The sequence below is a fragment of the Homarus americanus genome, unplaced genomic scaffold (assembly GCF_018991925.1).
Source record: "Homarus americanus isolate GMGI-L3 unplaced genomic scaffold, GMGI_Hamer_2.0 scaffold40248, whole genome shotgun sequence".
NCBI classification, from domain to species: domain Eukaryota; kingdom Metazoa; phylum Arthropoda; class Malacostraca; order Decapoda; family Nephropidae; genus Homarus; species Homarus americanus.
Window position 1 is genome coordinate 3,448,548 of NW_024712526.1, and position 124,355 is coordinate 3,572,902.

The window sequence follows — 124,355 nt, forward strand, 5'->3', positions numbered from 1 at the left end:
CATAGAAGTTTTCTTTAGTACTATAGATGTAAAGTGTGAATACAACCTTAGTATATCAGTCATCTTGTCATCAGAGATAAAATGCTGTGCCGTTGCATACACAGTGTGCTTGGATATTTCCGTAAAATGTTTTATTTTTTCGCAGTCTAAGACGTAGTGTTGGAGTGTGCGGCCTTACACTTTAAATTTAGTTTTGTTCACATCTGCCTGAGGGATATACTGCCAGAGGTACTTATATCCTAACCTTAGTCTAGCAGTTACAACATCTTGTAATCTAGTGATCTTGTTACTGCTCCATATACATGTTTCACTTGATACATCTCATCATGGTAAACATTGGTTTCACTAGTGCCTGTTTGCATCAACAAGTTCTTTCCTGATTACAGTTTTTAAGGTTTTGTTCGACAGTCCTAGATTGTATTCAATATTGTCATTGTTGGACGCGAGTTTAGCGAAGGCATCAACTACATCGTGTTGACTGATGGCTATGTGAGAGGGGAACCACAGCCGCTTGATCCTGATAGGGGGTATCAAAAACAGGTAGTGAGGATAAGGAGTCAGTGATGATGAGACTGTCAGTGGTAGTGTCTTCAATACGTTTTAGGGCTTGTTAATTGGATACCCAGTTATTAATTCCATCTCCTTTCTCTTTTACAATGCAGTTAAGGTGGCGGCACACTGGACACTTTCCTCCAAACATGTTGCCCGTTTTGCAACAGCAAGATTTCGGTTGTTGCTAGAAAAGGACAACGGTTTGTCAGGGATCTTTGCTGGCTGGATTAGTGCTCAAATGAGCTTCATATAATTTCAAGTAAAAATTTAAATAAATCATGAAACTATGATTATTTAAAATATAACACATAGATCCACACATAAACGGTGACACATTTCTATTTATTTGTCACTTTTAAAGAAACTTCACGTGCACCCATTTGCCTTTTCTTTAGCTCTTGCAGAACTATAGTGAGACCAGTGTAAGGCCAGACATATGGCCACTGTGAAGAAAAAAAACTATAGGGATAAATCCAAGCACACTGTGTATGCAACGGCACAGCACTTATCTCTGATGACAAGATGACTGATATACTAAGGCTGTATCCACACTTCACATCTACAGTACTAAAGAAAACTTCTATGTACCGACCTAAACAAATATGTCCTGGAAATACTCTGTAACATTCATTGCCATAATATCTTGACCACTGGGGTCTGATAAACACCCTTTGTGATCTCTATTCTGTAATCCTTTTTGCACTACCTCCCACTGGATGAGTATGGGGTGCACATTAAACCATTTACTGTCTTTGGCAAAATTCAAATTCTGTACTCTGTCTCTTCCTGTATTATTGTAAGTGATGGTAGGAGGTTCATACATAATACTAGGGGTGCCAAAAGTTTCCTAGATGAAGCTAAGTGCAAAAAGGTTACTAGATAATATTAGGTAATGTGTGGTCATTCGTTTAGGCGGGTACGTGAGTGTTGTGATGTCAAAGAGAACTGTACGCCGGGGTACAGACAGTGGTAATGTGAGTGTGTGGTGAGCTGGCCTGTGTCACTGGAGGATCAGATACACGTGTGTTATGCTCACGTTCTTTCTCATCCTGATAACGGAGATGGTGTTGCTACTGATGGTGTTATTACTGCTGGTGGTGGTGTTAGTGTTGGTGGAAATGTTGGTGTTGCTGTGGCTATAGAATGTTATCTTTGGTGTTGCTGGTGTTGGTTCACCGTATCCCTCGCTAGACATCTCGTTGTGTTGTAGTTGTTCTGTACCTGGCTGTGTTTTGCAGTTTCCTCAAGTAACATTCACTCCAATCTTGAGACGTGTTACCTGGCTATCCTAATTAACTTTCAGGAAATATGAGTCAACGATATACCGTATTCCTTTCATAGATATTAATAACCACGATTTTCTGTCCATAACTCAGTAAGCAGACTGCCATACTTCTAAAAAAAAAAAAAGAAGGCCTTCGTTGATATTTACGAGTTTCTCTATATAAGTCGAAAAAGATATTCGGAATTCAGTGAAAATGTTTACGACACATAAGCAGTGAATAACCCAAGTGTGTGTTGGTAGCCGGGGCCGATCTGCTCTAATCCTTTGATTCACGTAACCTCGTCAAGGCCAATTGAGTCAACAAGTAGGTAGTCCAAAATGTATTCTTGTCCGACGCTGGTCAACGTGTCCTTAGTGACTGAGGTACAAAACGAGGTTAAGTGCTGTCAATCTAATGGATCGTTTCTCCCTGCCTACATTTGAATATTTTTTCTACCAGTTTTCTTCAATTTTACACTATTCTTCTATATGACGTACTAGACTTTTCTCCCTGCCATTCTCCAGTAGCAAGAGTCGATAAGATCTCTCCGTCCTCTTTGGCCTTACACCGTCTCTCTTGTCTCCCCTTCTCACTGTGACTGGTAGTTGTCCTAGTCTGGTCCTTATATTATCTATCAATTAAGAGTACCCTCCTCATATCTGAGGGTTGGCGACCACAGTCCTCCACTCTAAACGTTCTCGGGCTGTTTTTACCAATCCTCTAAGGTTTTGTATCTCTCTGGGGACCCAGTTTTTAATTTCATTCATCCATCTCAGTCGCTTTCCTTCCCCTGGCCCTCCTACCCTTAACTTTACCCATTAATATTTATGTTATTATTCCTTCATACATAATTATATGACCAACATATCTAATTTTTCTTTTTCTGTACATTTCAAGTATTTAACTATAAGTTCATGCTCATCTTAGTACTTCTTCATTTGTTTTCCTGTCAGTATAGCTTATGTTTGGGCCGGGGTTTGATATCAAACGATCTCACTTGTTAACACTTACCTGAATGAGTGTAGGGTAGCCGCTGGTACCTTTGATGAAGCTGGGAGAGATATTAGGTAATCTCACGGCATGTCACCTTTGATACAGTCGTAGTTTGATAGTTGAATCGTCCCAGCCACCCTGGGTTACACTTGTAATTAACTTAGCTTTTAAGTTACACAAGTGCACACAGGTTCTGTTATCCTCACTTGTGGTTCCTTGGTTTAATGTAAACACAGGTGGTAATTTTCTAGTTACATTGGATAGTCTGGTAGTTACAAGATTGCTTGTTGACAGACTACTGAGCACTAGCTATTAGCTTTATTAGCTTGTAATTAGCTGATATAATTAGAGAGAGACACAGCCTGGGGGAGTTATGCTCACAACACGTCTCTTTGGTACGGTGTCTGGCTGTGTACTGGTGAACTGTGGGAACTGTGAACTAGCTGACCTCTCTCCATCTGGTGTTGGGGGAAGTAATTTAATACGTCAACACAGAGATAAAGGCTACACAGGCCTACTCTCACACAGAGGCCTGGGAACATATATTTATGGGTTGTAACCTGAGTTTGTGTGAAACAAACAAAATGTACACCCTCAGAGGGGGGGACAGAACAAAGCTTTGTGTAGCTGTATGCTCAATAGTCTGGGTGATAGAATGTATATAATGAATATATGTCCTTAGCCCATATTTATATAATATTAATTGATAGGGGCTAGAACATCCCTCGGTTACCACCCACCGAGTTCCACACGGTGTAAATCCACGCAGATAAGCCCTATGTGTACCTAATCTTGTTATAATGGTGTGAGTGCCTTAGCTAAGCTGAGATCTTCAACCTTTATGTAAATGGTGGTTGAGATTCAATGAACTTGCCTACAGTGCCTTTCTAAAATGATTATGCTCGAACCAAAATACTCGTACACTGAATAACACAAATGGTAAAGGTTGGTATCACAAGGCTTGATTTTACAAATCTTAAGATATTAAAAATGAATAATTAATTCATAAGTATACAAAAATATGTTTCAATTTATATAAGAAATTGTTTTTAATATATTTTTTATTTTTATTAGAACTTATAATGAGTTTACTTACCATTGACTATTGGTTTTATATATTTATAAAATCATAACGTACTATTAACGTAGGGAGGCTTAGCAACGTTTTTTGTGAAATGGCTAGTAAATTGTTAATTGTCTGGCCTCATCTAGTAACCCTTAACTTGCTCTTATCCTGACACAGCAAAATTAATCTGTTCTGTGTAGGAAAACTTTAAAATACAAAAAATACTCGAACATTATGAAGCGTATGGACACAGATCTAGGTGTGAAGATAGTGATGAAATGTATGCTGAGCTTAGTAGCATATGATAGTGTCAATATGACGACCTACAGTGTACATCAAAGGCTATCCTGATCATCGTTATTAAGATTAGTCATTCATAAGAAGAAGTTCAGTTTGTTAAAACTAATGTCAAAATCTGTCAGTTTATTTTATTAGATAGTCCCATATATCATGCATTAAACTTAGAAGTAGAAACAATAGGATATATCAAGAATACAGATAGGGGCTAACACAGATCTCTTGGCTATCTGCAAAGCGTCAAGGAGATTACTAAACAGCTTGTTTTATATAACATTCACGTTACTGAGCTTGTAGCATACAGACGCGCATCTATCTACGCTTAATCTGTACCTGCAGGACGTAGTTTCATGCGATACCTGGCTGGATACAGCTTGTGTATTTGTAGTGTCTACGACCTGCGTAGGTACGTCTTGGGGCGTTTTGTTTTCATTTTGTGCAGTCGTAGAGTCTAATGCTTGTGTAGGAACGTCGTGTACAGTGGTGGGAAGCGTCAGGGCTCACATTTTAAATCTATCCACGTATTACGTCGGTAATTTGAGTATCTGGTTTAAGTATTTTGAAATTGTTACAGTGTTTTGGCAATTATCAGGAAGGGTCCTGGAAAAATGTCCGCGAGTTTATATTCAGGTTCTTCTATCATGACAGCGTCGCCTATTTGAAAGTTTTGATAGGCTTAGCATGTTTATGTTGTGTGTAACCATTTCAGCGCGCGATGCTGCTAATTGCTTCTACGCATCTTTCCGTGGATGTTTATGCAACACATTACTCGTTTCGCATAATCATCCATGTTATATACAAGGTAGGTCTCTAGTAAGGTTATGAAAATCTTTGTCTTATATATGATATAGTAGGGTGCTTTGCCTGTGAAGCCATTTTCTATTGACCCATTTATTGACGCTGCTACTTGAGGTAACCAATCCTCCCATGCTACCTGCATTGGATTCATAATTATATGTCTGAGAACTTAGGATTTTGTGATTGGTCCGCTCAACTGGCCATATTTGATTTCTGCGGGTGATAAGCTGCTGTGAAGCTTGCCGAATGCCGTATTGTCATATGGTTACAAGAAGTTGATTCTCAAATTCTGATCCGTTGTCGGAGAATAACCTAGTGGCAACGACATATGAGATGCGTCACTAAAGCGTATGCCACAGTCTCCGCGTGATTTATCCTCCAAGGGAACTAGAATCATGAATCTGGAGAAGGATCAACAACAATACTACGTATGTAGCTAGAGCCTTGATGCTTTCTTTACAGTTGCAATAAGTCGACGGTACTGTGTCGAATGGACGTTCGGGCGTTGGGTATCTTGATAATGGGAGCAGGGTACATCGTAGTTCCTTGTGCTGAGTACAAGATAAACAATTAGCAGTGTGTAGCCCGATATCCCTTTTCATTGTAATTCAACAGTAAGATTATTTCGTGCATTATCATGCCCTGATGGCCCGTTTGAGGTGTATTGTGGTACAGAGGAGTACTGTGTCTCGTAGGTTGTCAGGCGCGACACCCCAGGTGACAGCATCCTGCACTGTTTTTTGTTGTACGGTGCAGTGAAATCTTTGTTGCAGTTCAAACTGTTTGAACGGAAGAGGTAACTTTGGTAGAGTGTCCTCCTCACCTGATTCTCTAGAGCATAAATTACTTTAGACCACATTGATTCGCGGTTGTTGTTCCTCTCTTAATTTTTTTAGGCGTGAACAAGGGTATTGGGTATAACTTGAGCTATGTGTCTAGACAGTGAGTCGGCAACCACATTAGCGTCCTGCAAGCAAGTTTAAAGGCGGGTTCGAATTCTTGAATGGTCAAGTACCAACGTGCAAGTCTGCCAGGAGTAGCGTTCTTCCGGAATAACTCCGTTACTGCTGCATGATCCGTATAGACTGTTACAGGTACTTCACATAAACCAAATTATCCAAATATCGCATCTTTTGAACTTCTTTTTAGTATGTCGACTAGGTTGGACATCTATATTATTTTGTTTTAGTGTTTGAAGACCAAATAATCCATCAGCTGATAGAAAAAAATCTCTTACGATATAAAACTCAGCTAGAAAGATTTCACTGGAGTCACAAAAACCTATAGGTAATATAATGACTCCCATATTATCTAAATGTTGGCCTGATACTCCGGAGAGATCGACATCAGTAGGTCTTATTCGCCATTTATTGTCAGGAAAACGTCGATTCAATTCAGTAAATGACGTTAACGAGATAACATTAGCGCACGCTCCCGTATCTATGTCTAAAGAGAGCTTGGTGTTACCTACACTCACTGGTATTGTCAATACTTTCACTTTACATAGTGCAGCGATCAATGAAGCTGTCATGGAAGCATTGCTAGTAATATGTGATCTTATCCCAGGTCGTGTTTGACATGGCGCAAATCTTCCACCGACGGATTTTGAATTTGACGCCATTGATTGGGCTCTAGATAATCCTGCCTGCATTGATGCAGAGTTACACAATCCTCTGAACTGTGTGATGAAGAATGATGTAGTAAACATCACTGGTTACTTATGGGTTCGGAAGCATTGTAGGTCTTGCTTACTGCACTTGGATTTAACGTTTGATTTTGCTTTTTGGAGTTGCCTTTCTTGGCTTTGTTAAACTAATAGGTATTAACCGTTTTGTTTTGCATAGAAACCATCTTCAGTCGTATGATTCACTGGGTTAGTCATGTTAGTGGTTAAAGGTTTACTAGATAATGGCAATGCTGGTAAGCTACTCGTGCATGGATCAGAAGATGTCAATACACTGTCAGCGATAGGTTCACAATACAGAGGTGTAGTGTTGTAAGAACGTCCTGACCTAAATTGTGTACATAATAATTCGTTATCTGTTTTATCTATGACTGCTTCACTCACTTCTACTGAAGTGTTTGCTGTTAGTTCAGGTTCAATGACTTGAAATTCATGCGCATCTTCGAGTTCACATGTGTCAGTGTTAACGGTGCCATGAGGTACAGTGTCACTTGAATCACCATCTAAGTTTTCATTATGTTGATCGTTAACAATATATGAATGATCCATAAATGTTTCTTAGATTTAAATGTTTAATAACTTTGCCAATCCATTCACAATAAGGTAATGTGAAATGAAATTTTAGTGATAATTAATTGTATAAGTTATTTTTTCATTATTGTTACAAGGCACTTGATAATTAATAATCTATCACGATGTCTACCGTGTGAAGACATGTTTTAAATTATATATATATATATATATATATATATATATATATATATATATATATATATATATATATATATATATATATATATATATATTATGTGTATATATAACTAATGATTGTTTGTGAAATACCAAATACCGTAGAGTTGATTGTACATGGAGATATCCTCCTGTTTACATCTGTCAGTTGGGCTGGGTGGATGACGTAGTAGTCCAGAGGGCACCGGTCTAGATGACGTCACTGTTGGAGGTTCTCTACCCACACACATCTGCTCTGGTCCAGGTCGATGAGGGCTAGATCCATAGGTCCATAGGTCTATGAGGGTGATGAGTTGACAGGTCGATGTAGGTTAGGTCGATACGTGATACCCTGAGCAAATACCACTGTAATATATTTGATTCCTGACTTCAGTTCTGTTTGCTGTTTACATTGTCCTGGGGTGAGACCCGTGTACAGAGATGCCTGGGGTGTTGTTCAACCATGTATTTGCAATTATCATCTTGTTTTTCTAACATAAGTCAATTAATATTTCTCCTCTCATTTCTATTATCCAACCCATGTGGTCTACTTCTGGTCCTTTCCCAACTTTTACGTTAAAATCACCCATTAAATTTGGTAACATAATTAGCAATCTAGAATGACCATATCTTTTCTTTCATTATATTAAGTCAGTGTCTTTTATAACCTTTAATTTAGGAAAGTTAATATTATACAATTAATCATAATATGGTTTAAACCCCTCAATTTAACGTACCTTTATTATCAGTAAAGTTATTGAGGGCATTACTGTATTACATTTATATTTAACATTGTTGTCATATTAATAATTTGTAAAAGAAAATCAGTCTATTTATATACTGTACAATAAACTTAATGTTTTTGTGTTAAATATGATACTATTTATATAATCAATAAAATTACCAGTGAAAAAATTTACTATTTCACCACCAATTTGTGGTTTAAGAGTCACACAATTTATCATTAAATCACCTACATGATTTTGTACTCTACCGAAGAGAAATGTGAAATATATAACGATACACTCCCATTCTCTCATTAACTAAAAGAATTTCTTGAAGCTTGAAGAAATATTCCCATTGCCAGACACATGCTACATGGGAAAGGCTTTCGTATGTTGTAGTCATTATGTAAGTATGCACAAATGCTTTAAATATTAAGAAATCCGCTATTTATTGATGTCCAAAGAAAATACAAAACAAAAACAAGAATGGATACATTTTTGGATATATATATTTTTTAAGTTAATAGATACGGTTTTATATTTTTTAGCATTTTTTTATATACACTGGGATATAGTCAGAGATCACGAGGTGTTAACCCACTCGTGTCTTGAGGGTGCTAAGGTCAGCTGCTGTCGTTTGATCCATTCTGCTGTGTAAAAAACTGTTAATTAGTTTTACTCACTGGGGAGATGCTGATTACTTACCTAAGCAAGTATGACTTGATTGCTTGACGATGAATGTTCACTGGGGGTAACTGGGGGTTACCTGTATCATTGGACTGTTGGTTGTTCTAGAACAATTGCGTCCCTTCTGACCAAGATGATAGAGAGTTTTGAATTATTCTAAATCTAATGAGAACTTTTTCGGAATCACATGAACATTAGGCACCCCCACTTGTTTCACCCAATGATTGGACATCCTAATGCTAACCTAACCTAATCTAACTTATACAAGAAGCATATGAATGTTTAATCATCCGGTGAAAGTGTTACTGTAGTTTCATGCTGCTGGGGGAATCTCGTGGCTGCTCTGGGGATCCCAAATCCCAGCTGTATTAGTTTCAGCATGGCAGCAGCTTCTCGCCATGCTTATCTGACGGCTATTGATAGTGTACATGACTACGTCAGTTGCCATAGAGGTATTATAATTATGTCGTGTGTTTATATTTATTCTCTCCCTCTCTACACACACATACATAACAGAGTTTCTGTATCACCTACTGTAATGTAAAACATATAAAGACCAACTAACAAGACACTTGAGAAGGCCAAAGAATTAACACCCTTTACACACAAGTTTGCTTTCCTTTATTATCTTGCTACACGAACACATTTAGTGGTTCAACAGGTGGCACATACGGTAGGACACATTGTTGGTGCAACATGTGACACATACTGCAGCATACATTTAGAGGTTCATCATATGACACAGGGTACACTCGGTATCGTTACCAGCTGTGGAGAACGTGAAGGCGTGTCGACCTGCATGTGGGTGCGAGAACCATGGCTGATCCGGGCTATAAGAGAGAACCATGGCTGATCCTGGCTATAAGAGAGAACCTTGACTGATCCGGGCTATAAGAGAGAACCATGGCTGATCCTGGCTATAAGAGAGAACCTTGACTGATCCGGGCTATAAGAGAGAACCTTGACTGATCCGGGCTATAAGAGAGAACCATGGTTGATCCTGGCTATAAGAGAGAACCTTGACTGATCCGGGCTATAAGAGAGAACCATGGCTGATCCTGGCTATAAGAGAGAACCATGGCTGATCTGATCCTGGTTATAAGAGAGAACCTTGACTGATCCGGGCTATAAGAGAGAACCATGGCTGATCCTGGCTATAAGAGAGAACCTTGACTGATCCGGGCTATAATAGAGAACCATGGCTGATCCCGGATGACAGCAGACTCCTCAAGTACTGCTGAAAATGTGAGAGTAGTAGTTCCTAGTGTTGTGGGTGGCAGATGGACAGCGCCAACGTGTACCATTCAGTGGGAAGACGAGGGTGGCGAGGCAGTGTCCCAGTATCAGGAGGTAAAAGGCCCCCTGCATGTGCTCCAGGTTTAACACCATCTCTTCCCTCTCGCCCTGACGCGGGAGTAATGGCTCACTTAATCGAGGTAGGTTAGGTTAGGCTAGGTTAGGTTAGTTGGGTTGGGTTAACAATTGAGGTCAAATTGGGAATGTTGTGAATAAAACAGATCTTGACGAAGTCTGGGATAATGTATAAGAGTAGATGTAAAATGGATATATTTGTCTCTTTTTCTCTATATGAATTTATGCAACAGAAGACATGTAACAAGTTCAACTATTAACATATAAGATATAGTCTTACCAGAGGGTGCAGGTCTTCGTCGCCGCCTCCTTTAGTCCGTCGGGCCTTCGTATCCTGGCCAGGAAGCCTCCGAAGAGCTCCTCCAACCAGTGATCGATGAGGCCCGTCTCCACCAGGCGTCCGATGATCCTGTCCAGAGGCTTGAGGAAGGGCGCGTTTTCCTGACGAACAGAGAACGTAAGTTAGAATGGTGACGTTTCTCTGGCCCACCCAACTGACGTTCTACCTGTTAGTTTTGTACTCAGCTGACGCCTTCTCCAGCACCTGACGCTCTTCTCCCTTTCCCTCACCTGACGTCCCCCCCCCCTCACCTGACACCCTTCCCCCTCGCTGTCACCTGACAGACTTCTTCCCTTCCTTCAGTTGACTCCCTTCCTCCCCTCATCATAGCCTTCCACCCTTCCTCTCACTTGACCTCCACTCTTACCCTTCACCTAATCCCCTCGCCCCCCCCCCTCACCTGACGCCCCAGCCACTCTGGCCTGAGATAAACTCCTGCTTGCTGATGTGGAGGGGTGTGTGGCCGTAGATGTCAGTGTGGTGGAGGGCGACCACCATCTTGATGTAGTACTTCCAAGTGAAGAAGGCGTGCTGACCACCCAACACCCGCGCCAGCTGCTCCTCCCGCGGCGTCACCTGCCATGGGAACAACACAGGTAAACGCGGGAAGGACAAGTTGAAGCGATAAATCTGTAATTACAGCTAAATAGATAGATTACACGAAAGAGAGAGAGAGAGAGAGAGAGAGAGAGAGAGCTATCATTTCCATGGCGGATACACACACCTTTCTGTTGCTGTCTTACCGATTTTCTTGACATTGGTAAACAATGTAGCCTGGGTTCTAACACAGTCAAAAATAAAATTTTCTACCATTACTGAATATGCAAGTTTCTGTATAAATTTTAATGTAACAATGATGACAAATCCCAACAAGGTATTTTGGTCCACTATTCCCTGACCAAATAGAATCGGCTAAAATAAATATGACCTACACATAATACTGCAGAGGACAAACATCCCCCAAAGTCACTCAACAGTACACAACCCTCGTTCTTGTTAAAATGAGATGGATGGGGGAGACATCCTGTGTTTGTTTACGACTAAAGTGGTCCTGTTATGGGTTATAAGGCGTGATATAATTGTACCATCTGCACCATTTGGTTAGGTTAGGTTAGGTTAGGTTAAAATTCCATACCATTAGGTTAGGGTAGAGTCGTTAAGTTAGGTTAAGAGGAAGTTACCTGCATGGTGGTGAACATGTGCTGCACCTTCGGGTTGGTGTTGTACTTGAACCAGTCCCAGCCGACCCCGTGCCCACCCTCCAGGCCCCAGGTGGCGCCCTCAACCTCCAGCAGCTGGTCCAGGGTGTCGATGGGCGACGGGTTGACGGGCGCGGTGAGGTGGGCGATGAGGGACCCGCGGTACATGGCCACCACCACCACGCAGAACACCCACCACGACCCCACCAGCATCTGAGAGACCCGCACTACTGTATATAGTTATTACTACCGCCAAGAGTGCTCACTATAGCTAGAATTTCATATATGTGATTGTGGTATATGTTTGCAGTATGCGTTTGCGTTACATTGCCGTGGAAAACGGACACCCCCATTTCTATTTGCCGATGCATACTCTGTCTACACACCGGGAAGAGGACAGGACAGATGGCTCCCAGCTCATTGAAGCTACGACACTAATTATATGAGCAGGCTGATTTACTATTAATTATCCTGGTTTTGTATAAGATCATTTGTATTCCAAAGAACCCTTTTATTGAGACCATAAACCTTCACTTTAGAACAAATGTATAAAAAATATATGGATCTAGTAAAATGATATACAAATAATGAAGCATACTTAATTACCTGATTAAATAACACTTGCTAGGTTTATAAATGTATGATACAAATGCATTCCAAAAATACTTATTTTTGTACTGTATACTGAGTGAACTAATGAAACACCTGCTCAGTATGTAAGATCACGGCAGATGAATGCTGTATAAAATGAAGTTTTTTTTTTTGGTCACATTTCCTCTTAAATATTTGTGAAATACATAACTGTGACAAGAACATCTGATGTCTGGGTGAGGTGTTCAGGTGTTTGAAACAAGAACTAGTGACGTCACAGTGTGAGGTTCGCTCGTCCGTTTCCATGCGGTTGGGTTTTCAATCGCATAACGCTAACGCAACCGTGTGAATGGAATCCTAGTTTAAGGCTTCATCACACCTGTAATCAGTGACATACACCTGTAGCCAAAATTAGCCTGGGTAATTGAGAGAGAGAGAGAGAGAGAGACTAAACGACATACCCAAGACGCTAATAATTTATATAGTTTCCATTGTTAGGAACATTAATTTTATTCTCCGTTTTATGTTATATTTGTATAATAATTGTTTCCTTATGTTATTTTCGGATATCTTGTGAAAGGAGTTGATTAAAGCTCGTTTAATGGGCAAACAAGTTTTACTTCATCCCACATCAATAATTAAAGTACCTGGGCAGTGATGTTAGTGGGCAGGGCGTCGGTGGGCTCCGCCAATAGCATGCCCAAGATGTATAGGAAGGCAGAGACTGCATCCAAGCCGCGTCCCCCAGAGAACCGTGACCACGCCCTCTGCGCCCCCCACAGTATGGCACCAGCTAGCGTCGTGGTCACAACCAGGGCTATCCAGATATCGCCTGCGGAGAATACATGGGGGAGTCATCACATATAGAGATCACACCCTAAAGACACACACACACACACACACACACACACACACACACACACACACACACACGCACCTGTGAAGGGCTTGATGGGGGCCAGGTGCTGGGGGAGGGGCCCAGGCTTGCGGGTGATCATGACAAAGGGCTCGAAGATGTAGGCGCGGGTGAAGTCTATGGCCTCCTTTCTCGCCGCCGACCAGAATAGACGGAGGGAGAAGTCCGCCTCACCCCGCCACAGCTCCCCCACCATCCCCGTCCACGTGTTGTTCCTCGTCCGTGCTCCCCACACCCCGTCCACCGGTGCACGGATCACGAACATTAAAGTGTAGTAAAAGTGTATGAATAAGAACATGTCAACTTGAGATGGATAGATAGATAGATGGATAGCTATATATATATATATATATATATATATATATATATATATATATATATATATATATATATATATATATATATATATATATATATATATATATATATATATATATATATATATATATATATGATGCTGATCTGACTTCTGCCTCATTTCACACAATTGCAGGGTCTCAATTTTTTCTCTTACTTTGACAACACATCACACTTATATTGTTTCTCACTCTTGATTTTTTATGATTTTTGTATTTCTTTATAGTTCTTTATTATTATTATTATTATTATTATAATAATTAATATAAATATAAAATTAAATAATACAAATAATATAATAACCATAAATAAAAACAAAAACGAAAAAATAAATCAAGAGTGAGAAACGATAAACATTATATCATGTGTGTTGTGTTGTCAATAGTAAGAGAAACAATTGAGACCCTGCAATTGTGTGTAAATGAGGCACAAAGTCAGATCAGCAACCTGGGACTTGGTCACAATTTTCGTGATGCCATATGGCAGCAGGGTCTACCATTAGACAACACATTATGCTTCCAATATCTTCCCAGGCGGTAGTACCTCCCTGTTTGATAGCTGCCTACTACCTACTACTTGATAAGATAGATAGATAGATAGATAGATGGACGGAAAGATTAGATAGATAGATAGATAGATAGATGGATGGATGGACGGACATTCGGTAGATAGATAGATAGATAGATATATATATATATAGGTTCTATATAGTGAAGTACCCACTTGAAGTTGAGGATGGAGGCTGCTGTGTCAAGGATGCGGATGTCGAGGGAGTCATTGGGGGTGACGGTGGTGCCAGGGGCGTCGGTGTCCTCCACATAAGACACGAAGGGGAACAAGGCCTTGGCCACAATCCTTACTACGTGTCCTTCCATGTCCTCGAACTGGTCTGGAGCAGTGAGGGTAGTGGGAGGGTGAGGGTAGAGGGAGGGTGAGGTAGGGAGGGTGAGGGTAGAGGGAGGGTGAGGGTAGACGGAGGGTGAGGGAGGGGAGGGAGAGGGTGAGAGAGGAGGGAGGGTGAGGGTGAGGGTAGGGAGGGAGGTCAGAGGGACATGAATGAGGGGGAAAGAAAGGTTCATGGATGAAAGGAGAATGCATGATAAGGGCAAGGGGCAAGGGGCAGGAAATAAGTGAGAGAGGAATAGAAAATGAGGGAGAATAGAAAGGTAAGTGGTATAGGATAAGAGTGAGGGGGGGGGTAGAAAAGGTATGGTTGTTTACATGAGTCTTCGAAATCCTCTATATAATTAATAATGAAATATATGATCATAGCAAACTGAAGTTAAGGACTTGTGTAGAGTCTCGCCAGTATGAACACCCTGTAAGTTCTCTATTAAGTCGAACACAAGTATTTATTCTGAGACATAACAATTGTCCCCAAATGTTTAAACGAGTAACAGACACGAGAAAACCAATGTGCTGAGATAGCTCCTTTATCAAGTATGGATGATGCAATTATGCAGGAGATCCGAACCAAGGTAGGTAGATACCTACCTTGGTCCGAACGGCATCACTATGTAAACAAAGATGTTTATTTATAACATAATTGAATGCAGCAAAAATGTGTTAACACTGGAACTTGAAACTAATAAACCAAACAAACTAAATACACTGTAGTCAACAATTGAGAGATAACCAAATCTTTGAGACCAAACAATAAAGTAAACAGTAGTCGGAGTAAACATAACCATCAGTAAACCCGAATGGTGTTACCCACTCACCAGGGATGAGGGACCTGTTGTTGACGAACCCGGCCAGTGGGTGCCAGCGATCTAAGAGGGTGACCCCTGGCTGGCCGCCCCGACAGTACAAACACCTCCTGTATACCTCCACCTCTCCCTCACACTCTCCTGGCGGGGGGTTAGAGATAAAAAGTATACAGTACACACTAGAGAGAGATCATCCCTGACTCTAGAAATTTGTGATGTTTTGTTTTATATTCACAGCCGCTGATGGTCACCACTAATGGGTATATCACCACTCCTAAGGGGAGCCTCATCACCACTAATTTGTTCCTTACCTGGTGAACAGGAGGTGTCAGGAGGCGTGGAGGGGTCGTGGGTGGTGAGGTAAAAGGCGTGCAGTGTGTCGTGGAGCTTCGGATGTGCCAGGGCGTGAGCCCGCGACCTGGGTCCCACCACCACCACAGCGTCTCGGGCACCACCTCCGTCTCCTCCAGGAACCTGACGATGTCAGTGGTCTGAAATAACTTATTTATGGACAAGAGCCTGTATGATAAAGTGAAGAATAATACTGCATTTAATAATGAATAGATCACATTATTCTGCAGAAATATGATATGGAATTATATTACTAAAGTACTTCGTTTTGAAGGAATCAACACAATAAGAATTGTTAGATGTTATTTATTATCCAGGAAACACCGAAACCAGCCACAAATAAATTACTTAACATTAGATGCTTAAGAAAACTGTTTGTGGGTGGTTATATGAATAAAATATATATATATATTTATAAGATGTTCTGGAAATGACTGAAATCTGAACGGAATTTATGCGCATTTACGACATTGTATATAATTATCATTAAGCAGGGTATCAATTATAAAACACGTGATCACGTTGCGGGTAGCTGCGGTTTGTGAGATATTTTGAATTTTATGACAACTATACAGCTAGAACATTGCCGTCTATTCGTTTCCTGTGATAACTCTGTCTGGCTGACATGCAGGATGTAATCGTAAACAAGAAGTAAATGCAGGTACAGTTTTCTAATGTTTTTTACGCTTTCACTAGTACGTTCATCTGGATGTTATTATTACAAAGTTTCAGTGCAGCCAGTGTATATAGATTAGATAATGATGGTACCCATAAAAAGAAGGAAGATCATTGACCTTTACTTAAATCCAGACAATAAAGGCACCTTTGAGGAAGATGGATGAGACACACCATTACAATAGACCATTTTTTTTAGTAATCTGAATTAAAACACTAATACAAATGTTCACGTAAAAATAATGTATTTGTAAGGAAATATGTAATGTGGATGGATCTGGATTTACACTAAGACGATTCAAGAGATTTTGGGGAACACTGTGGTGTAATATCCATAGACCTTTGGCCAAGAATTTGCCCACCTGGACCACTGTGAGAAGTACTGTAGAGAAAGGCGCGGGTGTATTTATGTTTGTGCGTGGGGCCGTGTATGTGTGTACATGTATATGCTTTCCTCGATAAACACACAAATTGTCGCTGACCACAAAACACCAAAATCTAAAACCAAGAAAAATCATAAAAGACGAAAAACAAAGAAACAACTAAAAAAATCTTAACTGTTAGTGCAAGGAAGTACAGCACATAAAATAAGTACAGTTTAGCATATGGAATTCTACTGTTCTACGCAGGATACTTTTGTGTACTTCCGTTGATGAACTTAGGTGGGACGGAAGGAAGCACGGAGAGGTGCCCCAGTGAGGGTGTAACGGACACACCATCTACATACACCAAGAGTTAACTTACGTCATAACATCAGCGGCGGACACGTTGACGGAGGGACTGCTGGGGGTGTTGGAGGAGGTGAAGGCACCGACAGAGTCGTTAACGTCATTAACAAAGGGATTGAAGGACAGGACGGAGGAGAGATAGAGAATGACGGCCCGACAGGTGAGGGTGTGGTCCCCTTGCGTCAGATAGTGGAAGAGATCAGCGTTCCTGGGTGAATGGTCGTGTCCCCAAGTCACCAACACACTCGTCTGCCCCCCTAGCCACACCTCCCTGGAGACATATATATATATATATATATATATATATATATATATATATATATATATATATATATATATATATATATATATATATATATATATATATATATATATATATATATATATATATATATATATATATATATATATATATATATAGTATATATATATATATATATATATATATATATATATATATATATATATATATTGGGTGGTCCTTATTTTTCAACTTTGGAATTTTTTACCACAGACCCTGCTAAAAGTGTCCATTTAGGACAAAAACATTGTGTGTAGAGTTATTTTTAAATATATTAATATTTAGAGGTTGCTCAAAGCTGTCAAAAATTAAGTAATCGATGTAGTCGATTACTCTGTAGCCGATTACGCCCACCACTAGTGCGTCGCATTTGGCACGATTGTGGTGAGTTTTTGCTGGTCGTGATTGATGATTGGGGAAATTAGAAACAGTTCTACAGAGTATTCTCATTATTAATTTATATTAATAGTTAATTTCTTTATTCCTCAGGTCAAAATGGCTAATGCAGGAGTAAAAACACGAGAAAATATGTATTTGATAAAGACATAATGTGATGCCATTACAGGGGCTAAGTTACCTTCAAACAGGCAAGTGTTACAGTATTTTTTAAGCCTGCATCGTTTACAGAAAAAACATCAGAGTGGCAGCTGGGGAAGTCACAGACAAAGTTCTTCAATTTTGGACAAAAGCAAACATTCCCACACACCACAAACCAAATTGTGTGAATCAAGTGCACAAAATGTTTGACAAGTGGAGTAGTTTGAAAAAGAACTCTTAAAGAAAGACAGAAACTCAAAAGCAGAAAGAGAAAGAGTTCACTGATACATTTGAAGATTTCTTTGACATTGCACATGTGAATGCTTTGTATATGATGACAGTTCAGGAGGATAAGGATTTCTTAATAGCGCAACGAGAAAAAGGGCGTCGTGGGGCAATGTCATCTCTTGACAAAGTATTCCTGAAAAGACAGAAACGACGAGAAAATACCCTCAAGAAAGCAATGAAAAGGAAGTTGGCTGCAGACAATGCAGAGGAAGAAGCCAAAAAATGCCAGGCCATCGTTGTCTTGGACAGCAGTAGTACGTCTTCTTCTGAGGAATCCAACCCTGTTCCTGGCCCATCAGCACTTCAAACTCCACCTACTGTCAAGAAGCGTGGGCGAAAAGAAGTTCTAACTCCAGAACTTTCTGCAGCATTAGATCGGACCAAGTCCTCAGATAGAATGGCCATGCACATTGTCACCCAAACTGCTCGGAGTCTGGGCCATGATGTCAGTGAATTGATTCTGAATCAATCAAGCATCAGGAGAAACCTCAGCATCATCGCAGTTTGAAATCCTTTCAAACTTCAAACCAGAGTCAGTTTTAATTGTTCACTGGGATGGTAAATTGATGCCTGATTTGACGGGGCATGGGGGCCATGTTGACAGACTCCCAGTTCTTGTCTCAGGCAATGGCACCTCCCAACTTCTTGCTGTTCCAAAACTTCCCTCTGGTACCGGTGATGAACAAGCAAAAGCTGTTGTGAAGGCTTTGCAGCAATGGCACATTACAGACATCGTGCATGGCATGTGTTTTGATACAACAAGCTCAAATACTGGTCACCACAAGGGTTCGTGTGTCAAAATTGAGCAGTTGCTGGGTCGTGATTTGCTATATTTTGCCTGCCGCCACCATGTACTAGAACTTGTAGCTGGAGCTGCTTTTGAAGCTGTAATGGGGCACTCAGCTGCTCCTGACATACAGCTGTTCCGAAGATTCCAAGCCAAATGGGAACAAATTGACAAGCAGAAGTTTGAAGACTCCTCCACCGACGATCTGGCAGAAGAATCGGTCAGAGCTGTTAGGGACGATCTAACCAACTTCATTGAGAAGGCTCTATTGGAGACACAGCTTCGAGATGATTATCGAGAGCTGCTAGAGCTGGCCTCCATCTTCCTTGGCACATCACCTTCTCGGGGAGTACGATTTTCTGCTCCTGGTGCAATGCACCAAGCACGATGGATGGCAAAGACCATTTATTCCTTCAAAGTGTGGTTATTCCGTTCTCAGTTTAAGCTTACTCCAAAGGAGAACAGAGGACTAAGAGATTTGTGCATTTTCTTTGCCCGAATATATGTGAAGGCTTGGACAACTGCTCCACTTGCTGCAAAGGCACCAAAAGGAGATCTGATGTTGCTTAAAGCTCTACAAGACTACAGTACCATCAGCGATGCCATATCAAAGGCAACTTTCCAAAAAATGATGAGACACCTCTGATACTTGTCAGAAGAGTTGGTTGCATTGGCCTTCTTTGATGACGATGTTCTCCCAGCAGTGAAGGACCGCATGTTGGAAGCTATGAACATCGTTATTGGGGAAGAAAAGCATGTCAAACGGGTTACAATCAATCCAGACACACTCCAAGTGAAGAACCTATATGATTTCACGACAAGGAACACAAAGTCATTTATCAAAAAGCTCAACTTGAATACAGATTTCCTGGCCCTCCCAGTAGAACAGTGGAAAGATGATCCTGGCTTCCAAAATGCAAAAGCCAGTGTACAAGCTTTGTCTGTGATCAATGATCATGCAGAAAGAGGAGTAGCCTTAGTCCAAGATTTCTCAGGCCGCATCACCAAGGACGAGCAGCAACTGCAGTATCTACTGCAGGCAGTTGCTGACCACAGGAAATCATTCCCTAATGCCCTCAAGCAGACCTTACTGGGCGACAAAGAGTGAGACTGGTCCTCATGCGACCCCTGCCTTGAGCAGCTAATACCCACTTAGACTAAGTGGGGGGGCCCAGGCTTGGGGGCTAGGAAATGATGTGTTATGAACATTAAGCATAGGCATAATATTGTTAAATTTCATCTGACTTGACCAACCTCTAATTATTAAGATAATTAAAAAATATTTTACAGGCAATGTTTCTACCCCAAATGGAAACTTTTGCCAGGGTCTGTGACAAAAAAATGACAAATTTTGTTTTTTGCCCGAAAATAAGGACCACCATAATATATATATATATATATATATATATATATATATATATATATATATATATATATATATATATATATATATATATATATATATATATATATATATATATATATATATATATATATATATACGTGTAATTCATGAGAGAATAACAAACATGTCATCATAAACTGGAATCCAATAGTCAACTCCTTACCATAAAAAGAATGTCAGGAGAAAGATTTAACAGCATCTGGCTCTCTCTCACCCTCATAATGACAACCTCGTGGATGCTGTATCGCCTGCCGACCTTCCATACCGGAATGACCCTATTATAGAAGCTACACCTGACCAGCCCTCGTCCGTCTCCTGCCTACAGTGCATAGATTTATAATTAATTTATTCGAGATGATGTTGAGATGAGACCCACCTGAAGTCGTTATTGAAGGCGGTGTTGTGATGATTTGATGTTACCATCGTCAGGTGACACCCACCCAGGTACTGCCTCGTTATCTGGGCCATGACGCTACCCTCGGTCTCTTCTGCCGTCCAACCACCCAAGCTGTGAGCTGGGAAGGGGTGTACAGCAGCAGCTACAGGAGTGTGGGCGTGGAGGGTGAATGCCACGACCAACAACGCCACCCGGGCCACCTTGATCAACAACCTCCACCATCTACAGGAGAGAGATGGTGAGTCATCCAGCAGACCCCAACATTACCAAACCATTAAGATTATGGCCCAATCCTTATGGTCCCGTCCTATATAAAGCTCAACGATTGGGATTTAGGTCCAGTCTCAATGGGAAACAATCCTAATGGTCTCAATCTTACTGGAGGCGAGTCCTTATGGGGCCAATCCAAATGGTTAGGTTAGATTAAGTTGTGGCCCCTCAGGACTGGGGTCTATTTGACCTGCAACCCGTGACATGGTTCAGGTAACCAGTATTACTGTAACCATATTATTAGTGGTCAATCATAGTAACAAGATTCGTCCATATTAGCTCGTAACAGGAGCTATCTTTAGGATTTATTCACCTTGACACTTTATTTGGAGCTGTTTATTAATAAGACTTGTTCATCGTAATGAAACTATTCGAGTCTTGGGTCAAGATTTTTATAAACAATTTTTTTTTGTCCTTTAATACGAGTTATGGAAACGCAGTTAATCAACTCCTTAAAGCCACGGCGCAAACTTTCCGGCCAAAAATACAACAGTTAAATTGTTCCAATATTCTATCGTAAGTAACTATCATTTCACCCCCCCAATTACTTGGAAGACTTAATACCCTGCAAAAGAGCTTCTGAGAATCAGACGTCATGGGCTAACCTGGTGGTGCAGGAAACAAGAGATTTTCTGGCGGCCATCCTTGTAGTGTGACGCGACTCCTGTCCTGGTCACCACCACACTAACGACTCCATGTGGCTACACAGCCTACACTGTGCACACCTTCCTCCCTCTCTATACTGCCTGTTGCCAACTGCCGCTAAAACTACCACACTATTGTCGTTACTGTGTGTCTGTCTGTCTGTCATCCACACAGGAAAATGAACGTAAACAAGTGACAGGCTTCCTAATAATCATATAGTTACATAGAGTTAACATTTCTGGCGACTGTAATGTTAATATTAAGGAAAATAGTTAAATGTGGCAGCACCGGGAGGCCAAGTTGATATAAAAACAATGAATCTATTTTTGACATTTCTCGTAACATTTCCACATCAAATCAGTACAATCATAAAAACTGCCGAGGTGCGAAGCTCTGGCCACGAGGGGGGAACCCGGCTAGCGCTCAGGACTCACTGACGCCAAGACCCGAGACTCAACTTAACTAACCTAGCTTAATTAATCCTAACCTAACTATACTAATCTTACATAACCTAACTCTACTAACCTAACCTAACTCTACTAATCTAACATATCCTAACTCTGCTAACCTAACATAACCTAACTACTAACGATAAGCTAACATAACCTAACTCTACTAACGGTCAGCTAACATAACCTAACTCTACTAACTGCATTCCACTCGGACACTTTTTCCTCAGAAATATAGCTTGTAACACAACAAAACTCGTCAAATAACTCATTATCAAACTTTGAATCATAGAATTTCCTTTCTGCAGCAAAATCCATCGTTTTCTCAACATCTTGCCATTTTGGTATTTGCTTTAATGAAGCCTACTGCATATGTGCAAAATCTTGCCTAAATACTGAACACGTCATAAAAATCTGTAACTATTTTCTTAAATGCAGACGAGTCAATTAATCCACCTTCTTCAAGTTTATTTGGTAGAACCTTCACTGAATGTGGCAAAAATACATTGACTGAGGAAATACGACTTTAAGCCAGGAAACATTCTTATACTTCTCTCAACAGCAAGCATTAGTGCGGTATTTTTGCGTTTACACACCACACATTCCTACCACTAATCTACAGTATTATCATATTCTAATAAGACGTCTAATTATAAGACAATTTTCATCTATTACATTACCGGCGGAAATGTATAATGACGGAGAAAGCATATCAAAAATTTTCTCTATTTTCTTCCATTAATTTTCCGCCATTATCACCTCCCTCACCTCTCACACTGCGTGTCTCCTTCATAAATTATCACGCACTTGTGTTCCCGTACACCTCACGCGACCAATCAAACTCGTTTTTTTCTTTGCAACCAATTAAAATGATTTGTGGTTTAATTCGCGGTATTTTTGTAGCAATCAAAATCGATTTTTATTTTGGGTCTCTCATATTTCCAAATTCATATACATTTCCAATCGTGGAAGTCTGTGATGGGTGTCACTTAAATTATATGGAGCTGATTGCGAGTTTTGGGGAAAAAAAACGAAGAAACTATAGCATTTTTTCGATCGCATGGTGTTCTTCCAACCTCAGTAAAGTGTCATCAGTGCAAGACTGAATGTAAATATCGCAAAGACCAACATATGTGGCGTTGTGTAAGAATCTCAGAATCCAACAACGAACAAGAACCAGGCCATTAAGGTAAGAAATAGGTGATTCCATCATATGGTGAGAGTCAGTTAGATTTGGTTTGGTTTTTGTTTTTCTAATGTTTTTTTTTAATTCGCTTCGCCATTATTTATATTCGGTAAACGTCCAACGAAAAAAATTCGATAAAAAAACCCGGCTAATTTCCGCCAGAAATGAAGGTCATATTCGGTCTAAACACACACAAATACACTAACATAAGAACATAAGAAAGGAGGAAACTGCAGCGGGCCTATTGGCCCATACTGGGCAGTCCCGTTTACACCCAACCCCTATCGCTCATATAAGCATCCAACCTATGTTTGAAGCTATTCAGCGTATTCGAGTTAATGATGATATTTGGTAACTTGTTCCATTCATCCACTACTCTGTTTCCAAACCAGTGTTTACCTATTTCACGCCTAAATCTAAATTTGTCTAATTTAAAACCATTGTTACGAGTTCGCTCCTGGTTGGATAGTTTGAGTACCTTTGAATGTCCCCTTTGTTTAGCCCTGACTTCCACTTATACACCTCCATCAGGCCGCCCCTCGCTCTACGTCTCTCAAGGGAGTGCAAATTAAGATGCTTTAACCTGTCTCTATACTCAAGGTTCCTAATGCCCGGGATTAGTCTTGTCATTCTCCTCTGAATTCTTTCCAAGGATTCTATATCCATTCTGTAATACGGTGACCAGAACTGAACTGCTTAATCCAGGTGTGGTCTCACAAGAGCAAGATACAGTTTTAGGATGACCTGGCTAGTCTTGTAACTAACACTCCTTTGTATGAACCCAAGTACTTTATTAGCCTTGTTACGAGCAAAAACACATTGTTTACTTGGCTTAAGGTTCCTACTTATCATTACTCCTAAATCTCTCTCCCAGTCGGATTTCTCTATGGCATCGTTGTTCATCTGGTATCTGGTTTCCCTGTTTACATCTCCTATACTGAGTACTTTACATTTGTCCACGTTGAATTTCATCTGCCATTTTTCAGACCATTCGAAAATTTTGTTTAGATCTTCCTGTAGTTTTGCTGAGTCCTCGTCATATTTAATAACACGTCCTATTTTAGAGTCATCAGCAAATTTACTTATGTTGCTGTCTATGCCGATATCTATGCCGTTTATGTATATAATAAATAATAATGGTCCAAGTACTGAGCCTTGGGGAACTCCACTTGTGACGTTGCTCCAATGGGACTTAGTGCCGTTAATGCTCACTCGCTGTTTCCTGCCCTGTAACCACGCCCTAATCCATTTAAGGATGTTACCTTTGATGCCATGAGCTTCTACCTTTCTAATTAGTCTTTCGTGGGGGGACTCTGTCAAAGGCTTTGCTAAAGTCGAGATATACCACATCATAATTGTGCCCCTCGTCCACCTATTCGAAAACTGATGAAAAGAATGTTAATAGATTAGTTAGACAAGAACGTCCGCTTGTGAAGCCATGCTGGGAATCATTGATCAATCGGTGCTTCTCCAGGTGATTTCGAATAGAGTTTGAAATGATTGCTTCCAGTTATTTGCCTACTATTGATGTTAGACTGATTGGGTGGTAGTTAGAGGATAGTGATCTATCCCCCTTCTTGAAACTCGGTATTACATTCGCTAACAGAGTGTGATGTGACAGTGCAAATTTACCATTAGCGCTAACCATCTTGTTTTACTGTGCCCTAGTAACTGTTTATATTGAATTTCCACAAATGTATCACGTAACATATGACACCAATGCACGCACCCGGAGCAGGATAGGAATCAAACGAATTTGGAGGGTTAAGTTGCCAAACATTACTTTTTGTGTCACTGCCACCCCCTCTCTCTCTCTCTCGAATTTATTGTGTCAAAATTTATTCTTTCGTTAATGGAGCGGGACATTTCGGGATAAATTCTGAAAATGCGGGACTTTATCGGGACGCTTGTTGAAAAATCGGGACTGTCCCGCCGAAATCGGGACGTCTGGTCACCTTAAGTTCATTCAGATAATCTAACTTACCAAATCAAACAAACCTTATGTCTTAGAATTAAAATTTGGGTCCAGTTTCTGAAGCCTGACAATGGACTAACATTTACCAAATTACACTGGGAGACGTTCTCTGAGCCCCATTACTCAGACCATGTGACAATCAGATTTAAAACCCCTTACCCTGAGATGTACAGTATACCAGACTGCCAGTGAATGCATGAAAATACCTTCGGAATATTTATAAACGATTCCAATATTTATTTCAAAACTCTTTGTATAACTAGAATAAAAAGAAAAGAGTATCGTCATCTCTCATCTCGATACATAAATATAAATAACATCATTAAAACACCCTGGTAGCCTTTCACATTAACTTAAATTGGTTTTTTATTCTAATATCAGGTTGGAATAATTGGCTCAGAAAGTGGTTTTGTCTAGTAAAAAGCTCCTCATCTTAATATAAAGTGACAATGTTGTGAAACGAAATCATTGAGAAAATATTGGTTAGGGGAAGGACTTGACACTCTGAGACGTCATGTGGGACTAATGTAATGTGTGGGGTGACATACATACATACATTGTTACGACCGTGTCGTATTTTTTCTATTTTTTTTATATATAACATGCTCCCATGTTCCATATTATTCCTATAATGATGTGTTAAATTTACTATTATATATTCTAGTCACCTTACCCTGTGCTGTTAAGGTTTTAACTGTCATTATTTGTTCAAGCCCATCTTATTTCTTTATTTTGTATTGTAACCAGCATTCTTTGTTCTCTAACGACCATCTGCATCGTTAAACGACCCACCGGCGGGTCGCGTGGCGGGAGCCGACATTATATATAGGACCCACCAAGTGATTTGAGTCAGTTCAGTACTCTTGTCATACAGTCCACATCCTTTGAGTAACACTTGTTACTTATATTTAATTTATTTGTGTTGTTCCTGTCGTCACCAATGTGGTATATCTATGTGAGTACCTGTTTATGTCCGTTTGTCCATCAGTATTTGCTTAGTTGTATTCAAGTAATTCAGTGTTTCACGTTAGTTAATTTCGGTGATAGTTTTTATGTTTATGCAGTGTTAACGTAATCCAATGCTTTATTTTTATTTTTTTGATGTTTCGATGTTTTGTATCACTTGTCTTAAAAGTTTCGATGGTGAATCAATTTGTTGACAGCCTACGAGGCTCTTTATTGTGTTAATATTTAATCAATTAAATTCTTAAAGGTTTACTTTATTTAATTTTATTCTCTTAATTTACTTCACTTTTTGTTTGGTTACGCCTAGAACCTGGATATTTAAGTAAATTAAGAGACGGCGTAACAACATACATCAGGGGCGGATCCGGGAATATCAAAAGGGGGGGGTCCAAGAAGTTTTGGGTGGGGGAACATGGCGAGCAGAGCGAGCTAGGGGGGCGGGGGGCGATGTAAGCCCCCGGAAAACTGTTTGAAACCTGACCAATATCATGGGCATTTTGAGGCCATTTTGAAGCCGTGTGCACTTGATACTAGGAAATTTTCTGAGGTCAATAGTAATTACTTTTTATGATCCAAAAAACGCCTGAGTACAATACTGCATTAAAGAAAAATTATTTGACTTTTTTTTATGAAAAGGGGGGTTTATCCCCAGGACCCCCCTGGATCCGCCCCTGAAGACTGTCCACTACAGTCCCCCGATATGAAGGTCTATAGATCCTGTTCTAAGAATTGGAGGAATTGATCATGCAATGCTCCCCTGTGTTAGAAGATAACACATTAATGAACCCCAGAAAATGTTCGACTACTTGAATGTGAGGTGGTTCTACTTTACTAGTGCGAACAATTGGCAGTACCACAGAAAGCTGTTCAATATGAGTGATGTCTGGTGTACAATCAAACAGAGAAATATTGTGCAGGCATTAGTTAATTTTCTACCGCATTTCCTTTTTATTTTATTTTCAATCAACTGAATCAACTCATTCTGTAGGTTTTTGCTCATAAATAATAATGGTTACATTTCTCATTAATAATAATGACCTTTTCAACTGAGTAAGTTCCCATAACATTTCATAAAATTGTTTCCTCTGACTTCTAAAGGGGAGATTCCTGTCAGCTAGTGACAGAGTAATTGCTGCCATTTATAAAATAGATCTCCGTCTCCTCCCATCTGATTCTAATAACTCTGTGTTTAACTGAATTAAATTGAATTGAAACAGTTTATTTAGTCGGAAAAATACAGATACAGAGTGGATAATAATATCTGATATACACTATACATTTATCTCAAGGAAGTATTATGTAACATTTAGTATCATCTGGAACAGTACAATAGCATGGTGGCAATAAGAACATCTCATAATGTTACCATGGTTATCACTTCAATGTTTATTTATTTTATTTATTTATTTATTTTTATTTATATTATAAGTATATACATAAATTACAGTGAAATTGAAAAACATAAGTATAATGGGGGAGCAGTACAACCTGGGTTGTACAGTATTAAGGTTGAACAAGAGGACAGAGCTGTCAGGATTGTCTAGTTGGCAAATATATTTATTGCAATTGTAATTTCTTATCTATTTAAAAGATAATTTCCGATAAAACGGTTCTGATGGTACAGTACATCACTGTAGCTCTTTACTAACTTAGAGTACTGTTTTATGTTGCATAGACGTAGGAGGTTCAGGTGGGACATCACCCAGCCACCTTTAATAATGGGTCGGTCTGTAATGTAAGTGCCCTCTACCCCCTCTTTTTTTTTTGAGGTAGAGTTTGAAAATAGAAAATTAGTATCCCTGTAAATAAAACTTCCTAATGCAATGGAAGGTATGATATTTTATATAGAGCTTAGAAAAGTAGCATAAAGAAAACAGCTTGCGTAATAATATCGAAGTATAAACATTGCTTAGATATGCCAGTAGGAATTGTTATACTATTTACAGAATTATTTAAGCAGCAACAGTGATACTTGAAATAAACAAGTTAACAAAATAAAAGTTCTCTTTAAATCTTATGGTGTATTTTTTTTTAACTGCTGAGAAATTGGAGCTAAACACGTTTGTGTTTGTGACATACTGATATACAGTTTACTGTTTGTTGTTTGCTCTACTAGATAATTAGCTTAAGTGATTTTAATTTGAAGTTTTTAGTTGTTATTGCCTGTACCTACAAATTCTATCTTAATATAATTGTAAAAGTTTTGGTATGTCAATGAACTAATCTGTACATAAATTAAGTTTTAATTTCTTGATCACATGTTTTACTTAATTACATTTCTTTAAACTGTTTTTTTCTTATTACCCGACTACTCGTGTCCACTGGAGGAGTGAATTTATAGTCTTCCATCCCCTTAAATGAATACTTGTTTTATAAAATAAACAATCTTGTTTCGCATAGGTATTTTTTCCCAATATTTTAGTACGTAGGTTTCCATTATATCTACAAAATACACCAAATAACTTGTTTTGTGCAGCAGGGCAGTACCCATGGTTTGCTGAAGGGGGGGGATATGCGAGGCGGCCAATTAGAACCTCCTTAAGATAGTGATACAAACTTCAAAACAAAGAGTGAAGTGTATGGACACATTATTTTCCTCATGTATGCAGCATATTCCTAAAATTTCATATACGGCGCTTTGCTTATCGTGGTCACTACAAGTATATAAGCACTGTATTATGATGTAAACTTAACATTTTCGTAAAACTAATATTTTAAGTAATGTTCATTAATACTGTAAATTTGTGTTTGTGGTTAAGCACACATAACATATACAGGTATTCTATTAGTTAGTTTACCTACTCTGCAGAAGCTGATTCCCTTCATAGCAAACATGGTTTGTCCCCCTTTGAAAATATTTATGGCCAGCCTTGTTAACAATACTACTAGTTGTTGGCGCAATTGTAAATCGCTTCTATAATTAATATACAGTACAGTATTTGTAAAAATCCAATTTGCCATTTTTGTGAAGGAAACACGCCGCACACCGTGTGATCCTATCATCGGAGCATTGTCTGGGTGTATGGCCATAGTACTACAACTACCTGTAAATATCAACAGTTAGTGAATAAGTAACTCTTATGTCACAGTGAGATGTTATTAAAGCCTAACATACCGTTGTGTTGTTAACACAGTTGACTTTACGAAGTAGCTCCACCAGAAAAAAAGTTCCGTCTTGTTTCACAGTTGAGTAAAATTCATGACTGCAATCTTCAGGCCCGGATTATCCATTAGGCACAGTAGGCACAGTGCCTAGGGCCTACGAGATATTGGGGGCCTACAAAAAATAAAACGAGAACTTTTCTTCCCCTTTTTCTACAGGTTATTATTAAATTGATACTGAGGTACTTTTTTCCATTTATTTATTACTTAATCCTATTAGTGTCCACCAGCTAGCTGTGCTTCTTGTAAACAAAACTATTTCTGTGCTGTACAAGAACAGCTGATCTAACCCATTTTCTTTTACTCAATTCATGGCAAACATCACTGAATCTTATTCTTTCGACATCACATATTATAATTAGGTACTAGCTTGTGTTATTAGTGAATATGCTGTCAAATGGGGCCCCATATCTTGGAGGTGCCTAAGACCTACGAAAGTCTTAACCCGGCACTGCCAATCTTGCATTTATTCTCTATCCATCCCGATAAACTCAGGCCACAGATGTCAGACAGGTGATGAGGGGTACAATAAGTTCACGTGACTGTTGGTGTACCGAGTGGATTCTGTCGACGAGCTGGTGGTTTTGTGGTGGGACCACCTGCTTGACGACACCCGGCACTCCGCTTCTACCCTGATAGAGAAGTGAGTGTGCGTGTCATGTTTTAATTCCAGTATCAAAGTACACTAATTTTGTTTCCGTCAGTGGACAATGTCTATCTAGGGAGCAGAACCTGCCCTCCATTGCAGTAGTCGTGAACATCGTCATGTAGGGAACGATGTCAGCCGGTACACCACATCTCACTTATACATTAAGCTGTTGAAGTGCAGTAATACTTTATAGTATAATATCATGGTCAGCATGTGGTAGAAAACGTAATTGCTAACCTAGTCACGTGCTTAGAGACATTAGCTGTCGAAGGGTCGTTATGCATTACCGGGTTTATCATCAAGGGTCCGGACAAAAAGTTCCCTAGGACAAAAGCCCCTGAGTTAAAGTGCAAAATAGGTTAGGTTCATCAACTGTAAACAAAACAGAATAAAAATTAAAAATTTTTATACAATTATTTGTACTAAGAGGCTTTTGCCCTGGGTGGGCTTTTGTCCTACACTAATCATCAACAAGGTCACATGACTTTCGTGATCTTGAAACGCAGAATGAACTGGAGACGTGACTAAACTGCGCTTCAAGTGCTCTATTGATCTATTTTTATTTAGGGTCACCCAATATCCTTTTGTATCCTGCATCTACGATTTCATCGTACGAGTTTTCTGTAACTAATACAGTACTACTTCCCATGAGAAAATCAATAGAATATTGTCGCGGACAGCAGCTAGCTTGCTGTGCACCCCATACTCACCCTGTAAGTGGTAGCTCAAAAAGGATTACAGAGGCATCCAAAGGGTTTATCAGATATAATATATATATATATATATACTTCATTTTTAGTCCATATAACACGCGGACTTTGAACATATAATCAACGAACTCACCAGCAAGGAATCGAACCCTCGTCCTACTCGGTGGGACTAGGGAACGCTTACCGGCTAGGCCACAATGACACTAAAAACAGTTCTAGACTCTGTTATATTTCACACAAAGCCTGTTCATCGAGCTGATGGCGCCGTGAATCTCATTGGGAAACTGCCTGTGCCTCTTATGTGGTGTCAGTAGCATTTTACCGAATCCAGCTGGTATGAAACGCGAGGTACATATATATATACTTCATTTTTAGTCCATGTAACACGAGGACTTTGAACATATAATCAGGCGACCTGATGGAGGTGTATAAGTGGAACTCAGGGCTAAACAAAGGGGACATTACAAAGGTACTCAAACTATCCAACCAGGAGCTAATTCGTAACAATGGTTTTAAATTAGACAAATTTAGATTTAGGCGTGAAAAATTAAACACTGGTTTGGAAACAGAGTAGTGGACGAATGGAACAAGTTACCAAATATCATCATTAACTCGAATACGTTGAATAGCTTCAAACATAGGTTGGATGCTTATATGAGCAATAGGGGTTGGGTGTAAACGGGACTGCCCAGTATGGGCCAATAGGCCCGCTGCAGTGTCCTCCATTCTTATGTTCTTATGTTCTTATGTATCACCATCGGCTCAGGGTGAAACTCTTCAAATTTACAAAAAGTGTTTGACTGAAAAGGACAGTATTGTTTATCCCTATGTACGGCAGACATTGAATTTCACAACTAAACGTAAAATTTACTTGAATATCCCTACTCTTACGTATTTGTCACAATTAGGAATGGTAAAGGCTTAAAATCGACAACAGATCTGACCGTAAGTGAAGTCGGCGACGTTGTTATTAACCCCTTTGAATGACAACTTGTGTGGTCCGTTATTCTCATGTTACTAGTCTCGAATTCTGCCGATTGAGTCCATAACAGTCTCTACCGACCCCCGAGGAGAGTCACCAACTAACTGTAAGATTTTCTTATTTCTGCAAGGCATTTGTCACGCCCTGGATGGCCTGCTTGAGGTGTATTGTGGTACAGAGTGAGTACCGTGTCTCGTAGGTTGTCAGGTACGACAATTTGTGTGACAGTAACCTGCACTGTTTTTGTTGTACGGTGCAGTATGTCTTGTTGCAGTTCAAACTGTTTGAACGGAAGAGGTAACTTTGGTAGATTATCCTCCTCACCTGATTCTAGAGCATAAATTACTTTAGACCACATTGGATCTTGCTGTTGTTCCTCTCTTAATTTTTGTGGAGTGAACAAGGGTATTGGTATAACTGGAGCTATGTGTCTAGACAGTGAGTCGGCAACCACATTCGCGCGTCCCGGTAAGTGTTTAAAGGCGGGTTCGAATTCTTGAATGGTCAAGTACCAACGTGCAAGTCTGCCAGAGAAGTTCTTTCCTTGGAATAACTCCGTTACTGCTGCATGATCCGTATAGACTGTTATTTCATAACCAAATTATCCAAATATCACATCTTTGAACTTCTTTAATGGCCAGACAACAGCTAACGCCTCTAGATGAGTAACTGAATAGCGTGTTTCTGCATCATTAAGTTTACGGCTTGCATAAGCAGTTACTCTATTTTTTCCTCTAGTGTCTAGCTGCATGAGAACAGCTCCAAGCCCTTGTCCGGAGGCGTCGGTGCACAGGGTGAAAGGTTGAATATAATCAGGGAATGCCAATACTGGTGCATTGGTCAATGCTTCCTTTAATTCATTAAAGCTGTTTTCCTGTACATTGTTCAAAACAAATGTTGCATCTTTTTTCAGTAATTTTGTCAGCGGGGCGGCTAACTTAGCATACCTGTGAATGAATGAGCGATAGTAGCCGGAAAGTCCGAGGAAACTACGCATTTTGTCTACATTTGTAGGACAGGGAAATCGTTCAACTGCTTTAACCTTGCAGTCCGTAGTATGGATGCCGTTCCCATCAACTACGTGTCCAAGGAATTGAACTTTAGATTTTAGAAATACTCATTTTGAGAGCTTAATTTTCAAATCTGCTTTATGAAGTTTTTTAAACCCTTCACGTAATTTGACAAGATGACTGTTTACGTCTTTGCTTACAATAATCAAATCATCTAGATAGGCATAAACTGTATTGCCAATCATCCCTGCAAACAATGTATTAATCATTCGTCCAAATGGCATTCTTAAAAACTCAAAATGTCCCAAGGGCGTGTTGAATGCAGTCACCTCGCGGGACCTCTCGTTAAGAGGAATTTGCCAATACCCGCTAATAAGATCGAGGTTACTAAAAACTGCGTTGTCTTTTCCCAAGGATTGCAACAAATCACTCAGAACAAGCATCGGGTACCTGTCCGGTATAGTTGCTTCATTGACTCGTCGAAAGTCAATAACAGGTCGCCATCCTCCATCTTTCTTTGGAACTAGAAAAAGAGGAGAATTCCAAGGGTACGACGAATGTGTGATTACTTTCTGTTCAATCATATCTTTAACCATGTCCTCAACTATGGGCCGTTGGCTATGATGTAATCTATAAGCTGGTATGTAGACAGGGTTAGTGTCTGGTTTTAAATATATGTGGTGTGAGGTTAATTTTGTTTGACCTAGCGGTTCCCCAGGTAATGCTACAGTATAGTACTATGTCACGATAGTCAGCTCGTAACTCTAGGCGTTCACTTTGCCTTGGAGATGGTCAATCACCTTGACCTGTGGAGCTATTTGTTCTAACTTCTTCTGCCTGGTTTGTTCTTGCGTTGGTGCAACGCTAGCAATTGGCAACTGAGTAGGCTGTGCCACAACATTAGTATGGTACGCCAGGAAATTACAAAGACAACATCCATTTTTCAAGATTTTGGGGCAGTCAGTTCTATTAAGAACAAGGATATCTGTTAAACCACCTGGTCTAATGGTGCTCACTGTAGACTCAAATGACAGACCTTTAATCTTGGCGCTTTCGCTAAGACAGACTACGTCAGTACCAGTGTTGACATCTGGCAACCGGACAGTAGCTCTGGTTATTTCCTCATTCTGAAAATGTTGAGTACCTGTTAGGACTGCAGATACTATGCTCCAATCTTTAGCAAGCTTGGGCTCGTGGACAACCTTCCTCGTATCTGTTGAGTTAGTTATCACTTTCACATTTGTGCTGAGCATTGGATGTGAATTCTGCATAGCATGGTATGTAGTGCTATTAAATGTTATAGTATGTCGACTAGGTTGGACATCTATATTTTTTTGTTTTAGTGTTTGAAGACCAAATAATCCATCAGCTGATAGAAAAAAATCTCTTACGATATAAAACTCAGCTAGAAAGATTTCACTGGAGTCACAAAAACCTATAGGTAATATAATGACTCCCATATTATCTAAATGTTGGCCTGATACTCCGGAGAGATCGACATCAGTAGGTCTTATTCGCCATTTATTGTCAGGAAAACGTCGTTTCAATTCAGTAAATGACGTTAACGAGATAACATTAGCGCACGCTCCCGTATCTATGTCTAAAGAGAGCTTGATGTTACCTACACTCACTGGTATTGTCAATACTTTCACTTTACTTAGTGCAGCGATCAATGAAGCTGTCATGGAAGCATTGCTAGTAATATGTGATCTTATCCCAGGTCGTGTTGGACATGGCGCAAATCTTCCCCCGACGGATTTTGAATTTGACGCCATTGATTGCGCTCTAGATAATCCTGCCTGCATTGATGCAGAGTTACACAATCCTCTGAACTGTGTGATGAAGAATGATGTAGTAAACATCACTGGTCACTTTTGGGTTCGGAAGCATTGTAGGTCTTGCTTACTGCACTTCGATTTAACGTTTGATTTTGCTTTTTGAAGTTGCCTTTCTTGGCTTTAAGCTGATAAGTATTACCGTTTTGTTTTGCATAGAAACCATCTTTAGTCGTATGATTCACTGGGTTAGTCATGTTAGTGGTTAAAGGTTTACTAGTTCATGGCAATGCTGGTAAGCTACTCGTGCATGGATCAGAAGATGTCAATACACTGTCAGCGATAGGTTCACAATACAGAGGTGTAGTGTTGTAAGAACGTCCTAACCTAAATTGTGTACATAATAATTCGTTATCTGTTTTATCTATGACTGCTTCACTCACTTCTACTGAAGTGTTTGCTGTTAGTTCAGGTTCAATGACTTGAAATTCATGCGCATCTTGGAGTTCACATGTGTCAGTGTTAACGGTGCCATGAGGTACAGTGTCACTTGAATCACCATCAAAGTTTTCATTATGTTGATCGTTAACAATATATGAATGATCCATAAATGTTTCTTTGATTTAAATGTTTAATAACTTTGCCAATCCATTCACAATAAGGTAATGTGAAATGAAATTTTAGTGATAATTAATTGTATAAGTTATTTTTTCATTATTGTTACAAGGCACTTGATAATTAATAATCTATCACGATGTCTACCGTGTGAAGACATGTTTTAAATTATATATATATATATATATATATATATATATATTATGTGTATATATAACTAATGATTGTTTGTGAAATACCAAATACCGTAGAGTTGATTGTACATGGAGATATCCTCTTGTTTACATCTGTCAGCTGGGCTGGGTGGATGACGTAGTAGTCCAGAGGGCACCGGTCTAGATGACGTCACTGTTGGAGGTTCTCTACCCACACACATCTGCTCTGGTCCAGGTCGATGAGGGCTAGATCCATAGGTCCATAGGTCTATGAGGGTGATGAGTTGACAGGTCGATGTAGGTTAGGTCGATACGTGATACCCTGAGCAAATACCACTGTAATATATTTGATTCCTGACTTCAGTTCTGTTTGCTGTTTACATTGTCCTGGGGTGAGACCCGTGTACAGAGATGCCTGGGGTGTTGTTCAACCATGTATTTGCAATTATCATCTTGTTTTTCTAACATAAGTCAATTAATATTTCTCCTCTCATTTCTATTATCCAACCCATATGGTCTACTTCTGGTCCTTTCCCAACTTTTACGTTAAAATCACCCATTAAATTTGGTAACATAATTAGCAATCTAGAATGACCATATCTTTTCTTTCATTATATTAAGTCAGTGTCTTTTATAACCTTTAATTTAGGAAAGTTAATATTATACAATTAATCATAATATGGTTTAAACCCCTCAATTTAATGTACCTTTATTATCAGTAAAGTTATTGAGGGCATTACTGTATTACATTTATATTTAACATTGTTGTCATATTAATAATTTGTAAAAGAAAATCAGTCTATTTATATACAATAAACTTAATGTTTTTGTGTTAAATATGATACTATTTATATAATCAATAAAATTACCAGTGAAAAAAATTTACTATTTCACCACCAATTTGTGGTTTAAGAGTCACACAATTTATCATTAAATCACCTACATGATTTTGTACTCTACCGAAGAGAAATGTGAAATATATAACGATACACTCCCATTCTCTCATTAACTAAAAGAATTTCTTGAAGCTTGAAGAAATATTCCCATTGCCAGACACATGCTACATGGGAAAGGCTTTCGTATGTTGTAGTCATTATGTAAGTATGCACAAATGCTTTAAATATTAAGAAATCCGCTATTTATTGATGTCCAAAGAAAATACAAAACAAAAACAAGAATGGATACATTTTTGGATATATATATTTTTTAAGTTAATAGATACGGTTTTGTATTTTTTTTATATACACTGGGATATAGTCAGAGATCACGAGGTGTTAACCCACTCGTGTCTTGAGGGTGCTGAGGTCAGCTGCTGTCGTTTGATCCATTCTGCTGTGTGCTGTGTGCTGTGGGGAGATGCTGATTACTTACCTAAGCAAGTATGACTTGATTGCTTGACGATGAATGTTCACTGGGGGTAACCTGTATCATTGGACTGTTGGTTGTTCTAGAACAATTGCGTCCCTTCTGACCAAGATGATAGAGAGTTTTGAATTATTCTAAATCTAGTGAGAACTTTTTCGGAATCACATGAACATTAGGCAAACCCTCTTATTTCACCCGATGATTGAACATCCTAATGCTAACCTAACCTAATCTAACTTATACAAGAAGCATATGAATGTTTAATCATCCGGTGAAAGTGTTACTGTAGTTTCATGCTGCTGGGGGAATCTCGTGGCTGCTCTGGGGATCCCAAATCCCAGCTGTATTAGTTTCAGCATGGCAGTAGTTTCTCGCCATGCTTATCTGACGGCTATCTTGAGGGGGACGCGATAGAGGTTGTTGTCATTGGAGATGGTTTTTTATAACTTCCCGGGTCCTTGAGTGTGTGTGTGTGTGTGTGTAATAATAATAATAATAATAATTGACGGTTTATTGAAAAAGTTCTGCAGCCCGAAGGCTGAAAATATACATTGGACATAAATGACTTATTACATACATTGGTGGTTTAACAAAAGCCTTCAATAGAGAAAGGTAAAGGAACATACAGTGAACATACAGATTATTGTAGGTGTTGAACAGCAAACACGTAGTGTAGTAACTCCCTCCCAGATGGTGTTAGGAGGGACCTCACGTGGTGTAGTAGTTCCCTCACAGATGGTGTTATGAGGGGCCTCACGTGGTGTAGTAATTCCCTCACAGATGGTGTTATGAGGGGCCTCACGTGGTGCAGTAACTCCTTCACATATGGTGTTATGAGGGACCTGACGTGGTGTAGTAATTCCCTCACAGATGGTGTTATATGAGTGAGGTGTGGTCCCAGGCCTTCCTATCGTAGACGGATTAACACATCGCTGGTTGTTGGGTCTCATGGGCCGTTATCACTGGGTACCTGGGACCTCACTGTGTGAAGGTTAACTTGGGTACGACTGTTACTGTGGAGTTGTTCTCACTGACTTAAGCACTGTTCACCTCTGTTCACCTCTGTTTAACACTGGTTCCATTCCTTTCCTAATTGAAATAGTAACTTCTGGCGAGAACTTGTTGATATTCCGGTGGGGAGGAGGGTTCAGGGGAGGGAGTTGGTATGGGCCAACTTAACAGTTGACCTGGCTGCTCCGAGAGGAGCATCCAGTGTGTGTGTGTGTGTGTGTGTGTGTGTGTGTGTGTGTAATAATAATAATAATAATAATTAATGTTTATTGTAAAAGGTACAGCAGCTAAAGGGGTGAAAATGTACAATGGACAGAAATGCCTTACAACACAGTGACGTGGGAGAGGGGGGGGTGGTCGTTCAACAAGTTTTATTTTCAAAAGAATAAGGAATATGAAGTGAATATATAAATTATGGTTAACAGTGAAAGGCGGGGACTGTGTGAGGATGTGTAAAACACGTGTGCTGAGGAGATGAGAAACAAACATATATATATATTTTTTTAAGGGGATTAGCCCACCTGGGCACAGTTCACTGACCCACATCGGGGCCTGGGGGGCGAAAATTTAATAATAATAATAATAGTATTTCATAGTAAATAAAATTTAGTATAATAAAAAGTAAAATAAAATAATAACAATAATAATAATAATAACAACACTGTAATAGTGATAATAAAGAAAAAATAATAATAATCAATAGTTAAAAACGCTATATGTACAGTATGTTGTCTTGTCAATAGTAAGAGAAACAATTGAGATCCTGCAATTGTGTGTAAATGAGGCAGAAAGACAGATCAGCAACCTAGGACTTGGTCACAATTTTCGTGATGCCATATCTTCCCAGACGGTAGTACCTCCCTGTTCGATAGCTGCCTACTACCTACTACCTACTACCTGCCACAATGACTCATTAACATGCGGTGTCACGACGGCCCTCATGTAGTTGCATATTTACAAGTTATGAAATCAAGTTTAAGTTGAAAGTAAAATGTTGATGGGTTAGCAACTGTCTCATCCAGAATCTAGCTGGAAATGCTCGTGGGCCTAGGCTGCCATATTCTGTTTGTCTGGGGCGGTATTAATTCCAATTTTCAGGGCCACACCATCCTCATGAGGCCAGTCATGTGAGGTGTCCATTCTATAGTAAAAGCCACGTAGCCCAGGAAGAGTTGCGCTATCTTATTATATTCACATTGGGGGGCTTGTCTGATAAAGTCAACATTGTTTGCTTGCTGTTCGACTACCAGGCTTATTATACGTCTCAGGTCAGCGTTAAAGATATATATGACTTACTGCGCTCTACCTGTTACTGTTCACTGATGAAAACTTTGGTTAACTAACTTATTTAATTACTAGTCATTAAGATTAGGAAAAACTTCTATAGAAATTCTTCAAATTTACAGAAAAAGAAAAATTAATGGGCAAAGTTAAGGGTAGGAGGGCCAGGGGAAGGCACAGACTGAGATGGATGAATGAAATTAAAAACTGGGTCCCCAGAGAGATACAAAACCTTAGAGGATTGGTAAAACCAGCCTGAGAACGTTTAGAGTGGAGGACTGTGGTCGCCAACCCTCAGATATGAGGACGGTACTCTTAATTGATTGAGAGATGGGGTTATAAACCTTATCACTAACCTGATGTAACAGTGTTACTCTAACCTAATCTAACCCTAACGTAACGTAACGTAATCTAACCCCCAGGTAATGTTAGTGTGTGTGTAATCATCAGGTGAAATAAGCTTGGCTGCCTAAACTCCAGGTGATCTAATACAGTAGAAGAGGGAGCCTCAACCTGGAACACCAGGTTGAGGCTCCCTGCAGTAGAGTCCTCTTGATGTCCAGATGTTGTCTTACTGAGCCACTATTTCTGTAAATGCCGTATATTAAGTGAGCCAGTGAGCCCTTATGTATCTTGTTTGGAGGGAGATCAATTTTCGTAGTTTCGAAAATTGGGCACCAGGCAGTAAATTACACGAGTTCATTAGTTAGGGTTACACTCGTTATTAACTAAAAGCAGAATGGGTCGCACCATTCAGGGACAAACCATTATTGTTATACATGACTGTGATTGGTAAAGGAGTGAGAGTGAGGTGTGTGATTGGTGGACATGGTTGGCTGCCCGCGTTCAGACTTGGCGTGGGTGAGCTCAGTTGAGAGCGTGTCAGTCTGGTGGTAGCGGTGTTGACGGAAGGACTGTTAAGCCCGTAAGTATTCACTGTCCAGTGTTAGTGGTGCTTCAAGGTATATGCGTATTATAATGGTAAACATACTGAGAGTTAAACACCACACAAAGTAGAGTGCTGGTTTAATTAGGCTAATATGATTGTGTCCCTCGCCCCGTGTAAATTAATCGAGATCTCTTACAATGTAAATAGGATAGAAAACTTGTTGGGAAATCATAGAACATAAGTAGTTTTTACTTTATTGATAGTTCGTTGTTTCTTTTGTTTTTAATGTTTCGGATACAATGAACTTCTTGTTAACATCTTTCAACACTGCCGACATAACCTATGCTTCTTCCCTTCTGCGTTTTTCTTCTTTAATTATCATTATTGTACCTCTACTATATCGCATTCCGCTCTCCATCCTATCGTAACTCCAGAACTGCAATAATGTTTGGTGTGTCTTTACTAGGTCAAGGTCAAAGCCAGAGGTCAAAAGACGAAATGGGACATGGACAAGAACAATTTATCGGATTTCTGAAACATTTGACCAGAAACATCGACAATTTGTATACAAGATAACTAGATGAGGAGACGCCTGGTAGTCTCGTAAAGGTCAACAGGGCCTCAGTTGCAGGTCATAAGTCGTGTTGTTTACAAAAGAGACAGATTGTGACTTGCTGCGTAACATTTTAACCAATTAGAACCTCGTCACCAAAGTCAACACTAGTCACCAGCAGACACGAAATGACTCACGGGTGCTCGTAATGATCCTTAGTGACTCACGGGTGCTCGTATTGACCCCTAGTGACTCATGAGAACTCGTATTGACCCCGAGTGACTCACGGGTGCTCGTAATGAATCTTAGTGACTCACGGGTGCTCATTTTGACCCCTAGTGTCTCATGGGTGCTCGTAGTGATCCTTAGTGACTCACGGGTGCTCCTTATGATAACAAGTGACTCACGAGTGTTCCTTACGACGACAATTGACTTACGGGTGTTCCTTTTGATGCCGAGTGACTCACGGGTGTTCATAATGATGACAAGTGACTCACGGGTGTTTCTTATGATGACAAGTGACTCACGGGTGTTCCTTATGATGACAAGTGACTCACGGGTGTTCCTTATGATGACGAATGACTCACGGGTGTTCCTTATAATGACGAGTGACTCACGGGTGTTCCTGATGATAAGTGACTCACGGGTGTTCCTTTTGATGACGAGTGACTCATGGGTGTTCATAATGATGCAAAATGACTAAATAGTGCTCATAATTACTCAATACTACTGGCTAGCTCATAATGACTCCAGGTAAAGGGGGGTTAACAGTTCCTTTAATAGTAGGGGACACAAACACACCTAATTTTTCTTTTCTTTAGATTCTGGATTAACTTTTGTCGTATTGTAAGTGTTCGGGACCTAACCTAACCTACTCTAATCCAACCTAACCTAACCTCATTTCACCCATCTTTTCTCGAGTATCAATTGTTACTATTTTTTTTTTCTGGGAATTAGTTATCGAGTGAAGTAGCCAGATGTTTTAGGTACTGGTCTTGAGTTAACAACATAGTAAGTGTGTAGTTTGGTGTCGTTTGTATTGGGTGGCCGTCAAAGCTCGAGTGCGTCATTTACGGCCGAGCAATGTTCTATTATGACTCTTCACCCCCTTTGTTTATTTTACTTAAATATTAACCGCCCTGTTAATACGTGAGAGGAGAGAGGTTAGGTTAAGGTTAGGTTAACGTTAGGTTAGGTTAACGTTAGGTTAGGTTAGCGTTAGGTTTGGTTAGCGTTAGGTTAGTGTTAGCGTTAGGGTGGATAATCTTCTGGTAAAATAATCTGGGGTGGAGCTTCATCAAGTGATCCGTAATGCTTTCTTTTGCCGTGTTTGAGTCGACCTTTGTGTGGCCTCCTCTCATGCTGGCCACTCAGTTTTAATCAACGAAACAGAAGAGTAAGTTAACACAGCGTATAAAGGAGTTAACCCTCCTCAAGGTAAACTGCTAATAGGTGTGGGAAATTAATTGTTACCGTCAGGGATTTCTCTTTTTTTTTTTAATAATTTGTGGTAGCTATAGTAGAGTGCTTGAGGTGTGTGGTTAATATATATATGTTTTATTGTACTAGTGTTATTTTGATATATGGTGGACCAGGTAATGAGTTTGGAAGGATTAAGTCTTCCGTGATATAGAACACAACCAAGTTTAGCCTCCATCTTGGGTAAACCAACTAACTGAAAAAGGCCAGTTGATAGCTTGTATTTTGTCACCTGACCTGACAATAAGTGCTCTTGCCACCTCATATTAATACTCCCGGGCGGCGGAAAGTCTCCCTGAAGCAGTCTTAGAAGTAATGTGGGTGAAAGATGGTCGTGTTCTACCAACCAGGATTATACTTATGGCACTGCTGCACCATTCTTTGCTCTGTTTGGGCTATCTTAAGTGACAGGCGACGAGGAGTCAGTGTCCCAGAAATCTTCGTACAAACATTCAGTAGACATGAGGTACGATCTACATAAAGCTGTGACTCAGTTATTATACTCCACGATCCTTCACCTGTGTTCACTAACGTTCGCTTCAGTTTGTGTGAGACATTTATGGACCACACGCGAAGTAAAGTTCACGAGCAACAACAAACTAGCTATTACATGCTAAGGTTAGTAACAATAACGAAAGTGTAGAAATAAGCTCCATAGGGAACAATTAATGTGAAGCGAAGTACTTAGCACTTTCGGCAAAATTATGTACACTTTATACACGTAACCAAGTAGGATGAGTGAAATCATAAATCAATCAAAAGCATAATTGCTAAAAATACCCTATAATAATAACGTCGAAGGCAGTGATAGCGCGCCTCGCCACAAGAACGCTCGTGACGTCATTTCATTGTTAGTTTGCGTTTTAGTTTTATGAACTGATGAAGGTTCTTTAAAGTCTCCAGAGCAAATTTTAAGAGTTTTTATTAAAAAATTACTGAGATGTCGCGATTTACAATATATACAATCACGTTGGTCATTGTGATCTTGACCATTGATATATCAAGGTCAATTTTTAGGTGGCGCATAAGGGGTGTCTATGACACATTGGATATTCCCACCCGGGCACAGGTCACTGCAATAATAATAATACTAATTGTGTGTAAATGAGGCAGCAAGTCAGATCAGCAACCTGGGACTTGGTCACAATTTTCGTGATGCCATATGGCAGCAGGGTCTACCATTAGACAACACATTATGCTTCCAATACCTTCCCAGGCGGTAGGACCTCCCTGTTTGGTAGCTGCCTACTACCATGCATAAACATGTTTTTTGACGTCCATATTTTTGTATCGAGAATTTGTCATCTTTGACATCATTATATGACCCATAAGTAGATGCCAGATATAGCCACGTATTCAGCGATTGTTTTACACAACTATACATCTCATGATGTACTGAACAAGTCAATACCAGTACAGTAAAAATAAACCCAATCTTCTATAGACGTGAGGGAGGAAGTGGGAGGAGGAAGGAAGAGGTTTATAAGCTTTTGAAAATAAAAGTAAATTGTTCTCATAAATGGCCCTAATAAATTATAAAGATGAGGACCGCGAAGTAGGTTATAAAACTGATATGACTCATGAATAAGAGATAATTATTTTCATCCCGTTCATCATCATCTGTGTGACTGAACTTTCTGAGTCGACGACACTTTTTGGCCATTTTTTTAATATTTGTATGTGCTCGTATATACACGCCTTCCTGTGGCAAAACTTAATCATCATACTGTACAAATAATCTCCTGTGAATTTTAGCCCTAACCTAAGAAAACCTAACATAACGTAAATCTAACGCTAACCTAAGCTAACATAACATAATAGAAGGTAGTAGGGAGCTATTATTATTATACTTTCGTCCCAGGCCCTGATGTGGGTCATTGACCTGTGCCCTGGTGGGCTAATCCTGTAGAAAATAATAATAAAAATAATAATATAACTTAACGCTAACATGACAACTTAATATAATCTAACTAACCCAGTGGTTCACAACCTTTTTCACTCCATCCCCCCTTGAGGAATTTTCAACATCCTCGTGGCCTCCTTCATGTTTCTCCCCCACAAATAATGTTGAAAAATAAAATGCAGATGAAGAGAATACCCTTATTTTATTTTAAGGTTGACAAACATCATTATCTTATATTTTGATAGACTTACATGATTTACATAACTGACGTCACTAGACTAGAGTGACTACTAGACAAGCCTCACAGCAAACTTGAATTTGGTTGGGAAAAAGTTCATATGACTTCTGCATATTTTGTCACAGCTTAATGGGAAGGCTGACATTAATCCTTTCAGTCAGGTGACTGATCCGAGATTGTGTCACTGACAATGCACATCTCATGTCCGGGTCCACATCCAGTCGGTTCCGGCTTTTACTCTTTATATGTAGAAGGGTGGAGAAATCAGATTCGCATAAATAGGCAGTTGAAAAAGGCAAGAGGACTCAAAGTGCAATCTCGCTAACTTTTGCATATGACTGACACATTGAGCACCAGAATACAGTCAGAGATCTTTCTTCATAGAGATCTTTGGCAGTAGAATCATTCTTGAGATCAAGAAATTTGTCCTGAGGATCATTGGAAATGGTAGCTATATTAAGAGTGCCAGAGAAAGGATTCCTCACCAATTTCCCGTCTTCCTCCTCGAATTCTGGGAAATACTTTTTGAGCTCACTTTCCAAGGATTTCTGGTGCTGAGTGATTTCAGTTTTGAGTGATGGGTCAAGCAGATGATCTTCATTTTCATCAAGAACAGTTGAAAGATTCTCAAACATGGCAACATTTCCTGCATTGACTTTCCTTTGCCAATTCTGGAGCTTGGCAAGAAATGCACGAAGACAATCCATGAGGTGAAACACATTTCTGTCCTTGCCCTGCAGCTTGAGATTCAGCCTGTTTAGCTGCTCAAATATATCTGCTAAATATGCAAGACGTGGCTCCCACAACACCTCATTGAAGTGACTTAATAGATCATCTTTCCCTTGCACTTCCAGGAACAACTTAAGCTCTCCCAGAAGTTCAAACACTCGATTCACAACATTGCCCTTGGAAAGCCAGCGCACTTTGGAGTAAAAGAGGAGGGCTTCATGCTTTGAATCCATGTCTCTACAAAGGTTCTGGAAAAAGTGAGAGTTCAGATCTCCAGCTTTCACAAAGTTGACACATTTGACCACTGCCTCCAGGATCTTGCAAAGTTCTTCAGGGAGGGTTTTCGACGCCATGCAAAACGATGGATCATACAATGGATCCCCTTGGCATTCGGAGCTACTTCCTTGACACGCTTCTGGAACCCCGATTTTGATCCCGGCATCGCCGGAGCCCCATCCGTACAGACTCCACAACAATTTTCCCAGCTGATCCTGTTAGCTGTGACGAAAGAAGACAGCTTTTCCATCACATCTACAGCTGTTGTGGTGGTCTCAAGCTGTGTACAGAACAGATATTCCTCCTTGATGTCACACAAGAAAACATACCTAACAAACACGAGTAGCTGTGCACAAGAACTCACGTCCGTTGATTCATCCAGCTGTATTGCAAACATACCAGTTGGAGATAATTTGATCTCCTGTATCACTTTTTCCTTTATGTCATCTGACATTTCATTAATTCTCCGTTTCACTGTATCGTTTGACAAGGAAATTTGTTGAATTTTACGTTCACTTGCCTCTCCAAGAACCCGTTTTACCATTTTTAAAGCACATGGCTTAATTAAAGTTTCACCAATTGTATGGGGATTTTTTGCTTTGTTATTTCTAGGGAAACCTCGTATGATGCCTCAACTACACTTACGGTCTGTTGCTGGAAAGCACCACTCTCGTCCAGTTTCTGTTTTCCCAAACTCCGTTCATGGCGCCTGAAGAAATCAGTGTGTCTCTCCGCATACTGTGGATGGATCGTCATCAGATGATGCTTCAGCTTACTAGGCATCATAGAATCGTTCCCCAGCACTTTGAAGCACAGCACACACTGAGGTTTCTCAGTGCCATCAGCGAGGATTGATGTAAATCCGTAGTTAATGTATCCATCGATGTACTTCCGCTTCTTAGCAACACCAGTAGCCATCACAAATCTAGAGAAAATAAAGAATACAGAATGTCAGAACAGACAAACAAACAAGTGATAAAGACTAAAGAATGATAAAGAAGGGCAGATAAATAGGACAAAGGTTAGAATGGCAAGCACACACACACACATTCACATACATAACACGCCCATGCTCTCACACACAAAGCACATTCACACTCAAGCTAGCAAGCTGAAGTGTACTTCCTGTAAGCAAGAACACGCCTCCTTTGACAAGCACTGCCCAACTTGGAAGAATGAGAAGAATAGTGAGTCATACCAATACAGCACTAAAAATGGTAGGATTATGTAAGTAAAGAATGAGTATGAACAACAATGGCACCAATAAATAAGGAAATAATTAATAAAGGAAGTGTACAAATATTTCACCCACGTAAAGCAGCGACCACATGAATTATGAAACAAAATAACTAACACCAATTACGGAGTATATTATGCTTGAGTCAAGCTCAAACACAATATATGGTTCAGAGACAATACACTCCACTGTTTTCGTGATGGTATCCCAGGCCAGACGGAGATCATTCGGTCCTATCACCACTTGCAAAGGGATGACACACGGACACATACTCAACAAGTCAGTTCAGCAGCTCGGTCCAGCGCCTGTCACACAGACAGGGACTGGACCTGTGAAATCTTAAATCCATAAAAAAATAGCACCAGAGTTTGTAAATATTAAAATTGTATTGTCGTTATGATTAAACAAAATGACAAAAAAAAAATGAAAATTCTCTTCTGCCAAGTCAAAATAAGTAATACAAGTTTTGTTTAATTCAGATTCCCAACATTATTTGGAGACGTACAATTTATAACAGCTCGCTGTGGCTCCCCTAAATTCTTGCCGTGTTTCCCTTGGGAGCCATGGCCCCCAGGTTGAGAACCACTGAACTAACCTAATCCCAGGTAAAGTGTGAGGCGAGTGTCTTATCTCAAGGTGTAATAATCTGACCAATAAATAAGAACACTACCGGGTGGCGCAGGGACAAAATTCAGTTCATTGACCTGATGTACTGTAAAGTAGCTGCTGAGCGCTAAGCATCAGGGATCAACACCTGGTCGGCCATGCTCTCCCTGTCTTAATTGAGGAGGAAATCTTTAAGGAAGTTTATGTTCATATGTTTACTCTGAAGCATTGGGACGAATGAAACATCCTAACAACTACGTGATTATCTGATATAATTGCCTGGGAATCTCTCTAGGTCGAGGGGATATTTGAATGATCTTTTATAAACTTATGGATTTAGTTATAAACATTAATTAATTCTCAGATTACCTTTAGGAATTCCTTGTGTGTGTGTGTGTGTGTACGATTCAGCGCCTTCATAGCTCAGTGGCTAGAGCGCTGGTCTAGTAAACCAGAGGCCGGGAGTTCGATTCTCCCTGAAGGCATTGTGGGTATGTCATCAAAATTTTCACATCAGAGCTCACTAACGAAGGGGATATCTTTAATAACTTATATCATTGTATCATACTGTAGCTGGATGATCGTCATACTCGATTCCGAGTTATAGTAAAGTAATAGTCGTAGTACATCACAGTAAAGTAGCAGTAGTACATGACAGCAAAGTAGTAGTATATGAAAATCCTTTAAAACTTGTCTCACACTACCTACAGGAGCACCATAGAAGGTAAATGACGACAACTGTGTAATAATATATGGGTAGAGTCCCAACAAGTGCCTGTAACACTAACTCACTGACTTACAGGGATCAAGTGTATAAGTCAGGCTCCATATATGATGTTACTCTCTTACCCTTATATACAGTACTGTATATATGATATTCGTATGTTATTGGATCTATCTATAATTCTAGTGTGTCAAATAAATATAATGATAGAAAAGATGACATAACCGTAGACATTAACCCCATTGTGACATCCATCTTTGTATCGTAACTTACCTGAGCCAGCTAGACACGTTCACACATCAGCTTTTAGTGAAAATGTTAAACATGCGGGCCATTGAGAATCGAGAACTTGAGTATGCTGGGTCAAATGACAGTCTGTAGGCGAGGGAGGAGCCGGCTCGTTAATTCTGTCTGTGTGCCAGTAAGTGAAGCCTTACTACTAGTCAACTCCGGCTACTTTTTCATTACTCTGTTACATATTTCTCTCTCCCTTATTCTTAATATATACTTTTCTATATTTAGTCACTTTTCTTTTCCTTAATTTCTTTTGAGTCTCTCTTCAAGTTAATGTTATATATTTCATGTACAGTTGCTGACAAAATTCCCTGGACACTTGGCAATATCTGGCATGTAAGTTCTTCAGGATCATTAGGTGAGGCGGGCTGGAATTTTAACGTATTTTCTAAAAAAAATTCTTTGTATGAAGGAGTGTTTCTTTTTCCTCTTGTGATTCTGACATGATATATATCATATGTGCACCAGATATTGCCAAGTGTTCAGGGAATTTTGTCCACAACTGTACCTGAACATGTGCCAGTGTTGGTTAGGTCATCCGCCCTATTTCCCTGGCTCCCCTTTATCAGCAACAGTCTAGTTTCATCCATGTTGTGCATTTGGGTTAGGTTGTAAATGTGTGCCGTCAGAAGACTTTTGTTCTGTATACCCCACAGATAACGTCAACCTGGGGCCTGTTAGATCCAAATACCCAAACCAGGCAAGTTGCCCCAGACAGTCCTGGACATCTTAAAAATCCACGAAGCTAATCGGGTCCTGCCATCTTTGCTTCTTGATTGAAACGATATTTAATTCCAAGTTTTGTTACAAAATCAAACTCAAGTCGCCTTGTGGTATAAATTCAAACAACGCCTTTTCCATTTTTTTTATGTGCCACCAACTCTGCTTCGTATATCAAATCGATGACAGGATGGAATCGCCCAAGTATCGCTGATACTGTACTGGGTTTCCCACTCTCCCACCATAATGAGTACATAAAGTTCTTAGGGGCAGCCAGCTCGTGTTGTTGGGATGCTCTCTGAACAGACGCCAAGGGCATCTTGGCCTTTATTTCATTAATCATCTCCTGAGGAATACCTCTCTCATTTCCTCACGTAATTTCTAGGTAAGGTCTCTGCAATCATAGTATAATACGAATGAGGAGTGAAATGGAATATAAACATATATTGCTATTTGATAATTTATACCAAAATATGCAGGAAAAGCATAATAAAGTATTATGATTCAGTACTGCATTCTTTAAAGGTGTAAATAGGATCCATCTGGGGTAAAACGCTTATAATGTACCTTCCTACACCCAGTAACAAACACTGTGTTGAAGTTTGTTATTTCAAATCCTTCCAACTTTTGGAATTGACATAATTTTAATGAACAAGTAGCGTGCGCACACACTACTACTACTACTACTACTTTGCTGTCACTCGGAATCGAGTATGACGATCATCCAGCTATGATACAATGACATGAATTATTAAGGATGTCACTTCTTTGGTGAGCTCTGAGGTGACTCGAGAGGCCGATACGAGATCGGCAAGGCCGTCCACAGATGTTGCATGTGTGGAGGGCTACATCTAGTGCGGGAGGGGCAGCTTCAGCGCCTTTCCGGTGCTGGCGCTTGTGTGTCTCGGTATGCAGTCGGGCGAACTCGAAAGTATTGACACCCTCTCGTGTGGTGCTCCTCCGAGTGTTACCGTGTGGAGTGATCGTCTCCCAGGTGAGGGGCTCGAATTGGCACTTTTTCAAGTTTGACTATCCTTATAACATTTCTGTTGTCTGCTAGCGTTACGTTTGTCATTCGTTTGATGGCTGTAAAGAAGCTGCTTTAGCAGTCTATTGTCTCCCATGCGGGTAACATGGCCAGTCCAACGTAGTTGTTCATGGATAATGGTAGCCTCGATGCTCCTACAGTTGGTGTCAGCAAGAATGCTGGCATTTGTTCTCTTGTTTTCCCAGCGAACTCGGAGGATGGAACGTAGACTATGTTAGTGAAAGTTTTCAAGTGCCTTGAGGTGCCTCCTGTATGTGACCCATGTCTCACTGCCATATAGCAGGGTGGGGAAGACCACTGCTCGATATACGTGCAACTTTGTGGATAATTTCAGCTCCTTACAGCTGAAGACACGATTTCGGAGTCCGCCCAGGCGTGCGATGCACATCTGATCCGATGCTGAATTTCTTCATCGATGTCTGCGGTGGTGGACAGGTGGGAGCCGAGATACCGAAAGTGGGCAACATTAGAGAGGGTAGTACCGTTAAGCTGGATGGATGGTGGAGGTGTGTCTGAACCAGGGGCAGGTTGAAAGAGAATCTGAGTCTTACTTACATTCACCTCAAGGCCGAAGTGTACATACGCGTCTGCATAGGTGTTCAGGATCTCCTGTAGGTCGTGTTCAGTGTGAGCAACAAGGGTGAGGTCGTCTGTATACTGAAGTTCAGTAATGGATGCTGCCAACACCTTTGTTCTTGCCTGGAGTCGTCTTATTATAAGGGCGGGGAACACGCTGCCAGCATTATAAGGGCGGGGATTTTCTTCTTCTCCCTTATATTCTTATTTCATACTTCTCTCTTTGTCTTATTTCCTTCAGTTGTTCTGTCTAAATATTTCATTTCATAGTTACTTCATAATCTCAGTCCTTTGGTAGTATGGCGAGGGTTAGGGCACATGGGTACTGTAATTCTGGTATCAAGTCAATGGGCAAAATAAAGGTGGATACTGGGAGAAAATGATGCCCCTAATATACTCTAAGAAATGGTTTATTAATATGAAATTGAATTATGGTAAAAGATGTCATTAACATACAACTACAAGGATCAACTCCTTGGCTTTACTCAACTAAAATCCCAAGTGGATACTCTTACTTCTTACAACATTACTGGTGGTATATTTCATTACATATGGCTACAAGACAAATGTACATATGGTACCTTTACTAGAACTGTTGTTAGTACATTTGGAAGATGCACTCACAACACAACACATAATTGCTGATGCTAACAATTTATATGGGTTCACAACCCAACATGGGATAATTATTTTCCGGTTAATTATCCCAACCATATATACCAAATACTGTGGACCAAATAACTTCAAGGAGTGTCCCAGGGTAGAGCACTGGCATCTCAACAAACGAAGATCGCTGTTATGGTCCGTTGAAGTCTGACACGTGGCGAGAGTCGGGGGCTAGTTCCCAAGAGGCGGACTGGAGCAATTCAATCCTGCTGAATCAGCGACGTCGTCCAACACAGCTAACTGTGAGGTAGCCACCGACCCCAGGCAGCCGGTGGGGTGTTCAAATAACCCACACACTGGATCTGGGATAAATGTGGAGACGTCAAGGGAGGGGTATGATGATGACTCAATCACAAACAATCTTTCATCTAGCAACGACAGACGACATTTACGTTATTGTAATTCTTACACTGGGTAAATGACAATTTCACTGTGACAACATGAACACTGATTCACAAAATTGACTAAGTTAAACTGAATGACTATTTTGGCGGGGAACACTCTCACATACCTGAGATAATTTGTAGATGTCAAGGAAGGGATTTTCTCTCCTTCACGCACACGTTTATATACGACGTTAGTTGCCAGAAGTGGCTACTCACGCAATGACAGAAATTACATTCAAATCAACTGCTACACATTCAAAGATGACCCTCAGTTGACACCGCTCTGGCGAATTTCTAAAGTTGATTTGCATAAACTAATTAGAGATTGAGCTTGCAGGAAAAAGTGGAAATATATACGTTGACAACTGAAGTACCCTAAATGGGCGGGACTTATGGAGAGGGAAAACGTGTTTCTTCCTAGGGATAACTCGCCAGTTATCCACATGTTTTGCGGCCGTAGAGTATAATAAGAATCAACAGGTTTCAAACAGACAGCCGTCATTGTGACCATGACACAGCTCCCCCTTTCCCCAAGATTCTTATTATGTGGTAACGTTCGCTAAACATGTACAATAGTTACACAGATTCTTTAAATAACTGTTACCTTTTGTCATGGTTTCACACTACATACAATCATAACAACACATCAGGACTATTACAGGCATCTGGCACAAAAAGGCATACAAAGCAAGAACACAATGGTTACATACGAGGTCTGTCCGGAAAGTATCCAGCCATTTACTATTAAAAAAAATTATGCTTACCTAGGAAAATGGCGCCTTAGTCCCCTTCAAGGTACTCCCCTTGGGACCTCACACATTTCTCCCAGCGTCACTCCCACCAAAACAGTCTGCAAAGTCCTCTTTCGGGATCTCCATCAGCTGCCTCGTCGCATTTTCCTTAATCTCGTCCAGGCCAAACAATAACGAAGGAGTACTACATCGAAGTTTTTCGCCGGCTGAGGGATGCTGTAAGAAGAAACGACTGCAGCTGTGGGCAAGTGGTGACTGGCAGGTTCTTCACGTCTCTTGCAGGGTTTATTGGCAAAACATCACATCACCCAGGTCTCTCAGCCCCCCTACAGCCCAGATTTGGCTCCCTGCGATTTCTGGCTTTTCTCAAAGCTAAAATCGCCATTGAGAGGGAGGAGATATCAGACCATGGACGAGATTAAAGAGAATGCGACGAGGCAGCAGATGGAGATCACGAAAGAGGACTTTGCAGACTGTTTTGAAAAGTGGAAGGGACGCTGGGAGAAGTGTGTGTTTGTAAATGTGTATGTGTTTTTAGCTGGGTGCCTCGCTGCCCCAGACAAGACCAGCAGGGGATCTCCGAGTAGCAGTGGGCCCCAGAGGGACAGCGTATAGGCCAACCGGCATGTGGACACGTTCTGGCGTCTCCCAACCACCGCCCCACTGCCTTGCAGATTAACCTTGGTAGGTATAAGTCTACGGGAGTAAACCCCAAACGAAAAATCTGCGATGGAACCTCGCATCAGGCAGACATGCTTACAGAGCTTCAGTAAGACCCCCAATGGCGAAATAGATGGAAGAGGTGACCAACACAGGAACCCAACAGCTACACCATCGGATGAAGGCAATGCAAGATGGACAGGCTACTATCGGCAGCGCATTGCAACTTTTCCTCTCCCCAGGATCAGGTAAAGGGAGAGCCAAGATGTGTGGTTGCAGCCTGCGTTCCTGTCTCACCACATAAATCAACTCGTGCACAGCTCATCACACTTTCCATCATCATCAGAACAGTCACCGAACAAATGATAAACTTAACGCTGGCGGACAACTGAAAAGGCTTAAGGATAGTCTTAAGACAAACCTAAAAAAGTGCCAAATCGACCACCCCTCACTTGGGAGACGATTACTTCACATTGTAACACTTGGAGGAGCACCACACAAGAAGGTGTCAATACTTTCGAGTTAGCCCGACTGCATACCGAAGCACACAAGCGCCAGCACTGGAAAGGTGCTGCCAGCATCCCTACCCGCACCAGAAGTAGCCCTCCACACATGCAATATCTCTGGACGGTCCTTCCGGTCCCATGTCAGCGTCTCTAGTCATCTGAGAGCTCACCAACGAAGGTGACATCCTTAATAACTCACATCATTGTATCTTAGCTGGATGATCGTCATACTCGATTCCGAGTGACAGCAAAGTAGTAGTAATAGTATGATATCCGAGAGCATGTGAACGATTATCCAAGAATTTATAATTTTTGCGACATTTCGAAAGTAGTTGGAAAATCATACTAAAAACGCTCCTCTCTTTCTGTGAGTCTTACCTGGAGTATTCATCAATCAAAACAAAGTTGAGGTACCATTTGGAAGTTGAGGATGATGTGAGCTGGGCACAAGCAGACTTGTTGATGAGAACTTTTCGCTAAATTGTAAAATTTTAAGTGTGATGATTCAGTTAGTTATCTCATGTATTAGTCAGCATGTTTACGTCACCTGGTCACGGTGTTTGTTTACCTTATTTACCTATTTACCATTTTTATGTTCATCTCAGTAACTTTAATATCACTTTCTCTGTAGGTTATATGGTGATTGATGCCATATTGTAGCTTGGTCAACTTTATGCTAATGAATGGTCTAGTGAGCTTATTATTATTATTATTATTATTATTATTATTATTATTATTATTATTTGTAGTTGTAGTAATAGTAGCAGTAGCAGTATTAGTAGTAGTAGGTGGAAAATGATAATGTTAGGGCAGCTGCAGGGAACCTGCAAGTATGTGTTGGCCACCAGGCTGGGGGGGGAAGCTGCCATTCATGCCATGAGAAAGATATTTGAGCAGCATGATTGTGAAGCAGTACTCATGGTTGACGCTTCCAACGCATTCAACATAATCAACCGCAAGCTACACTGCACAACATCAAGGTCAAGTGTCCAAGCATTGTAATGTATGTTGAAAACACCTACAGGAACCCATCAAACCTCTATATAACAAGCTCCAGGGCCCTAAAAGGAGATACCACCAAACAGTCAACTGAGAGAACAATGCAGGGGGACCCTGTCACCATGGCAATGCACACACTGGCCTATCCGTGCTCCAACACACAATAAAATTTGAAACAATGGAGATCAAGCAAGTGGTTTATGCTGACGACCTTACAGGAGCAGGAAAAGTGGAGGACATCAAAAAGTGGTGGGACCTGGTAACATCACGTGGTCCACAAATAGGGTACCACCCAAATGCTAGTAAGTCCTTCCTCATTGTAAAGCCAGAACACAATGAACAGGTAATGGAGGTGTTCGGTGGAAGTGTGGTCAAAATAACAAAGGAGGACCAAAGACACCAAGGTGCGGTAATCGGCACGAATGACTTCAAGACCGAGTACATAACGGGAAAGGTAAATGAGTTGGTGAAGGAAATTCAAGCTCTGTCGGATATTGCTAAAACAGAGCCACATTCACCCATGGAGTCAAGCATCGCTTGAATTACCTGATGCCCACTATTCCTGATATCGGACCCCTCCTCCGCCCTCTGGGAGAAGCTATCAGTGTTATTTTTATTCCAAAATTAGTGAAACACTTTCACTTAACCCCAACAGAAAGGCCAATCCTTGCACTACCATCGAGACTGGGGGGAATGGGAATGACCAATCCAGAGGAGATTGCTGCCACCGAACATCAGAACTCTGTCTAGCTCACGGCAGCCCTCACTGAGCACATAATAACTCGGATTGCAACAAGTGAGGTGGATACCAACGAATTAAACAAGATTCGACGGTCCATTACGACAGATCGACAGCATAACCAAAGTGATAAACTGCAGCAACTGATGTTGCAATTGCCATTGAACATGGGGGGAAAAAATAGCTATAGCGCAGGAGGTGGGCGCCTCGAACTGGCCAACAACGTTACCGATTAGGGCAAATGTTTCAGCCTTAATAAACAAGAATTCACAGATGCCATTTCTCTCAGGTACAGTAGGCCAGTAGAAGGTTTGCCCTCCTCATGCGTGTGTGGCTCTTCTTATGACATTGACCACGCCATGGTGTGCAAGAAAGGGGGCGCTGTATGCATGAGGCATGACGAAGTAAGGGATCTCAGCAAATTTCCTGAAGGAAATCTGCCACGACGTCCCGGTGGAACCGCCCCTCTTTCCATTGGACGATGAGAACCTCCGTCATAGGACTTCCAACACATCTAACGAAGCCCGTGTGGACGTCAGCGCTCGAGGATTCTGGACACGGGGACAGCGGGCTTTCTTTGATATCAGGATATTCGACCCCATGGCCGCATGTTACCGTAAGTTGTCTCTCGATGCTGAACACAAGAGGAACGAGAACGACAAGATTAGGGCGTATTCGCAGAGAATTCAGAATGTAGATCAGGTCAGCTTCACTCCTCTGGTGTTCACAACCTCTGGCGGGATGGGACCAAGTGGAGGACGCTTCTACACAAGACTGACGGAGGTGTTGGCCGAGCAGAAGCAGCAGCCCAGAAGTTACGTTACAGACTGGTTGAGATGTCGACTGTCCTTCTCTCTGCTTAGGTCTGCATGCTTTGCCTCAGGGAAACGAGATCGTCGGCCCCAAAGCCGACAACAGTCACAGATATTGACTATGAGGCAACTGTCACTGATTGCCTCATAGATTTGCAGCTTAACTAACTCAACACAGCTAGGGTAGCTACTTTTGTATTAGGATATTTAATTTAATTTTAAGATAATAAAATGGCGATAGTAATAGTAGTGGTAGTAGTAGTAGAGTTGAAAGTAAAAGTGTATCGGTGGTAAAAGCAATGTTAGTAATTTGATTTTAACTGCTACTACTACTACTCTACTACTACTACTACTACTACTACTACTACTCTACTACTACTACTACTACTTTTTTTTAATGGTCTCCATCCTTCCCTTATAGCTACACCTTCGCCATCATTTTATTACCATAAAATTAAATATCCTAATACATAAGTAGCTATCCTAGCTGTGTTGAGTTAGTTGAGCTGCAGATCTGTGGCATTCAGTGACTGTTGCCTCATAGTCAATATCTGCAACTGTTGTCGACTTTGGGGCCGATGCTCTCGTTCTCCTGAGGCAGAGCAAAGCCGGCGTAAGGAGAGAGAAGGACAGTCGACATTTCATCCAGGCTGTAACATTACTTCTGGGCTGCTGCTTCTGTTCGGATAACACCTCAAGCACCTCCGCGAGTCTGGCGTAGAAGCATCTTGCACTTGGTTCCATCCCACCAGAGGTTGTGAGCACTAGAAGAGTGAAGCTGCCTTGATCAACGTTCTGAATTCTCTCCCCGTATTCCCTTATCTTGTCGTTCTCGTTCCTCCTGTGTGCAGCATCGAAAGCTAAGTTACTACTACTACAGTACTACTACTACTACTACTGCTGCTGCTACTACATGTCTATTATAATTGCTGCTATTGTAATTTTGGTGTATACGTCAGTGTTGATGCCTTGGCTAAGCCGAGGTCTGACGAGAATTAAAATCCCGAGGAGAAAGTTTATTCAGAAATATCAATACAAGAACAGATTTGCATGTAAATTGCAACTAGAGTAATTCCTCCATGTGGCAATAAGGTGTAGAGAGAGACATTTACTCTAGATCTTCCCCAGCAGGAAAGATGAAGGCTTCCACCAGTAAGCAGAGCGAAGCTAACTCACTCGACCCCCAGGATGAGCGGTAGGTTCACGTCACGTTATTGTCTCCACCTCCCACATACACACTGTTGACGACGAGAGCTTCCAGACCTCCGTAAATGGATAAAACATAGTTTTCCTCTAATAAAAATAGTGCGCGAATGTTAATAGATCAGCAGACACCACTCACTCTAAGGGGGGGGGGGTCTTTGTTTCCTTTTGATGCTTCAACTCTTCAACCAATTGGATTTAGATTTTGCATCACTTTCTTCAGTTGTGTTCGGTGAGGCGTGTGGTACTTTAAGGAGGCAAGAATTCAAAGTTGAAAGTTTGCCGCCATATTAGGGGAAATCTACCATTCTCTCCGACTTTAATGGATAACAGATGAAACTTGAGTGATCCTTTCTACTGACTCAAGACATCCAGTACAGCGGAGATGTTTTGAGTCTTCGGAGGTGTGACATAACCTGCATGTGACCTTCAAGATCTATCTCACGTAGTCTGAGTTTTCTTCTGTATTTTGATTCATACTTTAACATACGTATAGTGGCTTCTACTCTGCCCTTCAGCTTGTGTTATAATTCTTTCTATAGGTGGTCGCTCAGGACAGATGGAGACTCACCTGACGACGATCTCATCTACACCGTGGAGGACGTCCCCCCCTGGTACCTGTCTATCTTCTTCGGCTTCCAGGTGAGGAGAGAGAGGCACACACACACACACACACACACACACACAAACATAGTGTAAACTGGTGGATGACGAGAGGCTGGCAAAAGTTCTCATTGAATGAGAGTCAGTCATGATTATTACCAATCAATGGTCCAGCTTATGCAGGCAAAATGATGATGTCCCGAATTAGTTGAAGCATTATCTAAATACACTAAGTCAACAAGAGAGGAATCCCAAACACACTTGTTCTCCGCATGACGTCACGAGTCTCTGGACTCCTCAGTGAGAGCAAGATCCAAAGAATATGAGGTCACGTAGCTGTACACCGCTCGCTTCACCCGGGAACATTTAGCGTAGTTGTCATACTTGCTTTTCCTTCCTAAGTTTCATGACAGTTGCGGACGTCACCAAACCTGTGTGGGAGTTCAGTGAGTGAAAATAGATCCATCCACACTTACCGTGTCTCTGTTTATAAACTTTTTCCTTATTTCCTTTTCTTTTCACTTAATTTGTTTTCAAGATTGTAAATGATGAAAACTGTCCTCGTTTTAAAATAATGGAATATTAGTAGTTTCTAATGTGAAAGGTTTTACAGTAATTGTATATAAATGTTCATCGTGGACTTGGTGGCAGTGATTAATAAGAGTGAATAATATCCTCCAGAGTAGGTTTGTTAACACAGAGCAAGACCCGACACGGCCAAGATCTGGCGCGTGACGTCATAGGGGACCTACGTCCTACTTACTTTACCTTTATCCTCTTCACCACTGATCGGCTCGTCAGCCGCTTGGGCGATCGGTCATGTCTCTGTTACGCACTGTTGGCAAGTACTGGGCATGCACCGGCTCCTGAATGTACCTGAACCTGCTCCAGTGTTGGTCAAGTCTTATCTTGAAAGAGCTCACACTCGGTGCCGTCACAACACTTTCTGGTAGATTGTTCCAAGAGTTCACAACTCTCACTCCGAAAAAGTTTGCCCTCACAGTTTTCTGGACTTGCGGCTTTTTCAATCTTGAGCTGTGACCCCTTGTGGGTCGAGCGTCCGCCAGCTCCAAGTAAGGACACTCGTCTGAGTAGTGCCCCTTGAGATGCTTATACACCTCAATTAGGTCACCCCTTGTTCGTCTGTAGTATAAGCTAGGCAAGTTCAGGCGCTCCAATCTCTCAAGGTAGCTGAGGTGACGAAGGGCAGGCACCAGTCTGGTGGCCCTCCTTTGAGCATTTTCAACCAAATGACAGCCCCGAGCGTATCTCGGGGACCAGACGGGGTGACAGTACTCCAGATGGGGAAGCACTTCACTCTTGAAGATCGTTACCTCTTATAAGACCCAATAATTTATTTGCCTGATTTACCTTCTTCTCGCAATGGCCCGAGAACTTCAGCTCATTGTCAACATACACACCTAGGTCCTTCTCACATTCAGTCTCAAATAGTGCAGTTTCTTCTTCCCGTTGGGACATATGATACGCCTCCTTACCGTTGGTACGCCCCAGGTGCGTCCTCATACACTTCCTGACATTGAATCTCAGCAGCCATTTCTGCGACCATTCTTGGAGCCCACAGAGGTCCTTCTGCAGCTCTTCACAGTCCGCTTGGTTCTTGATTTCCCGAAATAACTTGGCGTCATCGGCAAACATTTGTATGGAGGAGTGTACAAGGTCAGGAATGTCATTTATGAAACAAACAAACAACAGCGGGCCCAACACACTGCCCTGTGGTACCCCGCTTGTGACGGATACGGATGATGATTTCGTGCCATTAATCACCACACACTGCTTGCGGTCGTGTAAAAAGTCTGCTATCCACACTAGGTCATTTCTCCGAATTCCGTACCCTTCCAATTGGCAAAATCTAGGTAAATATTGTCGATATTGCCTCCCCGTTCCAGAATATGGGTCCAAATATCCAATACCTTGAGCAATTGTGTTAAGCAGGAGCGCCCTGGCATAAAACCGTGTTGGCAATCCTTTACAAGGTTGTTTCGTAGTAGATGTTCCATCGCGGCATCTCTGATAATACTCTCAAGTACTTTACATACTATGCTGGTCAGGCTCACCGGTCTATAGTTGTTCGTGGAGTGACGATCGCCCTTCTTGAAGATAGGACTCACATAAGCCACTTTCCATTCACTGGGGACCTTTTGTTCATCCAGGCATTTACAAAACAGGATCTTAAGGGGCTCGGCAAGCTCGTTGCTCAACTTTCTTAGCACTCTAGGATGCACATTGTCAGGGCCGGGACTGTTATGGACCTTTAGCTTTGACAGTTTATTTCTAATACCCTCTTCTGTGAACACAATGAGGGTCAGTGCTGTGTCGAACCGTCTGTCCTCAAACGCAGGAAGGTTAATCGCATCCTCTCTTGTGAACACCGAGGGAAAGAAGCTGTTCAATGCCTCAGCTTTATCCTGGTCAGAATCTGCATAACTACTATCTTCAAGCCTCAGGTCTGATACTCCTACTCGCGTTTTTAATTTCGACTTTGCATAGCTGTAAAACGCCTTTGGGTTTGACTTGACCTCGCTTGCAACCGGCCTCGTGTTTTTACACCATGAGTTAAAGCTTGACCTTATAAATTGAGTGGGCGGGACAACAATAATAAATATACCCGTCTTTCCACTGGGGCTTCTATAAAATTAACACAATTAACAAACAATCAAGGATGGTTGGAGGAACGAAATATAGAAGATACAAATTAATATGGTGTTGGAGAATATTGATGAAAAAGAAGTAAAAAAAATGATGATTGGTAAAATCTATAGCCGGTAACCATTCTTATCGGTCATGCACTCTGCCAGGTGGAATACTGCTGTCATCTTTGGGCTGTGCGTGGTGTTGTGGCACTTAGCCTACTCGATTCGGTGCAGAAACAAGCTACCAAAACATTTATTTATAATAACCTTACAAGAAAATTTCAGGCATTAAACGTTCAGAGAGATACAGTACCTCATTACTCTCCCTGTTGTATAGATATTCCAGGTTCAGTGTTGTGACGAGCTGCCCTCACCAGTGTCACCACCCACGAGAGCATCTCGGTATCTGTAGAACCTCTGTTCCAGCGATTTTCAACCAATGTGCCGCGGCACATTAGTGTGCCGCGAAGCATCCGTAGGTGTGCCGCGAGAGTTTAAATAGCATTTGGATAGCAGACTGGACAAAAATCTTGGCAGTTTAATTCTACAACGTTTGTCGCTACTGAGTAAAAACATTGAAAAGTATTTCCCATCACTTGATGTATCTTCCTTGGACTGGGCGAGAGATCCGTTTGTGGTAAGTGCGTGCGAGTCAGCAGGATTAACTGTTGCCGAAGAGGATGAGCTGACGGAAATCAGAAACGACAGAGAACTGAAACTGAAGCACCTATCAACAGATTTGACTTAATTCTGGTTGTTCCTTAGAGAGGAATACACCATCATTACAAAGAAGGCAATTGAAGCACTTCTTCCTTTCTCCACATCGTGTGAAGCTGGCTTCTCTGCTATGAACACAATGAAAAGCAGGAACAGGTCGAAGCTTCAAACACTGGAGGAGGACTTGAGGGTATGCCTGTCAACCATTCGACCTCGGACAAGGAACATCATGAGACAACACCAAGCACAGGTTTCCCACTGATATTTTCATGTAAGCAAAGGCCTTTTATTTTTACTCATGTTTGTATTTGAATACAATCTACAGAATATCTGAAAGTTTCATATTATTTTTTAATGTATGGCATCTTTTTCAATGACATCTTGTTTCAATGTGTAGTGATAACAAATATGCACAAAACTTTCAAATTATTTTGAAAACCATGATCAAGAATATACTTTTGGTAATAAAAATAATAAATTATTAGGTTTTTTAAATTATGAACACATTCTTATCATTCATTTTCTTTTAAATGATCAAATCTATCCTTAAATACTGATGGTGTGCCTCGACCATTTTAGTGCCTGGCTCACTGTGTCGTGAGATGAAAAAGGTTGAAAATCACTGCTCTGTTCTCATGTATACCCCGGATTAGTACAGCAGGTTACTGTGTGGAGCTCCCTGCTGTGTCTTATAACCTCCACCAGTTTATATCATCCAGCCTCAAATATCTTCAGCCTTTAATAAAAGGACGACGCGGACGCCTCGGTGAATAAATCTAACAACGACTCTTGTTGGCTCTCTCCCTGTACTTTTTGTTGTTGTTGAAGAAATGGGAATGAAAACAGTGTTGTCAGATGTTGTTTATAAAAACTCTGAATTTATCGTAGTTGACATAAGAAATAATATGACAACGGAAAATTTAATTTGAATAATAAGCAAAGCCTTTGAGGATGAGGACAACACAAGAAAACTTGTAATCCGGATGAAATGATAAAGATTGACAGTGGTGGAGAGAACGCAGAGAAGCATGAACTAAAGTCAATCATCTACACACACAATACAAAATATTCAGTATAATAAAAACACCTTGAGAATGGGGATAACTCATTGGGCAATGTAATTATTTTAAGTTCCTCCTCTTCTTGTGTCCTTCAGCACTACCTGACGATGGCTGGGGGCACCGTAGCCATCCCCATCCTGGTGGCATCCTTCCTCTGTATGTCAGAGGACGACCCAGCAAGGGGGGCTCTCGTTTCCACCGTTTTCTTCCATTCTGGCATCGTCACCCTCCTGCAGACAACCTTCGGCGTCAGGTACTGCCACATGAGCTCCTCTGCAATTCTACGAAATGTTTCTGTGCAATGTGAAGAATATTAATTGACATTTTAATTTCAGTTTCTTTTGTTTTAATCTAAAAATCAACAACATAGATACAAGGACAGCTACATAAACATATATATATATATATATATATATATATATATATATATATATATATATATATATATATATATATATATATATATATATATATATATATATATATATATATATATATATATATATACCGTCAGTAAACTACAAACTGTTAAGCTTGCTCACGAAGACAGTACTACTTTCCTTCCTTCCTTCCTTCCTTCCTTCCTTCCTTGCTTATGTTCTCTCCTTCTCTAGCTGTCTCTCAATACTTATAATTCCACCTCCCTCCCTCAGGCTGCCGATCATCCAGGGGGGAGATTTCGCCTACGTGGTCCCAACGATCGCCCTCCTGACGACGGCGTACGAGCCGTGTAATAGCATCTGCCTGGGCAACTTAACGACGACAGAGAAAGAGGAGGTGTGGCAGGTCAGGCTCAGGGAGGTGCAAGGCTCCATCGCTGTCGCCTCACTCTTCCAGATCATCTTGGGCTTTACAGGTGAGGTTTCAATGTCCTGGATAGCATTGGCGTAGGTAGAGGGGGTTGGGGGGCAATCACCCTCTCACCAAGCCTCAGAAAGGATTATGTTGGAAAATTTCTCCCTCTGTCTGTAAATGTGAAACATGAGTGAAAGGTCCACTGTAGGTAATGATGATCCAGTTTATCAATCCAATCCCGCTGGGTGGTAACAACATGGCCACTGGCCAGGTCAGCACGCCCCTTTCCGTAATCAGGAGAGTGAAACGCGAGTACGAATATTTACACGCACTGCTGAACGTTTGGCAACTTGGTGAAGGAAACACTATACCAAGGGATCACGAAGCTCTTCCGAGCTTCATCATCAAATATGAGATAAAAGGTCAATTTGAGAGCATTATTATACTGCTTGTTTGAGATTGTGATGACCTTGCCCGTCAAATTTGGCTTATACTGTATCTCAATTGTTGTGAAGTCGTTACAAGGTTGTTTATAAGGAAACTTTACCAACCTTTTCTGGAGGATAAAACGCGGAAAAATCTTCAATAATACAAAATCGTTAAAAGAATAATGCATTTATTCTGCTTTTGTATAAGACAAATACTGCAGGTGTATTATCTTACATGTGTTTCTCACACTTAATAGGTTCTCTGTATTGCCTGTAAATTATTGTGTTTGGTGAGATAGATGATTGATAAACAGTATATTTGTCACGTCCATTTCGTAGAAAATTTGGATTTACCCTCACTAAAAAAATCGTAGCTACTCTACTATTGGATAATCAAACAGGCTTCACAGGTGAGGCCGTAAGCAGGCTTCAGGGGCTTCTCTCTCCTCCGGATAATCTCTGATCCCTTCATGACTGATTAGATGAACCTTATGATTTTTTTTGAAGACTGTTTACACTGATATTAAGTATTTGTCAGGAGTGATCGGAGATGGTCTGACAATTATTACTTACTTTTCAGGGTTGATCGGTCTATTGCTGAGGTGGATCACACCACTCTCCATCGTTCCCACCGTCACGCTGGTCGGCCTTTCCCTCTTCGACCTCTCGGCAGAAAAGGCGTCACAACACTGGGGCATCTCCATTATGTGAGTCCCCCCTTACTCTCAAACTACCCTCGTTTTCTTTGACATAAGAATTGATTAGGCAGTTAGGTGGAGAGAGAGCGAGAGAGAGAGAGAGAGAGAGAGAGAGAGAGAGAGAGAGAGAATAACAGCAGTACTAAATGAATTACAAAATAAGAGACAGAGGGTGATGCAAAGGTAATTCATCATTTTGAAACATATCCCAAACCCACTGTAGCCACCGAACAGTATATTTTCATGATACTGTACATGACTTATACAGCTGGTATGCAGTACGACAGAAAAAGTATTACACAGTTACCAGCAGAGCGAGGTACGCCTGCAAGAGAGTCATAGATTATGTGTGAATGATTAGGTTAAGTATTGTTTTTATTTAGTTTTTTTTTAGACAGTCTTAGGTTGAGAGTGGAGAACTGTGGTCGCCAACCCTCAGATATCAAGACGGTACCCTGATGAAGGAAGACGCTCCACCTTTACAATAGTAACCATATAAGAATTCATGTGCTTTTTGTGGAATATCTTGAAGAAATTATTTATATCAAAGAGTTGTTTGTGAGTAAAGTTTCTGGTTTTCACGTTTAACAGGACGATGGCACTGTTGATCATCTTCTCGCAGTACCTGAGTAACACCTCCCTGCCGGTGCCTGTCTTTGGCTCTAAGGGTCGGGGCGTCAAGGTGGCCAAGACCCAGTTCTTCAAGTGCTTTCCGGTAGGTCCTGATCATCCTTGGTTCTTTTCTACTCGTAACATTCTTATTTTTTCGATATGTTTTGTGATTTTCTGAAACTAATTTCTCTTCCTGTTGTTTTTCTCGGAAGAGACTTACCCATTTTGGACTTTACGTTATATTTCTCACTCATTCCATATTAGAAATTTATAAAATATGGCTTTATAACTTCGTAAACTGTGTGTAATAACTGCTGCAGGTGCTGACGACAGTGTTCTTATCGTGGTCTATTTGTGCCATCCTGACGGCGTTCGACGTTCTTCCCAAGGGTTCCCCGGCACGTACTGACACTACCGGTACTTTACTGGAGAAATCACCATGGTTCAGAGTTCCTTATCCCGGTAGGTGGTATAGATACTGTACCGGGGAATTATTGGAACAACAAAGGGAAAAGACATGACACCCTTACAGAGTATTTCGTGTATGTTATGATCTAGGTTTGTTTTTCCTGCTGTCTTGTCGTTCTTTAAACAACCATTAATTGTTATCTGTAATTATCAAGATATAATTGTTTCCTTATTTATGATCTAATACAAGCAGTCATTTACGTTCTTTGACAATCACTATTTACAATGCATGTGAATTTACAAAAGTGAACATGATGAACTGGCCTCATTAACCTGTAATACGATGTCAAAAAGTCTTTTATATATTGTAATACTGTACTATACATGTTACTATGATTAAGACCATACATGTTCAGATATTGCTATATAATTTATTTTTTATATTTCTAGCTAAAACAGTTTTCAATTCAGTCCATGTGTAGTGAGGCAACAACTTGTCCTCCTCAGGTCAGTGGGGGACACCAACAGTGACGGTGGTTGGTGTGATAGGGATGTTGGGGGGCGCCGTGGCCTCCATCATTGAGAGCATTGGTGACTACTATGTCTGTGCCAAGATCTCAGGTGAGCTTCACATTGACCTTCGCCTTAATTAAATATAGTAGTACGTTTATTTTTATCTCAATAAAAAATTAAAAGAACTTGACACCCACTATAAGGAGTCAGTGTATGTATCATGCAGGAAACTCAATAGCTTAGTGTTGTATCATGCAGGAAACTCAATAGCTTAGTGTTGTATCATGCAGGAAACTCAATAGCTTAGTGTTGTATCATGCAGGAAACTCAATAGCTTAATGTTGTATCATGCAGGAAACTCAATAGCTTAGTATGTATCATGTGAAACTCAATAGCTTAGTGTTGTATCAGTAGGAAACTCAATAGCTTAGTGTTGTATCATGCAGGAAACCCACAGCTTAGTAAGGTTGTATCATGCAGGAAACTCAATAGTTTAGTGTTGTCTCCTGCAGGAAACTCAATAGCTTAGTGTTGTATCATGCAGGAAACTCAATAGCTTAGTGTTACTCATGCAGGAAACTCAATAGCTTAGTGTTGTATCATGCAGGAAACTCAATAGCTTAATGTTGTATCATGGTGAAACCAATAGCTTAGTAAGCATCATGCAGGAACTCATTAGCGAGGTTAGAACAGTAGAAAACTCAATAGCTTAGTGTTGTATCATGCAGGAAACTCAATAGCTTAATGTTGTATCATGCAGGAAACTCAATAGCTTAGTGTTGTATCATGCAGGAAACTCAATAGCTTAGTGTTGTATCATGCAGGAAACTCAATAGCTTAGTGTTGTATCATGCAGGAAACTCAATAGCTTAGTGTTGTATCATGCAGGAAACTCAATAGCTTAGTGTTGTATCATGCAGGAAACTCAATAGCTTAGTGTTGTATCATGCAGGAAACTCAATAGCTTAGTGTTGTATCATGCAGGAAACTCAATAGCTTAATGTTGTATCATGCAGGAAACTCAATAGCTTAGTGTTGTATCATGCAGGAAACTCAATAGCTTAGTGTTGTATCATGCAGGAAACTCAATAGCTTAGTGTTGTATCATGCAGGAAACTCAATAGCTTAGTGTTGTATCATGCAGGAAACTCAATAGCTTAGTGTTGTATCATGCAGGAAACTCAATAGCTTAGTGTTGTATCATGCAGGAAACTCAATAGCTTAGTGTTGTATCATGCAGGAAACTCAATAGCTTAGTGTTGTATCATGCAGGAAACTCAATAGCTTAGTGTTGTATCATGCAGGAAACTCAATAGCTTAGTGTTGTCTCCTGCAGGAAACTCAATAGCTTAGTGTTGTCTCCCGCAGGAGCTCCGCCACCGCCGGTGAACGCCATCAACCGCGGGGTGGGAATGGAGGGCATTGGCTGTCTGTTAGCAGGTCTACTAGGGACAGGTAACGGCACCACCTCCTGCTCCCAGAACATCGGCGTCATCAGCGTCACCAAGGTACTCATGTGAATAGGGATAAATGTTATGTAAAAACTGACAATCATTTTTGTGTTGAATGATTGAATTCGCATGTACAATGCATATCTTTCTACACCGTCTTCCGTAAACTGTGTGTCCGTCTTGATACTTCGTTCAAATATATATATATATATATATATATATATATATATATATATATATATATATATATATATAAACACTGATGGTAAAATTATTATCGCACCCATAATTGCTGGGCAGGACTTTGTTTTCTCTCCTGCCTGTTTGCCTGCCCCCAAAATAACTCAACAACGGGTGAGCTGATTTGCACCAAACATAGAAGATCTTATCAACACTTGACAATGTGTGCTCTAAATAATCAGGTTTTGGTGCAATCACGTCAAAACGGACTAAGTGTTGCCATGGTAACGGTTCATACAATAACACAAGATTTTTAGGTTGTTAAAGATAATGACCTGAAACAGTCTCCAACAGTGATTACATTAATCTATAGTAACAGCATCAGTAGTGCAATACGTACCCTGCCATGGTAACGGTTCGTGGGCGATGGGCATCTGCTCATGATGTTTTAATTAATTAATAATAATAATAATAATATTTAATCAGGAAAACCATCATACATGTTTAAAAGTTGGTTTGACATATGTATGAACTAGGCAGGCATGCAGTTCAGTGTGTTTATTGACCGTGCAGGTATATGGTGTTCATAGACCGCGTAGGTACACAGTTTCCAGTGTACAGTACGTCAGGATGCAAAGTTTCTTTACCCCCCCCTGGCTGGAGGGAAGGCGAAGCTCTTAGTTTGAAGATAGGCCAGGCGACACTCGTTCCGTAGTTTGGTGATGAGGCAAGATGACGGTAGGGCTCACACACCAGCACTTCAACACAGTCAATCAGGCTAAACTCACAGCTTTCCATGTATCCGGTAGGTTGGAAGTCGCCGGGTGGTGCAGTTCAGTGCTGTCATACTCATCGTCTCAGGGGTGTTCAGTAAGCTCGGGGCGGTGTTCGTGACCATCCCTGAGCCTGTGATGGCCGGCGTCTTCATCACCATGTTCTCCATGATCACCGCTGTTGGCCTCACACCGTTGCAGTACGTCAACCTCAGATCCTCCAGGAATATCTTCGTTCTTGGCCACTCCATCTTCCTCGGTCTTTCTGTTTCAAAAGTAAGATGATGCAAAAAATTAATTCAAGTATACTTTACTCTACCACACTTTTTCGTTGATCAATTTTCTGCTTAACTTCGCTGGCCTTCTGATTTAAGTCAACTTATAAAATTCAGCAATAAAGGAGTACTTAACTTTACTGTTGGGAAGTGAAGGTGGATAAGTTCACTGTTGTTATGCACTGAAGCTTAGTTTACAGTGTGGTGTAGCAACAATATCAGAGAGTAGTGATCGGCATGAAACATTTTAACATAACTATTAATATTTTATAAGTGGATAGACATTAACTTGAAATATTCTAACACTGCCTTGAACATTTATTTTCACCAGTGGATAGAAGGGTCCCCAGATGTAATACAGACGGGGTGGCCCATATTGGACCAGGTACTGAGGGTGTTGCTCCAGACACCCATGTTTGTAGGTGGCTCTCTGGGCTTCTTCCTCGACAATACTATCCCTGGTAAGTCCCTCCGCCTCGCTCACTGTAATGCCCAAATTTATCCCCACTAGCTAACTGCTAACATGTGTAAGGGGGAGAAATTATAATAATTATTCCATCAGTTGATCAGTCATTTCATCAGTTGAGAATATTTGTAAGAGGTTTACTTTTATACTTATTAATTTATATTTATTTTCTGTTATTATAGTTTTCTATAACTTATATAACCTTTAACTTTCTTTGTTATCTTACTTTATTTTCTATATTTTTGTATTCTATACTTTTCTATATTCTTATTTCTTTCCTTTCTATATTTCTTTAAATAATTAATTATTCCTTTTTTATCAAGACTTTCTTAGTGCATATTGTTTGTGTATTTCCTCTTATTTACTTTTAATCGCAGCTGTGCTTAGTTATATTCTGTTTAATGGATTAACCTGGGAAAACCATATCATTCGGGAGAGGAACTTGCCTAGCTTATACTACAGACGAGCAAGGGGTGACCTAATTGAGGTGTATAAGCATCTCAGGGGGCACTACTCAGTCGGGTGTCCTTACTTGGAGCTGGCGGACGCTCGCCCCACAAGGGGTCACAGCTCAAGATTGAAGAAGCCGCAAATCCAGAAAACTGTGAGGGCAAACTTTTTCGGAGTGAGAGTTGTGAACTCTTGGAACAATCTACCAGAAAGTGTTGCGACGGCACCGAGTGTGAGCTCTTTCAAGACAAGACTTGACCAACACTGGAGCAGGTTCAGGTACATTCAGGAGCCGGTGCATGCCCAGTACTTGCCAACAATGTGTAACAGAGACGTGACCAATCGTCCAAGCGGCTAACGAGCCGATCAGTGGTGAAGAGGATAAAATTAAAAGTATCACCTCTTAGTATAATTAGTATACTGTACTTACAAAGTAGACTGCCACCACCCAGGCTTTTAGTTAGAATATAACTTGTATCATTAAAGGGTTAGCCACACAACCTAACCCTTTAATGAGCTTAGGCATGTGGGTTACAGTGTTTATTATCTGATAAGCCAAGTTTTGGAAGGGAGGAGCGGTGATACTCACAATCTACTTATCAATATTTATTCAAATCAAATGTGAATAGTATGACAATTTGAACCTTCTCTTCACAACAACAAAAACTAGGTTCATTCACTGATTGCTTTACTGTAAACACTCAGACAAAAACGGATCACCAGGTCTTACTGTACAAGTAAAATAATAGGTCTTCAATTAACATTCAATACTTATACCTCCTTAAGGATATTATTATATATCACTGCCAATAAAGATGGTCACTTTACACACTTGCTAATAGTACAGAATGATGGTATTATTATTTAGAGCAACCTGCTATCACAGGAAATATATACCAGCACCTCATCTGTGAGTATACATAGATGGTTTACTCAAAACATATAACAAACTCTAATGCCGTACTGGTAATAGCAATATTTGTGGTTTCCCTACTCGACCTGGGACAATTATATTCTTGATAATTATCCACAATCATGTACAAGAATACTACATTGCACATATAATCAAGATGAGTACACCAGGCTCACCCCTCTAGTGTTCTAATACATGCGCTTGGCTGTAGCCTTGTTAAACTCCGACGCGCAGTGCTTGGGAGCCTATTCTCCCTTGGTTAGCTTCCAGGATGCGTCATTCCCTCTGATTTCTAATCTCACTGGATTAAAGACATCCTGCGTCGGACATCTTGCCTACAGGCTGCTTCCGGTTGTCGGTAGCAGCAAGCAACGGCAACAACACCCACAGTGCCTGAGATACGATGAGAGAGCGTCAAAAAAGTCTCAAATCAAATACAAATTATCATACACATCTGGCAGGGGAATTGCATGGAGTCAACACAGACGATGTCTAGTTATGTTTTTCTTAATTGGTACATAAGGCTCTCAGCTATGTTAAGACTTGAACACTCATATATTCAACAAAATTCAACTGAGTTAAATTCACTTAATATGGTGGACGTGAGGCACTAGTTATATAACAGCTGTTGAAGCTGTCATATAACAGCCTTGGAGCTGTCTATTTGTAACAACTTGGGGTCGAGCAGCTACTGGAGCCCTAGTCTGAAGTGCCTTATGGGAGAGCATATTATGTACAGTGGCAAACTTGGAAGATACTGACTTATAATGACAAAACAAAAACACCACTGCCAAAATTAAGACAATAATGGGAACAGTTAAACTAGGTATAGCAAATCCCCATGAAAAATGAAATGGCAGAAATAATCCTCTCCTACTTCGTGTTTAAGAATGTTCCTTCTTAGCCATGCCATCTTGAGGTGATATAGAACGTACAACTTTTGCTGCTATAATCATGCTGGGTGAATGAGTAAGACACTTATAGATTAATAACTAGCCTATCACGACGTCTTACGTGTGATGGTATGCTGTAGAATATGTTAATGTGTATAGAAATATAGTGTATGTCTGTGGCATTCCTATTTTTAAGTAGACTTGTTTGAAGAATTTAAGAATTCTGGGAATTTCTTGAAAGTCTGATCTGAAAATCTGTAGAATTCAGCGGGTGTTTGACATTTTTTTGAACTCTGGATGCTCAAAGGCATGGTTTTATCAAGTGACAGAATGATGAGTGTGTGTGTGGGGGAATTTCGGTATATTTCATCTGACATAGCAAAGCGTGGCAGGTCCCTAATAATGTCAATTGCCAGGCCTGTGACTAGGAGGAGGGATATCTGGTCAGGGAGGGAAGAGGTGTTGGTAACGGCTGGGGACCTGTAGGAGGAGGTCTTAGGACAAGTGAGGATGTAGTGAGGGAGGGTATGAGAGTCGGGTTGGCCACAAAGTTTACAAACAGTGCGGCCAGACTCAGGGTTGCCAATGTACTCCCATAGGTACCTGTACCCGAGGCGCAGTCTCATGTACATAAACTGTTGAGAACGAGTCAGGGATTGATACTCTTTGTAGTGGCGGTTGTCGTCACCGGTTACAGCGTCAAAGTGGCATAGTGTGACGCTACCCCGTTGTTTCAGGTGTGTCCATTTTTCGTCGAATGCTTCTCGTTGTGTGGCGTGTATGCGAGATTTGATATGATTCAGGGAGAGGGCGAGGGTGGCTTCAGTATCTTCTTCTTGTGTCGCTTCTTTGGCAAGACGATCAACAGTGTCACAGGCAGTTATTCCTATGTGTGACGAGATCCAGATAAACTTGACACGGATGTCATCAGTCTGCTCTAGCCCGGCGACGGCGGCTAGGGTGTGCTGGGCGGCAGGGGAGGAGGGGGAGGGGGGTGATTTGAGCCTCGCTAGCGCAGAAGTGTTATCACTGATTATAAGGAGGTTCCGGTGTTCAGTGCGAGCATAGGTCGCCCCCTCATGAATGTCCGCGAGGATGGCTATGCTTTCAGTGTCAGTGGAGGAGGCCCAGTCGTGGACCCTAATTTTCCTGCGGGCCCGGCGCTCAGGAATCCACACAGCTGCCCCAGCGCAGCCCAGCGTGGTGACAGACCCATCACAGTAGACGAGGATAGGAGGGTGGGAGGTCGTAAGAGAAGAGGCGACATCATCAATCTGCTCAAGGCAGTTAAGTTTGAGCATATACCGCAGTTGGGTGGATTTACGACCAGGGAAGGTGTGGACGACAACATCAACACTCGGGGAAGTCCAAGGCGGTAGAGGTGGATGAGTGTACTCAGGAGGGAGAGATCGAGGGGGTGTAGAGGTGATAACGCTGGATGTCAGCAGCAGTGTGGACGGGCCAGTGTTGAGAGAGGGAGGGAGAGGTAATGGGGGCAGGCCAACGCAGGAGGGTGTGAAGATGTGAGTTCAGTGAGCGGGACAGGGGAGTCGGTTTCTCACCGCGAAGAAGTTTAACACCAAGGATGGCATTGAGAGCAGTAATTCGATCGCAGACGGGAAGAAGGATCAGTTCACGCTGCATGACTTCTATTCTGGTGGTCATGGGGCAGCCGAGGATGAGTCTCATCGCTCTGTTTTGGATTTTCTCTATGCTTTGTTTCTCGCGACATTCAGCTGGGTAGAAAAAAATCATGGTCAGGGTCACGGTCACTTCTTGTTGTTAGTTGTCACGGTCACTTCTTGTTGTTAGTTGTCACGGTCACTTCTTGTTGTTAGTAGACAAGATGACGGGGGGACCGGTGGTAGAAGCGGCACCGTTCTTGCCTCGCAAGCGAGATGTCACGGGTTCGATTCTCGGGCTGGTGGAAGTTGTTTGGACTTACTTACTAGCCCCCATTAGTCCCGGTTCACCTAGCAGTAAAGTAGGTACCTGTTGTAAGTCGAAAGTTGCGAATTCGTATTCAGGGACAAGTTGTTGGAGCTTCCGATAACTTGATGACATAAACCACTGACTCTTCAGGCTTCTACGCCCTTAATTCACGAGACATAAAGGCAAGCATGAACTTAGCATGCTTCCCTGTTGGGCGCTGTAAACGCTTCTGCGCTTCACCTTACACAAGAATGTAGGGGAGTGCCCGATAAAAAAAAAAAAAAAAGATGGCGGTGCCAAGGAATCCAATATGGCGGTCTAGTTGTCAAGACAATCGAATCCGATGACCTCAGCACTGGAGATGCGACTGGCTGCCTGACCCAGGTTCCCTGGGTTCGGGTGTCACTGGGTTTCATTCAATGGGTCACAGGGTACTTCCACCGCAGGTGTTGTCCAAATGCGCTGACGTCTTAACAACCTGAGTTGGAGACTGGGGGTGGTACCATCGAGGGGGGTTTTCTTGGGGTGGGTATCTCACTGGGTTCACACCATGGGTCACAGAGGACATCCACCTCCCTGGGCTTACGAAGATCGCTGACCAAGTCAAAACAGTTTCCGGTCTGTTGGCTTGGTATTGGCCAACCTGGGGGCTGGAGGTGCTCAATAATGGGGTGCCTGAGTAGAAAGGGGGGGGGGTTCCTCACGCCAGGCGAAGAAGAATTTGCTGACAGGTTCATGTCCACTGGGTGGGGTGATTGCTGGGTGCGGCGGTGGTCCCGTCTTGGGCAAGTGTTGCCACAATAACATGAATTATCAGTAACTTACTTGGTGATTGATTTTGATAAAAGAAATGTATGTCAATCTGGTATGACAAATGAGTACCACTCAACATATAACGTCTCACGAGGATATATACGGTATATGTTCTGGTGCACTATGGAGAATGACACTTAGAAAAAATCGTCACGGTTTATTGGAAAACACTGACACTAATTCTAGATATAGGTAGTATCCCACTGCTGTCACCTTATATAACAGCTTTTGAAGCTGTCATATAACAGCCTTGGAGCTGTCTATTTGTAACAACCTGGGGTTGTTACTTTGATGTGGAGGAATAACAGCCTTGAAGCTGTGCCTGTATGGCAGGCGAGAATTCTACCACTGAACACCTTATGAAGTTGTTATATTTGTAACAAACCTTGGGTTGGCACCACTTGTAACAGCCACTTGTGAAGCTGTCACTTTATATAACAGTGTAGCCCTGTAGCTTTGTAGCTAAATTGAAACAGAATTGAAACAGTTTATTTAGCCAGAAAAATACAGATACAGAGTAGATAATAATAACAATATTAACATGGCTGAGCCAGTTGAGAACCTGAGCTCTCTTTGAGGCACCTGATATATACTGTACATTTATCTCAAGGAAGTATTATGTAACATTTAGTATCATCTGGAATAGTACAATAGCATGGTGGTAATAAGAACATCTCATAATGTTGCCACGGTTATCACTTCAATGTTTATTTATTTTATTTATTTATTATTATTTTTATATATATACATACATATACACATACATATACATATATACATACATATATACATATATATATTCATATATACACATACACACATACACATACATAAACATACACATACACATATACATATAATTTACAGTGGAATTTAAAAACATAAGTATAATGGGGGAGCAGTACAACCTGGGTTGTACAGTAATAAGGTTGAACAAGAGGACAGAGCTGTCAGGATTGTCTAGTTGGCAATTATGTTTATTGCAATGGTAATTACTTATTTATTACATGATAATTTCCGATAAAACGGTTTTGATGGTACAATAAAAGCAGGTACTGTAAATATAGTTACCAGTGTTACCTTATGTAATTGTTTGTGGGGGACTCAGTGATGAAGTTGGGCTACTGAACGTAATATGAATCGTCTGATTTTACTTTAAATAACATGTATGACTGTGGTCAGTACAACACCACAACAGTAAGTCTTATTTTTAGAGCAAGGTGCGATGCCCTTCTGTGGACTAGTGATATCTCTGTAGGTCAACTTTGTGTGCGAATTGACTTAAACTATTTATATTACTAAACGTAAATACTATATTTAGATTAAATTGTTTTAAGATAAATTTCATCTGTTATATATACATATTTTGTAAGATTATCTACAAGTTCACATTTGTTCAGCATGTGCACAAACAGTGCAGGTATACAACCTATATAAGCTCATCTGTAAGGTAGACCAGCTCTGACTGTGACGAGAGTTTCCTCCTAGGTTCTATTGTTAATGTACGACATGAGCCAGTTATTGACTGCCTAATTATGCTGTAACTAGGGTGACTTATTGACTGCCTAATTATGCTGTAATTAGAGTGACTTTATTCCTAAAAGATGTGTTATAAATACTGAACTGTGTCTGACACTGACCATGTGACTGACCTGACAGGTACAGCAGAGGAGCGAGGACTGTTAGAGTGGAACCGTCACCTCTACCAATCCAGCACAACCCACAAGGTGTCAGTGTGCTACGACATGCCCTGGGGGATGGCGGCCATCAGAAGGTCAGTGGCTCAGAGAGAGTGTGTCTCTATTACACCTCATCTTTTCACGACATACTTTTAAAAGTTCACTAACAGAGTGAGAGAGAAAGATAACTTCCAGAGTACCTTTAATATTTAATAAAATTAAAAAAAATTCTTTCTTAACCATATCAGCTTTGGTATTTTAGTTCTTATCGTCCAGGAGCCACAATTATGTCTCGTGGTAAAAGATCCAGATCGAGTTAGTGTAAAACTCACTGTAATTTTGCTCACAGTTAGATGTTTTCTCACATTCTCTACTGGGACGAAACTTTGTGTGTAAACTTAAATGGGTCAGTTAAATGTGTTCTCACATACACAGGTAGCAGGTAGAGGGGAGAACTTTAAGGAATCCTTCTTTATAACACAGCTTAATATGTCAACTGGTGTGGCTAGTTCTTTGTTCCCCAGTTACTGGAAAACTTAATGTACGAGCTCTTTACGTTAAGTCCATATATATCATTAATCATTAAATTTTGTGATTTTTCAGAGTGAAGTGGCTGCGATACCTGCCCTTCAGCCCCACCTTCAGCGGCTTCAGGAGAAACAAATATGTGGAAACTGTGAATGACGCAGAAAAGAATGACATCCTTAAACCTTAAAAGAGTGCTTACAGGCGGCAGAAGGAGCGACACATTAGTCTGGTGGAGCTTCTGCAACTGTGTCATTGCGGGTTAGAGGGGAAGGCTGGCGAACGTTCGTCTGGTTTAGCTTGCAGTAGTATTTCACTACTGGGACGCGTGAAAAGCCAGACGATATTTATTGCCCTTGTTGGTGCTCTTATGACAGGGTCCTCCCTCCCGAGCTCTTCATGAAAACCCTAGGCAACATAGCAATAAAGTGGCCGCTGTGATACAGTTAAAAGCAGTACAAAACAGTCCTCCGTGATTTTGTTTAGCTATTATTAGAGATGTAAACCAGAGAGAAGTAAAAGTCCTTGTGTTTATCAATGAGAAGGTGCGGCCACACTAGCGTAGATTTTGCTCGAAACAGGTGACAGACAAGAAAAACCGAAACAGCGTTCCGACTTTCTTACTGTGGTCGCACTAAGGGTCGTAACCCTGTGCTTTTTTTCTTCTTGTCACTCACATGTTTCATGGTGTAACGACACGGGTATCCCTAGGTTGAAAGATACCGTACACTATAAGAACTAGAATACCCACAAGCTTATCTTTATCATTGAGAAACTTATACAATGCCAGGTGTTAGAAGGTTCTTGCAGACACTTCACAATGACAACAGTAAATTGCTACCTGTTGCTAATATTACTTCCCATTTTCAACCCAAAATGATGACGATGAGTTCTCTCCTTCTCCCTTCTGTACTTTGGTGTTATGGTCAAGTTGTAGGTACCCAGATGTTATATACTGGTCATTTTACTGTTGCTCGTGTAGCCGTTAAATGTAAATCTACAAGTGTACAGCGGTGCACGAGTCTTATTATTTTATTTTATTTTTTTTTTAGATTTCCCCCGAGGGGGCTAGTTTATTAGGCACCCCCTTACATCCTGTGCAAAGTGAAGCGCAGAAGCGTTTGCAGCGCCCATCTGGGAAGCATGCGTAGTTCATGCTTGCCTTTATGATTCATGCATTAAGGGCGTAAAGGCCTGGAGGGTCATGGGTTTTGTCAGCAAGTTACATAAAGTGACAGAATGATGAGTGTGTGGGGGAAAATTCCCGGTACAATTTATCTGTTTATAACAAAGTGTGGCAGGTCCCTAATAATGTCAAGTGCCAGGCCATAGGTATTGACAATATTGAGGGACATACCTTTTAGTGTGATTGTGATGGTGTGTACGTCGGTAGTGTTGGCTTCAGGGGGGACGTCGAGAGGTTGGTAGGGGACATCCTTCTTGGTTTAGATACGTAGTCCATGTGCATGTCCTCATGGTGGTCAATTGATGTGGAGAACTGGAGTGGATGGGCCCCAGGTGCTGGCATGCCGATGGGGGACGGGGAGCCTGGAGTGGTGTCCTCGGGTCCAAAAGGGGGCCCTGGTGGAGACAGCTCAGAGACATGAGCAGGCACTGCTTGCGGTGGGTGGACGGGGGCAGCAGGGCACACCGGGGCAGGCTCGGTAGGTGCCACGCCAGCAGTGATGCCAGGCGGCGGTGGAGTAGGCCGTGAGCAAGAGGAGCACACAGGGAGGCTACCAGTTTGAGTCAAACCAGAAGAGGGGAGTGACTGGGTAGCAGGTGAAGGCAGGGGTAGTCGGTGTAGGTAGGAGATGGCGGTACAGAGTGTATCACAGAGTTTTTCAACATGGTTGGTAAATTTATGGAAGAGGGATATGATCTGTGTCGTGTCACTGGCGGGAGGTTGTGGGGGAGGGGGGCACCGATGGGAGCACAAGGCCTGACAGCGTCAGAGTACAGACGGTGAGGAGGCCCTGTAGTAGTTGAGTTAGGAGACGGCCGGGACTGCTGTGTTGCAGCCAGGTGAGGCCAGGCAGGGGCAGGTGTTGTTGAAGAAGGAGGTGTTGCCAGAGGAGGGGACCCAGAGGGATGCGGCCTGGCAGGCTGGGGGGAGGTTGAGGTTGACGCAGCCTTCGGGGAGGCTTTTATCCTGGGACAGGCAGACGTTTGGGGCATTGCCGTGAGTCAGCATTGTGCTACCCCGTCAAATCCAACAGTAATAAGTATTTCATAGACCTCAGGTGTCTGACACTTGATAAAGTTACGGTTTTTTCCTTTTCGGAATTGAATGGTGAGACCGTGTTGTAATGCTTTGTTGTCCAAATAAACTATTCCTTGACGGTTTTCAGTGAGTCCTCGGGGAAGTGCAGATTCAGCTTACTTGGTTGGTTGGCAGAGGGGCGGGTGGTGAGGGGAAGCTCGCTGCAAGTGTTTCCCACAGAAAAATTACTGTTACTGTCACTATCACTGGGGTCTGACTCTTGCAGGGTGTGGGATTCAGTATGACTATCCGTATCAGAAATGTCTGTATCCATGAGAGAGGGGGACGCCTCTTCTGGGGCGTTTACGTCCATCCCGTCCCCCCATCGCTGGCAACACTTGCCGACGAAAGGGTTGGTAGTTTTGTTGTTCTTGTAGCCGGACGTACAGTCAGCCAAAGATGCACTTGACCCCACCCTGAGTCTCGTGCTCGCAATTTTACCTGGCAATACTTGGTGAAGTAAGGCTGTGTGTAAAGGTAGTGTGATTGGTGGATCTATTTTCGGCTCTATCACTGTCAGGATCAATATTGAACACACCAAAGGTAACATTTTTATAATAATAAGCTCTTCGTCGTTATTTTAGGTCATGAGAAGTTTCTAAATTTTCGTATATTTGCTTAAATAATGAAGAAATTTATATTAATGAATTGGCAGCTCATCTACAACCCCCAGTTGCCACAAGATTCTCACATCAAATTTTCTTCATTAATTAAACAAATAAACAAACATTTGGAAACTTCTCCTGATCTAAAATAATGAAGAATAGTTTTTTATTACAAAAATGTTACCTTTGGTTTGTGTAATATTTATCCTGACTGATACAGCCGAAAATAGATCCACCAATCACATTCACCATTACATACAACTTCACCAAGTATTGTCAGGTAAAATTGCGAGCACGAGACTCAGGTGGGGTCAGTGCATCTTTGGTTGACTGTACAGCACATGGAGAACAAGAAGAAAGAGAAAGAAGGATAGAGAGATCAGGGGACACCTTAGGCCCAGAATGCTATCAATTTAAGGTCGTATCTCCTATGATCTTGGTGCTAATGAAAGATTCCTAGAGGTGTCACAACTGACATAGCCTCAACTAGCACCTGGAGTCACATATCACATACTGTACTGGGATAGTACATATAAATCTACCCCAATGTGTCAAGATATTTGCCGACCATCTTAGGTTTACATTCAAATCTTCAGGAATTTGCTCTGGATATTTGTCAGTTAGGTTAGTTTTTATTACAAGTTGACGGGGAATAGTAGTTATAATACAAACACAGCTGAAAAAATACTATATCTCCAATGTGTGTGTGTGTGTGTGTGTGTGTGTGTGTGTGTGTGTGTGTGTGTGTTTGTGTGTGTTTTAGGAGTTTAAGTCAATCCAGTAGGAAAGATTTAAAGACAAAATCTTTTCCCTCTGGACAAGATCCCACAAGCACAAGCCAAGTGAATAGAATACCCTTCTGTGTGTTCAAGTTCTAAAACTGTTGAATTATGTTATAGTATACTGCTAGGTCAGAATCGGTGATGTTGGGTAAAATTATATTCGGGAATTTAGGCGAAAAAGGTTCGGGTGAAGTGACGTTATGTTAGGTTTCATAAGTTGAGCTGAAATCATGTTAGATTAGAATAGGTTAGTTTATATGACTTCGTCCTATAGTCAGTGGCGAAGTGATTATGACTGTTATCTTGATTCTCTTATTCCCTAAGTGGAAAGTGGCACTAATCACCTCCAGTAAAGGTATAATAATTTCAGTGTAATTTTGATGATATTTTTAGATGTAATCTTTCTAATTTAGCTCAAGTTAAACAGAAAAATTCTTACGGCTTCAGTTGCGAGTACAATCGACGTACGAACATTTGTGAACCCGACCCCTGAACGTTACCATACACTAGTACCTCAAGGGTCAAGTGCGGTACTCTTAATGTTATTGTTGAAGCACAACTGAATATAAGTATGGCATGTTCTCACACAGACAACACCGTACATATAACAATTTATTTGACTGAATTTTCATTGATTAATGGGATACTTTCTCCTTAACATGGTCTCAGAGCAAATTTTCACATCTTTAATAACAAGATGAATTTAACTTTCAAGACTTTGAGGATTCTGGCCTTGACATGCCCTTAGCTAAAGTTATCCTCAATTAAATAATTATACAAAGTCAAGTGCCAGAATTTTGTACTTTTTCGCTTTTATCCTCTTCACCACTGATCGGCTCGTTAGCCGCTTGAGCGATCGGTCACGTCTCTGTTACGCACTGTTGGCAAGTACTGGGCATGCACCGGCTCCTGAATGAACCTGAACCTGCTCCAGTGTTGGTCAAGTCTTGTCTTGAAAGAGCTCACACTCGGTGCCGTCACAACACTTTCTGGTAGATTGTTCCAAGAGTTTACAACCATCACTCCGAAAAAGGTTTTCCTCACAGTTTTCTGGACTTACTGCTTCTTCAATCTTGAGCTGTGACCCCTTGTGGGTCGAGCGTCCGCCAGCTCCAAGTACGGACACTCGACTGAGTAGTGCCCCTTGAAATGCTTATACACCTCAATTAGGTCACCCCTTACCCGTCTGTAGTTTAAGCTAGGCAAGTTCAGGCACTCCAATTTCTCAGGGTAGCTGAGGTGCCGAAGTGCAGGCACCAGTCTGGTGGCCCTCCTTTGAACATTTTCAACCAACTGACAGTCCCTAGCATATCTCGGGGACCAGACGGGGTAACAGTACTCCAGATGGGGAAGCACTTCACTCTTGAAGATCGTTACGAGGGACGGACCGTCTAGATATCTGAACGACCTTCTTATAAGACCCTATAATTTATTTGCCTGATTTACCTTCTTCTCGCAATGGCCCGAGAACTTCAGCTCATTGTCAACATGCACACCTAGGTCCTTCTCACATTCAGTCTCAAATTTTGCAGTTTCTTCATCCCGTTGGGACATATGATACGCCTCCTTACCGTTGGTACGCCCCAGGTGCATCCTCTTACACTTCGTGACATTAAGTCTCAGCAGCCATTTCTTCGACCATTCCTGGAGCCCACAGAGGTCCTTCTGCCCCTCTTCACAGTCCGCTTGGTTCTTGATTTCCCGAAATAACTTGGTGTCATCAGCAAACATTTGTATTGAGGAGTGTACAACGTCAGGCATGTCATTTATGAAACAAACAAACAACAGCGGGCCCAATACACTGCCCTGTGCTATCCCGCTTGTGACAGGTACGGATGATGATTTCGTGCCATTAATCACCACACACTGCTTGCGGTCATGTAGAAAGTCTTCTATCCATGCTAGGACATTTCCCCGAATTCCGTACCCTTCCAGTTTGATTTTCAGCCTTTCGTGGGGTACACTGTCGAAAGCCTTGGCAAAATCTAGGTAAATATTGTCGATATTACCACCCCGTTCCAGAATATGGGTCCAAATATCCAATACCTTGAGCAATTGTGTTAAGCAGGAGCGCCCCGGCATAAAACCGTATTGGCAATCCTTTACAAGGTTGTTTCGTAGTAGATGTAGATGTTCCATCGCGGCATCTCTGATAATACTCTCAAGTACTTTACATATTATGCTGGTCAGGCTCACCGGTCTATAGTTGTTCGTGGAGTGACGATCACCCTTCTTGAAGATAGGACTCACATAAGCCACTTTCCAATCACTGGGGACCTTTTGTTCATCCAGGCATTTACAAAACAGAAACTTCAGGGGCTCGGCAAGCTCGTTGCACAACTCTCTTAGCACTCTAGGATGCACCATGTCAGGGCCGGGACTCTTATGGACCTTTATCTTTGACAGTTTCTGAAGTCAAATTATATATGTTTTCATTACTTTAAGAGTTTCACAGTGAAGGATATGTTTTATAATTCTCTTCGGCGACCTGTTCTCTATCGGTAACCTTTATTGTACAAAAACTGTACTTATTCATTTTTATGTTTCACCCGTTATTTCCTGGCCAAAAAATATTTAGATTTAAAAATATTATACTTTTAAGCAAATGTCAGAAGTAAGATTGAGGTGTTACTGAAAAGGGAAATGGTCATATATATATATATATATATATATATATATATATATATATATATATATATATATATATATATATATATATATATATATATATATATATTTATATATATATATATATATATATATATATATATATATATATATATATATATATATATATATATATATATATATATATATATATATATATATATATATATATATATATATATATATATATATATATATATATATATATATATATATATATATATATATTTCATGTAAATCCACAATGAAAACGTGATAGTCTTGAAAATCACACGGAAATGGAAACAACGGAGTACCTCCGTTGTTTCCATTTTCCCGTGTGATTTTTATCAAGATAGATATATATATATATATATATATATATATATATATATATATATATATATATATATATATGCTGATAACCACAAGAAAGAAGAAAACACGAAGTTCCCAAGCGCTTTCTGTGTAATCACATCTTCAGGGGTGAGTACAGACTAAAGAGGAGTACAAAACAAGGTGTATATATACAGAGGAGGGTGAGACCAGGTCCACAATGGTCAGGTATTAGGTAATGACCCTACTAATCTTTAAATAGCACACAACGGTTGGTGGTCAGGTCAGAGGGTAAGGTGACCCAACCTTCTCACCTGGTTACAAATCTTCTTAATTACAAAATTGTCCAGTTTGTATATGCCATTACTCAAATTCATGTTGAATGCTTCGGTATGTTTAATGAGACTAGATTCTATGATGTTCCTACTATCAATTGAATTACAAGGTTATATTGAGGAGGCATTATCCCAGTCAATGCAATGCCTGTTATCCCTCAAATGAACAAACAGAGCATTGGATTCCTGGCCTGTCCTAACACTGTATTTGTGTTGTTTAAGTCTAGTTACAAGATCTTTACCTGTCTGGCCTAAGTAAAACATATTACATTCCTTGCAAGGAACTTTATAAATGCAACCAATTATGTTGTTGGGGGAGTTCTTGATTAACATTTGTTTAACAGTGCATGAGTTTTTAAATGCCACATTGACGTTCCAGGTTTTTAGTTGTAAAGGAATGTGTGAGAAATTTTTGTGAAATGGTAATATTAAGATATTCTTATGGTCATGGGTGGGCTTGGGATCAGTTCTATAAAAAGTTTTCTTAGTTGTGGCACAACTTAACAACTTAGCCCCCTCGATCAAATTCACTGTGGAATTAGAGCAAGACTGTAAATTGCCATTCCTAGACTGTCTGATACACAGAATAGGTAACACTTTTAAGTTCAGTATTTATAGAAAACCAACTAATGTGTGTTCATACATTCATTATTATTCTGCCCACCATAATAGAGTCAAACAGTCAGTATTTTCAACAATGTTTTTGCGTGCTTTGAGAATTTGCAGTCCGGAATTCATTGATGAGGAATACAAATATATATATATAATATTGGCTCAAACCTTAAATACCCTAGATCTTTCATAGACAAATGCCTAAACATTACTAAGAAAACTTTTTATACACAGATTCCCTCATTAGTTTCACCAGTTCCTCCTCAGAGAATGATGGAAGAAGGACAGGGTCATGGACCACGCTGGCAGTCTGGGCCTCATTCTCCCCATTCATACTTCTATCATTCCCGGTCTCACTCTCCTCACTCTCCCTCAAGTCAGCCCTTGCATTATGGGCCTCACTCATACTCACATCAGGCAGGGTTTCTACTTTATGAGAGGAGGCACCAGCTACTGCAGAAGCTCCACTGACACTATCACTGCCATTGTTCACTGGTACACTTATTTGGTAGGCTTTAACCTGCCCTGTGTTGGTTAACGAAGGAAACTCACTGTGGCTGTGAGGCGACCCGGCAGCATTGGAATTGTCGTCACCGAGTGCCACCGCTGTTGTGGGTGGAGGCGGCCTCCCAGGACAACCAGGGCACCAGGCCATCTCACCCTTCACCCCACACCTGAGACACTGCCTTCCGGGTGGGGAGGCCTACCCTCCTTCTTCCTGAGAGGAAGTTGTCTTGTTGGGGCACCTCCTCGTGTTATGCTCTCCTGCGCAGATATCGTAGGTGGCTGGCTTGTGGCAGTACTTAGCCCCGAAGCAGTTCTAGCACACTACAGGGGGAAGAATCCAGTCTGTTATTACTAGGGACGCAATACTCGCTGAAGAAGTAATGTTGCTCAGGAAGTGGTTCCTTCCCATTCCATACAATGATGATCCTATTATGTGGTGCATCACCCCTTGTAAATCCTTCTTGCTCTGTGGACGCCCGGAAGTAGCAAAGCGTCACTGATGGGAATACCCTTGGGGAAGTGGGTGACAAGGTATTCATTCATTCTTTTGGGTTGGACAGGTTCATCTCGCTTTATGAGATGTAGTGAGCCGACCTTTCCAACAATGAAGTGTTGGATAGTAACCGACTCCTCTCAGCCTACATAGACGAAATGGGGGGTGCTACCTGCGATATTCCCCATTCATGGTCCTCAACCACTTAACCTTCATCCAACTAGTTGTGTCCTCAGGAAAGGCAAGGAGCATATATTTAGCTCGGGGAACGATGGGAGTGAAGCACCCATTAGCTCTTCTCTGCTTCTTTCCCACAGTCCTCGTCAGGTTGGTCATCTGACTTTCGTCCTCATTTGCACACAATTTCAGGGTTTCAATTGTTCTCTTTCTTTGTCAACACAACATATATATCTTTTCTCATTCTTAATTTGCTTTATTTTTTTCCATTTCTGTATCTATTTTTGTTCTCCCCCCCCCCCACTCCCCAGATGTGGGTCGGTGACGTGTGCCCGGGTGGGTTAATCACCTTAAACAAAAAAAAGACCAAAAACTAAAATCAGATCATGTTAGTTAATGTTCAAGGAAGGGCTGCGGCGGAACAGTACTCGCCCAACTCCTATCCCAACTGTCACCTGAATGAATATTACATAGACATTCAAGAGAACCAGCAACACAGCCCACAGGTTCATTCAGAACTCATAACATGCACATGCAGGATCACTGGTACACAACACCTACCTCTCACACTGTTGATTCCAGAGGAAAAGTGATATCAGAAAGGGTTGATCTGATATCCAGCTCTATAATCATCACACAAACAGCATGAACAATTCATGAAAATTCTGTTCACACACAGCATTAAAGACTCAAAAATGCTGTTCATATGTACAGTTCTGAACTAAGATGTTGTTCACATTGTTATGCATGGAGTAATGTACAGTGGTGCATTGAGCTGTGCATAGTGAAATATTTTTTGGCATGTTACCCCCATTGTATATACAATTTCGTATGTGTGAGCAGGGCTGGTATTTGATACGCAAAATATTTTTCTGTATGTATGTAGGTATTTTTACAGCTTAATGTGGAAGTTGATTAAGTTTAGTTTTAGGTTTGTAGTTCCCTGGAGTATGGACTACTAAAGTTCCTATGAAGTAATGTCAGTCACGGGCTGGCCTTGGGAGTAGGAGGATGTCTTAGTTTGTCAGTGGTGGATACCTTTTCAAATAGGGATTAGTTGAGTATTATCTATTCCGTGCTGCTCTATTATTATTTATTTTGTGTAAAGTGCAATTAATGGTGATATTACAAAGTAGTTCATGGTTATTTACTGTGCATATATTAGTGGTTTATTAAGGATTATATTTATTCTTGATTTAATTTATCTTATGGAACCTACACACTTATTACGGTAATTTTTTTTATTAAATTTTACTTGATTTTTTTTTTTTTTTTTGTAATGTGTAAAATTCCAAACCTTCACTCCTGAACTGTTGGGATAAAGAGACGGCTGTGATCGAACCTTGGACTAAGTTGTGCTGAGTTGGCAATTTGTTTTTTGTTTTTGTTATGCCATATTTGCTCTCATTAGTAGATTAATCTTTAACGTAATTCAAGTTGGTAAGTTATGGCGTAACAACATATAGTACACATACCGTGAACATGACTCTGCAAGGTTTGCCTGGAGCTGGGGCAGGCTCAGATACATTGAGGAACTATAGGTGTTCCCACGCTAACCTGGCCAATAAACCACGCCCCTCTTCTATAAAAATAGCTGATTGGTTCAAAGAAAATATTCGTGTAGCTGTCTATTTATTTAAACTAAATGTGTTCACAATTGGTAAGCAGACCTGTTATTCTCTAAAATAATGTTAAATATCTGGACTATTAAAATGCAAATGATTTCAAGGCATTAGCACTTCAGAGAAGATGTTAGAAAATTTTTAATATTTATCATAAAAGGTCGAAGTCAAAGATGAAATTCACTGTCCAATGAAGTCTTTCCATTATTTCTTTGTTTTGTACCAAACATAAAGCAAACAAACAAATGATACTGTAGTGGATTTCTCCCCTACAAACGCTGTTTGTCGCTGAGTAGCCGACCCCGCGAATTCCCCAGTGTGTGCCTCGTGGTCTAGGTCAACTAGCGCCGCCATACATCACGGAGGTCAACTATCTACCCACGCCTACCTCCGCTATAAAAGACCTGACCTCGTGGTGACCTGTCTCTTTTCTACCTACACCAACCAGCAAGCAACACCTCCTCCTCCTCCGCCTGCCTGGCGGCCCTCTCTCCCGCCGGCGAGTATGGCGACCCACAAGCTGGTCCTCCTCTGAGCACCCTCACCAACCAGTTCTCTCTACATCACGCTTGTAACCATGCTGCCTTCCCAGCACCAAGCTGCATTGTACATCCAATACAACATGTATACATGAGAGCACAATGTGAGTTTTCTTTCTCCATCCCATCCTGAGTGTGAACACAAACAACCCGTACCCCACAATACCAAGCATAAGCACAATAGGGAATGAACTACAGTTTTAACCTCCGCCCGGGTTCAAATCACGGTTTTGAATTGAGGGCCAAAGCATACCAAGATTAGTAATTACATTACAAATTTACACAAGTCCACCAACAATTAAAAATTATGAGAGATGGACCCTCTGTATCTGTAGCGACCTTGAATATAAGTTTCATATATGACATTGAGTTATTACTTACACTATTTCACAACTATGGTAATAGTAAACATTAAGTTTTATGGTTTAGTCATAATATATCAATTGACGTTATCTTTTATACATTATTTTATACGTACCATGTTTTAATATTTTGACATTCTTACTTGACTTTTGCAATTGTTATCATAAAACGGGAAATGAGTAGAGACGATGTTCTTGAATTACACTTTTAATAAAATATTAATGAAAATAAAAAATTATATTTATATAACAAGAATTCATCATAATGATAATAAAGGTGTGTATAAATTGGTGCTGTTGGAAGTTTAAGTCGTAGTACAAGGATTCTAACACAAGCCAGTTTAGTTTTAACAACACAGTACGGGATTTGAGTTTGTGTTTTAAGAAGTTAGATTGAACCTTATCAACGAGCAATGCTGCCCTGGAATTAAAACACGGTAAGTTGTATTGCTAATTAGCTCGCAAATTGTTTGTTTAAATCACAATGCATCCCGTTATAATAACTTCTTGACCAACTAGGGACAGTTCTGGCACTTAACATTAATAGGGTCCTTATATGTTTTGTGAACTGTACAAGGATTCCTCCCCACTTACATTTATTCTTACCTAATCGTGTGTAGTTTACTAACAAAATCAGTAACGCCCTCTCGTCACCTAAGGCACATCAAAGAAGGCAAGCATAAACTCCCTATTTGGGGGTCCGACTAATTATTTGAATGTAGCCAGAATATATCAAAGTCTCACAGAATAAAACCTTCGATCAGTTACCCAAATGTAGCCGCAATAAAGTCAAATGATGGTCCTACATGAATAAATCGGACTGCCAATCACTTCTCGACTGGTATTTGGTGTCACGAAGTCAAAAAAATTGGTAAACTTAATTTAATCTGAGTTAATAGATCGAGTGCATGTACCTAACCTAACCTAACACAACTCAGATTAAATTAAGTTTACCAATTTTTTGTAACTTTATGACACCAAATAATAATCGAGAAGTGATTCACAGCCCGGTTTATTCTTCTAGGACCATCATTTGACTTCATTGCGGCTACATTTGGGTACATTTTGGTAATTACTCTCTCCCTCGGTACATGCACGCGATCTATTAACTCAGATTAAAGTAAGTTTTCCATTTTTTTTTTACTTCGTGACACCAAATACTAGTCGAGAAGTGATTGGCAGTCCGATTTATTCATGTAGGACCATTATTTGACTTAATTGCGGCTACATTTGGCTACATTTGGGTACATTTGGGGAATTAGTCGGACCGCCTATTGGGTGCTGGAATGGTATTACGCTTTACCCTACACATGGTGTATGGGGGTATTTAATAAACAGTCCTCATGCTGCATGTAGCAAATTTTGAATCTGAAATCTACACCATCTATGTGCTGGTATATACATTCTGAAGCAATGTTAACTTGTTTGATTATTTAATGTATAAATATTAGCATCTATCTCCTTCTGAAAATGGATTGGTATTTCTCTTGAACAGGGTCCTGAGTTAATAGCAACAGCCAAGTACTATTAGTGCTTTTCCGAATGTTTTGACAATTCAAAGACATTTTTCTTCTATCATATTTCTAATACAAAAAAGAAATATAACCTAGCTTAACCTACCCCTTTTTCTTTGTAAAATAACATAGAAAATCACCCAAAACCAACCAAACCTAACCTAACCTTAATTTACGACAAAAATATAATAGAAGAAAAATGTCTTAGAATTGTTTAACATTCGGAAAAAAACATTTCTAACAGTGAGAGATAGAACGGTGCACTAATATAAAATGACCGAAAGAATGGTGCACTATTTTAAATTGACCTACAGCAACTTTAGAAACTTTTTCAAAGAGGATAAAGTAAAGTAAAAGATAATTGCTCTTGGTAGTGCTGTATGGCAGTGTACAGTGGCATTACCCACATGAATCTGACCTATATATAGTGTCAATGAATATGATGCATCTCTTTGTGTACGAACCTCTGTCCTGCATGGCAGTGAACAGTGATATTACCCACATGAATCTGATCTCTATACATATATAGCTGTTAATGAATATGATGTATTTCTGTGTGTATGAACCTCTGTCCTGCTTGGCATTGAGAAGTAATACCACCCTCAGTGTCAAGACCTGACTGAATAACTCAGAATAGGCAAACTGTACTACAAGCTTTGCCAATAAATTTGTTAAACTAAAAAACTAAAACTAAAGCTCTTGGTAATAATTTGCAACAGGATCCCAGATTAACCAGAAACTAAAGAAGTTTCGGTAAGGTATCAGAACACCACTACCACCAGAAGGAGTTGTTTGATTTCGTTCAATTTTCTATACATGTTCACAACCTAACCTAACCTAACTTAATAAAACCTGACCTAACCAACCAAAGAAATGTACCTAATCTTACTCAACTTCCATCATCAACCAGGAGCCTTCTGCATACACACCTCAAAGTAAGTGTACTTTACTGCATTTTTTTTTTTACTTTGTATGTACTTTTCGGTGAGCTGGAACCAATTACCCAATATCCCATTGAAACAATGGATTTGGTTAACAAAATTTTCGGTTAACGAACGACCTTCTGGATCTAATTGTGTTCGTTAACCGAGGGACCACTATATATATATATATATATATATATATATATATATATATATATATATATATATATATATATATATATATATATATATATATATATATATATATATATATATATATATATATATATATATATATATATATATATATATATATATATATATATATATATAACAAAGAAGTCTGTCTGTTTGTTTGTTTGTGTGTGTCTCTCCTCGACTTATGACATATTCGACTTACGACAACGCGGACATACGACGGCCAATGGCCATGGTTGTATAAAATATTTTCACATTACGTATTTTCGAGTCCCGACGTTAGTGATCGCGCTGTGTACTGACAATATTTTCATTTGTAATTCCCTTTAAAATTGCGGGCAAGCTTAAAAGTGAGAGTTCTTGTGGTGCTGAGAAGAAAAAGAGACACCTATTTTAGAATTTCTACGTATTATTTTTGTCTTTTCGACTTATGACCAAATCGACTTATGACCTGGCCGTCGGGACAGAACCTCGTCATAAGTCGAGGAGAGACTGTATGTATATATTTTTTTTATATACACCTTAATGTAAAGTTTATATATATATTTTTTTTTTCAGAATTTCTTATCAGGTTTGAAGATGGAATTACCAGGGTGCCAAAAACATCAGAAGCCCTGAAGAAGTTTGAAGGTTTTTATTACAAATATTTCAAGAAAACATACAAGTTATCAAAGCATTATGGCTGCCACGTGTATTATGAAGCAAGTTGAGGAGCGACATGTTGCAACTGAAATCACAAGATGTGTTTGGTCTCCAAAGATGGATTTAGTAGCCATTGCAAATATCCAAGGTACTGTTTGAGTTAATATGGACATTGTTTTCTAAGAAATATAAGAGGAGACTTCTCTTAATTTCAGCATTTTTCATTGTAATTCCCCTCACAGCATCCAAAATGTAAGAATACTGTACAGTAAGAATACTGAATACAGTACAATGAAAACTTTAATATATGGCATTAACTAGCTGGAAAGCTCTTGCATCCAGACTTTTCAGTATTTTCCAGTGCAGATGCATAATTGTATTGGACACCTAATTGTGTGTTGCAATTCTGTACAGTACAGTATTTAGAATTGTGTAAAGGTATTATCATGAATAGTTACAGAAATGCTGTAATGGTCCTTTGCAACTTTATTATAAGGTCAAACATTATCCAGTAAAATAGCTAAGGGAAACACTCTTGTAAGTGGCCTACTCTTGTACAAAATCGGTTCTGTTGTTTCCACATCAGGGTGCCTTGAAGCCAGTTTCCTGAACCTATCCCAGTGGTGAACATCTTTTAATTCAGAAGAAGACATATGGTCATCACTTTCCCTTTCCTCCTTACCACTGTCTGTTTCTAACATCTCATCCAGTTGTTTCAAGTCTTCAGGAGTAAGTTCCTGCTCATGAGACATCATAAGCCCTTCAACATCATCCTCCTCCACTTCGAGTCCCATTGACTGACCAATGGATGCAATCTCCTGGTCCAACTCCGTTTCTTCCTCAAATCCCTCAAAATCATGGACTGCTGTTGGCCACAGTGCTTTCCATGCAGAATTCAGGGATCGAATGGAGACTTCTTGCCATGCTGACACTATCAATTTTACAGCCTCCAGGATGTTGTATTGTATCTTCCAGAACTGTGACAGTGTTAGATCAGGATCAGTGGAAGTTGCCTGATGACACCTTCTGAACATTTTCTTCATGTACAGCTTCTTGAAGTTGCTGACTACATTTTGGTCCATTGGCTGCATAATTGATGTAGTGTTGGGAGGCAAAAACAACACTTTGACAATGTCAAATCGTGCCTCCAAAGTGCTGGCAAGTTCAGGGTCATGACCAGGAGCATTATCCAGAAGGAGAAGTGCCTTTAAAGGAAGTTTATTGGTGGTTAGGTAACTCGTCACAGAAGGGCAAAACACCTCAACAGCCCATTCATTAAAGAGCTCTCTTGTTACCCATGCCTTACGGTTGGACTTCCAATAAACTCCAAGTTGTTCTCTTACCACCTTTTGTTGCTTGAACACCCTGGGGTTCTCAGAGTGGTAGACAAGCATGGGCTTCAGTTGGAAATCTCCTGAAACTTGGCACCAAGCAATAGAGTGAGACGGTCCTTCATGGGTTTATGCCCGGGTAAAGAGGCTTCATCTCTAGTGATGAATGTCCTTTTGGGCATTTTCTTCCAGAATAGCCTTGTTTCATCTACATTAACACTTGCTCTGGAAGATAATTCTCTTCATCCATCAGTACCTTGAACTCCACTACAAATTTTGCTGCTTTTTCTGCACTGGCAGCTTCACCATGCCTAACAACACTAAAAATGTCGCTTTTTTTCTTAAATTTATCGAACCAGCCCTTAATGGCCCTAAACTCTTCAAAGTCAGTTTCGAAAGAACTAGGTTGATCTTCCTTCAAATGTTTCTATATTTCCCTGGCTCTTTCACAAATAAATTTAGTAGAAATTGAATCTCCTTTCATTTGTTTTTCTTTAATCCAAATAAGAAGTAACCTCTCTGTTTCTGCAATTAATGATCTACCTTTAAACACTGGTAGATTTATCTCTCACTTTCACTTCTTTAAATTTGTCTTTCTGCGCAATAATTGTAGACACAGTTGATGTCGACATGCCATATTCTTTACTTGGTACATTTGTTCTTATGCCTTCTTCTTGTTTCTTAATAATTTCCTGTTTCACTTGCATTGAAATTGCCTTTCTAGATTTCTTTGGATCCATGCTGGATTCAATATAGTAATTTCACCACTAAAATTTTAAGTTCACTAGCTGTAATTAACGATTATTTTATTTAAATCCACACTGCACTGCGCTATATATTATCAATATGTTAAATCATTTTCAGAATGACCAATAATTGTACTGTAAAAATGTAAAAATATTCTGTGTTCAAGAGACCCACAAGCAAGATGTTTCCTCCACTGTGCAGAGATTTAAACAGATGCCTTGGTGGGTGAGTGAAGTGGCTGATGAGTGCACCAAAAACTAGTTCCTGTACTGCATATTATCAGTTATGTTAAATAAATGTTAAATTGACTAATAATTTTAATATAAAACTTGCAAAAATATTAAAGAGCACAACCTTCTTGATATTTACTCCAATGGAAATGAATGTAAGCCTAGAACTGGTTACTGTATTGGCGGACTAGCCTACCAGTCGATGCGCAAGCCAATACATGTTGTCATAAGGTTTTCGTTAATCAAATTTTTGTTTGTTAACCGATTTGAAAATTCTTATGGAAGGTAATTCGTTAACCGAAATTTCGTTAATCGAACCATTCGTTAACCGAAGGACCACTGTATATCATAGCCTAAGTCCTTATGTACATCTATAATCACATGATTTAATAGAAAGGAAGAAATAGAATGACAAAATACAGTCAATGAAATTAAAAAAAAATAAGTCATCAGGTAAATAAAATACTGTATTGTACTGTACTGTAAATTTCAAGTTTAACCCCATTATCTGCGGGCTTTCATAAGTTGGATGTTAGTAAGTTGGGGACCCCTTGTACAGTAATGTACAATACTGCACAACACAGATCATATGTGAAAACAGCAGTGAGCGAGCAAGCAAGCTTCTACAATGGCAGCAGACAATGAACTAAGTGTGTCATGATGCAAGGGTTTGAGGAGATGGCTGCGAGATACTACATCAACCAATCATGGCATCCAATGCAGTCACCTGACAGTAGAAGCCAATTGTAGCCTAGGAGCACTCGCAGCCTACCCACCCACGCGCTTGGCAAGTGTTGATGCCTGATGAAATCTCTGAATTTTATCCAAATGCAGAACGGAGAGATTTTTCCCCGAATTTCTTGGAATGTTAAAACAATAAAATAAATAAATAATCCCGAGTAATGGAGAGCTCTGGGAATCGAATATTCTGGCTATTGGATAGATTACTATACACTACAGTATTTTTATTTTCATCATTCTTAGAAATTGCAAAATTCTATCTGTAAACGCCTTGGTTAAGGACGTTCAGGTGACGGGCAAGTTGAAGGGAATGATTGAAACCCGCCTTTTGACGGGTTCATAATATTACATGGTGATTCATCTGATACATAATTAGCTAGTCTCACACAATTTTATCTTAATTAAAATTTATTAAACATAGTGACATGACACAAAGTTCATAACTCTATTAATCTTAGCTACTCTTCATTCTGCATTGTCTTATTACTTCAGGTTAAGCAGAAACGAGTAGTCGTAATTAGTCAACAATATTTCAGTACCGAGGGGTATGTCATCACTTAGGCTGTACTTACAAGTGCGGGTCAATGCTGATCAGTATGGTGTTCCAAGAGACAACAGTATTGCGTAAATTGTCCTGGCACAAATTCTCGGACAGGATTGTGAGTCGGTGTTCACCAGTGCGAGCAGAGGACTGGTCTTCACAGCGGGGTAGGCAGCACCGCCACCAGTCGAAGACAGTCCACTCAGCAGAACCAGGACTTGTCTGTAAACACTTCTACATCTGGTGAGGTCACAGGTCGAAAGATTTATTGGCATCACACGCCAGCACTGTAGCTGAAGCCAGTGGCGATAACATTATCCTCAGGGGACACATTGATCAGTCAAAGAGTTAATAACATCTTAATATTTCTGACATATTTTATTCGGCTGATAATTTATATTCTTTATTACAGATGAGAATTATACATCGGGTGTCTGTTAGGAATAGTTTTTGTTGTACACAGATATAACTACAATATATTGCAATATTTTTAAATGTTAATACTACAGTAGGGTCGGAATATATCGCAACTTTATAAAAAAAAAATTATATCAAAATTTTCCAATATACTACAGTATAGCGATAAATTCATTTATTTCATGAGGGAAATCGGGCAGGGAATATTTCAAATGTACCTCCATGGCAAACAAATGCGTTATTTGCACACCAGAGGTGCCACCATGGCTTCTCACCCATCATTTAAGGAAAAAACATTGCTTGGGAATTAGTGTATAAAAAATTGTGAGTTTGATTATAAAATGAAATACCCCCCTGTATTCCATATTGATCAACTACTAATAAACAAATACCTGTAGTAGCATTACTGGTTCTACTTATAATGTACAGTACTGTACTGTATTAAGAAGTAAGAAAGCACAAGTAAAATAGTGTCAGAGAAAGTGTCTAGTGCTGTACAGGTGGGAAGTACAGTACACTGCAAATAGTGGCCTCTTGTGGTTCCCTGGGTTTTGTTTTTTAATGAATACAAGGTAGGAACTACAGTAGTTTTAAAAGTGAATAGAAAATTATGCATCTTTATGTAATGTTGAATGAATTGTAAATACTGTACAGTCAACCCTCACTTTACGCGGTTAATATAACCCACAGGGTACCGCGTAAAGTGAACAACATAACATATGGGATTAATTGAAATAGAGACCGGGCCGACCCCCAAACTCCACTTTTTGACGACACACAACTATGTTGTAATAAAAATTTTATCTTAACTTTATGATGGTATGCACAAACAAGTAATATAGAAGAGGTTAGGTTAGGAAAAATAAAGGTTAAGTTAGGAAAAATAAAAGTTAGGTTAGGAAAACTAAAAGTTAGGTTGAACACTTACGTTAGTAGAAGAGATGGGTCGGCGTACGGGGATGGAAGCTGGTTCCGAGGCAGAGGGCAGGCTACTGGCCCTCAGGTGAGTCACCATCACTGTCATCCACACTTGTCAGGGCCTCCCTGACAAATCCCTCAAAGTTATCTTCACTGTCTCTACCTCTGTCACTATCACTGGCTTGGGCTGGCTGTGGTGGGTTGTGGGCGAAGAACTCTGTTATGCTTTGCTGACGGCTGGTGTTTATGTTGTCGTGATAAACCTTGAAGTAGGGCTCCATAGTCTGCAACAGCTGGGTAGTGAAGATTTCATACCTGTTTGTGTCATGGTCGTCGGAAAGGAGGAGCTTGATTTTCTCGACACACTCGATGGCACCCCTAACATTACTATGGGATAAGCGGTGGTCTTCTTGGGATGACGCACCACCTGCCTCTTCACTGACATCATCATCATCTACCATCTCGTCGGTAGTCACATCAGGATCCCTTATCACCTCCAGGATGTCGTCGTTGGTGGTCTCGGAGAAGCCTGCAGCTGTAACACTCTGCGCAGCTTCTCTGGCAAGGTCCACTGCTACTGCAACAGTCTGAACCTCACCAGTCACAGATTGACTCTGCCTTACGCCCGGAATGCCTTGCAACACATGTCTCCATGCGTGACGAACAGTTGCTACAGACAGCTGATCCCATGCCTCCACCAAGAAGTCCACAGCTTTCTTGATGTTAAATATTCTCCAGAATTGTTAAAAAGTATTTTTTGCTCTGCCAACTGTTGATCCTCGTCTTCTTCGCTCTTGCTATCGGTGGTGGTGTCACTCAGGTTACGCAACTCTTCCCTGGTGTTGGTGTAGTCGTTCAGGAGCTGGAATTTTTTTGTTGAGAATGCAGCTTTTACATTACAGATTAACTCTTGGTCCATGGGCTGTAATATAGACGTAGTGTTGGGAGGAAGGAAGACCACTTTTACCTTGCGGTGACGATCTAACAGTAGGGGCGAATGTCCTGGTGCGTTGTCCAGCAGCAACAAAATCTTGAATGGCACATTCTGTTGCTCAGAGAATTTCTTTACATCGGGAACGAAACAGTCATCAAACCAGGAGAGGGACAGTGTAGAGAACATCCACGCCTTACGTGCGGTCAGCCAGTGGACATTTAGCTTGGTCATGTCCATGTTCTTGTAGGCGTGCGGCTTGCGGGCTGTGTGGATCACCGATAACTTGAGCTTACAGGTACCGGAGGCATTGGTGGTAAACAGGATGGTGATGCGCTCCTTCTGCATCTTCCGGCCCCGAATCTTGCTGGCATTCTTCACAACGAAGGTCTTGGAAGGTAGCTTTTTCCAAAAAAGACCAGATTCGTCCATGTTAAGCACCTGGTCGTCGGTGTACTGTCCTTCCTCCATAATCTCACGTTAAAACGGAGGAAATTCCCTAGCCGCAGCACGGTCAGCACTGGCTTCTTCACCACCAATGTTTATATTGGTGATCTTGTTCCGTATCTTAAACCTCTGTAACCACCCAGAGGAAGCATTAAAGGGTTTGGGCTCTGTAATTCCCATCTTTCGTGACACTGCAGCATACAATTCTTGTGTGTACTCCTTAACAGAGTGCGTGTCGACCCCAATGTTCCGTCGCGCCTGACGCACCAAGTAGCTCACAAGTAATTTTTCTGTCTTGAGAAGCACCTGGTTGTGAAAATACTTGATCATAGAAGCACCTGTAGACTTTGTGATCTTCATGTGCTCCTTTATCTTGGCTGCATCCTTCTTTATTGTCCGGATTGTAGATTCGTTCACACCATGCTGGCGCGCCAAATCAACCTGTCTTGTTCCTTTCTCTAACTCTTGGATGATCTTGCACTTCACCTCATAGCTTAAGGAACGTCGTATCTTCTTTGGCTTAGGGCGGCTGGTTTTCTCTCTGGGGGCGGAAGCCATTTTACAGAACAATGGATGCACGATTACACGGTGTGGCCTGGAGGGATGAAACTGCCGCGGCTAGGTCAAGTGTCGTCTTTCCCCCCTCCCTCCCTCCCCCGGGTGGACCCGTCATATTACTTCAAACTAATTACAGCTAGCAGCGGAGGGAGGTAGGGATGCATGGCCAATCACAGTCCGATACGTCATATGACGTCAGTGATAACGCAACAGAGACATGCACTGCGCAACCTTACCGCGCGGCTTGGCCAGGAGGAGGCGGGAGCAGGCGGGTGGGGCGAATCTAAAAATAGCGTCGAGCCGGACACACTCCGCGTAAAGGGGTACACGCACCGCGGAATGTGAGCATCCTGGGTTCCGGCAGGGCACCGCGTAAACGTGGAAACGCGGAATGTGGGACCGCGTAAAGTGAGGGTTGACTGTACTGTACTGTACATTCTTATCCTATAATATAATTTGCATTTGCAATTGGAGTTTTCACTCCTAAAATATAAATTTGTTCATATATTTCTTGATATCATTGACTCATCTTCACTAGATGTGTAATGGAATAGTAGTGGCAGTGTTGGCAGTGTCTTCTTATATTTGGTGTGTGCATTTTTATTTTTTCTTATCTTGAAACAATGACACTGGCAAAAATGAAACTTGGTTTTTTGTTCGGTACATTATAAATTATATAGGTAGTATGATAAGTCCTCTGTCCTCTGAAGAAACTTGTTTAGAATATTCTCCTTAACAATTCAGTTGGGATTATATTTGAGCCATCAGTGACCTTCAATCATCTTTCTAAAGTGGCTAGAATGTTCAAAATATCACTATCATATTGAGATATTAAAATGTTTTTAAATCAACACAGTGAATAGAATGTGTGGCATATGGTGGCTGTCGTCTCTCTGTTTGTCCTTCATATTTTAATTTCCGGGCAGCAAAAAGATTTCGCATCACTCAAGCAAGATAATGGACAAATATCTTGATATTTAGGATAGTTGGCCCAGTTCATGGTTATTAACTGTACTTCCCTAAATGTCAGACCCTTAATACAGTGTATGTGATGTGGTGGCATGATGTTTTTTGATCATTCACCATAATTTATACTGTACTGTTTTTGTTTCAGTTCTGCAACGTAGAGGATGACATCTCGTTTTGTTTATCATATTTTACTTTGGGGAAGTAGCGTCATATTTGAATTATCTTTTCTGTATATTTATTATATTAATCAAGGGTAACTTTGCCAGGTCAAGTTGCAATGCACCGACTGTCATGGCAGCGTGTATGGGTGATTAGCTCACCAGGTGAAAATATTAAGGTCACAGGACTGGCATGGCGCCCTGACAGTAAAGTTCTTGCAATTGGATATTCTACAGGTTTGTATCATCTGCAAAGGTATTTATGGGATTTGATTATATTATTAAGAAAAAGTTGTAAAGAACTTTTTTACTGGTATTTTCTGCCATTGATAGAAACATTTATTTATATTTTTTATTATGATGATGCAGGGTGGCAAGAATCAAATACACACTATCCCTTCATTCTCCTTTCATAACAAAGCCCTATGATATTAAAAAAATAAATATGTTTACAGTAACAGTTCTAATATCAAGCAAATGCTGAAACAGTTACAGTAAGATAAAAGAGAATACTATAATAATGTCAAGTGTGTCTGGGTCATGTGGGGTCTGGGTTAGTGAGAAACAAACCTGCCTCAGTCAGCAACAAGTCAACTTTGTGGTTATGTCTTGTGGTTCTGTTAGCCATTGAACATTGAGTTTATGGCCTGTTTCAGCTGCATTCCCATTTAATCTGTCATTACACATTTACACATAATGTGATGCTGCTGCACTTTTTTATCATAACTTTACATTCCTTGCATTCATAAAATTTTGTTTTATAGTAATATACAGACTAGTGTGTCAGATTAAGTATTATTATATTGGCAAATTGTTACTCAAGTAGAAGTAAAAGTATCCAAATGTCAATAGTATACTCAAATACTGAAAGTAAAATGTAACAACAAAATTATTGTCTCAACGATTAAAATGAATCCACAGTAAATTATAAACAAATAGTTAACTAAAGATAAAAATAAAAGACAGCATTACACACGTTTATCTTGTATTTGCAAATTTTTCCATTAAAATTAATAATTAACTGATTCTCAAAATTATGGCTGTCCAATCAGTATCTTTTAGGCCTAAATAGAAGCCCAGCATGACCTACCAAAAGTGAATACGTTGTGCTGCTCTTCTCCCTACAATCTATAGCAGGGATGGTGAACGGGCTGAAAATATATCCATCCAACACTATGATCACTTTCTTCCTTATCCACACAAATATTGTCGACGTTGACTTATGGTCCACAGACATAATGTTGTCTCTGTTTGCATTAGGTTATGATACAAATCTATCTGGCATGTATCTGAGGTGAAGGATGACCTGCGCTTCTCTTCCTGTGAACTCTAACTGTCCCAACACTATTGTATTGGTTTGACTGTCCCACGGTCAGGGACCTCCTACCACAGGAAGAGTCACTGACCACTATAAGTCACCACCCACTTATTTGTAATAATATGTATTTAATTCTTGTATGCTACCCACTCTTTGGTGGGTGCTAACTCTCATTGTCCTTAAAACATATCAATATTGTCTCCATATCACAAGTCATAGCGTGTCCTGCGAAACACGAGTACCAATGCATTAGTGTCTGGCCGCATAGTCTTGTGACTTGGGTTGTTGCCCCCTGGGGTGTAATTAATTAAATAAACAATATGCCCAGTATGACTAAACAGAAGCTCACAAGCAGCAGATGCAGGTAGTGAGGTGTTAAGCTTCAAAGATAAGTCATATAATGTTGGGAAAGACCTCAGTAGCTCCATTCCAACCCCTGGGTATTCCAAGTAGCTTTCAAGCTCCTTCAGTTGAGGAGTTTGTGGATGATTGTTGCCTCCATAGTGACTGAGTCTGACTAAAACTCACCATGAATTGTCCCTCCAATTGGGGGTGTGGCTGTGGTGACGTCACTTTTCGATTCTAATTGATGAGTGGCTGAATTTTTCGCACCACGAGACCTCTAGGTATGTGACCGTGCGGTGTCTCCCCACACCCATGCTGTACCCTTCATGGCTCCACCTACACAACTCTTTCACTGTGGTTAATAATTAATTTGTTAAAAAATATATTACTACTATAGTTTGCCACAGACATTAAAATTGTTTGTTAGTTTGTGAGCAAGTAATGTGTTTTGTTTTTTTAATTGTATTGGAGTAAAAGTATTAGAAAACCATACTTAAGTAAAAATAAAAGTACTAAAATATTTTAGTACTTTTTAAAAAGTAGTTACAGTAGACCCTTGAGAGTTTGTGATTCGCAATTTCAATGATTTGCGGTAAGCAGATGGTGGCTAGCATGCAAGCCTGTTCCTGCAGCACAACGAGTCACCCCAAGCTGCATCTTGTGTTGTACTTTCAAAACTTTAGTGTTTCTGTGAGAAATGGCCTCTAAAAGACTGCCCAGTGTTAGTGCTTGTGATGCTAGTCGAGTGAAATGTAAAAGGCATAAATCAGTAATGACCCTGACAAAGAATGTTTTATTATTAGGTAAGTTAAAAGAAGGGATGAGTGCTGCGGCTGGTCAGTTATTTGGTATAGGGCTATAGATATACGAGTACAGTAGTGCACTAAAGTAGTGTAAATTGCTATTCGCGGTTTTGCCAATTCGCGCCATTTCTTGGAACCTATCCCTCGTGAATGGCAAGGGTCTACCATACCCAAAAATGTTACTTGAGTAAAGTACAGGGGGTACTCAAGTAAATTTATTTTATTACTTTACAATTCTGGTGAAGATTTTATGGTTATTTATGTTTTTAAAACTTTGATGTATGTTTTTTGAAACATAAATTTGGCACACTTGTCATTGTCACACAGAATGCCTCAATTATCGTGACGTATCTTACAAGTATCCCTTGCTGTACTAACATTTGCTCTTATGAATATTAATCATATGAATACTGTATGCTATTCTTACACCTGTTTCTCACCTTACAGAAGCTTTTCTTGCTTACCTGTATATGAATGGTGGTCTCTGAAGGTTATGTACCAGATTTATATTTTATTAATTTATTTATTTATTAGGCACTAATGTACAGTAGTTAGGTGTTTTTGTGTTTGTTTGTGAACTGATTTTAAGTTTTGGGTATAATGTTGGGGTTTTCTTGTCATTAGGGAGCAGAACCCACTATTTCCTGTATGTTTTGTTATTTGCTAAACAGTACAAATATTCACTTGACAAATGGTTTTCAAGTAACCTTACCCATTCATATAGCAAGGGATACCTGCATTCAAAGCTAATTCTAAAAACACTTTAATTTTTATAGTTTATCATTATTTACAGGAACAGTATTTATTATAGTTATTGTTCTTGAACTTTACCAATTCTCCACTATGTTCTCTTCTACCAGGAACCTCTCTCTCTCTTCACATTAAACTATGGTTTCTATAGTCTTGAGGTTTTCAAGAACATAACCCTCGCAAATCTCTAGGGCCAACTGTATAATGCCTCATTGCATAAAGATATAATTTTGAAAATTGTTTTATGTCGTATGTGAAAGTAATATAAACAGACTTGGAATTTTATGACAGTCATTACTTGCTGACAGATCCTGATACACCTCTAAAGAACCTCTCTTCATGGCCACTGTGATGTGCCCTTCTTCCCTCTTGTACTTATTACACTTTTTATGAATTTCTAGGCCTGTAGTAATGTCATATATAATTTACCAGTCTGTGAAAATTATAAAATAAAATTAATACTTTAAGCAGACAAAGTGTTAAATATCTAATTTTATCCTTATAGGTGAAGTGGTTTTAGTGGATATAGAAGACAGTAATCCTGTACACAAACTGAATGTGAATGCTGAGGTCACAGCCCTCAACTGGGCAGTACATGTACCTGAGGAGCCCCCAAAGAAGGAAACATTATTTGAGGTTCGTATCCTGTACGGAATGAAATTATACGGCAGGGATTTTTCCAAATGTTTTGTTAGGAAGCCCTTGGAGGATTTTAAGAGGCTGGATATCAAGGGGTCTTTGACTATGTCCTGCAGATGATGAGACAAACAGAGGATAAACTACAAAGCTCTGTGCTTCCTCCAACGAGTTTAACAATAGTCCTAGAGGAGACTGTTTACCACAGTCCTAAGTATGTATTAGTATTGTATTATAGGTATGTTTATCATGTTGCATGAATTAATAGTTTGCTGGTGGGGTTGTATCCAGGGCAAGTATTGCCAGCATCATGCCCTAATTTCATGGTTTGCAAACTCAGCACTTTACCAAATGCTGGGGCTGGGAACCTTTCATGACTTACATCAACAAACTCAAAAGTGTAGTGGAACTGCTAGTCTCAGAAAAGGAAGGGGGTTAATGTTCCTTTTTCCTGGAGACTAGGTTAGAAGAGTCTGACAACTTCCTGTTTTTGGGTCAGGATTCAGGATTTGTCTTTCTTGAGGACAGTGACCTTCAAGCCTTGCTTATAGGGCATAATTATGATGTATGATGAGGATAACATTGGGTAATCACTGTACTTCTGCTTCCATAGTGCCATTAAGTGCATGTTCTGATCTTTCTTCTACTTATGATGAAAGCTGGACCTATTCATTTGACAGTTTGAATTTTGTTAATGTGGATGATGCTCTATAAATGTTTTACAAAGGCCAGTTTTTTATGGTGTTTGGATGTGAAGTTATGGTCTATAATGCTGTCTTGTTATATAGTGTTTTCGTTTGTCATTCTAGCAAGAGAACTTCATATGGTGATGCATATCTAGGAGCCATATGTTCTTGATTTCTGGGTCTAGAGTAGACCTTTTAGGCAGATCTGTGTAACCCCTGCCTTAACCCTTTCAGTGCTTTCACTTTGTGAGACACTAGTTGGTAAGAAGCTATTACCATGTAACCAAGTTTTGTTTCTCCTACCAATATTTGGAGTTTTGGAAAATGCTCAGTCATTGTAGGGGGATTAGCATTTATATGATTAAAGGTCCAGCTTTTGTAGGGAAAGTTCTGATCCATAGGCTGGCAGTGAGAAGAATCATTAAACAGATGGCTGTTTCTGGCTCAGCTGACCTATTAAGACTTCTGATGGAATCTGTGGAAGACTTATGCTTTTACCAACAAAGGATTCATTGTATGCTTTGATCCTAGATATTTTCAGGACATCCTGCAAACCCTGGGTATTAGACCCATAGATATTTTCCATTATACTACAGTACTTTAATTACCAGATCCCAGTTTGACTACAAAATGGGATTTCAGGATCAGTCCCTCTTATTCATAGTCAAAAGGAGTACAGTACAGTACTGAGACCTAATTATGGGAAATTCTTAGTGCAGCTAATGTGGAATAGAGAAATCAGAGTAAGATGTTACACTAGTTGTACTATAAAAGGAGTTATGAATGAAATACATGCTTGAATCTTGAGGTGGTGAGTGTACTTGTAGAGAGTATTGAAGGGTAGTTTGTTTAAATAAAGAAAGCATGTTTAATGAATGATGGAAAGACAATATTTGAGTGAAGTGCTTACTGAACCTAGAGTGTGCTTTTGTAAATATGTACTTGAATGGAATTTTCTTGAGGAGGAATTAGTGAAAGCATATTTCATAGGTATTATAAAGTCCCACTTTTTAAGCAATTTGTGGATTTCAAGAACTTTTGAAAATGTAAATTGTGAAAATAATGTAAGTACAGTCCTGTATCCTATAAAATTTTATGTTGCATAGTCATATTGTATGTGTTTCAGGATTCATCAGAGACGTTTCTCCCACCACTTCCCTCACTCTCTAAGACATATACAGGAAGTAGTGGAGAGGACCGTGAGGAAGGATGGCATGAGGGGTGTCTTCTGCGGGATCAGACATCATTGACTCTCCTCACTGTTGCTACATCTGCAGCATCTGTATACATCTATGCCTTTGGACTCTTCCATTGTGCTACTGTAAATCTAGGAGAGTCAGTGCCAGGAGCAGGACAAGTCCTAGATGCTACACCCTCTCATGATCTTCATTTGCTGAGTTGCTTGGTGGAACGAGACCTTGGTGGAGAAAGGGAGGTCGTGCACGTAACAATTGAGACGATGATTCTGGCTTGCCGACATCAGGAACTTCGTGCTCTTGCTTATCGTTATGGTCAGATCTATGGGCTCATGACCTATGCCTCTCACACACTTACCCTTTTAACTGAAGCTTGGGAAAGTATTTTATTGGAATTGGATCATAAGTTAGCAGCTTATGCCAATACTGTTCCTGAAGGTGGTGTGTCTGCAGAATTTCTAGACCTTTTAGTATTTGGCTTGTCTTCAAGAGAATTTGAAATATTTCTCTCAAACCAGCTCACTGAAAAGGGTTTGAAGAAACTGGGTCACTCAATAGAACTTAGTTATTCGAATATTCAGAAGTTAGTTTTACGCAATGTACAAGCAGTGGGACAGGCACTTGTGTATCAGCTAAGTGCACTAGTTGGATTAGCACGACACCATGATCGGTTTGGAATGTTGGGTGTTGAAGAAGACATTGTCACTAATGCTGTAAGGGAAGCAGGAGCATTTGTTCTTAAAGCTGTGGAGCTACAGCAAGTAATTGATGGTGCAATGAGCACCTTTAAAGCTTTTCTCCGGTGGTTGTATGTCGTTGTCCAGCGTGTTCGTGGTGAAGCTGTACCTGACGAGATGAGCCGCATGACTCAACAAGATCTTACCTACATTACTGAGTTTCTCCACGATAGTCTCGAGGACACAGAAACGGGACCAGATGGTGAAAAACGCACAAGATTTCGCCTGGAACGTGTTGGTCAGTACTTGAAAGATGCACCTCTCACATTTGCACCCGAATCTGACCATAACCCATGGGCAATCTTTCTTGCAGAGCATCCTGGAGTTGCTGATCATTCTCTCATCTTTCCACACTACCCAGAGCGTTCTCTTTTGCAAGAACACAAAAATATTGTAAGTGTCCTGGATGATATGGCAGGACAACCAGCAAAGGTTATAAGTGGAGCTGTTAACATTGTTGCTTGGGTTCCATTTATGTCTGTAGCACCAATTGGACCAGTTAGTGTAAGCCAGATAAGCTGTCCACGTGACAATGCCATGTATACAGTTCTACTTCCGGGCCCCAAACAAGCAGTTCTTTATTTAGCACGTTGGCCAACAAGTGCTGAACGTCTTGCACAATCTAGTGCAGGACCAGGACCTGCTCATCATGTGGAAGCAGCTCCTTTTGTATTTTCAAGACTAGAGGGAACACGGGGTTGTTCTATGGAGCAAGCTACATCAACTCCACTGCTTCAGTTAATTGGGGCACAGTTTTACACAGAAGACACATTGTCGGTGTTGGCACAAGATCCTGGTGATCCAAAAGCTTCATTTTTTATACAGTTGTGGATGTTGGCAGCTTGTGGCGAGTTACGGCCTTTGGCCGTGTACGGAGGACGACGCTTAGCTGAAGCTGGCGTCACTCCCCGAGATGCGGGTACACTGGTAGATGCTAGTGGATACCGACGACTTGAGGGTGGCCCACTCTCTTCACTGGCAGTATCTGGTTCTCGTAAGGTTGCTCTCTTGTTGTCAGAGAATAGGAGGCGTGTCAGGTTATTTGAAATGGAGGTGGATGAAGATGATGAGGATGATGATGAAGAAGATACAGCTCAACATGAGTCCATTATTAATGCTTCTGGTGCTTCTGATGATCAAGTTGATAATTTATAAATGAGTGATTTGGGGAAAATAAATCTAATAGATGTTTTTTATTTCATTGGACCATATTATATATGTAATTATATTGAGCTAAAAAAGTTATACTGTATAAATCTAACAAACTGTCTCCAAACTAATTACAGGTACAGTACTGTATGTTGTTTGCCTGATGACACCACATCTTTTAGTTGTCTTATTGTGGAAGATAGCTTGTGCCTTGATAAGAGTTGGACCACCTCTTTACCTGATTACATTATTGAGGGATATTTCTAAGGTTAGCTCTGTTCTTTCTTTCACAGATTCAATATGTAGACTTATACGTAGTCTCTTGACCTGATGTGCTTTTCAGGCATTAGTTAGAAATTGGTGTTCTTTTTATATATAGTACAGTATACAGTATCTTCCTTTTGCTGTTTCACAGCAAATGCTTTTGGTAAGTGTTAACTGAAGGCATTTTCTGTATGTTTATGAACTCAATTTTTTTTCTAAATCTGAAAAGTGACTCTGCCAAATACAAAGCACAACTTAAAGTACTGTATGAGCAAACAAACAGATTCCAAGTCTTGCAGTTTCATGCTGATTGGTCAAATGATACGCTGTTACAATGCTGGTGTTGATTAATATTTTCTTTAAGCTATAAGAGATTTTGCTATCTTAAGCTTTTTGATGATATGCCTCATTAAAAAATAAACAGATTTAAAATAAGTTAAGTATGGTTGGACATGTTTATCACATGTAAATATTAGAAAAATACTGTAGTTAATTATACCAAAACACTTGCTTGTTTTAAATGAAAAAACTACTTGTCCTCAACCGGATATGTCATTGGTGGATTTTTCAGTACAAAATACTGTATGTATTTTACACCAGGGTACATGTTGATGGAGTACAGTCTGACAAGGTAAAAATGGTAGTAATGAGATTTGCACAACATTTAGAAATATTCCGATCATTTTTGGATAAAAGGAACGAACCAGAAAAGAGGACAGTGTTCACATACCTAGATGGTTCATTACTTCTAATGCTCTTCAAAAGTGAGGTGCTTGCTTGCTTGGAGTACAGTACTGTCTGGTCCCGAGATATGCTAGAGATTGTCAGTTGATTGAAAATGTCGAAAGGAAGGCCACCAGACTGGCCTGCACTATAGCACCTCAGTTGCCCATAGAGATTCCTGTAAAATGCCTGCAGTTGCCCACCTCACTAGGGGTCACAGTTTATGGTTGAAAATGCCACAAGTTCAGAAAACTGCCAGGACAAACTTTTAGGGAGCAAGGGTAATCTGCCAGAGAGCATTGTGACAGCACCAAATATGATCTCATTCAAGACCAGACTTGACCAACACTGGCAAGAGGTACAGATACATTTTGGAACTAGTATATGCCCAGTACAGCACTTGCTAACAGTGTGTAACAGAAACATGACTCACCACCCAAGCAGCTAAGGAGTCAATCAATGGGAAAGAGGATAAATAAAAACTAAGAGGGACAATTAGCTGAAGATTGAAATAGATTTAGAGAAGGGAAGAGTAAAAGGAAAGGTTATAGAGTACAGTATTTGGTTCTAGAATTTATATGAGTATGTTTTGTGTTTCGAAAGGGTAAAACACAATAAACTTTTTGACATCTAAGAAAAACATAAGAAACAATAATAGAGATTTTAGAATTTTTAAGAAATCTTTACTGACACCAGGAATGATACTGCTCTTACTGCAGGCAGTGAAGAGGCATTTCAAAAAGCAGTCCGTAGGCAAGTGGGAAAGGTGATTGTGGGCTTTGCTTTAATCAAAGTTAATACTTTATCGATAGGTAATGGTTATTCACATTAGGAATGAGATCTGTGAAGCAATTATGGTAGGCAACAGGAAATTTAAACAGGTAGAAAATTGTATGTATATTAGGGAAGTAACAACATACGTTGTGATGGTATACAGCATGAGAGATAGAAATTAAAACAAATACAGGGAGGTATTGTTGGTACTGTATACTGTACTGCTAACTTGCATACCTCTTCATCATTGTGTCCTGGGCTCAATAACCGGCCTGGGTTGGATTTGAGAAGGGTGATATCCAGTGTGAGCGTACCAAACATAGTAGGTTTTGTAAAGGTACTCCAGTTTCCTCCTATACTGTACTAACACTGGGTAATGATGGTACTTTAGTAACAAATAACAGATCGACCACCCAATCCACTAGTAAGCTGATGAAATTATAAAAAAGACAGCCCTTAAAAAATTTGGGATAGAAGGACACAGATGCCATCTCCCACACATAAGAATATGGCACCTGGATTGGTTGATTGATCTCTCACTATTCAAGACCTCACCTCACACTATAAAACTTAAGATGTTTGTGTTAAGGTGTGTGATGATGATGTTTTAATTTCAGGTTTATCATTTTATCTTTTTCTTAATAGAAGTAAATGGGATTTATCAGTGATTTTAATAGATTAATATGTAGTAAAGGCCCCAGAGCAAATTTTAGATACTGTACTTTGGAATCCTTCTGGGAGACTCACTAACATGCAATAAAATCCTGAGGTATTGTTCTATTCAAAGATAAACTGTCTATAGGTGTGCTAGATTCAGTAGACCTTGTCGGTGAACTTACGGTATGTAGCAAAAATCCTTGAGATGGGCTAATATTTAGTACAGTATGTATCATAAAACTGAGAAGTGGGCTTAATTTGGGAATACAAAAATTCTTAAAATTGATGGATTATGGACATTGAGATACAGTACACAACTCTGCCTGAGTAATAAAAAAAATTTCCCCAAAATTTAAGTGTCTCCAAATGCATTTTCAATTAATGAATTCAGAAGTGTCATGCAACAAAAAAATTTGGGGGCACAGTCAACGAAATTCATTTTGATCAGTGGTAGGAAGTCAATATGATCAGTGGTTTAACTACAGTTGAGGAAGAAGACAAGTCAACAGCATCTGCAAAGTTAATTTATTTGTATGCCAATTTAATGACATCGTGTCACATACACAGATACGTCATAAAATGGTATCAATTCAGAGACCCCAAATTTTTTTGTGGTGACCTTTGTGAACTCTGAGCAATCTGCCAGGAAGTGTTGTGATGGCACCGAGTGTGAGCTCATGCAAGACTAGACTTCACCAACACTGGTGCTGATACAGATACATTTTGGAACCATTACATGCCCAGTACTTGCCAACAGTGCTTAACTGAGATGTGACTGTCCACCCATGTGGCAAATATGATAAAGTATTATGAGAGACTACAGAAGCAAATCATACAATGGAATTAATACAGATCTCCTTCAGCACGATAGGCAAGTATTTGCCTTGTAGTTCGAATCTTAATTGTACCTCTAGTGTCATTCACGTAACTTTCAAAGGGCATCCCTATCTCGCCCTAGGTCTATTAATTGGGTCCTTTCTGATTCAGTTGCTATTACTATAAGGTCACTCGAGCGATCCTGTACCATGGTTGCTCGTATGCGATTCTTCATGGACTTAAGTGCAGTGAAGCTTCTCTGATTTTTACAAGATGTCAATGAAAATGTCAGGACTAGTTTGTATAGCTTTGCAACCTCTGGATAAGCTTGTAGAACATTGATTTTGCAGAGAAACCAATAAATGTCTGAGGTTGCTAGGAGGTGAGATTTCCCTCTATAGCTTGTGAATCAGGAGTTTGTGCTCCTGCTCTGCAAAATCTAGATTCACATCTACATAGAAAGACATGAGCTGTCTCAATGTGCCTGTTTTCCTAACTGTAGCAGTGACAATAATTTTTTGCTAAACCTCACAGTTATGCTTTCAGTGCAGAGATCCAATGTAGCAAAATAGAAATTCACACAAATTTCATCTTCTGCACTTAACATAAGTAAATTTTGCCACATGCAACCCAACCTTTTGGACACTTTTCTGGCTCTCCTTTCTTGGTATTCCACATCAATTTTTTGTGGCAACATTTTCTGTGCTAGTCCTCAGTTTCTGAAACATTTCCTCTGATCCCATATGAACTAACTCAGATTTGCAGTCATCAGCCATTTCAACAGTGACACTAATGTCCATGTCACTTGCCTTGAGGTTTTGGAGATCACACTTGTCACTGATAAAATCTTTCTGACTGTTACTAGACAAAATCAGAAATAAATATGTATTACTTTGCTAACTCCCAATGCTGTTCCAGATGTTTCTTTGTCATATGCATCATCAACCTGAATCTGATGGTCTCAAAAACTGATTCGACTATTAACAGCAAAGCTATGCAGTTGTGTCTTTATTCTTTCTGAGTTCCTCTTGTACTGCAAAAAAGAGGCCATGGCTTTTTGTGGAGTTTCATGATGGTGAACAAAGGTTGAACAACTCCAAAAATTTTATGACAAAGTGTTTTTGCAGCATAGATTCAGTCTATGAGCGTGACAATACACAAAATAGACTGCCACAATTTTTGCGGATAACTATTTGAACACCTTTACTGTATATACACCAGACATAGCTGCACAACCATCATAACCTTGTCCTCTGATACTCTAAATACTGAGTCCATGAAGCTCTAGTGTTTCACAAATGGTTTGCCATCTCGGCTCCAGTTGCATTATTTCCATAAACAACTGATATTAGGTTTTCATGTACAGTGGTCCCTCGGTTAACGAGCGCCTCGGTTAACAAGATTTCGGTTAACGAGTTACCTCCCATAGGATTCTTAAATTCGGTTAACGAGCAACCCCTCGGTTAACGAGTTTCTTACGAGGCGACCTCAACAAGTTTTGGCTTGCACTGGGCGGTCAACCAGCTGTAGTATTAGTCCGCCAATACATTAACCGGTTCTAGGGCTTAAATTCCTTACTATTTTAGTATATATCAAGAAGTTAATACTATTCAATAATTTTAAAAGTTTAATATTAAATTTTTTAGTCATTTTAACAATTATTGAACATAATTGAAGGTAAAGTGACTAGTTTAATGCGCGGCATCCAGCCTCTTAACACAGCAAACAGGTGTTAGTCTCTCTCTGTTTTCACTGGAGGTAACATCTTGCTTGAGACTCTCTTCAACTAAACGCTTTTTTTCTGTGTTTCCAAGCAAATTATTGGTCATTTTTTAATTTATTTTACATATTGACAATATATAGTGCAGTGCAGTGTTATTTTAAAGAAAATATTTTTCATTTTCAACAAGTTTAACTTTGAAAAGCACGTGTTGACATTCTTTGAATCCAGCATGGGGCCTAAGAGATCAAGAAAAGCGATTTCAATCCAAACCAAGCAGGAAATCATAAAAAACATGAACAAGGCATTAGAACAAATGCGCTATGCAAAGAATATGGCATTTCGACATCAACCGTGTCGACAATTCTTGCACAGAAAGACAAATTTAAAGAAGTGTAAATGAGAGACAAATCTACAAGAGTGTTTAAAAGTAGATCCCAAATTGCAGAAACTGAGAGGTTACTTATCATCTGGATTAGGGAAAAACAGATGAAAGGTGATTCAGTTTCTACTGAATTCATTTGTGAAAGAGCCAGGGAGATTTACGAACATTTAAAGACAGATCAACCTGGTTCTTCAGGCACAGAATTTGAAGATTTTCGGGCCAGCAAAGGCTGGTTTGAAAAAGTTAAGAAAAGAAGTGACATTTTCAGTGTTGTTAGGCATGGTGAAGCTGCTAGTGCTGATAAGGAAGGGGCAGCAAAGTTTTTAGATGAATTTAAAAAACTGATGGAAGAAGAAAATTATCTTCCACAGCAAGTGTTCAATGTGGACGAAACTGGGCTGTTCTGGAAAAAGATGCCCAAAAGAACATTCATCACCAGAGATGAAGCCTCTTTACCTGGGCATGAACCCATGAAAGACCGTCTCACTCTATTGCCTGGTGCCAATGCTTCAGGGGATTTCCGACTGAAGCCTATGCTTGTCTACCACTCTGAAAACCCCAGGGTGTTCAAGCAACAGAAAGTGGTAAGAACAAAGCTTGGAGTTTATTGGAAGTCCAACCATAAGGCATGGGTGACAAGACAGCTCTTTAATGAATGGGCTGTTGATGTGTTTTGCCCTTCTGTCAAGAGTTACCTAACCACCAATAAACTCCCTTTAAAGGCTCTTCTCCTCATGGATAATGCTCCTGGTCATGACCTTGACCTTGCCAGAAATTTGGAGTATCAATTTGACTTTGTGAAAGTGTTGTTTTTGCCTCCAAACACTACATCAATCATACAGCCAATGGACCAGAATGTGATCAGCAACTTCAAGAAGTTGTACATGAAGAAAATGTTTAGGAGGTGTCATCAGGCAACTTCCAATGATCCTGAACTAACACTGAAACATTTCTGGAAGACACAATTCAACATCCTGGAGGCTGTAAAATTGATTGTGTCATCATGGCAAGAAGTCTCCACTAGATCCCTCAATTCTTCATGGAAAGCACTGTGGCCATCAGTAGTCCATGATTTTGAGGGATTTGAGGAAGAAACAGAGTTGGACCAGGAGATTGTGTCCATTGGTCAGTCATTGGGCCTTGAAGTGGAGGAGGAGGATGTGGAAGAGTTTGTGATGTCTCATGAGGAGGAACTTACTCCTGATGACTTGAAGCAACTGGATGAGGTGTTACAGGTAGAGGCTGACAGTGGTGAGGAGGAAATTGAAAGTGATGACCATATGTCAGCTAAACAGTTGAAAGATGTGATTTACTACTGGGAGAAGTTCAGGGAACTGGCTTCAAAGCACCCAGAAGTGGAAAAAACTGAACTAACTTTGTGTCATGTTGAGGACTCAGTGGTCTCCTTCTTTAAACATAAGTTAATGGTGAGGAGGACAGATGCCCCACAGACCACAATTGACACTTTCTTCAGTAAAAGGCAGAGGGAACAAGATGCTAGCCCTCAGCCTTCCACTTCAAGAAGGAGAGAGGATGTTCATGGTGGAAAATCTGTCAGTCCAGAGGTTCCTGACATTTTCATGGAAGGTGACTCACCTTCCAAGAAGCAGTAAAATTCTTCTCCTCCACCTCCACTTCCTTCTCTTCTCCCTTCTCCTCCTCCACCTCCCACTTCAAATTCACATCATCATCATCATCCAGGAGCCTTCTACATACACACCTCAAAGTAAGTGAACTTTTCTACCATTTTTGTTGAATTTAGGCAATTTTCGGTGAGCTGGAACCAATTACCCAAAAACCCATTGAAACAATGGTTTCGGTTAACGAGATTTTCGGTTAACGAGCAACTTGCTGGAACGGATTGTGCTCGTTAACCGAGGGACCACTATATATCTCCTTTTTTGTCAACATACCTTAGTACAATTCACAGCTGATCCTGCCTGTTTCACCTCTTCAACTACTTTACTTTGCACTTCACAAGCAACACATGTGATTAACTCATTTTGACTGTGTGCTGAGAGGTAGCTTGAAATGCCTTAGGGATTCTTAACTGCTAAATCTAGATGTTCTTGAAGTATTGGGTTCTACTTTGCTACTAGTAAGACTATCTCCTTAAACACACCTCAGTTGCTCAAATTCCTGGAGCATCATGGCCTCGAAATGACAGTCTTAAATGTGCAAGGGTAGATGTAATATCTACCAGTTTAAAGACCAACTGCATCATGTCTGCTTGCACCTTTCTTTTGTTTTAAACTGTAGCTGCTGAGCACGTTGCACTTAAATATGTTCATCTACAGGCATTACTGTTGTCAAGAATATTTGCCATTTTTGAAGGTTTTCGACATGCTAATGACTTGTACCATGCCTAGCTAGTCCTCGTCCTTTCTATAAAGCTGCTTTCCAGTCCCTGTATCCATCTATGTCTCTCACCAACCTTTTACATGCTCTACATGGCTGATCTGACACCCCTAATCGTCGGCAGCAAGCATGTCATGTATGCTGATTATATGACACAGATCGTCACCTTCCCAGGAAGGTCCATGGCGTGGATGGCACAACTCACTGTTTTGGCAATAGAGGATATCTTGGGGGTATGAAAAAAGAAATTAAAAACTCCAGGTCATGCCCATAGCCAAATTCTAGCCGGTCCAATTGATGATCGATGACGAAGATATTGAGTACTCTAAACAAAGCAGGTTGCTCGGTCTCATCATTTCTCGGATGGCCAACATGAAGGACAGACTAAAGAAAGCCAAAGTTGTCACTGCTAAATTAAAATGTTGGAGTACTCTCACGTCCCACTGGTCACTTTTTACTTTTTACATTTTACTTTTTACTTTTATCCTCTTCGCTACGGATCGGCTCGTTAGTCGCTTGGGCTGTCAGTCATGTCTCTGTTATGCACTGTTGGCAAGTACTGGGCATGTACTGGCTCCTGAATGTTTCTGAACCTGCTATAGTGTTGGTCAAGTCTGGTCTTGAATGAGCTCACACTCCGTGCCATCACAACACTCTCTGGCAGATTGTTCCAAGAGTTCACAACTCTCACTCCGAAAAAGTTCGCCCTCACAGTTTTCTGGACTTGCAAATTCTTCAACCTTGAGCTATGATCCCTTGTGGGGCGGACATCCACCATCTCCAGGTATGGGTGCTCAACTGAGTAGTGCCCTTTGAGATGTTTATACACCTCAATTAGGTCACCCCTTGCCTGTCTGTAGTTTAAGCTAGGCAGTTGCAGGTGTTCTAATCTCTCTGGATAGCTGAGGTGCCATAGTGCAGGCACCAGTCTGGTGTCCCTCCTTTGGACGTTTTCAATCGACTGACAGTCCCTAGCATATCTCGGGAACCAGACGGGGTGACAGTACTCCAGGCGGGGAAGCACCTCATTCATGAAGATCGTTACGAAGGATGGGCCATCTAGGTATCTGAACAACGTTCTTATAAGACTTATAAGACTTAATAATTTAGTTTCTTCTGTTACGAACCCCTCCACCCAGCACTACGAACCACGCCATCTATTGTCCTGATCTACCTACCCAGCACCACGAGCAACGCCATCTAGGGACGAGACACGAGTATGACTCGTCTTAGTTACCACTCCGAGGTTTCCCTTCTCCATATCCTGGGTTGCGTCACCTCCTCAAAGTCTTCTTTGTCAGCTCCAATTCGAGGAGAGGACTTGGCTCTGGGAAGTGACCACAGGATCATCTATCCTCTAAACCTACGTGCAGTGACTACCTACCGTCTTCTACAATACTCAGCCTTACTCGTCAGCCATCTCAGCTCCTCACTTAAGTACATGTATCTTGTATTACCTCCCCCACGTCCACTTGCTTCAAAATTGTTTATGTTGTATTAATATGTATATACTGTTAATGTTTAGGTTAAGTTTGGTTAAGGGTAATTTATAAGCTGAATATTTTGTTAAGGGATTTATGGTACTCTATTATATACAACGAAAACTCGCATCCTTTGTCTACCCTTTTATAGTCCGATTGTCTTTGTTTTTTTTTTATTGTTGTTACCTGTTGGGATCTGGGTAGACGTATAACTATATTCTAAATCCCCAACTCGTAACAAATGGCGACCGTGACAGGACTCGACCTTAAGTACCATATTCCTTCCTCCCTTGTTACTCAGTGTTAATTATTCCTCCCAGTCACTTCTGTTCACAATTGCTTTACGGTAGTTTAAAGTTTCCTTCATATGTGTGTGCATATATTGGTATTATCGTATAGTAAGAGTGACAGACGTAGGATATTAGGTTCCAAGTGTCATAAGGCTTACCTGTTATTACACGTGGCAGTTGTGTAGTAAGTCTTATCGAGTGTTGGGAAGAATCCGGATCTGTTTAATGCCGTACCCTCACTCCAGAGTAGGTTGTTCCATAGTCACTAGTTTACGGTGAAGTGATATCTTGGGACGCCACGCTCTACCAGGACCCCATAATTATAAAGCCTCAATTATTGTTCTTCTCATTATCTCATTCAGGGTCAATCATACCATTTATCAGGGTTGTTAATCCGGATCTTTATATTAATGCCGTAATACGCCCCTACCTCTTTCAAGTATATCAGGGTTGTTAATCCGGATCTTTATATTAATGCCGTAATACGCCCTACCTCTTTCAAGTCTCTTATCCTTATCTAAGGATCTTCTCGGAAGAACAATAATCATAAGTGTAATTTCCCTAGGTATAACTTGGTTAGTTTTCGGGACTTTCTGGTTATCCAATGCCGTGATATTTTCTAGGGTTATCCACTTATCTTATATTTGGACCATTAGTTAATTTATCCTATTTTTCTTAACAATGGCCACCTCAGGTTTTGATCTCCAGGATTTTATTGAAAATCCTTCCGTAGCTAAATTACGTGTTAATATCCTGAAGAAAGAATGGAAAGAAATAGCCAACTATTACAATATCCCATTTTCACAGCAACTGACTAAGGAAATGTTAAAAAATCATGTGATTGAAGTGTTGGTTCAACAAGAAGTTTTAAAAGAATCCGCTGTTGACAGATTAACGCCCATGTCCAAGAAACTTCAACCACTATCCACCACCCCTCCTCACTCAGAAGTTGCCTCAGGTCTGGCTAGCCCTCAAGAAGAAACGCAACGAATAGACGCCTTAGAACTAGAACGAGCTAGGTTCGAGTTCCAAATCAAAATGAAAGAACTAGAGTTGGAACAGGCCAAGTTGGAGAAGGAGGCCAAGTTGGAGCAGGCCAAGTTGGAGCAGCAGGCCAAGTTGGAGCCTGAAGAAAGGTCGGAACAGGCCAAGTTGCAGCATGAAGAAAAGTTGGAACAGGCCAAGTTGGAACAGGCCAAGTTGGAGCAAAAGTTGGAGCATGAGGAAATGATGGAACGGGCCAAGTTGGAGCAGGAGGTTAGACTGAAAGAACTACAGGTAAGAGAGATAGAAGTCACCTTAACATCCGAGTTTAGATCAAAAGAAGTGGCATTAAGAGAGAAACTAGCTGCTTTTAACCCTGCTATGCTTCTTCCCTTGTTCCCGGGTTTGATGAATCCGATATGGACGGGTCATTTAGGACTTTTGAGAAAATAGCCGGGAAGAATGAGTGGCCAAAGGACCAGTGGGTGTCAGTGTTAGTTCCTAAATTATATGGTAAGGCTCAGAGTTTATAACCGTTTAGACCAGACTGATGACTATGATAACGCAAAGAAGGATCCTCACCTCTTATGCTATCACGCCAGATGGATACCGGCAGAGGTTTCCTGTAAACTAACCAAACCATTTTCCCACACCTTTGTTGAGTTTGCTCAAGAAAAGTTTAGGTTTTTAAGAAGTGTATGAGGCGAGGTGAGACTCCACATTTCAGGATTTGTTAAATTTGGTAGTCCTGGTGGAGTGGGAAGAGCAAGATACCATTTCACATCTTGAAGCATGTGGAGGGAGCGTGAGAGGTTAATTTAGGCGTGGTTGTTGAGCTTGCTGGGCTGGATGCAAGACGCTGTTGGTGGGAGTCACTGGGCAGTAGAGAACGTGGTACTTCCCGACATGTTAGGTCCTCCTCTGATGATAACCTTGGGGACGTGAGTGGTAGGTCGAAAGGTCCCACACCTACCCCCCCTGATGCAACCAAGCTTACTTGTTCTTACTGTAAAAACCCAGGCCATACGATCCAGACTTGTAAACACCCAAAGTGTCGAATTGCTAAAAGTAGTTCCCTGGATCCCAAATCCAAACCAATAGCAAACACCAATGTGGAAAGGCCCCATCAGGATCTCTTCTCTTCATTCACCTATGAGGGGAAAATTTCAATCATGGAGGGGTCTCGTTCTTTCCCTATTCGTATACTACGTGATACGGGCGCAGCACAATCTATCCTCCTGTTTAACGTCATTCCTGATATATCTACCGCATTTACTAATGAGAGTGTTCTAATTTCGGATCTCTCATCCCATTCTTCCTATCCTTTAGCTAAAGTGCACCTCCAATGTCCCTTGATTACTGGGGAAGTGCAAATAGCCATAAGGAAAGACCCAATGCCTGTGCGGCATTCATTTATTATTGGGTAATGACTTAGTAGGAGATCTAGTGGTTCCTAACATAAAGACAGTCGACTCTACCTGTCAACTCCAATTACTGACCTTTAAAGAAACTATTCTCATCTTTCCCATTCCTAGTTGTCACCCGTCACAGAGTGTGCTATGGGGCCCTTCTTCATCTGAAACCACCAATATCTACTACCCACAGAAGATCTGTACAATAAGACCATTAGTAGATGGCTCATTACAGCCCAACAATCTGATCCCATCTTGTTCAAACAGGTGATGAAAGACCCCAGTGTGGACCATTGTACATCTTCTCGGCTTCTACTACACCAATCGTCCAAGGTTGCTTTGAACGTTCCATCAAACTTTCAAGTCGATGCTAATAAACCATTCTCTCAACTTATATATAGTCCATACTCCTGATCGCAGGAAAAGATTCTCACAACTTGTTCACATTAATCTCATGAAACTCATCATTCCAGGTGGCAGTCACTGGAGGAAGATGATCCCAGAGGCGGTAAGTCAACCCATTGTACACGGTTTGTCAGGGCCGGAGCCGGAGACAGATGACATGGACTTATTGGAGAATTTAGACTTCCCTCTACCTAAAGAAAACCCTGCTAATAGTCAAGATACTCAACAACTGATGAGTATTGTTCTGAATCCATCTCAAGCAAAGATCTCACCTAAGTTATTATCAACACATTTCCACGCCAGACCTCCCAGGGTTTTGCAATACAAACATGATATTAAGTTAACGGATGATGTACAAACCCCATTAGTAACTGTGCCCATCGACTAAATCCACAAAAAAGAGATTAAGAAAAGCGAGGTAGTATTTTGTTAAAACATAACTTAGTCGAAAGCCTAGTACTTCCTGGCTTCACCTTGCCTTCTCATTCCAGTAAAACCCGATGGTACCTTTTCGTTTCTTGTACCGATTATCGTAAAGTAACCAGGTCACTGTTCTGTATCTACCCTTACCTTTGAATTGAAGATATATTAGACAAAAGCAACCTTATCAGTACGGGGATCATATTAAAGGATATTATCAAGTGGACTCAATGGATAGGGCCAAAATACCCTTTACATTTATAACTCATTTTTCGTCTTTTTCTAAATATTTAGTTATATATTTTTCTGTCGCTGTATTCCAGAGGGCCATCAACTTCCTAATTCAGATCTAGGACGTCAGCTACCTGAGACCTGGTGGTGTGTCGACAGCTGAATGCAATTACCTATGGCAAAGTTGAGACACGGTTAGAATGACTGCAAAGAGACTGATTCACGAAGTAAACCTGGCGAATCTGCTTTTGCCGGGCCTCAAAGACTTACCCAGACATATCAAGCAGACAGGCAGAGACCCCAAGGACGAACGTTAGAGCCATCTTGTCCTCTTTCCCACTCCAAGGTTGAGGCTGGAACCCCGCGCTCCTGGGGGATGTGCGGCTACTACCGCCGGTTCTGCAGTAATCTCTCCAGCGTGGCCGACCCCCTCACAGACCTTTGCCCAGTTCTGGCGTCCTCACATCTGGAACCAGAGGTGCGACTACAGTCTTTCCACTGCCTCAAAGCCTCTTGCCTCCAAGCCTGTAGTCCACCCCCCTGACTACACCTCGCCCTTCCATCTCAAATTTGACTTAGTGGTGTTTTGAGTGGGGCTGTGCTCCCACAACCCGACCCAAATCCACTGATGTTTCACACCCTGTGTATATTACTCCCAAGTTGAAAAACATCAGACCAACTACTCACCAGAGAAGGCGAGGCCTGGCTCTGGTGTTGGCAATAAAGAAGTTTGAATGTTACTCCAGTCTAGCCCACAAACAACCGGCTTCACCGACCATAACCCACTCACGCTCATCCAAAACCAAGAAGACCTCCAACCAGCTAATCCTCCGCTGGGCTCTCACCCAGCCCTATAATCTACAAGTCCGCACATAAAGTTGGGGCCTATGTCCGATTGGCAGACTCCTTATCCCGAGCCCAGTGGAAATGCAGCAGCTACTTCCAGGACGCACTAGTATTCCACCTTCGCGCTGCCACGGAGGCCTCGTTACTTAACCCTCCACCCCAGCACTACGAACCACGCCATCTATTGTCCTGATCTACCTACCCAGCACCACGAGCAACGCCATCTAGGGACGAGACACGAGTATGACTCGTCTTAGTTACCACTCCGAGGTTTCCCTTCTCCATATCCTGGGTTGCGTCACCTCCTCAAAGTCTTCTTTGTCAGCTCCAATTCGAGGAGAGGGACTTGGCTCTGGGAAGTGACCACAGGATCATCTATCCTCTAAACCTACGTGCAGTGACTACCTACCGTCTTCTACAATACTCAGCCTTACTCGTCAGCCATCTCAGCTCCTCACTTAAGTACATGTATCTTGTATTACCTCCCCCACGTCCACTTGCTTCAAAATTGTTTATGTTGTATTAATATGTATATACTGTTAATGTTTAGGTTAAGTTTGGTTAAGGGTAATTTATAAGCTGAATATTTTGTTAAGGGATTTATGGTACTCTATTATATACAACGAAAACTCGCATCCTTTGTCTACCCTTTTATAGTCCGATTGTCTTTGTTTTTTTTTTATTGTTGTTACCTGTTGGGATCTGGGTAGACGTAACTATATTCTAAATCCCCAACTCGTAACACTTCATTCACCTTCTTCTCACAATGGCTCGAGAACTTCTGTTCATTGTCAACGTACACATCTAAGTCCTTTTCACAGTCAGTCTCGAGTAATGCAGTTTCTTCGTCCCGTCCTATTGATATGACCCAGGTGCATCCTCTTACACTTTGTGACATTAAATCTTATGCAGCCATTTCTTTGACCATTCTTGAAGCTCATAGATTTCTTTCTGCAGCTCTTCACAGTCTGTTCGGTTCTTGATTCCCCTAAATATCTTGGCATCGTCTGTAAATACTTGTATGGAGGAGTGTGTAGCTTCTTGCTTGTTATTTATGAAACAAACAAACAAACAACACCTGGCCCAATACACTGTCCTGTGGTACCTCGTTTGTCACGGGTACACATGATGATTTTGTTCCATTAATCACTTCACACTGCTTGCGATCATGCAGAAAGTCTCTGATCCACTGGTCTATAATTTTTCGTGGAGTGACGATCGCCCTTCTTGAAAATAGTACTCACATAAGCCATTTTCGAATCATGGAAACCTTTTGTTCATCCAGGCATATACAGAACAGGATCTTCAGGGCTTAGCAAGTTCGTTGTACAACTCTCTTAGCACTCTGGGATGCACCATGTCAGGGCTGTGCTCGGGAAAACCAGAGTACAACAAATACAGAGCTTCCAAAACAAGTGTCTGATCCTGAGGTCAGCCAGTGGCCAAGTACCAGCCTACCAGGAGACAGTGGAAACCATTCACCTGAAAAATAGGACGGAGGCCCTCAACGTCAGGTTCCATTGCCTAGGGAAGAAGGTTTGGGACAAACTCCTGAGTGACCCTCACAGCCTAAACCACCTACGTGGGAAAGACATCAACAAAAGGCGACCTCATGCCTGGTGGCCCCGGAGTCTGCCCGCACTACAACAACCCCATCCAACAGGTAAGCATGTGGAGTTCATGCTTGTCTTTGTCACTTATGATTTAAGGATGCAAGTGCCCACCCATGGGCCATGACCCAATTGAACCATCATGTCTGCCACAATGATCCACCTTAGATTTAACAAGTCACAATCTAGCGAGTCCATAATGTGATGCAGTTGAAAGATTTTAATAAGCATAAATTTTTTTAAATCAAACTAGTCATTGCCAACCAAATTAGCCTAATGCGCAACCTCATCCCAAATCCTAGGTAAGCTAGTGGCCAACAAACTCTGCAATATGTATAACAACGGGTGTTGGCCCTCTCTGTTTACTTCATAAATATATACCCAAGACTAAACCTGGTGCCTCCAGGAATACAATGGGACTGTTACACACATACCATGTGGCAGTAGACAAGTTAAGAAAACTCAGGCTTTTGAGTAGTTGGTTAGGACAAAGGATGAGAAGGGCAGGAGGATGTATGCCAGATCAAGGAACCAAGCAAAGTCAGAGTGTAGAAGGGCTGAAAAAGAGTCCCAGAGGCAGATTGCAAGCGAGGTCAAGTCAAACCCAAAGGCTTTTTACGGCTATGCAATGTCAAAATTAAAAACGGCAGTAGGCATATTGTACCTGAGGCTTGAAGATGGTAGTTGTGTACATTCTGACCAGGATAAGGGGGAGGCATTGAACAAATTCTTTCCTCTGTGTTCACAAGAGAGGATGTGAACAATCTTCCTGCGTTTGAGGAAAGACAGTTTGACAAAGTGCTGACCCACTTTGTTTTCTCAGAAGAGGGTATGAGAAATAAACTATCAAAGCTAAAGATTCATAAGTCTCAGCCATGATATGGTACACCCCAGAGTGTTAAGAGAACTGCTAACGAGCTTGTGGAGCCCCTTAAAATCCTGTTTTGAAAGTGCCTGGACGCGCAAAAGTCCTCAATGACTGGAAAATGGCTTAGGTAAGTTCTATATTCAAGAGGGGTGATCGTCACTCCACGAATAATTATAGACCAGTGAGCCTGACCAGTACTAGAAAGCATCATAAGAGGTACCATGATAGAAAATGTACTACAAAACTACCTTGTATAGGACTGCCAACACGGTTTTATGCCGGGTGCTCGCTCCACAATTACTCAAGGCCCTGGATGTTTGGATTCAAATTCTATAACACGATCTTCAAGAGTGAGGTGCTTTCCTGCCTGGAGTACTGTCACCCCGTCTGGTCCCCGAGGTATGCTAGGGAATGTCAATTAATTGAAAATATCCAAAGGAGAGCCATCAGACTGGTGCCTGCACTACGGCACATCAGCTACCCAGAGAGATTAGAATGCCTGGAACTGCTTAGTTTATACTACAGACAGGCGAGGGGCGACCTAATTGAAGTGTAAAAACATCTCAGGGGGGCACTACTCGGAACTGGCGGACGCCTGCCCCACAAGGGGCCACAGCTCAAGGTTGAAGAAATCACAAGGACAGAAAACAATAAGGACAAACTTTTTCGGAGTGAGAATTGTGAACTCTTGGAATAATCTGCCAGAAAGTGTTGTGATGGCTCCGAGTGTGAGCTGTTTCAAGGCCAGACTTGACTGACACTGGTGCAGGTGCTGATATATTTAGGAGCCAGTTCATGCCCAGTCCTTGCCATCAGGGTGTAACAGACATGTGACCGACTGTCCAAGTGGCGAACAAGCTGATCAGTGGATAAAAATAAAAGTAAAATTAAATTTCTTTTCCAACCTTTCCCCATGACTAGTTGTCGTGACTCTCTATCCTCCATGTTTGGCTGTGCTTTGAGTTCCAGCATGCCTTCCATCCATTCCCCACCTTAACATAAAAGAGAATTCTATCAATTGGAATGCTTTCATATTTTTCTGTAGCTAAACCAAATACTGTACCTGTATTCGACATAGAAAACAAAAAGCTGCATCGGTAGTGTTTGATACAGTACCTGACAGTTGAAACATCTATTTCCAAACAAACTGTAAAGGTAGACATCGAATTTTGGCTGTATGGGATCTTTCTTTATGTATTCATCCATGGTAAGACGATCACTTGGTATTATGAAATCACTGTCCATTTTTTTTTATGTAAAGTGTACTCTTTTAGGGTAGGTAAGGCAAATGCCAGTGGTGAGCCTGGAATAAAAATAAATGAGGTGAGTAAGCATAACGAACTTGAGGGAAAAATCAATTTCCATTTTATTATATTTATCCAAGTAAATTTAGGTGAGCACGTGCCTATGGGCTTGACGTTTCTGGATATATTTGTGAAAGGAACTCTGTCAATATTTGTTTTGTTTAATCTGTTTTATTGTACTTTGTCACCATTTTTTTTTGCATCTTGTTGGAAGGCATGAAAGTTTTTAATGACCATGCATTACAGCAATAGGGCTGACCTCTTGCCTGTGGTCACCCTACCCAAATAATTAATCTTATTGTTATTGTTCGTTTATTTTTGTTATTTTTCAAGCAGTAATAAAAACTTTGTATACGCACACATTAAATAATGTAATACACCTTAATTGTAAGAGTATTGGACCAAATACACCACTAAAAATAGTGAAATTAGTTGTAATTCTAATTATCATTTTTATCATTAATTACCGGTGATGGAGGAAGCCAAATCAACGGGAAATATTAAAGTCTTCATTAAAAAAAACAACCATTTTCTCGAGCACTCCAATTATCGTTTTCTATGATTTGTGACTTGTTCAATAGGTGCCGATATTGTCGGGGGCCGAAGGGAAATATTTTCATTGGTGACAAGTGACTTCTGCAAAATATTCCTTGTTGAATGACGTCATCCAACGTAGTCTGTCAGACGATCACTCCCAGAAGGTAAAAACATTCGGTATCCAGCATACCCCTTACTCGGACATTTCCGGTTTTTGACTGCTCAAATAGAGCAGAGAATGAAATATGATTCTTAAGAATACATCTGGTTATCAGTAATTATTTTGAACATCAGGGAAAACTAAGACTTTGTAGGGGTATC

The 124,355-nt window shown here is 40.6% G+C and overlaps 3 protein-coding genes, 1 long non-coding RNA gene and 1 other non-coding gene across 5 annotated transcripts; 3 read left to right on the forward strand and 2 right to left on the reverse strand.

Annotated features, from left to right (window-relative positions):
• Positions 1–5,407: 5,407 nt before the first annotated feature.
• On the reverse strand, positions 5,408–13,422 carry LOC121863440 (ionotropic receptor 93a-like). The gene is made up of 6 exons (XM_042362105.1): positions 13,235–13,422; positions 12,945–13,129; positions 11,689–11,919; positions 10,908–11,083; positions 10,448–10,576; positions 5,408–5,522 (listed from the first exon to the last, which is right to left on the reverse strand). The coding sequence occupies exons 1-6, from the start codon at positions 13,407–13,409 to the stop codon at positions 5,408–5,410; spliced, it is 1,011 nt and encodes a 336-aa protein (XP_042218039.1). The 5' UTR covers positions 13,410–13,422.
• A 2,296-nt stretch (positions 13,423–15,718) lies between these two features.
• Positions 15,719–20,959, reverse strand: LOC121863745. The gene is made up of 3 exons (XR_006088452.1): positions 20,728–20,959; positions 17,050–17,304; positions 15,719–15,753 (listed from the first exon to the last, which is right to left on the reverse strand). It is a non-coding gene; the product is annotated as an uncharacterized LOC121863745 (long non-coding RNA).
• An 18,891-nt stretch (positions 20,960–39,850) lies between these two features.
• On the forward strand, positions 39,851–76,818 carry LOC121860952 (solute carrier family 23 member 2-like). The gene is made up of 14 exons (XM_042358358.1): positions 39,851–39,879; positions 56,878–56,941; positions 57,492–57,591; positions 62,077–62,234; positions 62,635–62,837; positions 63,785–63,911; positions 64,494–64,617; positions 64,835–64,976; positions 65,430–65,543; positions 66,804–66,943; positions 67,876–68,115; positions 68,446–68,575; positions 75,241–75,355; positions 75,864–76,818. The coding sequence occupies exons 2-14, from the start codon at positions 56,883–56,885 to the stop codon at positions 75,973–75,975; spliced, it is 1,764 nt and encodes a 587-aa protein (XP_042214292.1). The 5' UTR covers positions 39,851–39,879; positions 56,878–56,882; the 3' UTR covers positions 75,976–76,818.
• Positions 47,277–47,349, forward strand: Trnat-agu. The gene has a single exon. It is a non-coding gene; the product is annotated as a tRNA-Thr (tRNA).
• Positions 76,819–87,215: 10,397 nt separating the features above from the next.
• Positions 87,216–105,989, forward strand: LOC121860958 (anaphase-promoting complex subunit 4-like). Its single transcript, XM_042358371.1, has 5 exons — positions 87,216–87,501; positions 90,258–90,489; positions 98,438–98,566; positions 102,051–102,181; positions 103,994–105,989. Exons 2-5 carry the CDS (start codon positions 90,378–90,380, stop codon positions 105,953–105,955), a joined length of 2,334 nt encoding a protein of 777 aa, XP_042214305.1. The 5' UTR covers positions 87,216–87,501; positions 90,258–90,377; the 3' UTR covers positions 105,956–105,989.
• Positions 105,990–124,355: the final 18,366 nt, after the last annotated feature.

What these genes read in the sequence shown, in the direction of transcription:
- LOC121863440 (XM_042362105.1), bottom strand. Translation starts at nt 13,409, where the DNA reads ATGGTGGGGGAGCTGTGGCGGGGTGAGGCGGACTTCTCCCTCCGTCTA. An exon ending in CCACTAACATCACTGCCCAG is followed by an intron (nt 11,920 to 12,944) that starts GTACTTTAATTA and finishes CGGGTCTCTCAG; the next exon opens with ATGCTGGTGGGGTCGTGGTG. An exon ending in ACATGTTCACCACCATGCAG is followed by an intron (nt 11,084 to 11,688) that starts GTAACTTCCTCT and finishes TTCCCATGGCAG; the next exon opens with GTGACGCCGCGGGAGGAGCA.
- LOC121860958 (XM_042358371.1), top strand. Translation starts at nt 90,378, where the DNA reads ATGGCTGCCACGTGTATTATGAAGCAAGTTGAGGAGCGACATGTTGCA. An exon ending in AGCCATTGCAAATATCCAAG is followed by an intron (nt 90,490 to 98,437) that starts GTACTGTTTGAG and finishes TAACTTTGCCAG; the next exon opens with GTCAAGTTGCAATGCACCGA. An exon ending in TGCAATTGGATATTCTACAG is followed by an intron (nt 98,567 to 102,050) that starts GTTTGTATCATC and finishes TTATCCTTATAG; the next exon opens with GTGAAGTGGTTTTAGTGGAT.
- LOC121860952 (XM_042358358.1), top strand. Translation starts at nt 56,883, where the DNA reads ATGAAGGCTTCCACCAGTAAGCAGAGCGAAGCTAACTCACTCGACCCC. An exon ending in TGTCTGTGCCAAGATCTCAG is followed by an intron (nt 65,544 to 66,803) that starts GTGAGCTTCACA and finishes TGTCTCCCGCAG; the next exon opens with GAGCTCCGCCACCGCCGGTG. An exon ending in TCGGTCTTTCTGTTTCAAAA is followed by an intron (nt 68,116 to 68,445) that starts GTAAGATGATGC and finishes TATTTTCACCAG; the next exon opens with TGGATAGAAGGGTCCCCAGA.